Source organism: Eleginops maclovinus, chromosome 6 (assembly GCF_036324505.1).
Source record: "Eleginops maclovinus isolate JMC-PN-2008 ecotype Puerto Natales chromosome 6, JC_Emac_rtc_rv5, whole genome shotgun sequence".
Taxonomy (NCBI): Eukaryota; Metazoa; Chordata; class Actinopteri; order Perciformes; family Eleginopidae; genus Eleginops; species Eleginops maclovinus.
Genome location: NC_086354.1, coordinates 7,799,117 through 7,941,031, shown reverse-complemented (window position 1 = coordinate 7,941,031; position 141,915 = coordinate 7,799,117). Strand labels below are relative to the sequence as shown.

The 141,915-nt window shown below is 39.5% G+C and overlaps 12 protein-coding genes across 16 annotated transcripts in view; 6 read left to right on the top strand and 6 right to left on the bottom strand.

Annotated features, from left to right (window-relative positions):
• Nucleotides 1-2,092: 2,092 nt before the first annotated feature.
• xirp1 (xin actin binding repeat containing 1) lies at nucleotides 2,093-14,653 on the top strand. Of its 2 annotated transcripts, XM_063885431.1 has the most exons (9): nucleotides 2,093-2,161; nucleotides 3,101-3,245; nucleotides 3,472-3,526; nucleotides 3,623-3,931; nucleotides 4,765-4,843; nucleotides 8,274-8,425; nucleotides 8,611-8,652; nucleotides 9,524-13,984; nucleotides 14,415-14,653. In XM_063885431.1, the coding sequence occupies exons 2-9, from the start codon at nucleotides 3,121-3,123 to the stop codon at nucleotides 14,415-14,417; spliced, it is 5,226 nt and encodes a 1,741-aa protein (XP_063741501.1). In that variant the 5' UTR covers nucleotides 2,093-2,161; nucleotides 3,101-3,120; the 3' UTR covers nucleotides 14,418-14,653. The 2 variants fall into 2 exon arrangements, with proteins under 2 accessions (XP_063741501.1, XP_063741502.1); XM_063885432.1 differs by lacking the exons at nucleotides 2,093-2,161; nucleotides 3,101-3,245; nucleotides 3,472-3,526; nucleotides 3,623-3,931; nucleotides 4,765-4,843 and adding an exon at nucleotides 6,196-6,391.
• Nucleotides 14,002-16,718, top strand: LOC134865742 (xin actin-binding repeat-containing protein 1-like). Its single transcript, XM_063885433.1, has one exon. It carries the CDS (start codon nucleotides 14,300-14,302, stop codon nucleotides 16,436-16,438), a length of 2,139 nt encoding a protein of 712 aa, XP_063741503.1. The 5' UTR covers nucleotides 14,002-14,299; the 3' UTR covers nucleotides 16,439-16,718.
• Nucleotides 16,719-25,137: 8,419 nt separating this feature from the next.
• On the bottom strand, nucleotides 25,138-31,401 carry slc22a13a (solute carrier family 22 member 13a). The gene is made up of 10 exons (XM_063885434.1): nucleotides 30,792-31,401; nucleotides 30,592-30,695; nucleotides 30,309-30,463; nucleotides 28,918-29,086; nucleotides 28,709-28,829; nucleotides 28,318-28,412; nucleotides 27,947-28,161; nucleotides 26,889-26,997; nucleotides 26,281-26,487; nucleotides 25,138-25,991 (listed from the first exon to the last, which is right to left on the bottom strand). Exons 1-10 carry the CDS (start codon nucleotides 31,164-31,166, stop codon nucleotides 25,928-25,930), a joined length of 1,614 nt encoding a protein of 537 aa, XP_063741504.1. The 5' UTR covers nucleotides 31,167-31,401; the 3' UTR covers nucleotides 25,138-25,927.
• A 1,035-nt stretch (nucleotides 31,402-32,436) lies between these two features.
• On the bottom strand, nucleotides 32,437-37,373 carry LOC134865686 (solute carrier family 22 member 13-like). The gene is made up of 10 exons (XM_063885347.1): nucleotides 36,850-37,373; nucleotides 36,679-36,782; nucleotides 36,441-36,595; nucleotides 36,154-36,322; nucleotides 35,308-35,428; nucleotides 34,344-34,438; nucleotides 34,046-34,260; nucleotides 33,850-33,958; nucleotides 33,563-33,769; nucleotides 32,437-33,294 (listed from the first exon to the last, which is right to left on the bottom strand). Exons 1-10 carry the CDS (start codon nucleotides 37,222-37,224, stop codon nucleotides 33,219-33,221), a joined length of 1,626 nt encoding a protein of 541 aa, XP_063741417.1. The 5' UTR covers nucleotides 37,225-37,373; the 3' UTR covers nucleotides 32,437-33,218.
• Nucleotides 37,374-37,411: 38 nt separating this feature from the next.
• Nucleotides 37,412-52,705, bottom strand: LOC134865685 (serine/threonine-protein kinase OSR1-like). The gene is made up of 17 exons (XM_063885346.1): nucleotides 52,368-52,705; nucleotides 51,669-51,781; nucleotides 50,060-50,168; nucleotides 48,947-49,088; nucleotides 47,210-47,265; nucleotides 46,835-46,944; nucleotides 46,636-46,737; nucleotides 45,668-45,801; nucleotides 45,477-45,525; nucleotides 45,309-45,374; nucleotides 44,674-44,796; nucleotides 43,686-43,718; nucleotides 43,337-43,486; nucleotides 42,104-42,209; nucleotides 41,710-41,778; nucleotides 41,244-41,308; nucleotides 37,412-40,344 (listed from the first exon to the last, which is right to left on the bottom strand). Exons 1-17 carry the CDS (start codon nucleotides 52,435-52,437, stop codon nucleotides 40,270-40,272), a joined length of 1,572 nt encoding a protein of 523 aa, XP_063741416.1. The 5' UTR covers nucleotides 52,438-52,705; the 3' UTR covers nucleotides 37,412-40,269.
• A 2,324-nt stretch (nucleotides 52,706-55,029) lies between these two features.
• LOC134865598 (1-phosphatidylinositol 4,5-bisphosphate phosphodiesterase delta-1-like) lies at nucleotides 55,030-66,623 on the top strand. Of its 4 annotated transcripts, none has more exons than XM_063885226.1 (15): nucleotides 55,030-55,277; nucleotides 56,981-57,139; nucleotides 57,927-58,155; nucleotides 58,265-58,394; nucleotides 58,655-58,883; nucleotides 60,193-60,394; nucleotides 60,586-60,730; nucleotides 60,802-60,954; nucleotides 61,062-61,208; nucleotides 61,295-61,454; nucleotides 62,371-62,487; nucleotides 62,613-62,791; nucleotides 62,895-63,027; nucleotides 63,866-64,015; nucleotides 64,187-66,623. In XM_063885226.1, the coding sequence occupies exons 1-15, from the start codon at nucleotides 55,244-55,246 to the stop codon at nucleotides 64,276-64,278; spliced, it is 2,259 nt and encodes a 752-aa protein (XP_063741296.1). In that variant the 5' UTR covers nucleotides 55,030-55,243; the 3' UTR covers nucleotides 64,279-66,623. The 4 variants fall into 4 exon arrangements, with proteins under 4 accessions (XP_063741296.1, XP_063741295.1, XP_063741292.1 ...); XM_063885225.1 differs by having other exon boundaries at nucleotides 56,981-57,175; XM_063885222.1 differs by lacking the exon at nucleotides 55,030-55,277 and adding an exon at nucleotides 56,481-56,638 and having other exon boundaries at nucleotides 56,981-57,175.
• On the bottom strand, nucleotides 66,439-84,978 carry LOC134865599 (CTD small phosphatase-like protein). The gene is made up of 7 exons (XM_063885227.1): nucleotides 84,250-84,978; nucleotides 77,439-77,602; nucleotides 75,253-75,354; nucleotides 73,606-73,662; nucleotides 70,890-70,982; nucleotides 70,250-70,435; nucleotides 66,439-69,357 (listed from the first exon to the last, which is right to left on the bottom strand). The coding sequence occupies exons 1-7, from the start codon at nucleotides 84,323-84,325 to the stop codon at nucleotides 69,232-69,234; spliced, it is 804 nt and encodes a 267-aa protein (XP_063741297.1). The 5' UTR covers nucleotides 84,326-84,978; the 3' UTR covers nucleotides 66,439-69,231.
• Nucleotides 84,979-85,801: 823 nt separating this feature from the next.
• On the top strand, nucleotides 85,802-95,818 carry LOC134865582 (protein-cysteine N-palmitoyltransferase HHAT-like protein). Its single transcript, XM_063885202.1, is given in 14 exon segments — nucleotides 85,802-86,001; nucleotides 87,016-87,143; nucleotides 88,399-88,466; nucleotides 88,559-88,672; nucleotides 89,886-90,080; nucleotides 90,739-90,948; nucleotides 91,362-91,533; nucleotides 93,367-93,378; nucleotides 93,381-93,410; nucleotides 93,413-93,509; nucleotides 93,624-93,659; nucleotides 93,951-94,152; nucleotides 94,242-94,383; nucleotides 94,698-95,818. Coding segments are annotated over 13 exon segments (1,527 nt in total). The 5' UTR covers nucleotides 85,802-86,001; nucleotides 87,016-87,037; the 3' UTR covers nucleotides 94,841-95,818.
• A 3,379-nt stretch (nucleotides 95,819-99,197) lies between these two features.
• Nucleotides 99,198-103,785, top strand: LOC134866483 (kelch-like protein 40a). Its single transcript, XM_063886687.1, has 6 exons — nucleotides 99,198-100,408; nucleotides 100,496-100,656; nucleotides 101,152-101,259; nucleotides 101,870-102,055; nucleotides 102,286-102,435; nucleotides 103,314-103,785. The coding sequence occupies exons 1-6, from the start codon at nucleotides 99,287-99,289 to the stop codon at nucleotides 103,423-103,425; spliced, it is 1,839 nt and encodes a 612-aa protein (XP_063742757.1). The 5' UTR covers nucleotides 99,198-99,286; the 3' UTR covers nucleotides 103,426-103,785.
• Nucleotides 103,340-122,207, bottom strand: LOC134866484 (vasoactive intestinal polypeptide receptor-like). The gene is made up of 13 exons (XM_063886688.1): nucleotides 122,013-122,207; nucleotides 120,295-120,388; nucleotides 118,781-118,894; nucleotides 112,886-112,995; nucleotides 112,709-112,806; nucleotides 111,457-111,586; nucleotides 109,310-109,463; nucleotides 108,345-108,405; nucleotides 107,360-107,426; nucleotides 107,190-107,281; nucleotides 106,839-106,968; nucleotides 106,189-106,230; nucleotides 103,340-106,038 (listed from the first exon to the last, which is right to left on the bottom strand). The coding sequence occupies exons 1-13, from the start codon at nucleotides 122,070-122,072 to the stop codon at nucleotides 105,847-105,849; spliced, it is 1,344 nt and encodes a 447-aa protein (XP_063742758.1). The 5' UTR covers nucleotides 122,073-122,207; the 3' UTR covers nucleotides 103,340-105,846.
• A 12,889-nt stretch (nucleotides 122,208-135,096) lies between these two features.
• Nucleotides 135,097-137,166, top strand: LOC134865433 (mitochondrial ubiquitin ligase activator of nfkb 1-A). The gene is made up of 5 exons (XM_063884938.1): nucleotides 135,097-135,215; nucleotides 135,351-135,469; nucleotides 135,581-135,668; nucleotides 135,808-135,928; nucleotides 136,010-137,166. The coding sequence occupies exons 1-5, from the start codon at nucleotides 135,110-135,112 to the stop codon at nucleotides 136,506-136,508; spliced, it is 933 nt and encodes a 310-aa protein (XP_063741008.1). The 5' UTR covers nucleotides 135,097-135,109; the 3' UTR covers nucleotides 136,509-137,166.
• A 1,811-nt stretch (nucleotides 137,167-138,977) lies between these two features.
• Nucleotides 138,978-141,915, bottom strand: part of eif2b5 (eukaryotic translation initiation factor 2B, subunit 5 epsilon) — a 6,923-nt gene continuing 3,985 nt past the window's right edge. Inside the window, exons 14-16 of the mRNA XM_063884901.1 lie at nucleotides 141,612-141,737; nucleotides 141,211-141,318; nucleotides 138,978-139,326 (exon numbers count right to left, since the gene is read on the bottom strand). Coding sequence (XP_063740971.1) covers nucleotides 139,264-139,326; nucleotides 141,211-141,318; nucleotides 141,612-141,737 — 297 coding nt within the window. The 3' untranslated portion in view covers nucleotides 138,978-139,263. The remainder of the gene's footprint in view (nucleotides 139,327-141,210; nucleotides 141,319-141,611; nucleotides 141,738-141,915) is intronic.

Sequence of the window (141,915 nt, the reverse complement as noted above, 5' to 3'; positions counted from 1 at the left end):
TGTGTTTGTATTACACTGCACCACAAATGCACCACAATGTTTTACAGGTTATACATTTTACAGTTTGTCCCTATATTCTCCCTTCACACCATTCGAAGGGACCAATAATACTTTTGCAAACTGGCATGTTTACATGCGCACTCACGTGGCTTACTGTAGATAACATCAGTGTTGTGTTCACTGCTTCTCATGTCTTTTAACCACGTTTGTTACAGATGGAGGCAGGCGTGTTGCTCTGGCTCCATCTCCTGGCTGTTAAATGGTATTGAATCAAAAAACACCAGTGGTGTGTTTTCCCCCTTGAGGAATGAGTGAACTACTGTATGTTATCCACTGGAGGTCGACATGGTAATTGCTCATGAGAAGTTGTGTGGTCTGATGTAGGAAACATTATTTGTGCTGCTGAATGATGACAACTTCAACTTGAATGGAAAATGCAGCCACAGCAAAGAATAGTCTTTGATCAGATGACTGAAAGCCTCTTAGAAATGCAAAATAGCAAAGTACTAACACAATTAGTTATGTCCTCATAAAGAGTAAGTAGATAATACAGCAGCATAGGGCAGGGATACGTTGTGACAGTGTGTGTTGTCCATGTTTTCATCTTACAACTTGTATCCTTTTAAAGTGTCTTGAGTTTATTAAATTTTACATGTAGAGTCGCCTAAATAGGTCTTGTTCAGCATTCGGTTGTACTAAGCTACACCCTCTTGAGCCACTTCTAGTTCCAAAGAAACAAGATGGGAACGGCTAAAAAAAATCACATGATAAGTATCACTTGTGTCACCATACATATAAATGTTGATTATAGCTGCTTTCATTAGCAATAAACAAATAAGATACCATCTAGTGAGGGAATCATAAAAGTCGCTACGCTAATGTTAAGTACTTACAGGGCCCTTTTATATATTTTTTTATAGGACTAACTCTGATTTGATGTCAAGAAACTCTACACACCTCTAGGGCTTTGTGACTGTAAATCAGGCCTGGGGATTAAAGTAAGGTTAGGTAGTGAGCCATTAAACACTTTGCCCTCCCTGCAGCATCTTGCACGGTTGTGACACTATCACACTGACAAAATAGGTCTACAAATGACTAAATACCACATCTGTGGAGGTTCCTGCTCCAGTAGGTCTTCATCACCACATTTTACTATGATAACACACCACATTCTCACAAGGTGAAAAAATACCGGCCACAAAGCTTGTAAATACAAGCTACAAAGCTAGCTTGGTAAACCTGCACAGGAAAGCCATGAAAGTCACTTAATAAAAAAGTGGCTAACCAAACTGGCCTGTCCCCAGTATGCTGGCTGCCAAAGGTAACAAACAGTTTGGGTGTATTAAACTCTTGAGGGGGCCATATCAATCTCAAACCATTACATAACATCTTTTTTTTTTTCATAGAGAGTTCCCAGATTATTTGATTCATAGTGTTATGTGTGTATTGTAAATTGATAAACCCAGTGAATCTTAAAACAGTTAATGATTACATTTTTCCAGAAAAAAGTATATAAAAATATCTCTCTGACTTCATGACATTCATGCCCCAACAGTTTTGTAGAGTTGTAAATCCCCCCTCCCCCCCACCCACCCCTGCAGCAGTGGACTATAATCCTGCTGTGTCAGCTTTTCTTGTGATCTGGATAAACTATATTGGCAGAAAAGCAATGGCAACTTAACACATTATCATCTGTTTAAGCACATTCAGAAGAAGCAGTGTGTGAGGTAAATGAGTGTGACTCCTTCCGCAGTAATAAAGTGGCAATGATAAGCATGTGAGGGGAAGATGAAGTGCTGCTGGCATGCAATACAGTAACAGGGCGGGTATGCAAGGCATCCAAATGCTGACATCTGTCCCGAGCAGCTGTGAGAACCCACAGGTCTGCACTCTGGTTTCTCAATCACCATGTCATCACAATTCACTTGTTTTCAAATACCTAACTAGAAAAAATATGTAGTTTTATAATCTTCCCTGCATAATAAAACTTTGGTTGTATTGGTGTTTCAGAGGAAAGCATCAGGTGATGTTATGGTAGCGGATCCGGAAATTTAAATCACAAGGTGTTGAAGGACTTTGGTCACTAGATATTGCTGTGTTAGAGATGCTCTAAACCACAAGTGACAGAGATGCACAGCTGACTTCTGCTCCTTCTCTGCAGGTAGGGGGTTAAATATTCTTTACATTTTTCACAGAGAAAAGAATATCATTATTCACATGGCAATTTTGCAACTGTATTCTGCTATTTCTTTACCATTATGTGCAAGTTTATATAACACACATTTGAATATAGAGTTCTCCTTAAAATGTCGATCTTGTATTCTTTTTTTTTGATCTGATGGCATGCCCTTTTAGGAACAAATATAATCATGTTTTCATTGTACAATAGCACAACATCTGAAAACAACAATTTGGGATTGCTGTCTGAGTTCAGGACTCCATAAACATTAACAGAGAGTCATATGACTGTCAGTGTGACAATCTGTTATATAATAACAATGTTAAGTCAGCTCTATAATTGAATGCTAGTCAAAATGTCCCAAAAAAAAGATGCCTTTTAACGTTATCACGTTTGTCTACATCAAATTGATCACTTATTAAATGAATACTTAGTAATAAAACAAACAACTTCGCTATTTACTTAATTTGTATTGGCTATTTCAAAGTACAGTACAGTATGAATTTTTAAATGATTTTACAAATTAAAATACTGAGCTCTGTATGATACAAATATACTAAAATTCAATAAAGTATCTATTGTTTATCAAATAAAGTAGTTTAAGTTATTATTAAGCCGTAGCATAAAAAAGTATTTTGTACATTAACGTTGGTAGTGCAAGTGGGATAAGATCATTTAGCAGCAGTTTCAGTGCATTTCTACACTTTTAACAAGCCTGAATATGTACTGTAGGCTATTAATGCCTGAAATAATAATAATAATAATAATATTAGTCCAAATGTAATGTATTTAAAGATCCCAAAGAATGGACTACTTTAAAACTATAGGAACATTATTTTAAAGAGTATTTGTCCAAAGCTTTTTGGTTCATGAACAATTTCCACTTTCACACGCTATCACTGAAACATCTTCTTGTTTTAGCTGATGTTGGAGGGGTTTCTATGGCGGGATTTGGCCTGAGGAGGACCCAATCTCTGAAGAGTCTCTCTGGGGTTCAGGAAAGGTCATGGGTCATGCCAGCTCTCACCCGCTGGGACAGGAAGTCTGTCTCTCAGCTGGTGCAACAGTAAGTGTGGCAAAATATACTGGTTAATAAATAATACCACTTCACATATGTTCACACACATTGGGGGCTTTCCAGTTCAATTCTCTTCTGGTAGCCAGTAAGAAGGAAAGTCGAGCATCAGTAATTTATTCAAGGACACATAGACATTTTCATTCACTTTTACACAACTTGGATTCAAATCAAAACAGACGCTGTAATACATTTGTCAATATATGTGTTTAAACAGTTACCAAAGCTGTGCTGACCTGAGCAGTATTGAAAAGGAGGATCATAAACTCGAGGTAGTACATCTTTTAATTGACTATATATGAGCAATAAATGTAACAACCAGTAAAATATTGTCCGAAATCACATTAAAATAAAAATGCTGCCTCCAGGTGTCAGAAAGCTCTGTGGATGATGGATTGAGGAGGCTGGACAGTGGAGGGGAGAATGTGACCCTTAATGGGTCTGGAAGAAGCTCTAATCTGTCCAGGAGCCGCTCCATGGACTTCCTCCCTCAGAAGGAGCCTTCAGGGACCAGAGCTCTGTGCGCCCTGTTTGAGTCCAAGGCTGGCCTTCATAAAGGCTTCAAAAGCACCCCTCGGCTCAACTCAGCCCCTGTGACTGGCAGTAAGACAGGGAGAGACTACCCCCTGCAGGACTGGAGAAGTCACAACACCGCTTTAAAGGATACAACCAATCAGGTGTGTGAGTTTAGTTTAATATCAGATTTCACTGAATTGACTCTGCTAAGCGATACATCCTTTATATCCTAGCATCAAAGCTCAAGAGAATTACACCACGCCTTCCCTTACTGATGAAACATATGCCTGTATGGAAGCTATGGCATCCCTGGCAAACTATATGATTTAAAGTTATAGTGTAACATCATGGAAATTCTCTTCTTAGCTCTCTTTCTAACAGTGAAATGTGTCGGTGGATACCAGACTCATGTATGTACATTAAAAGTTAAGCTAGAGAGCTAGCAGGTTCCTAGCTTAGCTTGTCATTCAGACTGGATTAGTTTCTGAACTACTTTTAAAGCTTCCAATTTGGTATTTTGTCCATTATAACCTTTTTTTATGGACAATGAAGACATTTTTCACTCTTATGAACTGAAAACATACTGTGAAGGGGTTCAAACTATAAAACAAAACACTGACAACCGCACAAACCGGACAACACCGTCAATTACAATGTATCCACGCTCTGAAACATATCCTGCTTTATACTCTATTTTACTTTACTTAATTTGACCAGTAAAAGACTTGCAACCAGTGATTAAGACCATAAACTCATCAGAAAAAAGGTTTACTGAGGTGTTAAATGGGGAGAAGTAGGTGTATTTTCTCAAAGACGTCTATACAATCTACCAGTAAAGACATTTAACAGGCAGAGACAGTGGTATTGATCTCCACATCAAACCTTTAAGAAAGAAAGCAAATAAACGGTAATTCTCCAAAATATCAAACTTTTACATTAATCAGATCTAAGCTGGCCCACTTCGTTAACCTCACTATATGTTGTTTGTTCACAGAGAGCTGACCAGGTAAAGGGAGGAAAGGCCATGAACGGACTCCCAGATTGTTCTGCCAGAGCATCCAGATACTCACATGGTGAGCAGTGGGGCTCAATTTCATGTTAATAGTATCTGTCAGGAAATGGGTTGGTGCCAGGGATCACTCAAAGGCATGAGATCATTGTTGTATTCTGGTGCCACAGTGTGTCCTCGCTTTTTTTTTTTCGAAAAGTAAGACTGCGCTCACTGATCTATGGGTGAGTAAACATTTGAAAAGCTGGTGCTGTATGTTGAGATATTAACCCGTGGGTCAAAAACACTGTCTGAGAAATCCCAAATGTCAGGTATATCCAATGAATCTAGGTTAAGTTGCCAGAGTAAATATGCCAGGATCATTGCCGTGTGTTTTTAAAGTGTCACAATACAAATCCTGACAGAGTTGGGTAAACACTGACCACTTTGTTCTTTGGCCCTGGGAGTTGAAGGAAAACAGCTAAATAAAGACGAAGATGCAGCAGTGTAAATGCATAACTATGCATTGGGCTTACATGCTTAAGATAGAGTGAAGCTGTTGCTGATGGCTCTGACCGTGACGCAGACCTTGGCCCTCTGAGCCATGCCTATCCGTGTCATGCAACTGATATTAGGCAGCGTATGGTAGTTGACGCTTGACCCTGAGATGAGTCTGGCATGAATAACACACAGAGAGTTCAACAACCCTATTGCTTCATACTATAATATTATTAGTCCTCATTAAATGTCAGCCAATGAATAGCAACATTAGCAACACTGGCAAGATGACCATTAAAATAGCAAGGTTTTTTTTTTTTTTCAAGTAAACGGCTCAATCTAAAGGAAAAATAATGGATAACAAGCAGTTACATTTTGAATCCATGGTTCTCAATTGAAAGCATGATACAACAAAAATGGTTGTTTTGTGCTGTAATGGCTGTGGGATCAAACATGGTGGTATTAAATGGTTTCATTGGGAATGTTTTGATTGATAAGGGTCTGACTGACTTATTATAGGAACTGAGGTTCCACATAAACTTTCAAAATAAAACCAAAAAACACGTCTTGTTGCATTTAAAAAAGATAAACTATAATTGTCCTCATTGAGGCACAAGGCTTAAAAAACAAATCTGCTACAATTTACCTTTTGACCATTAGAAAATAGCTTACTAGCATAATTAATTAAATGTCTTCAGCTGTTTATTAGTGAACAACTCTAACAAAAAAGGACTTTTACGGTGTTTTTTATTATTATATTGCTCTCAAAATGCCCTCCAACAGACATACTACAGGTCCCACCCTGTGCCCGTTATAGTTGGTGACAATGTAGCTATGGGAATGGGAGGCAGAGGGGTGTCCCAGTCCCTCAGTGACTAACAGAGGCGATTGACTCAGCCGAGTAACAGCAGCCGCCAGCACACCCTCCAAAAATAGCCTGAGTCTTTCACTGGGGCAGTGGTCTCTGATAAAAATCAGCTGTCACCTAGACCACAGGACTAGAAAGAGTTTGGTCAGAGTGAAGCGAGAAGCAGAGAGGAGACCGGCTGTATCACACATCACAGGGGCCTTAAGAGTTACCCAGCACAGCGGAGATACAGGGAAGAGACAGAAAACCACGCTGGATGGTATTTTAGTGAGTATCATGAAAATTGACTTGAGTGAAAACTAAGTTAATATGTTGCTAATGGGAAATATACTGTATAATAGTGACTCAGAAAGCTTTTTTCTGTCTGATGTTGTTGGTCTGTTAGATTTGTGAAGGAATATGGAGTGCGGTAGATGCTCTTTGTGTTTATTTAGTTCATACACAAGACTAAGTTTAAGCTGAATTTTGTGTGTTGATATTACATCACTGAGAAATATTTACTTTTAACAGATTCATTAAAAGGGAAAAAGCTTAGAATAATTTACGGAGTTACCAAATTGGATTTAACAAACACTTTTGGCAATCTGAATACTTATTATTTATGGTTATTTCTTTATGAGTGATATCAGAGCTAAATAAAGTCACAGATTGATGTACTGTGAGCGCATTGCTGGCATCTTCATTTAGTCTTAAGTGGCTATAAATTTCCAGCCCTTTATCCTTTCAAATTCTTGGAATGGGAGGTCAGACAACAGGAACTTGCAGTTGTCAGCGGTCCTTCTTTCTATCATCAGTCAGGATGAACTATAAAGGGAGAAGCAGCATATCTGCCATAAAAGCAATAAAGAACATCAATATCACTTTTTATTGACCGGTGTAACACACAGAGGTGTGATGTGCTGTGGTGCCCTCCTGTAGGAGCTGCCTTTTGGCACGCAGGTTTTCATTACAGTCTGTGAATGTGGCTACAATCGCCAACAGCTGACGGTGGTGAAGGTGGTGGAAGTGAAGAACAAATAGCAACTGCATTTCACCACCATTTGTACAGCTGCCAGCGGCCCAAAACGCCCCCACATTGCTGTGCTGCTAATAGCTCCTCTTCATTCCTGGAGAATCAGATCAAAGAGATGTCAGTGTGGGAATCACAGAGAAAGGTGTCAGACGTCAAATAACTGACTTTTGATTGGTAACAACTGGATTTTGTATTTACGGCAGATATTGATACCGGTGATTGAGTAATGATAAGTTGACCTCTCCGTTGACTGGGTGAGGACTACAACAGGACACGCATGGCACTCATTCTGTCTGCTCACCCATCTATGAAAATAGTTTAAGTCCGGACTCGTGAGAGGCGCCAGCTTGCTGTTCCATCCTTTTGTCCTGTGTGGGCTTAGTGTTTGAAAAAGGGAGGTGTGTTCAAATCTGGACATTAGTCACGGCTGGATGGCCTGAGCAGCACTCTGCGCTGACCTCTGGTCATATTGTTCGCAGTGCTGTTGTTGAAATACTTTCTGAATTCAATACACCTACCATATTCTTTACTGCAGAGTAAAACAACCAGGTGAACTAACACACATCAAGCAGAGGTATGTTCCATGTTTTTCATGGGGTCAGGCGCATTCCTTTGGTCAGGTGTTGATGGTTTGATGGCAGAGAGCTGACACAAACAATGTGAAAACAATCTGTGTCACTCCAGCTGAGCTAGCAGTTGCTGTTTTTTTCTTTCTTGGGCGTCATGGTCAGCCCATGGCATGCGCTTTGGTGGCAGTCCCAGGCAGCAGGCAGGCTGTGTGGGCCTATTCGTCATGTCACCTATAGGTTCAAAGTCTACGTAAATGTATTTCTTTGTTACAATGTCACTTTCAAATCGCCAAGCTACTCAAAATCACTGGATGCTGTTTATTGTTGGCCTAGATGGAATAGTTTCCACAAGTTAACAGTGAGTTGCAACAGCGATAAGAGAGCTCCCTTCATCACTAAAAATATACACAAACATTGTTATCATTAAACTTGACGCTGGCACACACTTCACACTTATTCTTGGAAACATCAGAGTTCAATGTGTCAACACATCTAAAAAAGCACAAGAGATGTATTTTACTTTACATGGTATCCTGTATTTTATTGATTTTGTTTTTGACTTTTGCAGGTGATAAATATAGACCATCACTGACTGAAGGGGGGACGCCGACAACACAAAGCAGACACAGGATATCTACTTCCTCCTCAGTGAGAGACAGATCAGCTCTCTATCTGTCAAGAGCAGCAGCTATCGACTCCACAGGAGGCTCAGCACAGCCAGTGAGTTCCTGAAATGCCTCTCATTCCTCACCACACATGGAGGTCAAGGGCTTCAATAGAGAATAACCACAATGCTCTGCCCCAATGAAAGCACATGAGAAGCACAGCAACAACTTTTACAGAAAACAAATGAGCTGACTCATAATTGAAGCTGATCTACATACCTATTTTTTTCTGTTCAATAGGAGATTGTCATTACTTCAGGAACAAGAGCTAAAAACAGCAAGGTACTGTATAGTTCACTCACCTTTCTCTACTGCAGTGCGAGGGTGCTGCTAAAATGTGTGCTGTGTAACTGACTTTTATTTCGCTTGAAAATAACCAAAACACAATTAACCTTTGATTAACAATCAAAAACTCAGGAAGCAACATAAGAGCATCATATAATGGCATGAGTTAGGTAAAGAGTAATGTATTTCAGGTTAGTTTACCTTTTGTTATTATACATAGCAGACCAACATTAGTATGTATGTTCTTTATATTTTTCCTAAAAACTAAAACTACTACAATTCCAATAAGTAAAATACTGAAAGAATATGTACCTTTTTTGCACATTAACATATTTTCTATTTTGTGTTTTAAAGACCCAACTTACTATTTTGATTCAGTTGCACTCTTCACGCCAGTATGTTTTGGGTTTTTTTTGGCAGTCGACGGCAGCTGGTTTCAGCAAAAAAACTCACTGTACTCATTGTAGCACAGTGGGCTCTCACAAAAAGAGCCCACTGTAGCTGTTTAGTACCAAACAAACAAGATTAGCAACCAGCAACATGGTGGAGCATGTAGTGGCTAAAAGAAAAGATGATCCAATAATGATCTTTGTAAAGGCAGATATTTAGTTTCTTATGTAAGTTAGTGCCCTTACAGTCCAGACTGGGTGCCTGTGTGATGTCCGCTTACTAACAGCTATGAAGTGTTGAAGCCTGTTGTGACAGAGGATGGTTTGCTGTGAAAAACATCAAGCTTGGAAAGACAAAGGTAAAGTATGGCTTCACTTTGCTAATGCATGTCATTCTAATATTTGCACGTATCTTAAATAATACTCTGTTTGATTACTGAAACCTGACAATTTTACTCCCATCTGTCTTTCGTTTAAAGATGGCTGAACCAGTCAGGAAAATCACAGTTTCCCAATCAGCTCATGATGAAGACAAACTGCCTCTCCCTCCACCTCCCCCCGTACCACCTAGACCCCTTGACTATGAAGGGCCTTCAGCTTTAAGTAATCTCCCTCCGCCTCCACCCAAAGAAAGCTTTTCCTCGATTCAACAGCAACGGCAGAAGAGTGAGCTAAAGAGGCTCTTTAAACACATACACCCAGACCTAAGGGCAAGTCTTGATGACGTAGATGACGATGAGATAATGAAGGCAGTGCAACCAGAAAACACTCAGGCAGCGGATGCAGCTTATCAATGTGAAGTACAGTCCATGAGGTGGATCTTTGAGAACTGGACTCTGGACAATATTGGGGATCATCCTCATGAAACCAAGAAGCTACTGGATGAGGAGGAGTTAACGGGTGGAAACGTCAGGGGCACCTCCTCCATGTTTGAGCACATTGACAGCACCCAACAAATGTCTGCTAAAAGACAGACTTCAGTCAGAGGTGATGTGAGAACATCAACGTGGCTGTTTGAGTCCCAACCATTAGATTCTCTAAATAAATTAAAAAGAGAAGAAAGTGAACTGGTCGAAGCAGTGCTAAAAGAATCAATCCAGCCAGGAGACGTGACAGGGGCACGGCTGCTTTTTGAGTCTAAACCATTGAGTACCTTGGGACGCTGCAACTCCATCGAAGACTATAGCTTTCTCAAATTGAGATCTGAGCTTCAGGAGCAGAAAGGCGATGTCCAGAAGACTGTCAAACTCTTCCAGGCAGAACCTTGCTGTGCCATCAAAGACAACAGAGGCAATATCCATGAGATTAAATCCATCTGCAGGGAGGAGATCAACAGCAGCAACATCAGCAGTGCCCGCTGGCTTTTTGAAACCAAGCCATTGGACCTCATTAATAAGGGAACTGATGGGGTTAAAATAATTCGGGGTATATCTCTGGAAGAGGGGAATCGAGGAGGAGTTGATCAGAAGAGGTGGATGTTTGAAACTCAGTCATTTGACACAATACAAGAGGTTATTGTAGAAGACAAGTTTGAAGGAACGGTGGATGAAAGCACAGGAGAGGCTGATGTCCTGAACAAGAGGAAGCTATTTGAGATGCAGCCCTTGGCAGCGCTGAAAGGAGACTCTGAAGAAAAGCCTTTGGAAAAAGAAGAAATTATTGCAGGTGATGTCAAGACTTCTATGTGGCTGTTTGAAACTCAACCCATGGAGACCCTTAATGATAGCTATGAAGTTGGGAGTTTGAAGAAAGTTATCCTTTCAGCTGAAGAACAAGGTGAAGTCAAAGGCAAAAAACAGATGTTTGAGAGATGTAGTACTCAAAAGATCACCCAATCCAAGGAACAACAGATTGAAAAGGGGGATGTGAAGGGATTCAAAAATCTTTTTGAAACAATTCCTCTAAGCAAAATTGCACATTCTGATGAAGAAATAATTGAGGAGGAAAAATCTATTGCAGCAGGAAACGTAAAAGGTAACAAAGCAATGTTTGAGACAACTCCTTTGTACGCAATAAAGGACAGCTCTGGAAACCTCCATACAGTCACAACAGTTAGCAGAGAAGAATTCATCAAAGGGAAGGTCCAAAACTATAAATGGATGTTTGAGACCAAGCCTTTAGACAAACTTGCAGAAGGAAAAGGAAATGTAGAGGTAATAAAAGGCATCACTAGACAGGAAGATATGATGGGTGAAGTCAACATGGCAAAGTGGCTTTTTGAAACCCAAACAATAGATGGGATCCACTCTAAGTTCAACCAGAAAGAGCAGGATACATCTGTGGAAGAGGAGCCACGAAAAGGTGATGTCAAGAAATGTACATGGCTTTTTGAGACCCAACCAATGGACATTTTGTATGACAAATCCGAAAAAGTACATGATAAAGAAGCCATTGACAAAACCAACGTCAAGTCCATTACTTGGCTTTTTGAATCACAGCCTCTAGAAAGCATTAAAGATGGCGAAGAGTACAACTTGAAACTATGCAACACCATAAAGGATTCTGTTAAATCTGAAGTTGGTGTTCAAACAGTCAAACATGTTTTTGAAACAGAACCGTTGGATAGCATAAGAAAGGATGCAAATTCTGAACACAATGTGAGACGTGTCAGCCAGGTCGACTTTCAGTCTGGAGATGTTTCACGAGTCAAAGAACTGTTTGAATCCCAGTGCATTGATGAAATAGGATCAGAAATGATGACATCGGATGAACAGAACCAAGATGAACACTTTGAAAAAGGTTCTGTACATAAATTTACCTGGATGTTTGAAAACTGTCCAATGAACCAGATGAATAAGGACAGTGAGGATGGAAGCATTCAGGGAGTCAGCAGTGTAGAAGGTGGGGATGTACAGAACAAAAAGTTTATATTTGAAACCTCCTCACTGGATAAAATCCACAACCAACCCATTGAACAGATGTCAGACTCTGTGGAAGAAACTCCAAGCAATGTTGATGTGAAGTCGAGCACCATGCTGTTTGAGTCCCTGCCACTGTATGCGATCAGGGACAAAGAAGGCCAGTTTCATGAAGTTACAACGGTGAAAAAAGAGGAGGTAATGAGTGGTGATGTAAGAGGAGCAAGGTGGATGTTTGAGACAAAACCCCTTGACGCCATCAAGGCAGAGAAGGAAGTTTACGTGATCCGAGCTGTTACACAAGAAGATGTCAAGAAAGGAGATGTCAAATCCGCAAGATGGAAGTTTGAGACACAACCTTTGGACTCCCTTACCAGCCGAGATGAGCCCTCTGTGAGGGTCATTGAAGACTTGGGAAGCAGAAATGTGCAACTTAATAAACAGATATTTGAATCTGAGCAGTCATGCCAGAAGTTTGGGCGAATGGTTAGTGTCACTGATGTCCAGCATGGCGATGTCAGAACCTCCACCTGGCTCTTCGAGAATCAAACCATTGACAGTCTGAAAGGAGAACTTGAGGAGCAAGGTCAAGTACAAGCAGTACACAGGGAAGACAGCCAGAAAGGAGATGTTAAACGCTGTACGTGGCTGTTTGAATCACAGCCACTGGACAAGATCAAGGAGCCTGAGGATACTTCAGTGCAAGCTACTGAGGAGGAAATGCCAAAATCTGATGTAAAGTGCACAACCTGGCTCTTCGAGACGACTCCACTGGACAAAATCACTGCCAATAGTATTGCTGAAACCCTGTCCTATCTTTACCAGTTGACCTATGTTCACTCAAATGGTATCATAATAGAAGCAAATGAAAGCAGAAATGTTATCATGGCTAAATATGTGCTTGAAAGCAATAAAGGTGTGCAAATCCAGAAAGAAGAGGTTGTTGGTGGTAACATCAGGAACATCATGTCACAGCTTCTACTCAAACCAACTCTGAAGCCCCAAGTTAGTCTTCTTAGAGAAGTGGAGAAGGGTAAAGTGAATACTACAGTGATAGAACTTCCAGTCTCCCACTCATCCACAACTATCAACCTCGAAAGGGATACAAGAATACAAAACATTGTCCAGATGATCGAGGAATTGCTTGCTGAAGATAAGGATTTGAAAAATGGAATCATCATGCAAGAGACTGCAGGGGGCCAAGCAGAGATGTCAGTTTATTCACTCATCTGCAATTCTGAAACCAAAACTGAGAGTCACGTTATTGAGAAAGGAGATGTTAAGTCTACGATTGGAAACCTATTAGCTACAGCCAATAGTCAGAGGACTGCAGTGTCGTGTAGGGTGGATCAAAATGAAAAAGGGAATGTCAATCTGTACAAAAGTTGCATTGAGAAAGGAGATCTGAACTATCTGAAAAGTCTTCATACTGAGGCAATGGGAGATGAAGTTGATCACTGCCATTTGTCTGAGGAGCAATTTGAAATAGTTCAGGGGGATGTAAAGGAAGCAATGAGAAGTCTCTGTCAACAAAAAGAGCAAGTAGAGCGAACCATTTCTGATGTTTTGCCAGGGGATGTAAAGAACACCAAAAAAGTGTTTTTGACGGAGTGCCCTCTTGGTGTTGAAAACTACCATCCAAAAGAAGAAATAATCCCTGGGGATATCTTATCAGCAAAGCAACAACTTGCTATGATGCAACAAGTTGTGGTGGAAAAAGAGGAAATCGTGGCTGGCGACATCAAGGCAACAATGCAGTCATTAGAACGTGCAAAGAAACAGAGCATGTGCGTGGAGCGGGAGATCGTTAAACCTGGAACCATCTATGACATGAACTTGTCAGGCCCTGAAATAGAAGGAAGTCAAGCCCAAAAAGAAGTCATTCTAGCCGGAGACGTGAAAGCAGCCAAACATTCTCTTGAAATTGCTAAGCAGCAAAGCCTGCATCTGGAGCGTGATGTCATTCTCCCTGGAAAAATATACAACCTGAATGTCACAGCACAAGAGGAGAGCTCTTCCACAGTGATGCAATCTGCATGTTCGTCTACCTCCAGAGGCCAGCAAACCAAGACTTATCCAAAGGTCAGTGTTGCAGAGAAAGATCAGGAAAGCCATGTTTCCTTTGAGGCTTGTCAACAAAGTGCAGTTATAATCAGTAAATGTGCACCAGAATCACTGCCACCTTTTGTAAGTTGTGAGTGTAATGGTCAGACAACAGAAGATGAGACTGAAGAAGTCAGAGGAGATGTGAGGGCAGCTATTAGGTCTCTGCAGAGTGCAGCTACAGAGCAAAAGCTCCTAGATAAAGAAGATATTGTAAGAGGTAATGTCCAATTGGCTCTGCAATCTCTTGAGAAGTCTAGCTTAAATGTATCCAAAGGAGACTATAAAGCTGCAATGATATACAGGAATTCAGGAAAGGCTTGTTCAGGGAAGAGCCAGACTGTTCAGCAGCAGTGTGTTGTGGTGTCTGTGCCTCCATCTGACACAAAACTATCTCCTTCAATTTCAGTAACCTGTGAAGGACAACCATCGGTTACAACACAGAATTCAACACCCAACCCTGTAGCAAATGGAAACTCTAGATCATCCAGCTCTGTGTGTGAAGCTCCACCTCCACTCCCTCAAAAGACAAGTGAGAAACCCCAGGAGCAGAAGCCAGCTTTACCACCAAAGCCACAATGGATCAAATCTGTAGTTGTAAAAGATGAGAATATTTTAGCTGCTCCCAACGCCCTTTGCACCATAACAGACAACACAAAAAGCGTAGAAATCTTTCCAAAACCAAACAAAAGCTTTCCCAAGCCCTCTCCAGAAAAACTTTCAGGAACCGTTACACATGGCAAAACCAGTAAAGAGGCCTTACATGAACACCAAAACTGTATTGAAGCATTCCACCACTCAAATCCAACACAAGAAAGTCTACCAACCCACTCAAAGGTTCAGGAAATTAAGAAGAAAAAGAAAAGACTTACAGGAAGCAATTCAGAAGGCCTCGTCATGATGTTGAACAGCACTGAAATGGAGATGGACAGAAATGTGATACAGAAAATCAATGCAGCTGAGGAGATACAAATGTGCATGAAGAATTATGCAGAAGAAGGTAAACATGAAATGAACATGAGCCTGCAGTCTGCTCTACATAACTTTGAGAGAAAACATTGTGAGACTCAAGAGAAAAGAGCCCCTTTGTTCCCCAAGAGGGTAAAAGTGATAAATGATAGCGATAGTGAACATAAACAAACCAACAAATCCACAGCTGAGCAACACCAATCACCTCCCAAAAATGAATGCAAAATTGATGACGCACAGCAAACATCAGAGACCAAGACATGCCATGTACAGCAAAACGAAAAGACACCCAAACTTGAAGATAAAGTTGTTTTAAGAGAAAAGAAAGTAAGGGAGACAGATGACCAAAGACGACAAAGGCTTTCTGTCCACAAGGAAGAGATCATGAAGGGAAACGAGAAAGCGGCTTGTGAAATCTTTGAAAATTTGAGGAAACGAGAGGAACTCAAAGGAATCCTTTCTCAAGTGCAAGAGATGGAGGGAGAGACGTTACATGAGACTGTCCCTGCGTGGATGGTTACAACAGGTGGAAATGCAAGGCAAAGTAAAACAGGGGAAAGGAAGGTTGAAGTAGAGACACAGGACGATGACCTAGAAAGCATCTCCTCAGTTGAGACAGCATTTGAAGATCTGGAAAAGGCAAGCAAGGAAATAATGCATCTGAAGGAAGAAACATTAGCAAAACTTCTTGACATTGAAGAGACCATTAAAAAGGCTTTGTACTCCGTCTCCAACCTGAAATCTGAGGCTGACATTGCAGGGTTGTCAGGACTATTTGATGAATCTTTAAAAACTGAGCAAAGCTTTCAACCCGCCAACAACATCAGGAAAATAAGCATTGGCTCAAGCAAGGTAAAATCCAGTCACATCCAAGAGGCATCTGTGGGGAATATGCAAACCGTTTCGGACTCAAGTTCTTCCAAACAAGAAGTGCGCAGACAAGTCCGCAACAAGCCACTCATCAGACAGTCCTCATCCCAGTCTTCCCCATCATTCATCTCAATTCACTCAGCTGCCAGAAAGCCTGTCGAACAACCAAAGTCACCAATGTCAACATTTAAACCAATAACAAAGGGTGATTCTGAAAGTTGCCATGAGTCTGCTGTACCGTTAAAGAATGATCACAGCCCAGCACAACGCAAAGTCAGTGTGCTCGAAGTGAAAACTGTTCCTGAGCAACCCGTAGGAATAGTTGGTACAAAGACAGTCAGTGAAACATACGAAGAGACAGATGGCTTTGGTAATGTATTTGTTTCTTCTGTGACTTCCACATTTGTCACCAAACAGTCTGAAAGTAAACCATCAGCACTGTTTGAAGTGGTGGGGAATCCAGCAAAATACGAAGTCATCTCATCCCCATTAATTCGAAGATCTGCTCGCCCTTTTGAAGAGAAAGTGTTGAGCACCGCCAACAATGAAGGGACGGTGTTTGTAACATTTAGCCAACCAAAGGAAAAGCACTAATTAGGACAAAAAGTGTGTTTCCTGAATTTTAATTTTAGGAAAGCGGTTTCTTCATTTGTGTATTTATTACAATTTCTGAAAAGGTTTTGTCAGTCACAAAATTGATTAAATGAAATTATGGAAATGTTGACATTTAATTAAAATTTGTTGTATAGATTTTATACTGTAACCATGTGATAAAGTGTTAAGTTCTTGTATTAAAGCTAAGCATATAGTTGATACTGTATTTTCTGTTGTGTAAATTGTCAAATAAAAACAATTTTAAAAGATGTGATTGTAAAAATGACTTATACTATATTCTTTAGACTGGTCTCTAATTGTTGCTCTTTAATATGTAAATATATTAAATATAAAAAGTTATCATTTCAACATTTAAAATGTTCACTTCCTTATACATCTTAATGACTCTAGCTAAAGAAACACTTACGTTTACTTAAAAGAAATGTTCAAAATGTTGGGAAATACTCTTTGCTTCTTGAGTTAGAAGATAAGATTCATACTGCCCTCATATTTAGCCGCCCAAAATAAACTAGCAGTCAATTAGATTACCTTGGCACAACTGTAAACAAAGAGGAAAGGGCTAATGTAGCACAGTCTGGATATGTATTTTTTTAATTACAGTTCACCACCACTAAAGTTTACTAATTATCATGTTACTTATTGTTTGTTTGAAAAACACAATTTGCAGGTTTCAATCATTTTCAAACTGTCTCTTTAAGTTACCTTAATAATTATTCTTAAAATATGGGCATTCTTTCAACCAATGGTAGACGCCAACAAGCTAGCATAACTCTGAATACTCGATTTATAGCCTTATATTTACATTTTTAAAACCATTCAAATCATTACAATACAGACACAGAGTTATAGAAATAGAAATATAACAGAAAGGCTTTAATGAAATGTTTCACACAATATACCTGAAACTGTATTTGTTTTATCACCATAGTTCAGGTCACCTGCCAAGGATACATGCTCTGCCTGTTTGACACCTGTCTATCCAATGGAAAAAATGGTGGCCAATAAACTTATCCTACACAACAACTGTTTCTGCTGTAAACACTGTAAGAAGAAGCTCAGGTGAGATATTTTTCAAAGTAAAAGCACTCAAATCAAAAAGATATTCACCACAATCAATAAATCACAAGAATGACAATTCAAATATTAATGGAAAAACACTATTTTATAGAGGATTTAGGAATGGTATATAGATTATTGCAAATCTCCAATGAATTGAAATAATTCACAGCTGATTAACAGATATAATGAATAACAAATCATGACAAGTAAAACAATATGTAATTTAAAGTTTAGTTTTATATTAAAAATGCTTTGTTTGACTTTGTTGCAGCATCCACAACTATTCCTCTCTTTATGGGGAGTTCTACTGCATTTCTCACTACCAACAGCTTTTTAAAAGATCAGGAAATTATGATGAGGGATTTGGGCACAAGCAACATAAAGACCGTTGGCTTCAGAAAAATAAAGAAATAAATGAGCCAGAAAATCTTCCCACTCTGGAATTTCCTAAAAGCAGTTCAAAGACGTCCAATGGCTCCAGAGAGTTCACTGCTAGTGTGATTTCTAAAAGGTCTGCAAGAGACATAGGATGTAACAGTAGTGCTGATATTAAGGGCAAACTGAAAAGAAGCTGGCCACCAGAGAAGAAGAGTCCTGGAGTTAATCCAGCACAGTTATCATATGTAAAAAATAAGACATCTGACACAGGCAAGTCGCTTACTTCAGAGCATCAGAAAAGTGACAACAACCCATTAAAGATCAACAATGGTTGGGAAATAGATGATAAAGTAAAGGCATTGTCAAGTTCCATCATTTCAGGAATCAAGGAACGCTATAAAACAAAAGGCCATAACTCAGCTGAGAAGTTGCCACAAGGGGAAACAAAATCCAGGTGTGATCAAACCAATGACAGCATCTCTCCGACAGTGCCAAACTTTTATCCACCCTACAAAGAAAAGGGTATTACTTTCATAAATATGAAAACTGCACAGAAGAAGGTGGCACCGGCCTTAATAACAAACTTCAATCCAACGTCTTCCAGGCCAGATGCTTATCCAAATAAAGCTAAGAAGTCTGTACGGTTTGCTTCAAATGTTGATGTTGCCCAGTATGACCTGTCCATGCAACAGACCCCTGGAGCCAAATGTGAAGCGGATAGTATGCAGCTTTCAGACCAAACTGAACGAGAAAAAGTGAATATATCTGAGGATTTCCAAGATGTAGGTGATAAAAGTAGCTTACCCCATTTGTCATTTGAGTTGAGCAAAGAACAGAGCCAAAGTGAGGTGTACCTTGAAAGCCATGAATACAACAAGAGTACATCAAACCAAGAGCCTGATGTTGAAGTGGAGAGCAGTCAAGAGATCCAACAGACTGATACAACCATTTTGAATGGAGTTGTAGACAAGGTTGAGGAATCACTTGATTCTCAGAGTTTCACTGAAACTTTTAATTCAGCTCAAGAAGTTTTGAAACACAAAGAACCATCTGAGATGTGCCAAGTCAATCCAGAAAACCAATGTGAATCAGAAAGTCCAATAAGTCTGCAAAGTCCTGCAGGACAGGAAGCCAGCCTTGAGGGGAATAAAGAGCAAATTCAAAAGATTGAGTCACGCAATGACCAACAAACTGGAAGTAGTCCAAAGACCCCTGTAGCAAGAACAAATTCCCTGAAAGGGTTTTCAAAGCAGGCTGAAAAGCCAAAAGTGAGACTGGGATCCTGGTCGAAAGGAAAGAGTCCTATGTCGAAGCTCTTTACATCAAGTGGAAGTGACAAAACAAACAAAGCTGAACCAAAAGATGCCAAAAAAACAGATGTCAAACCTAGTGGTGGACTCTTAGGAAGACTTTTTCAGTCATCCTCTGAGAAGGTTGAGGAGCCCATGAAATCAGCTGTGCGAAATGACAAAACTACTGATGAATACAAAAAGAGAGAGGAGGTAAGGGAAGTCCTAACAGAGGAAATTCAAAAGGAGGGCGACATGTCTGAAGAACCACCTCAGGAACAGGAGCCTGGAGATCTTTTGAAGGAAAGTTCAAATTTCCTGGAGCAAAACAAACTGGAGAGTGACCTAAGTGAGTCTGAAAGCAAATCAATAGAGCCGTTGAGCCTATTCATGTCTTCAACAAGTGAAACAGTAGATGGCCTAACAGCTCCAGAACAAACTAAGGATCAGCAATTACATTTACAAAGCCTGTCTGTAACTGACCCTGAAACTGAGTCTAAAAATCCCCCTTATACAGTACAATCAGTGAGCCTAGCCTCCGAAGAGTCAATCAAGCAGTCCTTACCTGAGAAACGGGGTGATGAGGTTTTGTGTGCTCCATTTAATGATGACTTTTTTGGGGACAGTATCAGTTCAAACCCTGTTGATGCATTGGCCATTCAGATAAATACTGATGAATCTGCTCAAAGATCAAATGAACTGCTTGGAGCATCAGACGAAGGCGGAAGAGACCTCTGCGATGGAGCGATCCTTGATCTCAACCGTGAACTTCCTGAAGATTCCCCTAACCTTTTTGATCTTCTCAACACAACCAGTGATGCCTTTGTATCTTCTTTCAGTGACACAGCTGTGCCTGAAGTTGCTCCCACTGATACTTTCAGCCTGCTCGACACTCACCCAATAATGCCTCAGACCGAGCTGATCCTTGGCCTTACAGATCAACTTATTGTCCCAGCTTCAGCACCTTTGAATCAAGATGAAGATCAAAGTCCTTTTGCTACAAACAGCCAGATAAGAGAGCACGAGGCAGACTTTGACATATTCGGTTCAAACAATGCTCTGTTCAATCAGCCACCTACTGTTAATGTGCTTCCTCAAGGAGGAGCGGATAATTCTTCAAACCAATCGACTGCCTTTCCAGGTGACATCTTTGGAGTTAGTGATGTGTTGACAGTGCTACCATCCGGCCCAGCCACGTCTGACTCTGTTTACGATTTATTTGGTTCAGATTCAGCTTCTCTCACCCCTCCTTCAGCTCCTACAGGTTTTTTTGCTGAAGACATCTTTGCATCAGAACCACAGCTGCTGTCAGTGTCTGAGCCAAGTGATGTGAATTTATTTGTGGACACTCTTTTAGGGTCTGACAACAGCAGCACTGAGCAAACAGCAGAAAGCACTGTGACAAATAATAACTGGATGGATGATCTGCTCGGGTAATGCGTGAATGTGTTAAATGATGTAACACAAAAAGTTGGAATAGAAAATAATTGAATGTGTGTACACTTTTTAAGTGCATGCTTATGGTAACCACTTCACATTTACTTTAAGATACAAAACTAATTATGTTGGGTTTGTTTACAATTGAATTTCTTTTGAAACGTTTTATCAATGTAAATAACGAACATAAATGTGATTCTGTGTTAGCTTGTTCATACAGTATGTGTCTTTACATTACAGCTGCCAAATCAGTGTATTTCATTACATGGAAATGATTATTTTTCCAAAGTTAACTTGCATCGAACAAAGGATTTACATTTTGCTGAATTATTATATTTCAAAAATTATTTCAAATGAATAAGTAGTTGATAAAATTGGAATAAAGAGGTGTAAATTGATTGGGAAATGTTTGTATACATAGAAACTGAATATTCTAAAATGAAATGCTGTGTTCTGAATGTATCTATAAATGATTAATCCGTAATAAAAATCACCAACTGTAAGCACCGAGGGGGTTTTGTTTGTTGACCCTTGGAGCTTAATCAAATGTAACAGCATATCGTATAGTTCATATAAACTCCAGGGCATTGTAAATCATTTACTACCTTATGTACTGTCAGATATGGTGACACAGGTTGCCTAACTCTGCCTAAAGTTAACAAAATCCATGCACCAGGATCTCTAATGTACATTTCTAACAAAACATTTTAATATCTCAGATTTGATCAGCAGTTTCACTTGATATCTGCACTGGAAAAACAGACTTTTTAAGACTAAACAAACAAGATCAAAAATGTTTACTAAGTGAGATTTAGAGGGTGCTGTTACCTTTTGATATACAGCATATAGTGCATCACTTTCTAAATTATTCTTAGCAGGATAAACATTATTTCTTTAACCTATTATTTCCGATAAATAACAGGAAAAAAGTGTCACACCACAAACAGTATTTTTCATAGTTTTATTTGAATCTGTAATTTCAATGAGAAGGCCCTGTAAAGTTTAATTTAAAATTATTCTGATGGTTAATCTCATGATCAAATGTGTAAATTACCTAGAATTTAATGTAATTCGATGTCATTAGTAGCCTTTTAAAAACAGTTTGAGTTTTGGTTTTACAGATTGAGCAGCAAATAAATAGTTTTCACGTACAAAGAGCAGTTTTTAATACTCAGAATTAAGAAACATTTGTTGAGGTGTAGACTCAAAATAAAAAATAATCATAAATACTAAATGCTATCATTACTGAACAAAAATTATTAGTTTTATGTGGAAAATAAAGAAACAAGCATTAACCTTTGATTTTCCAAAGACATTTTATTCTAATGAGCCCTACAGCATCTTGAACTGTTATTAAAAATGAAGTTCAAGCTCACACCAACACCATGAAATACTTCAAATGAATCAACAATCATTAAACTCCTCGCAGCTCAAGTTAAAGGGTATTTAACAGGTTAAATGTTTCAAAGGTTGCAAAAAGTTACTGAATGACCTGATAGTACCTTTCTGTCCAACAACAGGATCAGTAAGTCTTTTATAAAGTTCCAGAATAAATGGACCTTTTTTTAGAAATGACAGTTCTTTCAATATCACAATCACTTTTGCCAGTCCAATCTTATACCATCCCTTGACGAGTAAGTAATGAGAGATGTAGTTTTTAAAGCAAATGTATTGCTTTTAAAGAATGAACCATCAGACACATGTTTACATCTTGGTTGTTTCTTGATTGAGACTTGAAGCTGTTCTTCTACAGGTCACATTTCTGAAAGAAGCAGGACAGATAGATGCATGACTATGATTTATCCGTGACAAAATGAGGAAATGTAACAGATATCAACTTGTCTAATACGGATGGAACACTTTACCTGTTGTTCTCAACCTCATCTGCTGACTCAGGACGTTCTTTACTCCTGTTCTCAGGGCGCAGGAAGCCGAGCGCTCCACCGACCAGCGTAAAGCTGCTAAAGACAGGGGGTATGGACCAGTGGTACACAACCAACATATTGAGCAGTGGAGTCGTCAACCCTCCTATTTTTCCTGACATGGCTCCTAAAGCTGTTGCTGTTTGTCTGAAAGAGGGGCCTTAAAAGCTATAACACTGGTTTGGAAAGTTTACACAAGAACAAGAAGCTCACTACTGTATATATACTGAGAACACCTACCTAACAGAAACAACTCCTGGAAATAAACTAAATCTACAGCACCAGCCCAGATCAGAAAGAAAAGAGATGCAACAGCTAAAGATGTAACAGCAATGGAATATCCTGAAAACATAAACCAAAAACTGTTTAACAAAGACAAACAGGACACACTGACATTTGGCTAACTAAACCTTGAAGAGCAGCCAGGATAAACATGCTAGATAGTCCTCCTGTCACTAGTGTTTTTCATAAGTGAAACCCTTCGTCTAAAAATCTCCATTAGCCACATGGAGAGTAAAGTAGCTGCCATTTCAAAAGCACCAAACATCAGCTGTGTCAAAAAGGCGTTGAAGCCAAAGTTTCCCATATCGAAGTACAGGGAGTAAATGGTAAAGGTGCAATGAAAAAGTTAAACATAGGAGAAAACCGAAGATTACTTCAAATAATAGTTTTATACTGAACACTAGTGATACCTTTTTCATTAAAATATTCAAATGTATTGTCAACCTCAGTACTCAGTTACAAGCCCCTTAGGGGACATGGACATTAAAAAAAAGTGTCCATGTCCCCTAAAGGGCTCCATAATTAGTAAGTATATGAAATATTTTAACTTACCCTCCTAATGATACAATTAAGAAATATCTGGTTGGTTGAGGTGACCTGAAAATAAATTTGAGACCTCCTTTGTTCACAGCCACTTTTACTGTAATCTGCAGGAAGAAGAATGTTTAGTTGAACAATGAAAGAGTCACGGGTCATAATTCCCTGAAAACAGGTCTTCTAAAAACTGAACATCAATAATATAAGGTACTTTGCCAATAATCATTCGTCATATTAACAGTTTCAAGTTTCAAAGACAAGATCAATTGTATTTATATTATTGAAATGAATTCATAAATGGACAGTGAAATCAACAAAGTGATTTATTGAATTGTTTTTTTTAAACAATTCAATAAATCAGTCTCAAATACAAAGTAAAAATGAAATTTCATTTATTAGACTGGAATGTTTTCAATAAATAAGCAATGAAATATTTTTCAAAAGAAATCAGTATTGACTGAAATAAATACACACCTTTTAGTCATTTCAAACTCCATTCCAAGTTTACTATATATCTTTTCATTAAGGTTCTGTATTTATTTGATGTCTGGCTATTTTGTTCTGCTTAGGCCCCTTTAATATATGTCATAGCTGATTTTACCACCACATTTATATATGTATATATTACTTAGGTTTTTTTTGTATACCCCTTTTTACTCCCCCTTTTTTTCTAGGCTCTTATCTTTTATGTTATATGTTCTTGTTTATATTTGTACTGTGGGATTGCCAGAAACGGTATTTCAATTTTCTGTATGTATAACACATGTGGAAATTTGTGACAATACAGTGGACTTGACTTTTGCTGGTCAACAAATATGTTGGGTTGCTCTTTTGCTAAGCAGTGGTAAAAGAAAAAAGGAGTAAGCCTCATATTCTTTTGAGTCATTGCTGTCAGTAACAAACTGAAAATGAAAAAATAATAGATCCTTAAGTTATACATACGTCATACCAATCAAGTTCAAAGGTGGTGCTTACATTTTGTGTGGCAGCTTTAAGGGTTGATTTTCTGATTCTGGAGAAAAATAAACCAGTCTTGCTCCTCTATGATCTGCCAGATTAAGTGTTCATCTCACTGGACATTAGCCAAGTTGTGTGGCTCTGGCTAGGCTGCTTTTTTTCCCCCATTTATCGAAACCAGGGTTGTGTATGACCACCATATATTTGTTTAGAGGACACAAAGAACAGTGAGTGTATCAACCAGAAAGTTGCAGTAACACTTTAAACAATAGTTGAGATGGTCTGCTTCTACGTTACTCGGAACATTTTGCTCACAATTCCAGAGATATCAGCTCATTGGACTTTGAGATATAAAACAAGAAAACCAATGTCTGAAGGAAAGCAAAAAAGTAGTCTATAAGGTTGAAGGCAATCTTCCAAATTCAATTTATTGCGTACATGTGGATATTGTGAATATCGAAAAAGGTTGATGTGGCGGCTAATAAATAATGACAGTATTTTTTTTTACCAATAACTTTCAAATCTGTATTGTGACATATTGTCCAGCTTACCATTGGGGTTATAGTGCTGTCAACGCTAGCAAATTATCTGAAAACAACCCGTAATTTCTTTTGACACATTAAACATTATCACTCAAAGTTCCCGTAATACGATGTTAGCCATGAATAGAGTGGTGCAGAGATGACGTTTTAGGTTAGGCCAAGCATTGCAAAGGCTTCACCGACAAAGTTTAAGTATACGTTTGAGTTACACAGAAAACTGTTATTTTCAAAAAATATTCCCACAATGTCTTTCATTCAGAAAATCCAGAGACTACCACTGTGAAGCGTTTTTTTATTGAGAGCTTTGGCAATCAGGATTAAATAGAAAGAAGATAGCAGAAAACCATGAATAACTTAAGTAACATGCTACTGTATTAGATAAAGGTAAGAAGTGACAAACTGACTGTAAAGAAATGATTGTCCTGAGGGTGGCACAAGAGGTTGAGTCATAATCTCATAACAATTAAAAGGCCTTGTGCACATGAACTATGTCACTAATTTCCAAAGATATCAGCTCATTGGACTTTGAAATATATTGTGTAACAACAATTGACCTGAGTGTGGCAGAATAAGAAAAGCAATGGAGTGTCTAGTGGAAAACATACAAAGGTACTCAGTAAGTTTCAAAGAAATCTTCCAATTACAATTTCTTGTGTACAAGCGACATGGTGGCTCTAAAATAGACAATACTATCTCACTATTGTTACACATTATATGGTTACTATTAATGCATTTCCCAATGAGGTTTTTGATTAATAATCATCAGTAATGTGGAATTAATGACTAAGTGGGTAAAAATAATGGAACAGCTATGAGTCTGGTAAAGTGAGAATATTACATTTATCACTTAAATTTCAGGCAGACTTTATTATATTACGATTGACAAAACTTAATGCTCATATCACACTAAAGATATAATATTCATATATTGCTGAACTCTACTGTAAAATAGTTTTAGGTTTAGGCAAATGAGGCCAGTAGTTGTATGACGAAGCAAACTATTAACCACCTGTCTCTAGTGCTAGCAGAGGGACATGGAACATGAGATATATTCAAGTCTACAGTCTAGAGTTCGGTAGATAAGATTTGAGAAAACTTCTGTGTTTCACTTTGGTTCTTCTTTTTGTTTCTGTTGGGAAAAGGGAATACACAGAAGAGTATGTTAGCGACATGTGAGGTGTCCCCTTTTCTGCAAAGTATGGAACAAAATAAATGCTGCAGGACAGTCCTACAAGTATTAATTAATTACAAATATTAGAGGGTATCTTGTTTGTGTCTTCATATTTGCTGACGTAATATTGGTCGACATTTGAAATTTGAAGATGCTAATGAAATGCTGCTTTTAATTCTGAACTATAATAAAAACAAATGTATTGACTGTGCAAGGTGTACTGAGGAGATTTCCGTTTGATGCTTACGTGTTGCCCTCAGCCTCATCAGTTGAATCAGGAAGCTCTTTTCTCCTGGTCTCAGGAAGGAGGAAGCTCAGGGCTCCACTGACCAGTGTCAGGCAGCTGAAGACTACGGTGGGTATGGACCAGTGGTACACAGCCAGCATGTTCAGCAGTGGAGCCAGCAAGCCACCGACTCTGCTTGCAATGGAGCCCAAACCAGAGGCTGTTTGTCTGAAACACAGTTTTACCAGAATTATATCACAGCCATAGCAACCATTTTTCAAGAAAGTTTGAGACAGTTGAACTAACTTTAATGCTCTTAGTTGCCAGAGAGTTGACAAATAGGTCTAGAACTCAGGTTTTCTAAAGACTTGCCATATTTGTGTTAAATTGTTTAGATTGTTTGGATATTTACTTTGGTGAAAATAGGTCAAAATGGTCATTATCTGCATCATGTTCCCTTCTTCCATTGGAGTTAAGGAACTCAGACCTACCACTGTTCTCTTAAAGACGCCAGGCAGGGGTGAAACCCATGACAATGTTTAATCTTTTTGCTAAACCGTCTTTGGTGTAATTCTTAAGAACACACACTGGTGAACATACCAATTACTATAGTGAGATGGAGGGCTTACCGAAAAGATGTTGGGAACAGCTCCTGCACATATACATTGCATATGGATCCTGCCCAGTTAATGAAAAAACGTCCTGAAGTTGCTAGCGAGGTAATAGCAACAGCATTATCTTTGAAGAGAACAACACAGTGTCAGATAATGAAACAACTACTACGAGATGGTCGTTTGTTTTCAGAAAGAGACATCCAATGTAAGCTATATATCTAGGAAAAGTTATTGTTACACTATCATCACTTGGAAACACCATCTGGGAACCATGAATAACTGTACTTAACCCTTAAATAAGCATTCACATACAGCTCCGGAAACCACTCCGCTTTTTTCTTAAATCTCAATCTCTACATGTATGGCAGCCATTCCAGTGTCTGTTGAATTCCAACTAAGAGACATGTTGTCAGAAGTTTATAGAATATAATAAACTAAATAAAAAATCATTTAACTCAAAGATATATCTATACAAAATAAAACCGGAGAAACTGATAATGCTGAAGTGGTCTCTTAATTTTTTCCAGAGCTGTATAAACACTTTGAAAAATTCATTGATTGCTATTTTTTACGATACACCCATATAACACTTTTTTACACACATATTACACACTAGCACACCCCTGTTACACCATTATTTGACCCATTTTACATCCATGTAACAGCAATATTACACAGTAATTACACTGGTATTACACTCATGTTACCCCCATTTTACACCAATATTACACCCATATCACACTGTTTTAACACCCCTCTTTTATATATTTTTAACTGTTATTACATCCATTATCAATTAAAACACCCCTATTACACCTGTATTAAACATTTATTATACCCATGTAACACTGTTATTACATCTATATCACAAACACATTTCACTGTAGTTACACTGTTTCACAGAGCTCAATTCTACACATTGACACAGCCTATCAAATGACTGTATCCCAAAAGGATACAGAAACTATGAAAGGGTTAATGCTATGGTGCAGTCACTGACTATCCACCGTTAGCATGCTTTGCTACTGGCCGCTAGTTAACCTAAACAACATAGAAACACACCAGTGGTTTACCTTGAGGAACAGCTAGGATTAAGATGCACAAGAATCCCCCCAACAGAAGAGTTGCCATCAGTGACACTTTTCTCCCCAGCGCTTCCAACAGCCAGATGCAAAGGATATGAGCTGGGAGTTCAGTCAGACCAAATATAAACTGCGTCAAGAAGACGTCCAAGCCAAGTTTTCCAACATTGAATGATAGGGAGTAGTAGGTAACATTCAAGGAGAACCTGATGATTGAAAAATACATATATATATATATATTTAACATGGTGAAGTTGTTAAATGCATTATTACCTTAAATTCAAATCTCTTTTTTTTTATCAGCCTCTTTTGCATTTATAGGCTGAGAAGAGTTGTTATGTGTATTGTGAAATGAAACTTACCATGCCAATATTATGGTTAAGAAATACTTCCTAAGCACAGATGATTGCATGAGAATAATTATGCCTCCCTTTCTCACAGTTTTTTTCTCAACAATCTGTAATGCACAGGGGATGGAAACAATATCATGCTAACAATTCTTAGGTTAGCAGATCATAAGCGTTAGATTTATCAAAGTTATGGTGTTAATGGAGTTTAACTAAGATGTCTTTGACAGAGATCAGACACTGTTCATGACATTGTAGGAATTTCTTTATGTTATAGTAATAACTTCATAGTTTAACACACGTGGGTTTTTTTTTTTTTTTTTTACCAGTATGACGGTAATTTTGCATTTAGGTTAAGTCTTGATGCAGTGGTAAAAAAAGAAAAACGTTTTTCTGATGAAGCGACCTTTTCCAGAAGAGAGCCTGAAACAGTGCATTTGTTAATGGCTGCCACTTTGGTAATCAGCAGTTTAGCCTCTTCTGTCCTTCCTCTGTCCAACAACCACCTGGCTGACTCTGGTATAAACCTGTCAGAAACAAGAAAATAAACATTCTTTAATAATCTGTAATTTCAGGGAAACATCGGACTGTAATATAAAAAGAGTCAATACACACCATATGTAAATAGCAACAAATGCAAGTGGAGCTGCTGTTATTAGTTGAGCCAGTCTCCAGTCTCTGACGAAGTACATCATACCAGCGAGAAGGCACTGTCCAACTGCACCAAATAGCTGAGTCACACATGCTCCCCATGACCTTTTGGACACCCCGATCCACTCAGTGGCTAGAAACGGGAAATAAATGAGGGTACACCTTGAATTTATTATGCCAACATCCCTATATGTGCCAAGAACAATTGAGACACTAAAAGGACAAAATATACTAAAAGGTGACAGGTTTAATAGTGAACACATTAGTGTCAATATTATATATGTGATGAAAGGACTCTAAACGTGGAAATGATTAAATTAAATTGAGGAAACAAATGATATCTTGTCAGAACAAGCTAATAAATCAAGCCTCAATGTATACTGTATGTAGGAGCCAATGTTGGCTTTCGCTGGAAGGCTATCCAGTTTTTGAACACACACACACCCTGGTACACAAACACATATAATGCATCACTGAGGTAAAGTTTGGCCACCAAACTTAATGTGTTGAAAGTGTCATTTTTGTACGGTGAAGTAATCTAACGCAAGTTTAATGGACGACAGTAACTGAAAATAATGTAAGGTCTGTGTAAGTAGCTCACCAACTGTTAGTTTTAGCTACTGTTACAAGAGTTTACACAGAGATTGTACAGCATTATGTAGCACATTTTAAGGTTCACAATAACTTCACTGGTTATAATAATTAGCTTTTGCCCAGTGTGTTTAGCTTCTACTGTTTTCAGTAGATAGCTAGCAAGACACGTGCCACTGTGTTCAGGAAAAGTAATTGCTATTCAGAAAACCATAAATAAATGAATGTGTGCTGAGAATTGAAAGGGAAAATTGAAAAGTAAAAAAACTACCTGGTTTTCTACTCACTTATATTTTACTGTAGACAAGGGGATGAAAGCAACAGCTTGTGAGTTTGCATTATAAATTAACAGGCTATTAAAAGAGCTGCTGATCTAGTGCACACCTGTGTCTATAGATGACTAGGAGAAGACTCAATGTCAATTCAGTTTGAAAATATTAAATGTTATGTAAAAATGGTATTAATGTGTGTGAATAGTCATGCTTGAATATGTGTGATAAATGAACTCAGATGATTGCTTACAAGCAGTATGATTTCTGTGAAATGGCAAGAGGCTCGGGAAGGGGGAGGGATGGCGTGGCGTGTGTAATGGACTGCCTATCCTTTTTCCTTTGTTTTTTTTCCTCTTTCTTTTTGTATATCTGTGTATGTCTCTTAGTGAGGTTAAATAGAAAACAATACAAATCTGGTCAGAAAAAACTGAAAACAAAAACTGCCCTAAAAGAATTCTCTTTTCAAATGTAATATGATGTGGTATACTTTACCCAATATGACACCGTTCAGTCGATAACCACCATAGCCAATTCCCAGAATGAACTGGGATGCCATATACAAAAAGAAGTTTGGACATAATCCAGTCGTTACAGTAAATATGACCATCACAACGACTGGAATCTGAGCAGCTCGTTTACGACCAAACCTGGAAGAGAAACCTCTCTGGTCAGCATATGTCATATAACCATCTCATTCTTTATATAATAGGGTCTCATCGAACAGGACCATACAGCGTTAAGAGGACGTATTCTGCGCAATTTCAAGTACACTTACGATTCAGCAAAAGGTCCAAATAAGAGACAACCAAAAAGTATGCCAGCCATCAACCCTGCTTGAGCTAATTCCAACAAATGACTCTGGTCACAAACTAGATTAAACTGTGGAAGAATAAAACAGTAGTTAAGAAAGGATAGTTTTATTGAGATTATTTCTATTTTTATCATAAATGACTATGAAACAGACCAACGACTTACATCAGTAACTATGGTGGCTTTGTAAAGCGTTTTAGAGTAAACCCATCCATTCTGGCACCCTGTGGTGTCATTGAGTCCGTACTCCCTGATGGCACCGATAGGCCAGTTCACAGGGACAAACATCTGACACTTGCTGAAGGTCCCGTCATCCTCTCGGGGTAGAGTCAAGTTCAGCTGCTCATCTGTGGTCAGGTTAGAGTCTGTCTGAAGGATCCAGTCTGTGTTACAGTGTCGCTCTGGATCTGATTCAATAAAAAATACACTGGCAAAGTGAAAAGGCAAAATAAGATTAGGGAAGCAAAGACCAAAAAGAGTAATCTTCTGAAATAATCCAAACTCTCCTATAGTGCAGAGAATCTCTCCAAAGTCCGCCATGTTCAGGAGATGGTTTGCTCTTTTTGCATAAATGTTGCTGCAGGACGACCTTTAATCAGCGCCCATTAATGTTTAAACCCCGTAAAGTACAGTTCAGGATATTGTGTGTATGTATGCGTATGGATATTTTATTTGGAAGAAAGACATGGTTCTGTGATTGTTTAACCAAATATGTCTTTACTTATAATTGTATAATCTGCTATTTTTCCAGCACAGCTTCTAATAAAAGCACAATGCAGTGTGTTACTCTCTAACGTTTCTGATCTCTCACAGAAAGATTGTTAAACATTTACAAAAGTTCACAATGTGCTTATAGATGAAGGGTGAAACTGTTACATAATATCGTGTCATTGTGACTTTGGTGAGCCGGTTTCAAATAGAGTATAATGTTATGCTGTAAAGGATGTTATTAAAAGACTGATTACACTTTGGTCTGTAGAAGACTTAAAGGAGACTTAAAAGACATGTAATGCTTTCCTACAATATGTTTGGTTTTCCTTTGGTTTTAACATCTTCAGAAATGTTTCCTTTTCCATGCCACGCAAATCAAAATGTGAAAGGAATCACTTCTCTTAGGAAGCTCAAAGAAATACGGAATGTTATTTCAACGGCTTATTGAGATTCACCAAAGACACACAACCACAAAGCAGGCTAATGGATTGAGGTAACCAGAAACTTCTTTGTTCTGCAAAATAAAATGACTATTTTTATCAAAAGAGTCTGGTGACTTAGCAGAGGCTGGATACAGCTTCAGTTCCCTGTTGGAAAGGGCCGCTAGACAGTAAAGTAAAGTGTTGAAAATATTCTAAATGCAGCGTACATTTACCCTCTTTGGTGGACCTTTGTTTGATTTGGCATAAAGACGTTTTTCTGATGCCCCTGTCTGCAGCACAACTTTTCGTCCATGCTGATACTCCTATCTGGTTCTCTGGAGGCTGCTGACCACCATAATCTGTAGTTTATAGACAATGAGCATGGATAAGTAACTCAAACGAACCTACTTTGAACTAGTCCTTTAAGCTGTCTGCTTACAGACGCACTATTGTATTGTTATTGTCCATGCAGCTTCTGTCACAGCTCAACGAAACAAATAAAACTTGAGCAATGCAAAGTTCTGTTTATTTATTTGGATTTTTCCCTTGTCTTTTTTGTTGAATTATGATAAAGTTACCTCAAGGCCTTTTAAAATATTCAGATGAAAATGTATAGGAAACTACTCGCCAACTAATTTAGATTCAGAAAAAGGAACAGAAGAAAAAAACAAAAACACTATTATGTGACAAGGTTTTATTTTATGTTTCTTAAATCAGGTAGATGTTTGCTGAATGTGCAACTCCACTGTATGTTGTTAGCTTTCTTTGTAACTTAGACAGTAAATGGTATCTGACAGTTTGTCATAAAGCAAAACCATCCTGTTTACAGACTGATGGCAGCTGGAGGATTATCCCCCTGCTGTGTTTATGTTTCCAGATAAGGATATGCTAGAGTCAGGGTTTCCAGCGTTCAAGGCAAGTTAGATGGAGGACTTAAAGACTTTTTAAATTCCACTTTCAATAAAATGGAATAAGAATGTTAAGCACAAAGTTTCCTTTATCTGGATATGTTACACAAAATGACAGGATATGCATGCATATGAATAGATGTTATCAATTAATTTTAGATGACTAACTTGATTACAAAGACTTTTGAAAGAATGTCAAGACATCTTAATACCAATATTTTTTCAAATACTTTTTAGGTAAATTAATTCAATGCCTTTTAAGACTTTTTAAAGATCCACAGAAACCCAGGTAAGCTTATATCCTGTTAATTCAGTGACTTTTGTTCTGCTTTTGCAAAACCTTATGTCACACAAGATTAGACTACTGGCCTGATTTTCAGTATCTTACAGAAGTAACAGCCATAAATACCTAAACTTGAGTAAGACATTAGCAAACACACAAGGTGACTCAGCAACATTGAAAGCCAAAGACCATCCACAAGAAATATTCTATTGAGCAATATACTGTATCTCACATGAGAAAAACATCTTTAAAAAAAAAGTCATTTCGACTAGAGTTTGGTGGAATTCCTGTCGTTTTGTTCGACCACGTTGGAGTCACTGCCCATTTTCTTTGTGTTCATATTCCTAGAAAGAAAAGGATGATACCATTAGGTCATCAACGCTTGACGTATGGTTTCTTTCAATTAAACTGTAAGATAAATTAGGAAATTGTCCACAAATTGTGATTTTTATTAAGTTGTTGTTTTTAACGGATAAAGGAAAACAAGGTGGGGAGTGTGATCTTGTCAAATTAAGTTCTAGTGTAGACAGAAGTCACTGTTTGACCTTAATCTGACCCCCAACAAAAGCCAATATTGCCACATAAACTCTGTTAATCATGCAACTAGCCTACCTGTTGCCCTTGGTCTCAATAGCTGAGTCAGGCAGCTCTGTTCTCCGGGTCTCGGGGAGCAGGAAGACAAGAGCTCCACTGGCCACTGCAAGGCTACTGAAGACTAAGATGGGTATCGACCAGTGGTAAATGGCCAACATGTTGAGCAACGGGGACAACAAGCCTGCCCCTCTAAAGGCTATAGAGCCAAAGCCAACAGCAGATTGTCTGAAAGAGTTCAGTTAACTTTGAAATGTATGTGTATCATTTCTATAATCACATATTCTGTATATATTTAATTTGCCTACCTGACAGAAGTGGGAAACAACTCCTGAATGTAAACCAAACATACTGAACCTGCCCAGTTCAAAAAGAACTTTCCGGTGGTAACAAGGACTGTGATAATTATAGCGCTGTCTGAAATAAAATTTGAAAAGGGTTAAACCACTGGCAGTCAGATGTATGTATCATCATGTGGTGAACGTGAAAGATAAAGGGATTCACCTCGAGGGAAGGCCAGGGTTAAGAGGCAAAACAGCCCGCCTGTCAGGAGGGTTGATATCAAGGACTTTTTTCTCCCAATTAACTCCAAAAACCAGATACAGAGGAGATGTGCAGGGATCTCAGTGATCCCAAACAGGAACTGAACCAGGAAGATGTTCAGACCAAACTTACCCACATTCAAAACTACGCAGAAGTAGCCAAGGTTTAACGAAAACCTTCAAATCACAAGAACACAAACATGTGACAAACCTTTAGGGAATACATTTAAAAAATACATTTCAAATTGTGCTTGACTTACCAGGCAAAAGATAAAATTAACAAATATTTAACCAGGATTGCTGAGGTAAAAATTGCTTTGATTCCCCCACTTTGCACTTCTCGTCCCCCAGTTACCTGAAGGGCAGACGTAATGATGTAGTGAAGCAGTGATTCTATGGTTTAGGCAGCAATTACATTTATTTTGATAAAGTCTTGATATCTCTCCAATAGGCAATATCTCTTTGCAAATACCAGTACAATGCTAACAACAGTGTTTTCCAGCCCTGTCACACCCCTTTATTGACTATCATGTTTTAAATATATGGGTTACGTGTACATTTAAATTGACTTTGAACTGGATTTCATTGAACATTAAATATATAAAGCTCACATTTGAAAATAATAATGTGAGTAACTGAAAAGCAAATGGGATTAAACCTTTTATTCATAAAAAAAAAAGTTGAGACAATGTTCATAAAAAATCATTTTCTCCTCACTCTAAGGACTAGAAGCAGGCTGTAAACATGCATATGGACATATGTGGTCCCCATACAATAAAATGGAACAACATGGATCAATTTAACATCTAATTGAGTGCCATCACAGGTCAAATAATCAAATTCCTTGTATGTGTAAAGGTACCTGGTAATAAACTTGATTCTGAATCTGAAATGTTTTAGCTGTGTCCAATAATAAGTTTAAAGACCACGTGACTCTGGAAACTTCTGACACCCTCATTAGCCTCAGCTTTACTTTGTATTCAGTGGTTGTTAGCGAATGTTAGCGAGCTGACATTCTAAACTAAAATGGTAGAACACATTAAAAATAACACCTTTTACAAAAATCAATGGATTATAATAGGCATTGGAAGCATGATAGCTTACTGCTGTTAGCATTTAGCTTAAAGCAGCACTGTGCCTAAATAGAGCCCCACAGCAGTGCTAGCTAGCACAGCTTATAAAGTAAGTATTGATCAAATGCTATTCAAATTGTATCCGATATACCTCGGCCAGCAGGTTATCTGGGATTTTCTTTTTGTTGATTGCTGCAACTCTACGTATATATTTATTAGCTTCTTCAGTTCTTCTGTGTTCCAGCAACCACCTTGCAGATTCAGGAATCCACCTGAAAAGATTAACCACCATTCAAATGTTCAACTCACTCAAATGAGACAAACACAAAATGTGATCTACTAACAAGGTGGATTACAGTCTTCCTGAACACACTGATAGCTTAGTGTCTTTATTTGGTAGGTTTGAACAGAAAGTGGGTTGAAAGGATAGTACTTATATCTAATCATTGTATTAGTTACAATAGATGGCGGTGGGCACGCCCCCATTGTAGAGATGTAGACAGGATTTGAAGCACAAGGGATAAGCAATGTAGTGTAAAATCTAATTTAGCACCTAAGGCCCATAAATCTTTAATGTTTTACATTCAGCAACAAACAGCACAATGTCTCTGATAGTGAACTAATGCCATTTATGCTTTCATTAAAACCACCAGACTGTAATTTTATTTTAAAAAATAAATGCTTGTGTTCTGCGAGGTAAATTCCCCGTTTTTTAAATAGCTTTGAAGACAAAGCGAATACCAAATATAGATAAAAGCCCTTTGGTCTCACGACATGGCAAAACCATAAGTTAAAATATTCTCAATATGGCATACACTTAATATTAAGTACTATAAGATATTTTGCTTCTACCTGTGACTATTTCTCGAAAAAAAAGGGTACCACTGACTATTGATAAGTACCTCATACAAACACAATTCAAAACCTCTAAACTTCCCCTAAATGTCTACATATAGCAATGAGCAAAAACATTTAAATGACAAAGTGTAACACATACCATATGTACAGCGTTACAAAGGCCTGTGCTCCTCCTATGACGTACTGTGCTTTTCTCCAGTCACGGATGCCATAGACCAGACCAGCAAGGGCACACTGTCCAAAAGCTGCAAACAACTGGCTCATACAGGAAGCAAAGGACCTTTTGGTGACCCCTATCCACTCTGTAGCTACAAACAGAATTTAAACAACAAAATCACTGCAGATCTAGGGATAAAAAGGAAGACAGTTCCCTTGTTGTGATTTTAACCATTCATCAGATGTTGATTAGATAGAAATGAGCCATACCCAATATAGTTGAATTGATTCTGAATCCCCCGAGGGCAGCTCCAGCTATGAACTGCGACACTATGTAGACGTAGACATTCGGAGTCAGACCAGCAACTATGACGAATATTTGCAAGAGGACGACTGGTAGCTGGGTGGTTCTCCTGCGGCCGTACCTAAGGTTTAGATTCAGGGGTTTGAAAGTTTAGGCTTCCTTACATTTTACACATTTCTAATATACTTTTTTCTAGTAACTCACGATTCAGCTGTTGGTCCAAAGATGAATGAACCAGCAAGTAAACCAGTCATGAAGATTGCCTGCACAACCTCAGCCATGTAAGACTCGTCACAGACGAGATCAAACTGCAAAGCAGCAAAATCAGTAGAGCAGCGACACCCTCAAAGAGACCACACAACATACTAGACTTACATCAGTGACTATGGTGGCCTCATACAACGTGTTGGAGTACACCCATCCATTCTGACACCTTGTGGTGTCATTGAGTCCGTACTCCCTGATGGCACCGATAGACCAGTTCACAGGGACAAACATCTGACACTTGCTGAAGGTCCCGTCATCCTCTCTGGGCAGAGTCAGGTTCAGCTGCTCCTCTGTGGTCAGGTTAGAGTCTGCCCGAAGGATCCAGTCTGTGTTACAGTGTCGCTCTGGATCTGACTCAATAAAAAGAAAACTACTAAAGAAAAGGGGCAGTAAGACATTTGGGAGAGTTAACCCAATAAGGATGATCTTCTGGAACAAACCAAAGTCACCAATAGTTTGCAGTATCTTTCCAAAATCAACCATCTTCACACGACTGATTAAGTGCGACACTAACTCTGGGACACTTTTTTCCAAACGCTCAAGTTAAAATAAATGTTTAATCTTTGTAACTGAATGTGTGGTGAGCACACAAGTCCAAATGGTTGATCTGTTATAGCAAAGAACACGCAGAACGAGGCATCACGTTGTAATTAACCATTGTCATCACCGATTGAATTCCATCATGTGACTTTATTCAGCTACTAAAAATCATTTGCATGTGTTGACAATCTATACATGTCAAGGAATCTCCTTTGTATCTTATCACAAATATCCCACTTCAAATTATGCATTTGTCGAAGTACACATTGTATAATCAATGATACTTTAAAAATATATGTAATGATCTGTAAAAAAGAAAAGAAAGGACAAATTTGCTCGCCAATTAAGTGATTCAATTGATACTAATCATTTGGTGACTCCATTAAGAGGCAGAATAACGTTGTTTCTGATAAGTAAACAATAAAAATGGAAAGAAATTAAGAATATCTAAGTGACTGTCAGTTTAAAGCATTTGGATGATCAATCATTTTATCACCAAAATCGCACACATACACACAGGGGGAGGAGAGTGTAGCCTGTGCAGCCTGTCTTATTGACATGATATTTTATGCGTCAGCAGGACAGGTTTCGGTGAGAAATCTGCATATCATGACGTCAAAGCACAAAGTGTGTGATTACAAGCTGCATGTAATCTCGAAAATACACGTTAACATATCAATAAGGTGCCAAATAAACAAATAGTTTGTGCATGATAAGTGATGCTCTGATAAAGGCCAACAGTGGAAAAACACTTCAAAACAAATTCAACTGTGAACATGATGAGTCTCAATCTGCCTTAATCTATATTTACAAGTCAAATGTTCCATTGATGACAGGTACACTTAATCAGTCAATGTATCTACATGGTTACATACAAACCTCATGATGTTTGTGTGACAAGTGCATGGAGTTGCCATCATACGTACATTTACAACATCTTTACATACACCATTTATATCAGTACCTGACCTCAAAGCCACGTCGCAGGCCTTGCACGAGGTACTAAACAACCATACAGCTACACAGGGAGTGACGACAGTGATTCGTGGGTGAATTTGTATATAGCAAAGGGACTACTATGGAGTACTGGCAAAACAACTTGCCTAGTGAGAAGAAAAAAAACGAAATAATAACTTGAGAAGTTTAAAGGGTTACTTCAACGGATGTATGAAAACGTTCCTGTTGCCCATAAATACAACGCAGGTAAATAGAATTTAATTTGCCATGCTAGCTGCACTGCGAGGCTGTACTAGCTAATAGCGTGTTAACGTTTTCACAACAGCAATGCTAACATGCTAATGTCTAGCGGGTGTAATGTTCACCATGTTCACAATATTAGTTTAGCGTGTTAGCATGCTATCATTATCTAACATTAGCTAAAACAAAGCACAGCTGAGGCTAAGGGGTATGGTAAAGGTGTATTGGTTATTTGGTCATAAACCAAACCATTTTATTTTTGATATCCTGGTGGCACAAAGAATCACCACAGTGACAAACGATTTAGGGATCTTAAACATATTTAACTAATTACAATGCAATACTAAGTGTGGCCGCTAGCATGGCTACATTCTATATACATGAACTGTATCAAATAAGAGGCAGATAAACCCAAAAGTACCTGCTAAATACTACTTGAGGCAAGAGACGAAAATCATTTTTTGTTAACAATTTGGGTAAACTGGCCCTTTAAACTTTATTTCACTTTGGTTGATCATTTTCAGTTTTTGGGGTTGTAACACTTCAAAGAAGTTCATCGTCTGTCAGCCTGTAACACCAGCAGCTCCAGACTCAACTTTCATTGCCAGCATTCAGGATTCTTCCCAGCTGTTAGATCAGTAACGGTTAACAGACTAAATGATCCCCATCTACACAGGGACATTGACAAACATTACCCGCTTCTGTCTGTTGGTGTGTAAATGTTTCACTTGTGTTAACGAAAGTAAGTGTCACTGCAGGTTCCTGAAGCTGCAGGTCTGACTTTGTGAACTCCTAGAGCAGTACAAGCACAAAAAGTAAATGTATTCAACTCAAAAGAAGTAATATTAGCAACCAGTGGTCACACGTGGCAAAAAGAAAACATCTATTGCATAGTAGAAGAATATAAGCCATGTTTAAATCTGTGAAAATAAAGCTTTCTTTGAAAACCTTGGGAAAACGCCATCTGAAAAAGTGTTGTAACTCAGTTACTATTGACTCTCGTGTGTATTTGAATGATTTCAGCCTTGTAGTCAGAGCCTAAACTCTTTGGTTATGTTTTGACAAAACCACCACACCACACACCTGGGGCTGCTTTGTACAGAAATCTGGTAACTTTCTTATATTCTACATAAAAATCCATCTGAATTTACAGAATTACAAAACTAAAACTATGCTACAGTGTGTCTCTAAGTTAGTTTTAGCAGTGTAATGGGAGATTTTCATAACATTTCTTGGGTAGGCGTAAATATAAAACACCTAATAATCACAGGGACTACATTTTTTTCCACCTAACACACTGGTAAAATGTAAAGTTTGACTAACTAAGGCTGAATATACACTTTTCAATTTCAGTGTATGGTAAAGTGCCATATAAAGTAAGAATGACACTCTTGTGAGTTCTGTGGCACATTTGATTTAAAAAAAGAAACAAAAGAAAAAGGCAATCACTTCCAGTACTGGCAGGAGATGGTTTGGATTGTGCTTATGTATGAAGAGGAAGCAAATAAAAGAAGAAATTAGGAGTTGATATAGTTGATTGCATCTCTTCTCCCATTCACTGAATAAGCGCACTGTAAACGTTTCAAGTGTGATTCCTGTAATGAACTGAGCCCCTTCTCAATGTGGTCCTCATGCATCCTGCAGTAGTGTCGCACTCCTGCCAGCTTCCTGTCTCCTCATCGTCTTCCCCTTCCTCCTCCTCTCTTTGGCAGTAGTGGTTTCTTGGAATTTACTACAATGCAGCTGTGCAATACCATTAGTTTCTGTCCTCTTTTGATGGCTGTACTTGATTTAACTGATGCTGAGCTGCGCAAATCCAATGAGTTTAATATCATCGGGAATTTCAGACTCCTCCACGCCAGATGCCTGGAAAACAGGGAACAACCTCTTAAACTGCAGCCTTCTTCAAATCCCAAGAATAATTTACCTGCTAAAAAATATATGATTATATACAGTGGAAAGAAACAGTGAACCGTTCTCGACTTGCCTGCATTTACCAAAATATGGTCTGATCATCTCAGTGAAAATAATGAACATTTGAAAAATAACAACTATGATTGCATTGTTCTTGAGCATCATGAAATAGATAAGTTAACACAGAGTAGGTTGGAGAAAGATTCAGCACATAGCATTAGGACTAAGCTTACCTCATTTCAATAATTGAAACGAGATTGGCGGTGTGGCTTAAGCTACTTTTATTTGTAAAAATCACTCAAATATTTCTGTGTGAACCATACCGTGCAGATAATAGATCTCAGAAGACATCTAATGGTTCACTTACTTACTTTTCACCAGTTTAATGGGTGTGTTCAACATAGACATGTGTTATTAGCTTTAGCACACTGTGTTTGTCTATAATTGCGACTTAGATGAATATAACATCACATTTTCAACCAATTAATTAATAAAACTAATAAATCCCAAACAGTTCACATAAGTGTTCTGTAGATTAAACGGGCAGTGACTTTACGGAATTCATTTGGATTCATGAATTATAAAATAATAGTGTGTTAACAGAAATGAACGCACATTATATTATTTAATAAGTGTATTTATTTACCACTGATACTGTCAGTTGATGTTACGGCCACATTGATGCTTAATTGATAAGCCCATGTTGAAATCTAATGTTGTGGCCACATCTTGAGAACATTTCTAAGGTTTATTTAATCATTTCATTAAAAAAACTTGTTATTGGAAAAATAAATGAAAATATAAAACTTAGAAATTCATTCATTTCTATTAAATTTGGTCAGTGTACTTACCAGTTTAAAAGTCACATTTTTGTTACTAAGCGGATCATCGACAATCTTTTGCAAATTGGCAGCGACTAGACAGAAGATAGAAGAGCAGCAGGTCAGATAACAGGACTGGGTATCATGATCAGTGTGAACAGGAAATAACTGGTTTTAGAAACCGAGGCACATTATAAAATAATAAAGCAGCTGTTTTCAGAGCATGATGCGTTAGCCCATTCACCACATTTAGCATCTCCTCAGTAATCACAAACAACATCAAGATCATTGAGAAAACTAAACCAAGATTCAATTCAAAATTCAAAGGTTTAATGTCATAAAATGTACACATCTACGGTGTAATTATGTAACGTGTGAAAAACTTAGATTGCAGATTGCTCAACAAAAAATAAAGTAAAACTTCTCCCAGGAAAAAAAGTTTCAATTAATCTGATTTAATGATATCCCATCAGGCAGTGCTACATATAGTACTCACCAATGACTAAGTCCCTCCCATCAACCAGACCAGCGGAGACCAACTCCTGAGAAACTCCGTCGGCAGAATCTGCAGGAGAGGGAAAGGGTTAGACCTGAGACTGGGCTGCTTCATGAAAGCCAAGAAGGGATTATGTTTGAAACAATTGGGAGAAATTACAGTCAAAGTGCTGTCACAAGAATGTTTCCGTAGCTTTAGTTACTTACATTTTCTTGGATAGAATAAAACAGCATCAGAATTATTTGAAATCAGACCAACATACATGTATGCCTGTCTGGCTCATCACATTATGACTGGAGAGAAAGCTGTTTGTCTGACTTCCACAGATGTTCCTATTTAAAGTCCGGTGAGTACTGGCTATTGGAAACATGGGAAGCTAGAGGATCCACCGTACCTCTGCCGGACATGAACTCAAATCGGATGTCGTTGAGTTCCTTCTTGGGATTCCTCAATCTCAGGACGAGGCTGATGGGAACACTGGCATTGGCTGCAGCAGGATCCTGCAACAGAAACAGAAAAGTGTTTACTGTACAGCACAACTAGAACGTCAAAAATCCTAACACCGACGATACAGGGTAATTGATGTGCTTTCAAATCCCTGTAGTATAACTATTACAATTATTTACTAAGGCAAAGGGTTTCTTTCTTTTTTGTCTGTGTCTTACTTCTGTGGTTTGGACTAAAGTTGTGATGCATATTCAGGGTTTGGTCTAAACCGGGTTACAGGAGCGCTGCGCCTTCATACCATAATGCAGATTTTCCCCGTAAAGTAATGCCAGAAAACAATATTTCTGTTTGTCAAAAACAGTAGGGACAGCTTTGGTTTTACGGAGAATAAATAGGGGATTGGTGTCTGGACAGTCTGCCGGTGGACGAGTGGCGGGCAGCAGGCTGACACTGAAACTGAGATTTCTGAATTAGTTTCTTTTACTGTCCTTTTTTCTGTAGAGGAAGTAAAGAAACCGTAAATCTGGATTTATTTGGTGTTTGAGGAGCAATATATGACCCAGCAGCTCTAAAGACATGAAGGAACTGGTATTTTCCGCTTCGCTATAACGCATTATTTTCACCGGAGAGTGGGCGGGGCCAGTAGTGATGTTAGCGCTCTCATACTTTGTTTTTCTAGAAGAACCCCTGACATTTATCACAGACTGTTTTAATGCATGTGGAGTTTTTCAGAAAGCTACATTTGAAAAAGGTGCATTGTGTTGTATTGAACATTGGATCACCAGTTTGTTAGTTATGGCACATATGAAACGTTTTGATGCAGCAACAAAGGCAGTAAAGAAGATGTAGGTAATACGGATGTAAACAATGCATTTCTGCTATCCATTAGGGTGAGTAACAAATCATCTAAATATAATCTTGGCTTGTTTACAAGAAAATACCACAGGGAACCTTTAAAAAACACTTGCAATGGGTCAATGGGTCAATGGGTCAATGGGTTAATGGGTTAATGTTTAATGTTAATCTGCACCTTGGCCAAAAGAACAATCTCACTTCTCTATGTAGCACTTTAGTTTGGCTTATTTGTATCAGCTAAACAAAAGGTGATCGTGTCCACAATGATAATAAAAAGCCTCTGAATCGTTATGGAACCGGCTAGAACCTGGGAGTGTGTTGTTACCTGAGCAGGGGGTGCATGCGAGGGGCTCGCAGTCTGAATGGGAGCTGGCGGTGGAGCCTCTTCCCCCGGCTGGCCCACACTGGCCGGGCTCTCCCCTGCAGCACCGGGGGGCTGCAGATGCTGTGAAGAGCCATCTACTGGCGGGAAGAGCTAAGACACACGATTGCAAAAAAAAATCAGCGCGGGGGGTTTGTTGTTTAACATGAATGGAAAGGACACACACACACACACACACACACACACACACATACACACACACACACTCACAGAGGACAGTCATGCAGATCGTTTCAGCAAAGCATTACAATAAATCAAGATGTGAAGTCATGTCCACTAGAAAAGGACTCACCTCCATATGCAAGCCGTCCTTCACTCTGGGGGACTGCAGAATGGACATGACAGATTGTCAGGATTATCAACATGCAATTCTCCTCTTATCCCCCCAATGTACAGACCCATGTAGGATTGAAGGAATTTGACACAACAGGACCTCAAACACAGGGCTGAACTGAAATCACCGTTTAGAGAACAGAGAGTAACGTCCCGCAACAAGACATCGATCGAGTGTGAAGACATGTTGGAGAAGAATACGGAGTGACCTGAGCGGGTGTCTGCTCTAGTTATTCTCAACGATTGGTCGACTGATAGGGGTTTTTCCAATTGCTGATGGCATATATATATTTTTATTGTATTCTATAAACTACTGGTATTTCTCTGTGTTGGAATTCAACAGACACTGGAATGGCTCCCATACATGAAGAGATCGAGATTTAAGAAACATTTGGAGTGGTTTCTAAAAAATTTCCAGAGCTGTAAATATATTTGTTGTTTTTTTTGATTGTATAAAATGCAACAATTAAATAATATTAACAATCAATTCAAAACTGGCTTTACTTATAAACATTAAATACATGAATAAATAAATCCAACATTTACTTAATACGAAAATTCTCTGCATTTTGTAATATAAAAAACATAATGAGAAACTAAATAGTTATCTGCAGGTAATAAAAAATACAATATGTTTTAAAGAACTTAAATGAAATGACTAAAAGTTTAAGTCCACTTGCCTTCCCTGGTGTTGCCTTAGTGAGATACTATAATAAACAATAAATCTCTGATGGCCATTATTGGTCTACGGCTATTTTCAGTGCTCCCGATCATGATCTATTCTTGGATTAGTTGCTTAAGGAACCTAAACTTGAACTACTCTGACTAGAAGCCCAACAGCACTATCTGCTGGCTGTAGAGAGGCTGTGTGCGTGGACAACCATAATGGAGGCCTAACAAAATGAAATGAGTTGATTGTATGAAGGCACAGGCACGCAGAGTCTCACCCGCAGAGCCAGCACAGCAGCTTTGCCCTCCTCGCTCTCCTCGTCCAGCTCATCGTCGCTCCACTCCCAACCGCCATCCTCTGTCTTGTGGAGACGGCCGCTAGAGCCGGGCACACGACGCACCTAAACAGAAAAGAAAAAGGAAGAAATATATATATTTATTTACACATTCCAACCAAGCCCTTAGGAAGTGAGCTGGGGGTGAAGCACATTTTTGTTGCGGCCACATCAGAGAGACATCTGTAAATCCTACAAAATGTAACTTTACAGAGCAAACAATGGAACAGCCCTTATTTATATCATTAGGTCCTTTTGGAATGCTCTAAAAATAAAATCCAAAGATACTTTCCCCATTTACCCACTAATTTGGCGAAACGGTACGTGATGGAGCAGATTGAAAGCGGGACTAGGAAATGCAAGTGCGCATGCTTTACTCTATCCAGGTTTTTTTGTACTCGAGTCAGGCCATTTTTGAGACACGGAAAAGGAATGAACAAAGCCCCGCCGCTAACGCTGTATCCAGTTCCCTTTACACATCCATGGTTCTCTTGGGAAATGACCTAGAGATAATAACATGACAATAAAGCAATGGTATAGAGACTAGCGTGCGTTCATATTAGTAAAGACTATCAAACCTTTTTGGATCGCTCCGTTATTGTTGGACCTTTGTGTAGAAGCCGCTCCTGCAAGTACTCGTTGTTCTGGAACAGATATATATATATACACATGTCTTACTGTCATGAAACTCTGTGAAATACAAAATATATTTCAGTTTATCTTAATAACAGGGAAGTACGGCTCACTTTGGCTTTAGTAAAGAATTTATGCTTCAGCAGCTCGGCTGCAGTTGGCCTAAATAGGAGAGAAGACACAAGGCTCTTCATTATATTCATTACACAACTGAGGAATCTAACAGACAGAAAAACAAACCAAGCACCGCTTTAATCTAGGGGGGGGGGGGGGGGGGGGAACGACGACATGAGGACGAACTGACCTTTTTTCTGGATCTTTCTGTAAACACAGAGAGAGCATCTTCCGGAAGGACTTGCCATACTTTTTCACCATTTCCTTGTCTGTGATTCCCGTCTCCAGACAGGGGGGGTCGTTCTGCAGAGTCAGCATCAGCACCTGCAGGCACACAGAGGCTGGTTTCAGTCAAATATATCAACTGTTGATTCATATCGGAGTAAACCTTTAATCAAAAACAGAACGAAATGGAATACAAAGGTTTCATTAGAAATCAACGTAGAATGAGAAGTTTTCTTTACAATTGGTGGCGAGGAGAAGCAACGTTGGGTCATGGAATATTGTCAATGCAGACAGGATTCAAATTTGTCTTTGTTTAAGAGGTTTTCATAAGGAGCCAAATTATCTGAAGTTGTCCCCTCTTTTACAAAACTATTGAACCTCATGAATAAAAAGAGTAAAAAGGCTGAATAAAAAGGCTTTGCCAGGGTGCACAGGAAGCGGCTAGTAGCTAAATGCTAACACTTTCTCTGTTAATTAAGACAAAGATATCTGGATAAACTTGCTTGAAATGCACATTTAGGAGATAAACACTGACACTTGCACAAAGGGGATAAGTCGGCACTCCAGGCGATCCAAATGAAACTGACCGTTTTCTTTTCACTACGTTTGAAAATGGTTGAAATAATGTGGGATAATGTAAGTGCATAATTTAAGAACTTTTAGAAGATAGGTTTAGTCATTTTTAGACACTTAATTGCAGACATTTTACATATTATATCTTAAGGACATTAGCTTTTCCACACAGTTAGTGCACCAGTCTACAGAACACTTTCCCTTCTTGGTGAGTAATGTCTAAAATCATCTTTACTGTGAAATAAAGCTAAAACGTCATTGAGTTGATCAAGCAGCTTCGACTTCCAACACTAATTGTGGCATGTACCAAAAGAGAAAGACCACGCTGAGTGAAATACCAGTGCGCACAGACAAAGTTACCTTCATGGGAGGGTATTTGTGATACGGTGCAGCCCCCGTGGCCAGTTCAATGGCTGTTATCCCGAAGCTCCAGATGTCGGCTTTGAAGTCGTAGCCGCGGACCTGCGGATTAAAAACAGAAGTGAGTGAACAAAGCTCCCCAGTCATGCTTTCATCACCAACGTTATCAGAGGGAGAGAAAGATCTACGCCTCCTTTACCTGCTCCATGACCTCGGGCGCCATCCAGCACGGCGTCCCCACAAACGTCTTCCGGACCTTGTTCCTGGTCATGTCTCCTCCGGCTGCTAGAAAGGCACTCACACCGAAGTCTGGAGCATGATTGGGAATGTATGACAGGGCGAAAAAAATAGAGGAAATCCAGTTAAATCACTTAAATATTTAGACTAAACTCCTGCAAAAAGGCCTGTAATTTTACATTTACAGACTGAAACAATGAGGACATTGTCCGTTAAGCTAGATAATGTAGCAGCATTTTAAACTGACAAACAGGGACCATCTACAAAGAGACTTCAAGTTATAACCAAGCAGAAGCACAGAGAGAAATATGGTAAAAAAACTGCAGAAACACTGTACCAGCAATTTGCACAGAGCCATCGTCACCAAGAAGGATGTTTCCAGCTTTTAGATCCCTGTGAAGGAAGAGGAAGGGAATTAAAACATGAGATGCAACAATTATTACTAGTGGTGTTATTTTGAAAAACGACGATTTCATCGACCTATTAAAAAACAGTTTTATTTTTATACGGTCTAAGTACTTTAATGTGTTATTTATGTCACTTATTTATTTGTGTATTACTGCTACTAATGTTTTAGCCATGGTTGTGAACTTATTTGTCTTTATTTTTAATGTGTGCTTTTCTTTCTTACCTGCTATGCTACCTCTGCTGTAACACTGTAAATGTCCCGCTGTGGGACTATTAAAGGAATTCTGATTCTATTAAGACCATCAGGGGAAAAAAACAAGAAATATTCATTTAAATGATGTTGAAATGCATTGCCATATCTGCTAATAGCAAGTAGGAGTTATTAAATTGAATACACACACCTTTACAGGATTTTTTCTACAGCAGGTAACTGTGGCGCTGCGCCCTCGTACTAAAATGCAGATTTTCCCCGTAAAATGTTAAAGTGACTCCAGAAAACAATATTGCTGTTCGTCAAACACAGTATAACTCCAAAAATATGAAATCTCTGTATTAGATCATTTATTTGACTGTCCTTTTTTCTGTACAGGAAATAAAGAAAACATAACTCTTGATTGATTTGTAGTTTGAGGTGCAATATATGACCCAGCAGCTTTAAGAGATGAAGAGACTATTATTTTCCGCTTCGCTCTGATGCATTATTTTCACCAGAAAGCTAATTTTGGCCGGAAGTGACGTTAGCGCCCTCATACTATATTATGTTACATTTGTGTATATAGACATTGATTCATGTTTTTAAATAAAATCAATAGATTGATATTTATATAGTTCTGATCAACAATACGTCTTTATAATAGGCCTTAAAAAGAGGCCCTTTCATGCTTTTTGGGAGTTGTCTCTGTCCTGTAGTGTGTTAAATGGTTTTTTGTTACGCGTCAATGATAAAAGGCTAGGGGAAGTTTCATGGTTATACTTTATAAACATAAAACGGAAGTGAGGCAAAGTTACAAAATGTGTGTGCTGTTATTTCTTGTTCTTAGTAGGAGTGAATCGGCACCCAGAGGAGTGCTGAGGCTGTGCACTGTGACTCTGCATGTTAACTCGTTAGTCATGTGCACGAACATGTACCTTTGATCTGCCCCATTTTAATCCACCTGATTTCTGTTTGCAAAGTATGCAGCAAGAACCCGAATGGATTAGCCCGGCCTCAACCTTTCACAAGCACTCTTTCTCTCCTGCTTAGGTGTAAGTGAGTTAGAATAAGCAGCTGCTCTCTCCGTCTACTGAAAACCTGCGCACTAACACTCTAAATACAATTGAAACATCAGCTAATCGAGTGATAAATGGACTAATTCTAGTAGACACATCTTGATATTTAAGCTATGAACAAAACAGTTGAAATTAGATGTTAATTCAAAACAAGTTGAGGCTTTTTTCCCAGCAGTAGTCCTTTGTTCCTGAGTGAAGCCTTTATGCAAAACAAACCTCTTCAATTATACATTTACACTGTATTAAATATTGAAGCAGCGAGGTCTAGTTCAAGCCACAAGCTCATATGCAGAGATGAAAGTCAGAGGGAGGAGTGTGTGATGGCTACCAGGAACACGGAGTGCAGTGCTAACACGGCGGTTGTGTTTCAGCCCGAACACACATCCTCCGAACTCACCGGTGAATCTGCCCGTTTTTGTGAAGGTACTCCAGCCCCTCCAAGACTTCTTTCAGGATGCTGGCGATGCTGGCCTCGTCCAACACTCCGGTCTTGTGCTCGCCGCGAGAGATGATATGCTTGATGATGTCCAAGACTGAGCCTGAGGGAAAGGCAGAGGATCCGTCATAAATAATGCAGATAATAGGGGGAGGGAATCTCCAGTTTGGCGAGTAGTTAAAAGGGACACTGAAGGTGCCGCTTATCATGTGAATGCAGCTTAAAGAAGGGATAGGTGATATGACTATATTTATGTAACGCGTCAGAACTATATAAAACATGTCTATCTGATGTTGAATATCAACAAACAAACGTTATTACAGCAACATTTACGCAATTTAGACGATGCTTAATATTCTAATCGGAGCACCAGAGTCGTGGTTTTGGTACATGGAGAGGAAACAACTTAGCTTTTACTTCTGTTTTGCTACACAAAGTTTGATACACTCATTTTTAAGAGCCAAAAAAACCAGTGCTGCATTTGACAGCAGTTGGTGATTTATATTGCCTTTGCCGTCACCTCTATCTTAACAGGCCTATTAAGATAAGATAACGCAAGGACTGTTTCCATTTCATTTTCCTTTATAATTGTTCATTTGCACTTATAATAAATTAATAACAAATATTTTTCACACAGGAGTATACACAAATGTTGATTTAACATGTAGTTATTTTATAAATTATATTTATTTATTAAAATACTAGAAAGATTGTGATGTATATTGATTTCGACAAATGGAAAAATCCAAAACGTGATAAATAATAATCTCCCTGCTGAAGTTTAGTGAGAAGAAATACAGGAATTGGGTCGGACTAGAAAAATAGGATTTAAACATTTATGTTATACAAACTGTAAAACATTTTAGCTGCTTTAGAATTATCTCAGTGTTACGTCACGTCGTGTACCGGTTATCCAGACTATGTCAACTGGCTCCCTGGTGACCAAACCTTTAGTCAAAGTTCAAGTTGTGGATCATTTGAGGTATTTTAAAAAAGCTATGGCAAAGAGAGTCAAAGTCACGGTGAAGATAAGAGTCAGCCAAGTCAGAAGCAACAATTCCTGAAAGCACTTACCGCCACTGAGCAGCTTCATCACCAGCCACAGCTCATCCTTCACCACGAAGGAGGTATAATAAGACACGATGTTCGGGTGGTGGCACTGGCTCATCGCCTGGATCTCTTTCTGCACGGAGGTGGAAGAATCGGACACATGGTCAAACAGGGAGCAGTTACGGTGCAGTACAAAACAAATCACTAACCAAATATTTATGTTACACTGCAGCTGCTCCGTCACACTGGATCTCAGAGTCAATCCTAAAGCAGGAGTAACAGAGACCTAAGCGGTGAAGTTACCTGCATTACATCAAAAGTTAGCCATTAAGACATGAAAGACATATGTGATGTCCAAAGAGAAAGGGCGATGTAATGAATTATTAAATCAGATAGCATATGTTGTATTGTCAACATTTGACAGTCCTGTGAAAGCAATAATGGATCTTGAAGGAGGAGAATATGACTAATCAGTTAACGTATCCCTTTATGGAAGATAATATTCATAACAATCATTGAATAAGTGAATATACACCTGAAACTAAGAATTGCTATTTGTTGGATTAGAACTACACTTTTAGTATCCTATTTTCTTTAAAGTTATTATGTATGAAAGTGCAGGATAGATTAATATACATTTTAGGTCATTTCAGACAAGGATTTATGTTCGTTATAAATGATTGTTTGTGTGTAGTAGAAGTGTATTCTTGAGGCATTCTTTTTGTGTTCAACTTAATGATTGTAGAAAGTATGATGATCATGTTCGTTTCACTTCTATACTTGATTGTTAGTAAAAATGAGGTGAGTTTTTGTGTTTATGTTCATTGTTTTTATGTGGCTTTATTGTATAGTTTTGATAGTATGAGTGCGAACCCCAGGAAGATTAGCCAATGCTTTTGCTAATGGTGATCCTAATAAAAAAAAGTCCCACAAATTTGGTTAATAACACATTTCAGGCTTATTTGGTCAGATATGTTTCCAAAAGCTGCTTATGAAAACTAATTTGAGCCTGGTTTATACCCTGCTTGAATAGTGCTTGATTAATTACAACTGTTTGAGTATCATTTTAGAAGCTTAGGAAAGTAATTTAGAAGTTTTAACATCAACGCAATACATTAAATGTCACATGCTGAGGAGAATCTGAGAGACCCTGACGCACCCATCACCTACTCATTTAATACGCAGCCTTTGTAAATGTGTTTCACCCTGAAGCTGAATGAATCCTCCATCAAAATGTAATCAATTCTTCTGGCAGTAGCAGAGTTTCTCTTTATTTAAGGCAAGGCGGGCACCTCTGCCAAAAGATGACGCAGTACCGAAGAATAACTCTAACACAACATAAACTGACAGCATAAAATCAGATACACCCTGGTCAAAATGCATCATTTCACAAATACATTATTTCATGGCTCATCACGAAACACATGGTTTCAAAAGAATATATTATTAATATAGTATTCACATTTGTCTCGTTGACTTCACTCAGTTTTATTACTTGGTGGTTCTTGTGGTATCAAGCTTTTGATCTGTCCTTGACTGATCTGACCCCACTAGACCACACCACTCCCAACAATGTGACGTAAAGAACATCTGGACTGCAGATACTGGCCCACACACTGATACAGGTCCTTACCAGGAGCTCATCCATGCTGGTTTGACACTTCTCCAGGTTGATGCGTTTGATGGCCACCTTCTCCTTTCTCGGCTTACAGTACGCTGCCTGGACGACTGCAGTGGCTCCGCTCCCTGAGAACAACATAAAGTGTGAAACCCTCTCACTGTAGGAGCCTTTTACTTATGAGGACTGCATTCACAGCCTGACAGCTCAATTCAATGTGTTTGTGCAGTATGAAAAGCTTCTGAATTACATTAGTCTCTATGATCGGGGACTTAGGACATGTAACAATATTGCTAACTACTGTAATATCCAGTCTTAACTCTTTTGATCAAAGCCATTAGTCACGTTACCTGGACTAAAACATGAATAGTTCATTATAATCCGTGTCATACCTTCAGCAAAGAGCACCATCCTCCCCAACTACTAACGACTCTTCACGCACTACAGGCTAAACGCGTTAGCTAGCTGTTTAGCCTCATGCTAACTTGCTAAGCAGCAATCTAACTATAGCTCGCCAACGAGCAGAAACCTAATTAAATAGTGTGGCCTTGCTAGAGGGAAACTCTGCAGAGCTGTTAACCTTCCTGCCATGTAGCTACGGGCTGGAACTGGCCTTCTGTTAGCTAAGGACATGCAATGCTACTCGGCTAGTTTGGCTAGTGGCAGCCGCTATAGAGACAGGGGAGGCTAGCTTTAGCAAGCTAAGCTACTCACCTATCACCTCATTGAGTTCGTAGTCATCCCTGTCGATGGTCCAGGATTGAGAGGCCTGGTCGTCTGCCATGGTGTCGTAATTTGTACTGTGTAAACACTGCTTCTTAAGAGGAACAGAGACGCTGTCTGGAATAATATCTTTGTGGTTACTCCATTCGGCTCCGGTGATGCTGGCTGCTGCTGTTCCGCTGACAACCCCTACCGCTCTTGTCAACACAACCTTACGCACGACTGACGCAGTGTGTGTATGTACGAGAGGGACAGACACATCGCCATCTTGAGTGTGGCAAAGTGTGCTAAAAGTACGTACAATTCGGAAAAAGTAAAATAAAATGCCAACACAGTTATAAATTGACTGGCTAGTTAAAATATTTAGTCTTAAGACAATAAACATGTGATTCCTACGTTCCTCTCTTGTAAGTGTGCAGAGTATATCCAATAGAGGGCGCTAATGTCCATAAATTACTAACTTTTTGAGGGGACAATGTTTGCTTAGTCTTGTAAAATACAACTCTAAAAGTCTAAAGGAAATACCAAAATAATAGATTAGAGGCCTGTCCTGGTCATTTATTTAAGTAATATAGCAATTACAAGTAAACGTCTTGCATTCAACAAGTTTAAGTGGTATGAATTATGCCATTATTCTAATATGGCAGTATTGTATCAATTTAAATTTAGACACATGTAGCTGGGCAAGGTGGATGATCTTATCTGATTTGTATGATTCTGAGTGGTCAATCACAATGCATGATTTTGTGATACAACCATTGTATTTTTTTTTAGGAAAAGCACAAATACCTAAAACGTGTACTGCAGTAAAGTACTTGGACAATTTCCACAGCTACAAAAAAACAACCAACATAGACGTTAAGGGTTTTTTCAGGCTAATTTAGGCTTTTAATTTCCATTTAGGAATTCAGAACATGCCAAAAGTATTCATCATGCAGTATTCAGACAGTTGTTTACATATTGTCTTTGTATTTATTGTTTCCGATGTTACTTCCTTTTTGGGCTTTATCCTTTTGTAACCCAGAAATTGCGTAATCCATGTCACTGACTCAGTACCATGAGACTTGAAGATATTTTGGGAGAGGCAACAAAGGATGGTAACAGTAGTGTTTGGCATAAGTGAACTGCAGGTAATTAGAAGGTTAACGAGGTTTGCAGTACATAGCTGGTAGTTCATCGATATATTTGCATAGTGATTCAAGCAGCTAAATTACTTTTCTGTTATCTGTTGAAACTAAAGGAATATTGTGTGCAATAAAATGAGCAACATTACTTTTTATATACCTTTGCTTGTCTACTGTTGAGTACCCATTTACCAGTTCAAACCCTTTTTCATTGTGGGGTATTTAATGATTTGGACCCCATGAGAAACTGATCACTTTCTGAGATCGACTCAATTGAGTACCATTGTTGTGACTTTTTTATATATCCTCTTTTGTGAAAAATGTGTATCAAACATATCTGAATTAGCCCTTCTAATTAGGCTAGGGTTAAAGTTAACCAAATTCCTCCCCAGGGTGGCTTTGCTGTATTGCAACTTCGTTTGAATTAATTGCACCTCACAAAGCTATTAAAGGAGTTTTCCCAACACTGGATAAGATTGTGTGAGGAAAAACTGGGGCCTGTTCTTACTTGTTGAACAAGCAGAGACACCCAGCAAAGCAACAGACTTCACCAATATAGGAAGTCTCTCATGATTGTGTATCTACAGTACATTGAAGTATTTTATTAAGCATTTCATTGTCCACTGACACCATATGTCTGATACATACACCTTTGTTGCAAAAGGACTTTGCCTAGTTTTGCCATGCAGATGACTGAAGATTGAGTTATTTGTTCTACTGCAAGACCTTGTGAAATGTTCATACAAACTAGTCAGAAAAGTGACAAAAAACAATTTCCTGTTTGAGTTTCTTATGCAATAAAGTACTCTGCTTCACATGTTTTCCTGCATGCATCTCCAAACCTTGTGCTTTGTTTTTTTTTGGAAGTGGTCAGTCTTTGCACGGAAGCTCTCTGCCTGATGCTGCATTAAAGCTCACTCATCCTGATGCTGACAGTGCGCTGAGAGTAAGCTAGGCCTGAAAGGGAAGTGCTGAGAGCCACAAGATCCCCAACGCACCAGTGATTGCAGTGCTATTATCCTGCCAAGGCTAAGCTGCACATGAAAAGGAAAGCAAAAAAAAAAAAAAAAAAAATCATCTGTCCCATTCGCTGTAACCAATATGCTCCAATTCACTGTGAACTGTGTGTCTGGGCAAGTAGCCAAGTCTGCTGTTCAGCCTTCTTCATGTGTTTACCTTGTGTTCAAATGAGGAACAGGTGGCTGCATGAAACACAATACAGCCAAAGCCAACTAGACAGCATGAAGTGCTTGGACAATTCCAAACAATATGAGTATTTATTACATAACCTGATTTTATGGCTGTGTCTCACTCTCAGGTGAACTTCCCCTCTCTTTTTATACATCTAAAGTTTCACTAGGATGAGGCAATGATCCCTCAGTGTTTGACTTGCAACATTATAATAAGACTTCCTTAAAGTTGCCAGAAGGTGCTTAGAAACACCAATAATGTGGCATGCTTTAACTGCTAGTCAATGTTAAGGTGTAACCTAATCTGTTGTGACATCAGTAGGACTGGCTTGTCAAACCGGTGTTGGAGCTTGCAGGAGTGCTGACATTATCCACAGCCAGGGAGAAAAGTACCTGTGTCGCCACCTCTGGGTGTCCTAACACTCGAGTTAACAAGCACGAACTCAAAGTGTTCTTTCCTCATTGCGCACATGGAAAGAGGGAGCAACTTTAGATGATCAAGTAATAGGAGGAAAACCAAAACCTAACTGCGTAAAAACAGATACAATAAAGCATGGAAACGAACGGGATCGAAAATAAAAACAACGGTAGGACATTTTTTTTAAACTAATATTGCAAATTGAAAGTTCGTTCAGAATGGGTTGTAAGTCAAGTAAATGTGTTATCATTTTTCTTACATTTTAAATGTTTGCATCAACACTTTGATGGAAACGGGTTGAAGTAATGACACATGCAGATGCTTAAGATTGTTTTTTACTGTGCCAAAAGGTGTGGCAGTCAAGTTTCACCTTGCTGCAAACAGAAGTGTTTCTCACAGTGAAGACAAACAAACCCCTACTGCAAACACTGTTATCGAGACGGATCACATTTCTCTCTTCAGAATATACTGTGTTTGTAGACATTGGCCCGTTTATTGCCACGTTTTTTAAATTGAGTACGTCTGGCTAAATCACAACACTTACCACAGTACTGCTATGTCACCGCTGGATGGAGCCCGAGAGTTTAGGCTACGCAATTAGCTACAATATTTAACACTAAAAGCCATTTGTAACTTTATATCACACAGAAGCTTATTAAAACCATTGTTTGAATATATAGTTTTGACGTTATAAATTAGATGGATTCACACATCTTAAATATCTGTTGTATTTGTTTCTGACGAAACTAACATCAGTTAATCTATGCATAGCTACATTTTTCTGTAGTTAACTAACATTTATGACACTTCAAACTATTTTGGGACACAAAAGCAAAGTTATTATGTTTGTACTCACTGTAGTTCTATAATTGAACCACTATGACCAGCCCAGAGAATCTTTTCTTTAAATATAAATATATTTCTTTTTAGTGGGGTATTTTTTGTGGTTTGCGTAAGAACTTTGAACAAGTAGACAGTTTAAAGAAAAAGACCTAGTTGAGTGGTATTGTTTGTATTATTGAATAGTATATGATTTTATTATATATATTTTATGAAGTCTACAATAACTACTGAATTACTTTTTCTAACTGGCTTGCCTTAAGTAAACCAAAATGTAGTATTATATTATTATAATAATAATAATAAATAATGTAAAGTATTTGGTAGCTTTTATATCTATTACAGTAGGTTCCCAAACACACAACCAAAACTATAATATTATTTGAGTATACCAACATTTAACACAAGCCAAATGGAGGTTTTAAACCCCCTCCTCTTGCCGCGGTTTGTAACATTACACATGGCCGCTGCCTGGCTCAGCTGACAGAGATAGAGTGAACTTTGAAAGGGGCTGGTACACGCCCTTCCACACACTGGTCTGTCCCTGTGGAAACACAGTCCAGTAGTGTGTATCAGCACCTCAGGGCAACATGAGCTGCCTGCAAAGCCGACCCAAACTCAGCAGATCTGAGGAATTACTCCGCTATGCCAGAAACCAGGAGGAGATACAAATTAACCTAAAGCTATTAGGTATGCTGCACTGCGGTTATTTTAACAATGTTATGGTAGCAGATGTGACCCATCCAGGGTCAAACTACATGCTTTGTTGTCACATATCTCAGGTTGTTTTATGTGTAAGGCTGTACAATTTAGCATGCTAAAGAGCTTTTAATCAGCCACATTTGTTGCTTGTGGTTTTAGACATTCACATGCAGTTTTTTCTGATAAGATGATTGCAGGTAAACAAGAAGATAATAGAGCGGTTTAAGGTTTGAGTCAAGTTGATTGAGTAAATGGGTTTCAGTTGAGTAATTTTGTAGAAATAAAGTGTTTAATCTTCTGGACTGTAATCTCTGCTCCCCTGTTAAACAGGTATGGAGAATGATAGGGACCTCCAGTTCCTCCTGAAGGGGGGAGACCTCCTCAAGGTCCGCTCCTCGTCCTGGAAAAAGACCCGCTACTTCAGACTCATGGAGGACTGCAAGACCATGTGGCGCGAATCAAAGAGAACCTTCAAGACAAGCAAGACCTGTGAGTGCTGCTGCAGTCCAAGCTTCCCACCTGCATGTGTGTAAGACACACACATAAAACTAGCACACATCTGTGTGGTGTTGTGGTGGACACATGTCTCAAACTCTTGTTAACTTATACATTTTGTGTCTCCTGTGCTTATACAAGTATGACCATCTTTTCTCAGATGAGATTTTTCCTTCATGTATTATAAAAGTGAAGGAGAGATTACAAAGCTATAAAAGAGTCTGTCTAAGAGTCCATTGTATTATCAGACACAACTGTATTGCTCATGATAGGAGGGATATGTTTTGTGGGTGTGTTTATCAAGATACCGATTTTTTTATAGTGTGTGTGGAGGAGTGATTGCAATAGCTCCGGATATATACCTTGGATCATATCCATGAGCCTTTTTGAATCAAGTCTAAGTTTGATAAAGGTGGTAAGAAAATGTCTTCTTTCAATGGCAGCGTGTTATCACATGCAACCCTTAAAGGAAAATCCAACACCTTAGCATTTTAGGTAAAGCAGCTGTTAAAATTGAGGTCCAAGAAACTTGTCATGTGACGTCAGTAAACTGCAAACATCAGGTTGATGTTTACCAAAAAGGCTGGCCCCTGGTACATGAAGAAATTAAAAGTACTTCCCTTTTCAAATTACTAAATCATATTGTATAAATCATATTGCAGAATATGTATTTTCTAAATTATATCCTGGAATTTGTTTCTATTCATTAGGTTTGTTTGTCAGGTTTCTAACATTTGAACAGCTTAAAATAAATTGACAAAGATGTTCTGCTTGTCTTCAGTTAAGGTTGATGAAATCTCAGCGGTGCGAATGGGACGTCAGTCAGACGGCCTGAGGAAGAACACGGAGGAGCAGGTGGAGAGCCGATGCTTCTCCATCATGTTCAAGGGCCGCCGCAAGAACCTGGACCTCATCGCCAGCTCCGAGGACGAGGCCAGGCAGTGGGTCAACAGCCTGCAGAAAATACTGTCTGGCATAAACAACCTCAGCCCCCAGAAGAAGACAGAGCAGTATCCTTATCATGATAGTGGGGGTTTGAATGTGGACGTTTCTCTGTGGTTTAGGAATCAAATGCAGACCGAAAGATGCTGTTGTTTCCTTACATGAAAAACTTTTCAGTTGGATCTTCAACTGCCTGAGGAAATCTGATAAGAACAAAGATGATAAGCTGAGTCTGTCAGAGCTCAAAAACTTCATGCATCTGATTAACATCGAGGTGGATGATGACTACGCTGAGATGCTTTTCGAGGTGATACCTTCAGATATTTTAAATTAAACCAGGTAGCTCACTTGGTAGATGTTCATGCTCATGTTCTCTTGTCTAGTCTTGGCTGAGGACCATGTATGAGTGTCATAAATACCCTGAACATAATCTTAAAACCAAAGATGTTTATGATTTAACCCCAAGATAACGTTATAACCGTGGAAAAAAGACTTAAAAACTATTCATGTTAATGTCTTCCCATTGTTTTACTAATAAGATCCCTTTTTACTGCATCAATGTTACAGAAATGCGACAAATCCAATTCTGGATACCTGGCCGAAGAGGAGATCAAACATTTCTATGACCTGTTGACCCATCGGGAGGAAATAGACGTGATCTATGGGGAGTATGCTAAAACGTCAGGCTTTATGAGTCCTCAGAACCTGGTGGACTTCCTGAAGAAAGAACAAAGGGAGGACATCACACTGGCTGATGCACATAACATAATCCAGAAGCATGAGCCAGACGAAACTGGTCAGTTCCCTATGTGAATTAAGCTTTTTATGTTTCAGGTGGTTATTTTATAATGTTTTGGAGGAAGTCATTCAGCATCACATTTCTGCTGGACTTCCTGCTTTATGATTAGGCAGTGATATCCTGCTAGGCTGTGATAATCTGTATTTTAGCTTGTATTTATATCCCACTACCTGGGAAGGTCATATGTTTTCTTGCATTTTTATTACATTACATTTTATTTCATTTAGCAGACGCTTTTAGACAAGCTGACCTACAATGAGTGCATTAAACCACGAAGAAACAAAGTTTAAAAAAGCAAGGATCCCACAAGTACATTAGCTTTCAATCAGCCAAACAATTGTAAGTGCTAATGCATTAGCTTCAACTAAGCCAAGCCTTTCAAGTACTACATTAAGTGAGAATAAAAATAAATGTGCAAATTAGAATTGGGTTTTTGGTATTTAACAATCCTTCGATTATCTTTCACTATGAATCCAAAACATGATACTGTATAAGCTTTAAGGCTTCAATCTCATGTCCAGAAACTAAAAAATAGGGCTCCTTTGTTGTTTTAAAATGCAAACATTAGCCCATTGAAAGCTTGTGCTTCACAGCTCAATGAAAAATTACCCAAAAGGCTATCTCTGGTGCATTCATAGCAAGCAGCAGGTGGAGAAGCACGCTCATTTGCTTTCTCGCAAAGACTTAGATGAGAGGGTAGATACCACTTTCCATGAATGCTAAATATTTAGCTAGGCTCAGGAGGCAAATACTTTTAGCTTACCACAACGACTGGACTGGGGAAGAAAATGCTAGTTTAAGGCTAGAGATAAACCTATATTTAAATGCACCTGTGGTTGAATTGTATCCTGCCTCCAGTACGTGTTGTACATCCTCAGAAATTAATTAAATTTAAAGCAACTATATCTCTGACTTAGCTCTTTGCAAAGTCAGATCAACAGTCCTAACATAACTTATCTTATCTTATAAATGTTAGCGCAAGAAGCTATAGCATCTTCTGGAAGACAACCAGATAACGTGTGAGTTTCACAGCGACTGGTAATATCATGTCACTGATGATAGATCAACATTAACAAAGTCAAATACCCTGCAGGGAAGCCAGCTAACAAGTTAGACAGGCTTATCAATATCAACATACAAGATAAACCTAAAGCAATATCCAGTGACAGTCTACACAGTGTATTCAGTGTTGTTGGTGCTTCTAATTATGTAATATATGGTTGTTGACATGTTGTATAGATTTTACAACATGTCAGATGCTTTTTTATACTTTTTACTGGATAAATGTGTCCCTGTGTCCTTTTAGCCAAAGAGAAGAAGCTGCTGTCCAAAGATGGCTTCCTCATGTACCTGCACCATCCGGAGGCTTTGGTTCTCAATCCCGATCACAGAGGGGTGTACCAGGACATGAATCAGCCCCTCAACCACTACTTCATCTCCTCCTCGCACAACACCTACCTCATGGAGGATCAGCTTCAAGGTCCCAGCAGCACAGAAGCTTATATCAGGTAAAAATCTGTCCTCCATGTAATTATTATGCTGCAGACCATTTACATGCACAAACACCCTACATAACACTACAGGAAAGGGAAACTCCCTAAAGCATAATAGGGACTCTTTAAGGGTTTATCAACGATTACTCTGAGGCAGCCTTAAAGAGCCTTTCTTAACTCCCTGATGTTGGCTGTGCCTCTCTCAGGGCTCTGCTGAAGGGCTGCCGCTGTGTGGAGCTGGACTGCTGGGACGGGTCGGATGGTGAACCAGAGATCTACCACGGCTACACACTCACCTCTAAGATCCTCTTCAAAGACGCCATCAAAGCCATTAAGGAGTATGCCTTTAAGGTGTGTTTACTTTCCACTAAAATCCATTAGCAAAACGTTTGTCTTGTTCTGAGTTCTCTTTGTTTTCTCAGACGTCAGATTACCCGGTTATCCTCTCCTTGGAGAATCACTGCAGCGTGGAGCAGCAAGAAGTCATGGCCCACCACATGAGCTCCATCCTTGGCAGTGCCCTCGTCACCTCACCCCTGGGGGACGGCATGCCCAAAGGCTTTCCTTCTCTACAGGTTTGTATCATATCTATTGGATAATTTTACTTTGGTTTTCTCTTATTCTATTTTCTAATTTTATACGTTCTTATTCCTGCTACTTACTTGCTTCATTATACCTCTAGGAGCTGAAGGGGAAGTTCTTGATCAAAGGGAAGAGGTTAAACAAACTGGAGGCCACTTTTGCTCCTGATAACACTGAAGATGACGAAGAGGACATGACGGAGGAGGAAGAGTCGGACGACGAAGATGAGGAGCAAGAGAAAAAGAAGGTGGGGGGAGTGACATCAGGAGAGTAATTAAATTATCTCTGTTAATACATGTTCACAAGACTTTTGTACTCGCATTGAATGCATAGGAGAAAAAGAAGCTGAAACTGGCGAAGGCTCTGTCCGACATGGTGGTCTACTGTAAGAGCGTCCACTTCCACGGCTTTGAGGACGCCAGGCAAAACCTGAGCTTCTACGAGATGTCGTCCTTCAAGGAGAAGAAGGCCTTGGAGCTGGCAGGAGAGTCGGGTAAGAGAGAATTAAGGCTGACGTGGTTTAGTGTGCATATATAATATGCAACATTAAAATGACCAAAAATGACTAGACCCAGGCGAGCTGGGTACTAAGGTTAGCTCTAAGTTTCTGATTACTTTTAAACTTAAGAAACTCTATTATTTTAAACAAGGCAATGATACGTTTTTATTTGGGTGTATTAAAAACGCGAGCATGGTCTGCCAGAAGCTGTGCTGAATTGATTTTTTATTCAGTTTTAAAACACAAATATTTTGTGATAGCTCTACATTTTCTATTTAGATTTGAGTTGTTTTTAACTGTACTTTTCAACATACCGTATGATTTTAGTCATCTGACATCTGGTTCTTACATTTTCAGAGAGACAAGCTAAGCAAGTGTTAGAATCAGAAGCCAAACCGTGAAACTGCTTTAGTTAGTGTTCTTACCCGTTTTAATCACCTGGTTTGTTTTTTTGGAGAGGAGCAGACCTCTGAGGATAATTTGGCCCCAGGTACACACCTCCTGAATAATGAACGCTGATGAAATCCTAGCCAGGACTTCAGGAGGACGGCACCAAAATCCACCAGTTGTTATTATCTTAAAATGTGTGCACCCTAGTGGCAGATAAATACATATTGTAGGTTTAAGTTCTGAAATAGGGATGACTTGGTAACCATTATGTATTTAAAATCCTACATGACTACAAAAAAAGGTATTTACAATACTTTTTTAGAGCTCTTTTAATTCAAAGCGACTGAGAAGTTGTGAAAGCTTAAAACAATTTCCACATTAGATGACACCAGTTGTCCTCATTTGGTGATAATAGTTATAATGGCACCTCTTTTAGAATATAGCACACATAGTGTAATAAAGGAAAAAGTAAGTCATTTTAAGATCAGTAACAAACTCTGCCTCCATGTTGCCTCTGCAGCTAATGCCTACATCCATCACAACGTGGAGAAGCTGAGCCGCATATATCCAGCTGGCTCCAGGACCAACTCCTCCAACTACAACCCTGTACCTCTGTGGAACGCCGGCTGCCAAATCGGTACGTTATACAGAAACAGGATAGGGAATTAAAAACTCTCACATGTACAGTCCACTCTGACAATTAACCAATGGGAAGTAGTCGCTTATTTCTGATTTCATCATTGTACCTACCCTCCTTTTCAGTGGCTCTTAACTTCCAGACCACCTGCACAGCCATGGACGTAAACCAGGGCAGATTCCTGATTAACGGAAAGAGCGGCTACGTCCTGAAACCTGCCTACATGAAGGACCCATCCTCAGAGTTTGACCCTGTCACACTGACCCAAGGAGAATGGCTGCAGCACAAGATGCTCCACATCATGGTGAGCTGTTACAAAACAGACATAAAACCATTCACTGTCCCATCCTTTAAAAATCCTGCTGTGGCGAAGACATGATTTCATTTTCTGGGCAAACTGTCTTCAGGTTATTTCAGGCCAGCAGCTCCCCAAAGTGAGCCAGAAGAAATCCTCCATCGTTGACCCGCTGGTGAGGGTGGAGGTGTACGGAGTGCCGGATGATAATTCAGAGACAAAGACCAGTGCTGTCGATAATAATGGTACGTTCCCTTTAAAACACAATACACATGTTATTTTTAAGCGCATTTTTTGGGGGGGGCGAATCTCGTGGAAATAATAAAACTAATACATGTTACTATATAGTGCTTTTCCTGGTGCTCAAAGCTAGGTGGATGGGCTGCAGGAGGTTAGTGTCTGCAGACCAGAGGCGACGGGTGAGGGTGTGTCGTTGGATGAGGTCACATAGATGTTTAAATGTGTTTTATCTAAGGAAATATTAGATCCATATATATATTTGTATTTTTTATTTTTTCAACTGAATGCACAGAAAGGGCACACACCTGTAATACAAGGCAGTCTAACATAAGTAAAAATGAATGCAATAACAAGAAACCTTAATTTTTTAATAATCTGTTTCCGGTTAATGACATCATAGTCATAACAGGCTTACTTTGCATGTACTGAGCCAATGCAACCTTTTTATTTTTAACACAGTTACAATAATGTTAATTTTGTGAAGGGTAAAAAAATAAGTATTTGTTGTGACTTCAGCATCCTTTGAAACATGGCGTCTCTACAACTACTGGCCTCAATAGACCAAAACGCAATGCAGCCACAACAAACAGAAGATTTGGAATCAGTTGTTGCTTCCTGTGTAGTTGGAGATACTTGAACGAAGTGCAGGCAGCTTCACACGTCCTTATTATGTTAAACTAACAGCTAATGTAATGTATTCACGCCCCCTGTAGGCTGTTTACAAATGCATTGTGGGAACGAGGAGAGCCTTTAAAGCAGAGGAAGAGGCATGTGGAAAGATGACCAATAATCCAAGGAATGCATCAGTAATTATAACGTGTCACTTTCTTTTTACTGTCTCAGGTTTTAACCCTGAATGGAATGAGAACATTGAGTTTCAAGTGCACGTGCCTGACTTGGCACTGGTACGCTTCACCGTGGAAGACCACGACTCCGCAACTTCTAATGAGTTTGTGGGGCAGTACACACTCCCATTCAACAGCTTAAAAATGGGTGAGTTCAATCAAAACACTGATTGTCGTTGGTTTCCACACTTCATTAATGAACAGAGACGGGAACCATCCCAACTCCGGCCGAGCATAGAGAAGTCAATTGAAGCTCTGCGACAAAGAGCTCTTCATATTTTGTGATTACTGACTGTCCCAACTTTGTGCTCCGACGCAGGATACAGACATGTGCCGCTGCTCAATAAGAATGGAGACCTCCTCCCCTCAGCTGGACTCTTTGTACACATCATGGTCACCGATGCCAACTGAGAATGTCACCACCAAAGACCTGCATCTCACAGCCCAGTCCTGCTGTTTTAAAATGTATTTTTATGCTCATTAGTTTTGGTTTATGCTTAATTTATTGGCTTAATTCCAGTGGTTTTATCAGCTACTCTAAACAGCAAATCAGTCTACAAAACAAGGCACAGCAAACTTCGTCTGCAATCAGCCATTGTATTGGTAAGGTCCAATTACTAATGAAGAGGATAAGGGACACATGTGAAACATGTTTGGGAGATCTGACCAAAAGTCCGAATTCTGACTTAAATCTTCAAATTCTGACTATTTTTTCTTTGTAATTACTTTTCTCCAAATTCTTACTTTAATCTCTGAATTCAGGTTTTTTTCTCTGAATTTAGACTTTCTTAGAACCAAGCCAAAATGAACTTTTGGTAAGATCTCAACATTTTATGGCCCTGATCCTCTTCCGTACATTACAAACTGTTTTACCAATTTTTGTTTTGTATTAGCTGCACTAGTGTTTTAACAAGTTCAGTTTGGGGTGCCATTGATTTCTTATTTTTAAAAGATGGCTTGTGTCCCTCATTTTGGGTCAGTTAATGTTTTGTCTATTTAAATATTTTTATTACATTTATGAATTCTGGCGAAACATTAGCCAATGTTAAAAAACGATGTGCTTCGTATCTATCAGTAATTATAGTTATAGAAAGTGATTATTTTACACGTGACATCATCACAACTTCTTCTTTTTGTAAATCAAGATGAAGATAAAAGTTTTAAACTTAAATGTGCCTCAGTGGGTTTTTGTTTTCCAGCCCTTAACCAAAACAGTTTCTCTTATCTGGTACGCTTGAATAAACTCCACATCTCATCTAGTGGTACCATACGGAGTAGTACGACTGTATAGTGGTCAATAACTTCTATTCTCCAATTCTCCTTCACTAACAAAGGTTACATGTAGGGGCAAACCAGGTGCCTTTTTGGACCACTTTATTATATGCAAACAATAAAAGAAAGATAGCTGTTGGTAGCTGAGCCTCTTAAGCCTTTCCTTAGAATGAAACCATTAACCTAGTGAACTTTGGATGCACACACCTTCGGTAAACACAGCGCCAGTCCAGAAATAATACTATAGGATGTCTGGTTAGTTTGTGTGTTAGCTTAAGAGTTGAGTGGCATGAAAGTCTTTTCTCTAATGTTTTTGTTTTTATTTTAATGTATGTATTTAATACAGCAATTAGTCATATTTGATAAAAACAATGGAAACGTGTTGCTTTTAGTGACTGTCTCTAGCTCTTGCTATGAAGCCTGATACAGGTGTGAATGTTTCAGTACCTCACGATTAATTCAGCAGTTCCTGAATCAAATATTTGCAGTTAGCTTACATTACATTTCGCTGACACTGTTATCCAAATCAACTTAGTTACAAAAAAACATAGTGATTCAAACTCCGAACAACAAGGAAAGTGAAGATATAGTCACTTCAGACAAGTCATACCATTGTATTTGCTGGTCAATTCGTTACAAGGCCTAAGCTAACTCTTTGAAGTGCTTTTTTTCTACAGGAATTGAATTGCCAAGGTAAAATTAAAAACGATACGTTTTCAGTTTGCCATGGAAGATATGCAGAGTTTCTGCTGTCCTGATGTCAATGGGGAGCTCATTCCACCATTTAGGAGCCAGGAAAGCAAACAGGCGTGATTTTGAGGGGTACCTGGGTCCCACTCTTAGTGAGGGAGTAGCAAGCAGATTGGCTGACGCCGAGCTAAGTGCACGTGCTGGAGTGTTTCATCAAGGCCTGGTTAGCTTAGCTTAGGCTAGCTGCTCATAAACTTGTCCATTTCAAATAGTGTTCACAAAAAAACATTAGAAAACCGGGATTTTTGGGGGAATTTTTCAACAAATCACACAATAATGAGTGACACAACTTTGACTTACTGTTGCAATATCCATCTTCTTTTATAGATAAAATACTTTTTGAGGTGGATTTTTGGGTCATCTCAGGAGATAATTTGTTATAACAAAACAATTAATTGATTAATCGAAGAAATAATGGACAGGTTAATACAATTAAAAAACAGCTTTAACAGACAGGGAAAAATGTGAATCCAGACTAATTTCAAACAATTTCTCTTTGGCTTTCATTAATCTACCATATCTTACAAGTTAATAAAAAGTTTGACATGATAATTGTTTCAATGAAGCCTTTTATTATGGAAATGAAGAAAAAACTGATGCTCAGGATGACAACACGCTGCAAACACTCCAAGTAAAGCAACAAGAACAGGCGAGTTTGTTTGTTTTTTTGAAAGGAAAAATAAATGTATAACCTCACCAACAAATAAAAACACCCCACAGTGACTTGAACTCAAGTGTTGTAGAACTTTGGTGTTTAAATCAATACTTAATTATGAATGTGTGATATTGAGTGAGGTGAACAAAGAAGAACACACACACACACACACACACACACACACACACACACACACACACACACACACACACACACACACACACACACACACACACACACACACACACACACACACACACACACACGACTGAGATTTCTCACCGAAGGCAAGACAGGGACATGACGGATCTGAAAGGAGGGGGGAAAAAGCCAGATACAATGGGTAATATGCAAATTCTCAAACCAAATACTGACGAAAAGGTAAGTAGAAAAATATCACAATGATACAAACAACATTTTCAGAGAAAAGTCATCATTGAGAGGTTGAGAAGAGTCCACCGAACGCTTCTTAGAAAAAGGACATTGCACTGAAACCACCATCATGAGCTCACCACCGTCACAAATGCTTTTGCGAAAGGAATATATTTCAATACGCTTGTAAGAGCAGCAGCCTTTTCAACTTGAAAAAATGTTGGAAATTGTGAAGTAGTGTAGGTCGTTTTAATGCACCATGAACATAGAAACCAAACAATAAAGCAACGGTGCGTCCCGTGTTGGCACCAGAGCCTTTTATCTTCATTGACTGACTTCTTGTTTCATAATGCTAATTCACCTAGCCATATACGGTCAACACATATATCGGCCAGTGGATTTTACACTCCGTACCAAAGAGACGATGTTAAACGTGTGGATGTTACGTTGGAATCGATGGAGAAACATTGCTTGTGTGCCTCTGTGGGCAGTAAGGCATCAGTGCCGTGATGACGTTCCTCACAGTACGTACGCAGTGCCCCTGTAGTTTTCCGTTCGGAGCTGGCCCCTAATACTCAGCACCCATCTGTAGGTTCAAAAAGGCGTCCTTTTAAACACTATTTAAAATACTTTCTTTACCAACAAACTATGCCATTAACATTGTTTAGACAATGTTATATGCGTTTGTCCAGCTTGCGAATCAATGATTCTGAAATGTATGTTTCAATAATGATCACTGAAGTCATTTTGATAACCAAAGCAGCCTTTAGTGTAAACCAAACCTCTACAGGGCCAGCCTCCTCAACGACCAAACCAAACACTTAGTATGGAAAGTCCACTACCCCACCCCCAACCCCCCCCGAAAAAGGTTATTGCCATGGTAGCTAATGTTGCAGCATTCGGTTCGCGTGGCTCCTCTCAAACGTAGGCACTGAGGTGAAGAGCAGATAAAAAGAGTCCGGGAAGGTAAACATCGCATCGTCCATCGCCGTTTGTAAATCTGGAGAGGATGGTGTGAATTTAACACTGACCCCTGCTCTGTCCGCTAATCCTATATTCCTTAAAGACACTAACCTCATGAAACAAACAAATATGGCACTAGATCCTTTATCTGTAAGATCCCACACCATTAGAAACAACAAAAAGGGATATCTTGCGTCTGTGTACAATTATGGACAAGTGTGTCCCAAAAAAACAAAACACATGTTGGGCTAACAGCTAATCCATATGATAAGCACAACATTACAAACAAAAACATTAAAACATACAAAAGTATTTGACAACTATCTGTCAAAAAATGGAAACCTATAATGCTATACTTACTACTAATGGTTTAACAGTGATAGCTGAAACACTGTTAAAGATATGATAAAAAATAATTTTCTTATTTGGCAAATAATAAAAAGAGATAAGGGAGAGGGGAGGGAAGAGAGAAGATAAATGGCACAATTTATCCGAGCTGTCAGATCAAATTATTAAACGCAAGGTTCACAATTGCAAACGTACTCCTTTGCCTAAAAACAAATTATTTCTACGTATAATGAAAGCACAAAGAAACATTTATATAATGGCACAAGCATACTGGGAGAAAGAAAGAGAGAATACTACGGAGACGTTAACTCAGCATTTGATAATCCAAAAATGTGTTTATCAAGATTACTTCTGTGTCCACTTGAAAGCATATTTTGCGTGAAAAGACTGTACTCTGGAAATATGCCATGTACAAAACATCTCCCCATATAAACAACATTCACACAAGGCACTTCTCAGTAAGAAAAGAGAATCACAGTCCTTCCTACTACCAGAAACTGCCTGCATAGCAACAATACGCGGACTAAATCTTTTCCAGACTTTTGTGTGGTTCCACAAAATTTCAGACAAAACGTTGTTGTGTTTTTTTTTTGGTTTTTAAAATAAGCACTTCACCGAATAGTAAAACTTTGTTGGTTTTGAAAATAAAGACCAGAGTTCATTCCTCTTAGCATTCTGTCCCCCGACCTTATCGACTCTCTGCACACTCTCTGGCGTTGGTTTTCGTCAAACACAGTGCTCCTGGGATATTTCTTTTTTCTGACGGCACTCAGAAGGCAGCCGGTCACCGGGAGAGGAGAGCGGGGTCACATGACAGGTTTTGTCCACAGTGAGACTCCAGGGCGTCCCCCCTTGGGGCAGAGACAAGAGGGGCGCATGTGGGAGGTTGTGCCTGAGTCTGAGACGTGGTTGTGGAGAAGGGTGTGGGGTGTGGGGGGGTGGGGGGCTAGAGGTGGACCGATGGGAGGAGGTGGAGAGCGCGGGCGGCGCTGTGCTGCGTCCTGCTACCTGCCTCTCAGGTCCTGCAGGACCCCGTAAACGTCTTCCTCTTTGCTGAGTCCCTCGAAGAAAGGCAGCAAGTCAAGGAGCTCGGTGTCATTCATGTCGTCAAACCAGGATTGGACAGGGACCTTGGGAGACGGGGAGACCACCCTCAGTTAGCTTTCACTACTTAGACAGGATATTCTTAGCTTTCCAATTACATTTTTATTGTTTTTGTTTTCTGAACATTAAGCAAGGTACTGTATGTCACATTGCATAGTTAGCAAGTCACGATTATGGGTAAAAGGCCTATATACCTATATGTGGGTGGAGGGGGTGCTGTGTGCATTTACAGAGGGAACAAACACTGTTTAATGCTGTGTGGTTGGTAATGCTGCAGAGTTGCTCCGTTTGTTTCTCGTCATCTTGTTTTTACAGGCTTCATTGCTGTGTTTATCTTTCTTTTTATTTGAAGTTAGATCAAAAAAGTCCTGTCTGGGCTCCTGCCTTGTTACTATGAGGCTGTCATTAATTATTTCAGTAGGGTTAGGTTGAGAGCTGACGGTAACAGCAAAGGACGTCCTCCTGTCTTTACAAGCTTTAAAAAATGCATTCATTTTGGCTAGTTGTTGTGTTACTCCAGCACAACAGGTACATCAAAATGAGGGTGACCCATTGCCAGGGTTCCCTGCGCCTTTTACTACAGGGGAGCAAGAGCTGTAGTTAGGTATAATGAGAGTAAAGTAAGAAGAAAATGGAATTACCATAGCTTTAAAAAGGCATTTCCATAAGTGCTCATGTATGAAAACACCCAAAATGTCTAATCACTATAAGTAAGTAATTTAGACCAACCTCATGTTTCCTTATTGTCATAAGAGTTAATGTATGAAATTCTAAATATATTACCATAAAATAAAGACACTCGAGATAGCAAATGAAAAGGAGCCTATGACTCCTTCGGGTTAGGGTAAATATTAATAACCTAACAAAAGTAGCTTTTGACCGTGACAGATTTTATACATTTGTGATTTTGGGACTCACAGCATTCTCTGGGTGGAAAATGTAAGAGGCGGGTGAATTGTCGACGATGATGACGTTGCTGAGCTCTCGTCCCAGCCGGCTGAGGTCTTTGACGTAGTTCCCTCTGTGAAAAACGCAGGATTCTCTAAAGAGTCGCTCTCGAAACACACCCCACTGATCCAGCAGGTCTGCCACAGGGTCGGCGTACTGTCCAAGAAAACAAACAAACATTTGCGTAAAAACAAATCCTACACATATTCTGAATTTCAGTGCCAGAAAAGCAGACAATAAATCAAACTGAAAGTCGTAAAAAAAACACATTTGTCACACAGGTTTTTGGGGCCAGACTAGTCAGCTAGAGCGCTAACAACATGAAAATGCTGAACTAAAAGGTCCAAAAGAAAGAAATCTAAAATGGCACTAGTGACACCTAGCTTCTGAATCATCAGTACAACAAAAACTGACACTACAGGAACGCCCGCCACTGCGCGCTTATTTTTCATTCATTAAACTTACCCATTCATTTTTGGCAAAGAGGCAAAAGACACAGACGGAGAGCGAAGCAGAGGAAGTGTGAAGATTCAGATGGCAAGAGCAGACGATAATAAGAGCACAAGGGAGTAGAACACATGCGGGGGGGGGGGGGGGGGGCTGAACTCACCTTGGCGAGACTGGCTGTGAAGAGCACACATTCAAACAGCTCTCCCATTTTTTGGAGAAACTCATCCACGTGGGGTCTTTTCAGCACATACACCTGCAAAAACACACCATAGATTAAGGGAGAGAGAAAAAAGGGAGTGTAATACGAGTGTGAGACAGATGCGCTGAGAAAAGTATGTAATGTGAGAGGAGCGTCATTTACTACAACCTTCACAGAGTTATTTATAGCAGTATCAGGAGTGTGGAGTTACAGAAACATCCCTGCTATGTAGAATCAGAGTGCTTTAGTTTTCCGGGGGAAATTGGATTTGGTGACAAATTGGGCTTACATTAAAGAAATAAGTCAAATAAAACAGAATATATACATAACAATTTGCAGTAAGAAGTTGCAATAAGACGATTAAACATAGGAAGTTAAGACAGAATGTAAATTAAGATAAATATATTGATTCAAACAAAGTAATTTAAAGTAAAAATGTCCAATAAAAGAAATAGAATACAAATATTTATATAAACATAAGATTACAAAAGTGTGCAATGAAAAAGTAAAGTAAAATAAAGCTTTTGATATAAAACGAAGTAAAATGTAAAACAATGTAAAACTAAATAAACATGTACAGTGGGGCAAAAAAGTATTTAGTCAGCCACCAATTGTGCAAGTTCTCCCATTTAAAAAGATGAGAGATGCCTGTAATTTTTTTATCATAGGTATACCTCAACTATGAGAGACAGAATGAGAAAAAAAATCCAGGAAATCACATTATAGGATTTTTAATGAATTAATTGGTAAATTCCTCGGTAAAATAAGTATTTGGTCACCTACAAACAAGCAAGATTTCTGGCTCTCACAGACCTGTAACTTCTTCTTTAAGAGGCTCCTCTGTCCTCCACTCGTTACCTGTATTAATGGCACCTTTTTGAACTCGTTATCATTATAAAAGACACCTGTCCACAACCTCAAACAGTCATACTCCAAACTCCACTATGGCCAAGACCAAAGAGCTGTCAAAGGAGACCAGAGACAAAATTGTAGACCTGCACCAGGCTGGGAAAACTGAATCTGCAATAGGTAAGCAGCTTGGTGTGAAGAAATCAACTGTGAGAGCAATTATTAGAAAATGGAAGACACACAAGACCACTGCTAATCTCCCTCCATCTGGGGCTCCACGCAAGATCTCACCCCGTGGGGTCAAAATGATCACAAGAACGGTGAGAAAAAATCCCAGAACCACACGGGGGGACCTAGTGAATGACCTGCAGAGAGCTGGGACCAAAGTAACAGAGGCTACCATCAGTAACACACTACGCCGCCAGGGACTTTAATCCTGCAGTTCCAGACGTGTCCCCCTGCTTAAGCCAGTACATGTCCAGGCCCGTCTGAAGTTTGCTAGAGGGCCTTTGGATGATCCAGAAGAGGATTGGGAGAATGTCATATGGTCAGATGAAACCAAAATAGAACTTTTTGGTAAAAACTCAACTCGTCGTGTTTGGAGGAGAAAGAATGCAGAGTTGCATCCAAAGAACACCATACCTACTGTGAAGCATGGGGGTGGAAACATCATGCTTTGGGGCTGTTTTTCTGCAAGGGGACCAGGACGACTGATCCGTGTAAAGGAAAGAATGAATGGGGCCATGTATCGTGAGATTTGGAGTGAAAACCTCCTTCCATCAGCAAGGGCACTGAAGATGAAGCGTGGCTGGGTCTTTCAGCATGACAGTGATCCCAAACACACCGCCAGGGCAACGAAGGAGTGGCTTCGTAAGAAGCATTTCAAGGTCCTGGAGTGGCCTAGCCAGTCTCCAGATCTCAACCCCATAGAAAATCTTTGGAGGGAGTTGAAAGTCCGTGTTGCCCAGCGACAGCCCCAAAACATCACTGCTTTAGAGGAGATCTGCATGGAGGAATGGGCCAAAACACCAGCAACAGTGTGTGAAAACCTTGTGAAGACTTACAGAAAACATTTGACCTCTGTCATTGCCAACAAAGGGTATATAACAAAGTATTGAGATGAACTTTTGTTATTGACCAAATACTTATTTTCCACAATCATTTGAAAATTAATTCATTAAAAATCCTACAATGTGATTTCCTGGATTTTTTTTTTCTCATTTTGTCTCTCATAGTTGAGGTATACCTATGATAAAAATTACAGGCCGCTCTCATCTTTTTAAATGGGAGAACTTGCACAATTGGTGGCTGACTAAATACTTTTTTGCCCCACTGTATATTAAGATAGGAAGTCACAATAGAATAAAAACACATACATAAGCACAAGGTAAAGCAAAATGTCCAATAAAATAAAATTGTATATTTAATTTATAATAAGTATAACTATAATAAGATATTTTTATTATGTAAGAAGTAAACATGTGCACGTTGTACTACAATATATAAAACATGTATTATAATACATACAGTGGTGTATGAGTTTTTAAATATATGAATGACTAAATTATCAAAGATACTTTTATAATTTCTACTGTTTCTGTAAATCTTCAGCTTGGTGTGTGCCCTCCTGATTGGCTCTCCCGGTTCCGATGCCCTCCTCTCTTCGCCCAGCGGCTGCCACCCAGTGCAAGTAATCATGAATAGGCCAACCAGGATACACACAGCCTATCCTGGATTACTTGAACTGGATCACAGCCATACTCTTCAGGATCTCTCTCCCCTGCTGGAAAAATGTATTCCACAAAAAAACAAAAGGGGTGTACACTACCTGATGAACGGTACCATCGATCTCCACAGGGACGATAAAGTCTGCGTTGCTGATGGGCTGTGAGAGGAAACACAACAGTGCATCAGTATCATTCAAACTGACGGTGCAGTACCACTACAGGTCAGCAGAGGTCGTGCTAAGAACACTCAAACTTTGAGATTCATAGATTTTCAGATCCGTGGAGGACAAAGTAGAATTCATTTTATGCCAAATTGTTCATTTTATCCTCCATCCTTCAGCAACCTCTCTGATAATACAACTCAGACAGAGAGAGTACGGGTTGAGGTAAAGATAATGACAGGAAGATGGATAAAAAGGGTCTACACGCGTCATATGATGGATTTTCAGCCACTAATGCTGCTGCATTTCAGTCAATTCCTTTCTTGTGACACTAGTAAAAAAACAGTATTAACTGCAGCTGGGTGCCAACATGAGCCAGGCTTCAGACATTCCTATTACCCCCCTGCTTCTATTCTTAATGCACAATTGGGACTGTAATATTGCCCCGGTTCCTAGCACAGCACACCATGCACCACCTGCTCCTCTCCTGGCTTTGTTTGCACAGCGTTTTATTGGATTTAACACAGCTCTGACGTTTTGCAGGTCATTGGCTCACTTTTGGATATAACGACAAAGGGGAGTTTCTATATTCTATATACACTCAATGCAAGGCATGAAGTAGGCTTCATAATAGATGATCTTAAAAAGGGGTAAATAAAAGTATTCGGTAAAATAACCCGTTTAAAATGTATTTACAGTGTTTATTTCATCACTGTGCACATAGCAAAGAATAGCACAGATGTGTTTTAGATAGTCAATCAACTACCATATAAATCAAATCATTATTATGATTTAAATGATATATTCTGAAGTTATAGAGACCAATTTGGACACTGATTTACCTGCCTCCCTTTGTGTATGTAGGGCAAGCAGTAAAACCATCTTTGAGCTCATTCATATGTTTTGAAAGGTCCAACAAATATAGTTGGAAGCAGAATATGTTGTAAGCATGTTTTGAATTTTGAAAATGATTAGATCTATCTTTTTTAAATAAATGTTCTGATATTTTCTGGACAGAGGACCAAGACAACAGAGGCAAAGTAATGTATTTGAGATAGAGGGAAAAGAGGACACTTGCCCCTAAGTGAGGCATAGCGGTCTTATACACTGGCAGGTAGCTGTGGAGTGCCTTTCTAAATAGTTTAGAGATTTTCTAATAGATTTGCTTTTAGCAGAAGCACCAAAAAAGAGGAGTGGCCGGGAAAAAAGATGTGGCTATATGGACACTCAGCGTAAAGTATTGATGTTAATAACTCGGACACCGACGTTATGAATGGATCTTAGATTTGGTGGTCAGCATCCCTATGTCAAACTGTCTTGTAGTTTGGCTGGGATTTGTAATATACTGTAGATGTAGAAGGCCTTTCGTTTTTGGAAGTATTTTGTGAGGGTAAGGGAGGTTTTTTAAAGGGGTAAATGGTCCTTGGTATGAAAAAGAAGCTTTACAATGTTTGTCTGGTCGAGATTATTTTCCTACTGAGAAATGTGATTGTTTAGGCAAAGATCTCGCAGCTCAGACATCGACAGCTGACACCTGCAGAACTGTGAACAACATCAATTATATATACCCCCCCGTTTGAGCGTTACCTTGAAAGAGCTGTGGACGAGTGTTTCGTCCAAGTCGATCACCACACACTTTTTGCCGTAGTCAGATATTATCATCTCTGGAAGGAGGTATTTAGCTGGTGGCTGTAGGGGAGAGACGAGGAAGATAAGGTCAGACATATGAAGAGAGTGAAAGTACTCAAGGGAGAAGACAGAGATATACTTTGCATAAATTAATGTGCAATGCTGAGCAGAAAAAGCCAACACCATGTTAGGTAGAACATCACCGTGGGGGACAATGCAGCCGAGAAAAAAGCCATGTCTGAAAAAGTTGCGTATAATGGTCCTAAATCTTCAAAAAGGCACCCAATTTGATTCTTAAAAACCGGATAACCCCCTGCTAACAGCCACCGAGTCAATCTTAAATCCCTTCAGATTTCTCTGGAGGGATTGAATAATAAAAAAGGCCACACAAAGGTTACCTGCGCTCTGGTTTCATTGAATTCACTCAAATGTAAACGCTTTGTTTCAAATGTCAGTTTTAAGAAGTGGTGACTGCGTATCAAAAATATGTTCACTTCTGAGGAGTTGAGCCTCATACAGTCACTGATGGGTGATTTAACCGGTTTGTTGGCTGGACTACTGAAAAACGAGGTCACATATGGGTCCCTAGATCCATTTGTTTGGTAAGGAAGCAGACGTAAGACTAGGAGCCGCTGTGGAGCTTAATACCCAATGGATAAGAAGCACAATATATGGGTTTAAGTCTTACATGGAAGCACCTGAGGCAATGTTGTTACACTTAAATCAACATAATGTAATTGTTTTACCTCAGATTAACAGCTTTAAAACTGTTTTAATGCTACGCTGACTTGTAATGGGGAGAATGGTGTCTCTGTAAGTCCTAGTCTGCACCCAGAACGGCTGTTTTTGCAGTACGTAACTTTGTTGAGTGGGTCATATATACCCCGGGATAAGAGAGTTTGGCTTTAGTTAATGTCGGTAAAACCGGATCAGATTTTCTGGAGTAAATGCTTTCGGTCGTCCCTATTATGTCCTCTGGCTGCTATCTCTCAAGTGTGTGTCATTTACAAAGTTTCCTGACGTACAGAAAGGGGTTGTTGTTTCTGAAGTAAAGCTGCATTCACCAGACAAGCAGTAAAACATGACGTGATGTTCTGTTGCTATAGTGAAAGCGCTGCTCCCCGTCTATGCGGAATTATTTAAATATTGACCTTGTTTACCACTGAGCGTTCGACGCGCAACCAAACAACCGTATTCTGGCGAAAGCTAGCAGGGGATGTTACCATAGAAACAAAACTTTACTCAGTGTTTGCACTGCAAGGTTGGGCGCAGAGCCTTGCAGTGAAAACGCCGAAAGAAAATCACGTATCATGTGGATGCAGCTTAAGGCTAATTATGAGCAGATGCTAACGGTAGAAGCTATCAGCTAGTTAGTTGTTAGCTTAGTTTTCAATGAAGGTAAGGACTGGGATTAGAGCACCAGGGGAGTGTTGGGTGGAGGTTTTCAGGCCCAGGTAGCGAGGGGGGGTTGGCTGGCATTAGGTGGTACCTTTGTCGTTACAGAGAAGCTAAATTAGTTAGCTTACGAATCATAACAAATGTGTAACTTTGCACTTGTCCACATTTACGACAGCAGTGTATTGCGCTTATTCACAAAAAATCCAATTACTACATAATGATGCTTTTACTGGTTAAACAGTTAGTTTCACAGAATCTCTGGAAGCATACAAACCACCAAGTGTCAGCCATGCAGATCAGGCACAGATGCACCATTTAAAACCGGCTTGTGCACTATAAACCTTCCACTCAGCCAGTGCTACGATGGGCTGAGAAATGAGCAGCAGTGTTGTGGAAGAGCAAAAGCTCTCTGAGGAGCAACTGGAGCCCACACAAACCGGATGTGCCAGCAGCAGCCCACTCAGCCTGCATGCAAAGGAAAGGAGAACAAAAAAAGAAAAGGCGATACATACACTAGGGACAGGGATGACCTCGACCTGTCACAACTACAACAACACACACACACACACACCACACACACACACACACACACACACACACACACACACACACACACCAATAAAAAAACAACACACAAAACGACCTCCAAAAACAAAGATCGACGTTACACACACAACGAAAAAAAGTGACTAAAATAGCATAGTGGTTCACAAAAAAAAAAAAGCAGTTTCAGTGGGGCGACCCACCTTGGGAGGCGATCCATTATCCTCATACAGGTGGAGGCAGGGGAGCTGGTGTTGGTGGGTGTTGGGGGCTGGGGGGTCCACATTGTAGTTGCGGAAGCAGCAGAAGAATGTGCTGAAGATGCTCCGGCTCCTCTGCTTCTTTAGGCTGCTGTTGGACTGGGACGCTGTCAAAACAACAGGAGGGAGTGGGAGAGCGGAGGGTGAATGAGTGGATATGCAAATGGCATTCTGGCATAAAAATGGACAAGTTGGGAACAATTTGGTTATTTGCATGCCGAGTACGGCTGAGTATTACTCGATTAAGCTGCAGGGATTTCATCCAGCTTCATAAAAAAAACCACAAACAGTCATGATTTTTCAGTTCAAACCCCTAATATATTTAATTTAAAATGATACGAAACAGTGAAAAGCTGGAAAATCCTCATGTCTGGGATTCTGAAAACATCTTGTGCTATCTTTGCATGAAAATCAGCTTTTAACCAATTATTCTTCTGTCGATGGACTGGTCATCGGAGCTCTGGGTGCTGCTGAAGTAACTTTACAAACTGTTGTACGGTCAAAACAGTCTTACTGAGTGACCACAGTGGTGTGCCCTTCACTGAATCCCAACAATAAGCCGTGACAGTGTGATTACATGTCATCAGTGTTGTTTTTGTTGACCCGGCCTGGCAGAACCACAGATGAGAAAATAACTTGGCTGTCCGGCTGACTTTTATCAGTCACACGTAGCGACAGTGAGGAGCAAATTGCCTTCATTGCGGGACTACCAAATCAGACACCAAGCTTTTATTAATAGGGACAAGTTGGAAGCTGCTCCCTCCTCCTTTCCACCCTGCCGTGGTTCCCTTCACCTGATTGGCCCCGGGGGTCTCCATTTAAAAAAAGCTTACGTTACTCTCCCATGTTTCGGCTGGCAGGTGAGTGACTGAAGCAGCCTGGACATGCACAAGAGACGAGGGGAGGGGAGGAGGTGGGAGGCCCCTCAGACCATGCAGAGCCTATACAAGGCAGCATTCCTCTCTACCCATTAGTCCACCCCCCCATTTGCGCTCACACCAACAGAATGCTTTTGCAACTGAAGACCAGCGAGGGGCAAATAGCACTATGTCATGTCTTCTGGCATCTTGAAGTGCTGCTGACCTTAAAACAAACACCCAACAGACCTGATCAAAGGGAAAACGAAAGAAAATACATCAAATGGCAAGTATACAATTGCATAGTAATGACTACACACTTTAAACAACCAATCCAACAATCTATTCCCACATGTCTTGTTATCTTTCAGCAACAGAGGCAGCCAGAGCGTCATATCCTAACTTCCTGTAGGTACCACGCTGTAGTTTTGAGAAGATTACATCCATTCTATACTCTGAAGCTAAAAATAGTCGTCAGCGCAGGAAAGCTTCCAGACACTGACTGAGTAACACCCTGTCATTTCCATCCATCACTGGTACAATCACATTAATGATGTTGCTGTGTATTGAGACTATATCTTATATTAGCCTCTTTGTCCCAAGACAGTTGAAGTGCATCCATCAACACGTAACAACATTAAGTGACTATTTTAAGAAACTTCAACACATGTAATTGCTACGTCCAGAAGTGGTTATGGTTAGCAAGACAGAAACTGTATCCGGATACATTTGGTAAATGTTATTTTTCCTTTTATTCCAACATTTAACAAAACTATCATGCATCAATTATGTGGAGAAAAAGAGTGATTGTATTAACTATTGTATTGTTAAAAAAGTGTTTGTAAGGCTCTATTGAATAGACAGGCCATCACCTTTATAAATGTAGCCCAAAAGTGAGGAATGTAAGCAGAAAGAAATCCGTCAGGAAAATCCTACCCCATCTTTTTTTTTTTTGTCCAAACAAAAATGGGTATATTGTTAATGCTTACAGAGAAAATACATAACACAGAATAGCTAAGAAATTCCAGCTACTGCTCAATGTTTCCAGAGTATAAAAGCCACCACCCGTCACAATCTACTGGAAAATACCAAACTTTAACACAACTCTGCAAAAACCACCAAATACCAGAGAAATAAAGTGATTTAGAGATTTGCTTGGATGAATGTGATTAACCAAATTGTCCCCTATGACCTTAGCTGATCCTATCGTAAAATAAGCTTGGTTTAAACGTCTAGAAATAACCTAATTACAACCGTAGGACTACTTTTATTAACTGGACTTTGCCTTGTTGTTTCAGCTGTGTTACAGAGAAACTGGGACAGTGGTCAGCTTCCTGTGACTCATCACTACAAGCGGCTGCTCCATTGATTCATGTGCATAAAAAGGGACCCTCACAACTGGACTGCCGAGTCATTTACAGAGCAGAGCTGGGTCCTCATATACACTCATAAGGCGGAGGGAGTAGTAATAAAAGAATAAACACTGCTAAATGAATACATGCAGGCAAGACGTCAAAGTCCAGTTCCTTTATTCAAATAGAGTGGTGTGGGGACGACGCTGTTGCCAGCGCACGTTCAATACTTAGACGTTTTGTTCAGTGGGATAATCTCCACATGTTCACATCGCTTTTAAAATAGTCGACTAATAAATGCAATTGCCAAAAGTAAATAGCTAAGCTAACGAAATGCTATAAACGACTACATCGTCTCATTTTTTCACTTGTTAAAAACTGCCCTTTTATGATGCGTAAAAGCTTCAGATATTTATTAGTTGGGTACTTACTGAAGTATGTCGTAGAACACATGTACAAGTCTTGTAAATTAACCATAGACCATATTTTTAAGTCATAACTTTAAAAAAAACTGACTTCAGAGAGGGGAAGGGGACCTGAAAATGACAACTAATTTCCGGGTGTAACACCTATGTCTGCAGCACTCTATATCCGGCAGACTGTGGTCAGCATAGAAACACAATATAAATTACTGTCCAACAACAACAATTTCCTGTGGTTCTGACAGAGAAAAACTACCTCTCTCTCTAGCAAAGGGGGTGTAGGTTGTGTCCTAGACTTAAGGTGTGTTTGTTGACACGTCGTTTTCCTTCAGCTAAGGGTCAGTCTAACACAGAGAGCACTGTAGCATTGCAGTGCGATCTCAAAGCTTTTTATTTGGTCTACTGTAGATGGTGCACTGAACATCTGTTATACTACACACCTTTCAGTGGACTAACTTACCACCTGTTGTGGTGTCAATTGTAAATACACTAATCTAACAGTGCCTTTACTCATCTTCAGAAAAAGAATGTAACTCTAAATGGGTGAAGCCTCCCTCTGACGTTAAATGTGCCTGTCTGAAAAGACTTGTGAAGAAGGGGACCGGAGCTTAATGAAATGAATACAATTATCTAAAAAGCCAACAGTTACCTACAGAGGCAGCAGTACTAGCACCACTTCAATCTCTCAATTAACAACATGTTCACAAGTATGATATAAGTTTGTGAACGCACTCTGGTCAACCACTGATTTTGACCGACGGATTGGATTGCTGATCTCGGAAAAATGTACGCGGCAGACTCCTAAACTGTTGCTGCAGATCCCAACCAGGCCATGGAGCTCTGCTGTGTTTGAGTCTGGCTTTATGAAAGTCTAACCATTACTAATAGAGATCCTCAAAGTCTAAAATGTCTGTCACAGTGACAGTCATTGAACAACTGCAGTGCTCAGTATACATCAGCCACCACAAGTATATCAATTCTGAGAAACGTCTTGGATTTCACGACTGGAGTAGTGGATTTCATGAGTAGTATCATAGGGGTGAAAGGATCATTCAAGGGACATTCTTTCATCTCATAAATCCATTATGATCCTAGTGCACTCCTGAGTGGAGTAGCACTTTAAAAAGCCACTTTTTGAACACCCTCAAAAACACGGACAAGAAGGTAGATCATTATCTTCTAATGAAGTTGTTGTTTTTTTTCAGAACTGAAACCCTGTATGACTGAGCATTAAAAAAGAGGATCATTGTCATCTTTGCGAGTAGTTATACTTGGCCTGGAGGTCAGTGGTGCCCTGTCCAACAGGGCAGCGAGTCTATATTTAGTCTGCTGCTTGGCAGTCAAAGCAGTGTGAAAGGCAGGCACATGTTGTAAGACAGCCAGTAGACGAACACTGAGAGCAAAGGTGGTCAATTTTTGTCCAGACAGTTTGGAGCCTGTTCAAGCAATGGAAGACTACCTGTCAAATTCCTCTAGGACAGCTGCTGGGATGAGCTACATGATAAGTGATTCTCAATAGATAAGCTAAATCCAGAGAATAAAGCTTGGAATCCTGCAGAACAATCTGAACACACTTTAAATGAATTAATTAATATCAGAGTCATGCCACGCACATTTAAGGACAAATGTCCACAGCAAAAAGTAGGAAAGAACACGACCATAATATTCCTCTAATGATGGTTTTATTTGACTTCGCCCCAAGGGGAAAAAATCTGTGTGACTCACTCTTAAGAGAATATGAAAGAGGTAGGAAACAAACATCACTGCTCAAAGTCTGCTCTAACTCAACTGTGTCCTGCATAACAAACAACTCTTACTCAGGCTATTATTAAGTGTGATTTTCATGAGGCAGCATAACGCGAAACACTGAATTTTGACTGTGTGTTATGCTGCTCAAAGTCCTCTGTTGGTAGGCAATATAAGATCCAACCAAATGCTAGTTTGGGGGGGGGCATGGTGTCTCTATAAAGGGCCTCCAGTGTGTCCTTAACTAACACTACACAAGTCCTGGGCTTTCACAAACAATTAAAATATTTCCCTAAATATATCTATCAATTCAACTCATAAATAAGTGAATTTATCATGCAGCCTTGAATCAAAAATCCACATGACAAGCCCAAAATGATTGCGTACATTTGCTTACTTTCTCTGACCAACAACAGAAAGAAGAAAAACGAAGGAGGCGAACACTAAATAGTATAAAGCCTGCACCACCTCGGGTTTTACTGGAATGGTTACTTTAACCTTTTATTCCAATTAATTGTAACCATTAGCAGATTATAAGCAGAATTTTACTACCAACTAATCACTTAATTGTCGAATAATTTTAGCATTATGCGTTCCCAGTGACCTTAAATGACTTCTCCACCACTCTTTACCAACACAATAACGCAACCTCTTCAAGCTCTTAATAGTGACTGATAACATTCTAACAAGGCATTAAAAATAACTTTAAATCCCTTTGTATTAACTTTTTAAACCCTAGTCCACAAAACAAGCTGAGTAAGTGTGCATCACTGCAATGGAACCAGCTTATTTTTACTGCGTGGGTCAGTCTTTACCTTTACCCTTTATTCTCCCTTAACTCCCACATGAATGCAGTAATATTCTCCCATGACGCACATGAATCCATTATATAGAATCCATATGATATATTTGTACCCTACGGGAATATGCATTGTTGTGCTTGAAAGACTTATGATCTCAAATTACTAATGGTCTGACGAGGAGTTTGAGATGTGATACTGATACATGTCCCATGGGCCTGGGTGACCCGGGAAGTGTCAGAGTAGCCCCAGGAATCGGAATGAATGGACATTAGCAGCTATGGAAGAGATTTGACCTCCACTGCAGATCATGCTAAAGTGGGAGTGGAGAAATGCATAAAAAAGGATGACACAAGGATCCGTTTTGACCCTGGGTTACCCATAAACGTGGGAGGTTGTTAACTAAAAATCTAATAGAAGTTGTGTGTGCATGGGAAACTATTTTAACTGGAGATAAAAGTGACACAGAAAATTCCTACAATGGTCTTAATTGGAGACTTAAGGCAGCCCCACGGTTTACAAATTACACAAATGCAGATAAACAAAGAGCAATGTATATCTGTGCTTCCTATCAGGAGCACAGTAGTGATGTCAAAGATTCAAGTTTCAAAGGCTTTGTCATATTCACAGTGGCTACAGTGTAGTTATGGCAATGACAATCTTTCTCCCAGGCTCCTCCAACAATGCAACATAAATAAGACATAAACAAAACAATGCAAAAGAAATAACAATAATATAGCACAAGAAGAAACATTAGAAATAAAATAGTGCAAGATTATGTTGCAAGACCACTGTGCTAGTGATGCAAAAGAAGTCCCTATATAAAAAATGCAATAACTGATACAAGGGACCAAGTAAATGCAGGCATCCCTTTAAATAGAGTAAAATCAACACGAATTAATTAAATACTGTAACCTGAAAATATTACTTATTCTAGTAATACATTTGTGACATCAAAGTTTCAAGTGATAAGGAAAATGCTGTCCTTATTCACAATTTCCTTCACTACTGACAGCAGATATTTCTCTTGCAAGTTTGCTTCATCCTCAGAAAACAGTTTGCTACCCTACAGACCAACCCACCATCAACTATGTAGCATATTGTGGTCGTGTCGTGATTTATATAGTGAGTACCCAATCGGATCCGGTGTACAGTCCAATACACAAAAGTGAAACAATGCAAGCGTTCATAAAAAACATTAGCATATTTGGACCTAAAATTGTCTTGGACAAGCGCGTTTTCTCACAAATGACTGAACTTTAATCCAGCTAAAATTAATGGGGTAAAGCCACACGCCCCGACACCCGAGCGCTCTTCATGTTCAACAAACAGACCTTCAGCTAAACTTATCCTGGACGAGCCCACTCTAATAAACTTGTTGCTTTTTAAGAGTTTTTCAGCTTAAGCTACTGATTCTTTAATTCATTGTTTTACACCCCTATCACCCACAACTAGGCAACTAGTGTGTTTAACAACTACCGTTAGAACAGCTAGCGAGCGCCAGCTATCAGCTAACGTCAGTGGAGAAAAGTAGTCAGTTAGCATTAGTTATCTTCTGTGAATTCACATTTCCTTACCTTTCTCCTGGTTAAAGGATATTATTTCCTCCTCCTTCGGGTTGGAAACTTGGGTTATTATGGACATGTGGTCCATTTAGACGGGTGGTTATTCCTGTTTGTTTCCCACAATGTTATTCTTACTAGCGCGCGTTAGCTAGCTCCTGTTAGCTAGCCGTTCAGGATGGAGATGAGCAGCCAGCCCAAAAAGCAGGGCAGCCGTCCGGGGAGAAGTGGGGAGGCAGCGGATGTAGCCAGCCAGCTAGCACGGTGGTGAATGGAAGCCAGTGAGAGGCTGTCATTTATGGCAAAATATCATCGCTGCAAACGAGTATTTTTGCGACCAACACTGACAGCGCGAACTGCTAACACATATACAAACCGACGTTGAATAGCTAACTAGCTGAAGTTAGCAAATAGCTTAGGTTAGCGAGTTAGCTGTGGAGCTCCGATCATCCAAAATGTGAGGCCGTGTCTGGAACAACGCTGAAAACACTAGGAAGCTCGTCGTCGTTCTTGTACAAACACATGTGTCGACCGCAAGTTGCTGGACGTCAGAGTTAGCTAACACTTTTAAGCAAACAGTTCATATCAGCTGGCCCTTCATTCCCCGTGCAACATGGAGGCTTTATGTATTTTGAGTTGCATCTGAAGCGGGGGCTCTCTGAGTGGGAGGGGGCGGTGTGTTTCTGTGATGGATCCTCTCAGGCAGCCAGCCTCGCCGCACTATTGCTCAACCCATGCAGCTGGCTGGACTTTCTCAAGCCTCCTTACCCCTGTAATTACTGCTGGCAACAAATGATACCTCTTTATTATTAGCAAAACAAGAGTACAGTTAGAAACAACACACGTTGTTCAGCGAAATATGTCGAAACCAAGCTTTAACCTGATCCTGGGCAAACAACAGCACTTTAAACAATCCATGAAAATAGTTGACGTTTATCCAAAACCCATGGTATGGGTTCAGGTCTTTCCCCTTGTGTGACTTATTTTAATAAGTAGAGAGCGCCACCTAACGTTTACATGAGGAAAAATCCTTCATGCATTCAGTTTATTATAATACACTACACTGCCTGCAATCACATCAGTCGCAGTATTAGATCTGAAGGTGCCAAGATATCACTTCATAATGGAAAAATGGCAGGGGGGGGTCATAAAATCCCTCAGATATGTTCGTGAGTTATTAATCTATTCTGGTACTACACAGTAAAGAGGATACAAAAAAACTAAAGCAAATGTATGCCAAAAGGTGACCGTGATTGCTTTTGACGGTGGCAATTCCTAAACACATTTGCATATTTCAAATATATTATATTTTCGTATGCCTTTTTAAAACTAATCCATTGTATTTGTTTGCCATCAGTGTGTCACTGTTATCAAGTCTTGGCATAGTAGCCTACTGTAGGGATGATGCTATTGGTTGAGGCTTCCCCCCTCGGTTTTTCACACTGTCCCGGCTCCAGTAAGGTCTGATGAGCTCGCTGTGAACCACCCCTCACTGTGGTGCAGAAGTGGAAGATAAATATATCCCCCCCCCCTGCTCCCACTCCCCCCTCCTCATTCTCCTTTCGTTGAGTCCGCAACATCCTGACTGGCCGAAGCTGGTGATCGCAGGCAGCGGCAGCGGCAAGCCCCCCTACAAGACGGATGAATTAGAAAAAGCTGCAGTAACCACCTCCACCCCCTTGTTTTCTTTTATTCATTCTCTTTATTGAAGAGTCTGGCTGTAAAAACCGCTGCCCTTCCATCTTGACAGTGTGAAGCGGATACAAGGTTAGTAAAAACAAGTATGATTGTTTAAAGGGGGTTTATTATGAGTATACATAACAATCAATGCACAAGCCCTGTGTGTTAGTGCTTCTGTATGCATGGGGGCATTGAAACAGTAAACCAGGATTTGTATGCAGGACGCTTTGCTGGGGTCCTGCTTAGCCATGGTAACATCTTGGCATGAAGTTGTTAGTCAACTCTTTGAACTTCAAATAGACATAAACCTGATACACACACACACACACACACACACACACACACACACACACACACACACACACACACACACACACACACACACACACACACACACTCTCTCTCTCAAACAGGTACAAGTGCCGTAGTCTCCACTGGAAAGTAGCTGTCTGTCTGTTGTTCCTACTCCAATGCACCATTCTTGGTCATTCCTGTCAGAGCTAATTATTCTGTGAAGTGAGTCCCCATGCAGCGCCTCAGCTCAGATCACATAGCACTGCAGCTGCCCCGCTGCACTGAGCACCAACTGCAGGAGCTATAATAGGAAGGAGAGGTAGGGTTGCGCATGCAGCTGACAGTGCTGATTCCGAGGAGCCAGGGCTCTGCAGTACTATTTAAGTCACTGCCATGTCGATCCTTTAGGCTTATTAGTAAAATGTCACCTAATTGATGGACTGTATGTCAAGTAGAATCTGTGTTCTATGTGTGTTTGCAAAGGGAGTTTCATTTAAATACCATCATAATTTTAATGGTGTTACAGATTGTTTTTTATATTGTAAAAACATTTCAATGGGGATTTATATGAATAGGATGTCTAAAGTGAACAGTAATACAAAAACATGTTTGTGTCCTCTTAGTCGTGTGCATGCTCTTGTCTCAGACCAGAATAAAAACACATTAATTCAAAACATTGGTTCGATAAACCTTGGTAAACCCCCCTTACTCGCATTTTGACAATCATCCTTTGCTTTTTTTTTTTGCTGCATTCCTTTATTCAGTGAGGTCTGATATAGTGTGGCTGATTGCTTTCCATTTCATTAGGCTTCCTGTTAACGGATTCACCATGGGGATCAAGGCTGCCCTGCCCAGATATGAGCTGTATCTCTACACAGCCGTACTCGGCGTGGCCTTGATATGGGCAGGCAGTTGGATATTTGAAGCTTCCGGTGGTGAGTTCACGACGAGTCAAAGACATGTCCAAATCACGTGCAGTAACATATTGAAGCTGTATGTTATATTTCTTGGGACAGATAAAACGGTAACTTTTAGAGCAGCTGCCCAGTCGCCTTATCAATGTTTTGAGTAAAGAAACACACATTTAGCGCTCTGTCATAATAAATCCCACTGAAAAGCACTTGACCAAATAATTGACTAAAATGTGCTTCAAAAAGCAAAACCCCTAATTAAGACACATCTATTTAAACTAAAAGTGCATAGAACAAAATTCCTTTAGCAGACCAAAAATACCTCAATCCCCTTCCCTGAGGAATACCTTCATGTTTCTATTAATAGGCAGACAGTTTAAAGATGTTCCAATTACTTTTAATAATGTTTCTGGTGAAGATGTTTCAGACTAACACTAAATTGCACTCATCATCTAATCCTAAACGCTTCGTCCCGAAATGCTGACAACTGTTTGCATGTGTTAGACAGTAAATTGCTAAAAGTGTACTCTTCACATACGGCTCTGAATGGACTTAGTGTAATCTGGTGAATGGTACTATCTGTCACAGTCAGATCGGCCATGGCAGAGTCATGTTGTCATTTTGTCCTGATTCTCTTGAAATGCTCATTTTTAGTTGCAGAGTCTTTGGGCATTTACACTGCTACAGTAGCACTGCACACCCATAATAAAAGCTTGGCTGCGTTCCCAGTAGTAAGAGGCTTTCCCTGAGTGACCCTCACATTTTGATATCCTTTTTTCATGTCCATTAGTGTAACAAGGCAAAGCTGGAGGGGCTGGGGGCGTTGTTGTGAATAGGAAGTGTTAACATCAATGCCATGTTTCTGAACTCTTCCACACTTATAGTTGTTATTTATTGTAATTTCTGTTTCGCGTTTCATTCAGGTTGCGCAGTGAACTAATCTCCTACAACCACATTATGACCATATGAGTGTGAAGATGTCAGATTCAAAAATAGAAAGCTTTGCAGAGAGTGCTTTATGTAATTTTTGATGTTATCAAATGGAGTGAATGGGCTCATGCACCTAAAATTCACTGGGATCATCCTAAAATGACACCAAAGCTGTTCATACAGGACTTTATTCTCCAAATGATTATTACATAGACACCCAAAAATAAAGCTTCCCAAAGTCTGGATTTAGCTTTCCTAAACCTTAAAACTTTACCATACATATTTTGCTCTGTTGAAAATATAATACCACGTTGATAAAACACTAAATCTGGTTTTCTTTTTAATTCAGAGAATGTGGACAGGAAGGCCTTCAAAGAAAGTGTGCAGCCAGGATGGCATTACTTTGGCAGGAAAATGGTAAACTGCGTATCTCAATGTGTTCTACAATTGAATTTCCTTATGCAAGATGTGATTGACATGTGTTAATAATGAATCCTTCTTTGCTACAGGATGCTGCGGACTTCGAATGGATGATGTGGTTCTCTACATTCCGCAACCATATCCTTTTTGCTCTTGCTGGTCATGTTATCTTTGCAAAGATATTCAGCCTGCTAGCTCCAAAGGTGCGTACATGTGTGGGAATGTCCATTAGCTATAGCACTGTGATCTGATCACATAATGGCATGTTTCTTATTAAGAGTTTACGTATTGGATGTAATATATACACGTGTGTTTGTTGGTGTGTTTAATCACAAGCTTTGCACCAATCACCAAGTATTAAACCAGATTTATTTTTAATTAAAAAACAAATGTGACACACACATAAGGCTGCAAGAAATCTAGATTTAAAAATATGAAAAGTGAAGTCAATAAGCCACCGATGCTTAACGAAGACGACCCTGGTAAGAAACCTCCCTCTACATCAGGAGAAAACATAAAAAAAAATAGGAACATTTAAAGAAATACATTAAAAACAATATTTGTAAAAGGGGAATAAGAACTATTAAAATTACATTTAATGAAAAGGCCCTTTTTCAAGATTACTGAGCTTACAAAATTTACTTTAGCATTGCACAAGTATATCCATAAGCTATATATCTTAGGGAGTCCTAGCCAAAAGGATGTTGAAAACGATCAATATATTGATATTATATCAATATATTGTGGAATTAAAGTTGAAGAATTTGCTTTGAATGTGAAGAAAAAGGCATGAACCCATCCATATCTAAACACACTAATCCGATACATTTTTATGTGGTATATGAAAAGAAATGTTTTGTAGATTATTGGAAAGGTATGTATTTTTGCCCAAACAAATATTACCATAAATCCAACAGACATAAATCATGAAATAATATATTGTTACGATGCAAGAGAAATGTATACATACAATCTGTGGTAAAGTGCATGCAAAGCTATGTGCTGATGTAAGGCCTTCGGCTTTACAAGTAAATCAATTCTGTTCAGTTCAGAGCAATTCTATTTTAATAAGAAAAATGTGTCATACTGTATATTTGTACCCTAAGGTCTAACACAGAATTGAGTTGATGCATGAGCATGGCTTGCCTTCTGTTAGACTGTGAGGGTGTCAGTTGTTGCGTCTCTATTTGACATATTTAAAACTGTTGTTTTAAACATGATTTTCTGTCTTGTTCCATGCTTACAATGAAGATTGGTATAAATGGATGTAAGGTAACATCAATAAACTTGTGAATTTTATAACATTTGTCAAGTGTATCATTTAAACCATTTATACGCATGTGTGATGAATTAATTCATGATTAGTACAAAAGTCCCGTAATGCCGTAACACTGACGCTGGCCTCTGTACCCACAGCACAGATCCTTGATCTTTGGGGTGTACGGTAGTTTGGCAGTCCTGGTCACGATGGGCTGGACCTACATGGCTCTGGTTCTGTCTCACTGCATCATCCTCTACAGCGTTGCCCTGGTCAAGATGAAGTGGTTGTGCTTTGCTGCCGGCCTGGGCGCACTGGCCTCCATCAAGTTTGAGCCCTATAACTCCTGGCAGGTGAGTGAGGGGTTCTAGGTTCAAACTTCAAAGCAGCAGGCAGACTTACTGAATTCCTGACCGGCGGATATAAAAGGAGTTACGTATCTCATTATGTTATAATCTTATAATCCCTAGTTATTTAGGCAGATTTCAGCCTGAAATATGATTATTTCCTGCTTTTTTCTTATATTAAACTGAATTCTTCATTTTTTGTACAAAACAAGACATCTTAGGACATTTCCTTTGAATTAAGAAAACTGTGATGCACTTTTTCAAGTATAATCCTACATTTTACAGATGCAGCGATTAATCAAGATAAAACAATTCCTGCTTTTGTCCAAACAAATGTAATTAGAAACGAAATGTTACATTAACATTGTTTAATGTGTACCAGGTCAATAAAAAAATGGACCATTATCAAAACAGTTCTCTGTTTTAGCCTTACGATGAATTATATTCACAATTACTCCAAAATATGATCTAGAATGTACTGTCAAATGTTGTTATGATTATATCAGTAGTAATATAGGATTATATGGTTATATAAGTAAAATGTTGAATTGGAATGTAGAATTAGACTGGTTCCTTCAACAGCTGCTTCTACTCTCACTGTCATATATTTTAACAAAAATAAAATATAATAAATAACAAGGTGCTTGCTTCAATGCTTCTTCAGGAAGCCTTGGTAACCGGCTCTTTTGACCTACAAGACGTCCTGTTCTATGGAGGCTGCGGCTTCAGCATCATGCGCTGTATGAGCTTTGCTTTGGAGAACTGCGAGAGGAAGGACGGCAATTACACCTTCTGTGACCTGCTGAGATACAACTTCTACCTCCCTTTCTTCTTCTTCGGACCTATCATGACCTTTGACAAGTTTTATGCCCAGGTGAGGATTTAAACTTTGATAGTCAAGTGGTGAAACATGAGTCAAAGTGAAAAAGTGAGCCGCCATTTCAAATCTGACAGTAGTTATTAAGCCATCACTACAACAGTACAACATTTTTAAAACTCCTAAAGGCCTTAAGATAATATAACTCAGGTTAAAGCCATAGGTGGGGACAGAAAAAACAACAGAAAGCAACACTTTTAACAGCATTATGAACATTGGTGTGAGTGATCGCTACTATGATTACACACGACACTTTACAAGAATGTTTTATTGCATCGTACAGCATCATTCAAGTGTTAACAAAATAAAGTCCCCATCTTAGCTGTTTTTCATTTGTTGGTTTATTTAGAATATCAGGATATTTAGACCACTTTTCAAAATCATGATGGTTTGTGTTTTTAATTCCACAGGTGAACAACACCCAGCTGATGCGCAAGGAAAGGGAGATGTGGAACATCACCACCAAGGCTTTGCTGCATCTGGGAGTTATTCTGGTGGTGGACGTCTTCTTCCACTACCTCTACATCCTGACCATCCCCAGTGACTTGAAGCTGGTCGGCAAGCTTTCTGACTGGTGTCTGGGTGAGTAACATATAGTATATATGTTTCAACTTTGTTTTTATATGGTGATTTAGAAAAATGTCTAATAATGGCTCTTATTATAACTATTACTCCCAACATTAAGTGATGATGTATCAGGAATGAAAATATACCGTTTTGAAGTTGTTATATATATATAATATATATATATATATGTATATACAGTGGGGCAAAAAAGTATTTAGTCAGCCACCAATTGTGCAAGTTCTCCAATTTAAAAAGATGAGAGAGGCCTGTAATTTCTATCATAGGTATACCTCAACTATGAGAGACAAAATGAGAAAAAAAAATCCAGGAAATCACATTGTAGGATTTTTAAAGAATTTATTGGTAAATTCCTCGGTAAAATAAGTATTTGGTCACCTACAAACAAGCAAGATTTCTGGCTCTCACAGACCTGTAACTTCTTCTTTAAGAGGCTCCTCTGTCCTCCATGTTACCTGTATTATATGGCACCTTTTGAACATTTATCAGTTATAAAAGCATATACCTGTCCAAACCTCAAACAGATTATACTCCGAAATCTCACTGAGTGGCCATGACCAAGCACGTCCTATTTGGGTGTACGGAGTTGGCAGTCTGTCACGATCTGACCCATGGCCTGGTCTGTATAACTGCATATCCTCATAGAGCGTTCGCCTGGCAAGAAATAAGTGGTTGTGCATTTTGAATGCGGACATACATGGCCGCTACTCCATCCATCTGGGCCCTACAAACTCTCAGTATGACCGTGGTCGGTTCAAACTTCACAAGCAAGCGGGACAATAGAATTCCGAACCAGGGGACTATAGAATACTGGAGTACGCTGGACCATATGTTACAATGCTATATCCCAGTTATAGCAATTTCAGCCGAATATGGGATTAATTCCTGCTTTTTCATATAACTGAATTCTCCTTTTGTCTAAAGCCAGACATGTCAGGACCATTCTTTGAAGTTAAGAAAACTGTGAGGCACTTTTCAGTATATCCAGCAACAGGATTGGGAGTAATAGATAACATTCTGCTTGTCCAACAGAATTGAAACGAAATTAGATACTTTTTATGTGTAGGTCATAAAAACTTCAAACTCGTCTGTTTTAGCTACGATGAATATATGCAGATTGACTCCAAAAATGATACAGCATACTACTGTAACATGGTGGTAGGATTATATCAGTGTTTAGGGTTTATGTTTATAAGGACAATGTGAATTGAATGTGTAATCAAGGTCCTTCAAAAAGATGCTTCTACTTCACGTGCATGATTTTACAGAAATAATAAATAACTACAAGTGCTTGCTTCATGCTTCTTCAGGAAGCCTGAGTAACGTGGCTTTGAACAGCGTCTGTTCTGATGAGCTGCGTGCTTCGCATCAATGCGCTGAGAGCTGCTGGAGCAATGGAGAGGAGGACGGCATTACCTTCTGTGACTGCTGAATTACAACTTCTACCTCCTTCTCTTCTTGGACCTATCAGACTTTGACCAGTTTTATGCCCAGTAGGATTAAATCTTTGAGCAAGGTGAAATGTCATGAAAAGTGAGCCGCTTTCAATTGACAGAGTATTAAGCCACATAAACAGTACAACATTTTAAAAATCTAAAGGCTAGATATGAACTAGGTAAGCAAGTGGGCAAAAAAACAAATAACACTTAACAGTGATTATGGAACATTGTGGATAATCGTACATGATAACACGATTTAGAACGTCTTATGCATCGTACGCATCACAAGGGTTAACATAAATAAGTCCCATTAGCTGTTTTTCTTATATATATATGTCCTCGTATCAACAACTAACACACATTTTGATGTTTTGTTTCCATACGTTAATAGCTGGTCTGGCTTATTCCACCTGGTGTATGACTGGGTGAAGGCAGCCGTATGTTTGGTGTAATCAACACTGTGGCTACACTGGACCACCTGGACCCTCCTCAGCCTCCCAAATGTATCACAATGCTCTATGTCTTCGCTGAAACGTAAGGGAGACTTGTGGTATTTGTGTGAAATTTTAAGAAGTTGTGTACTCTCTTTCGTGCCATTGATAAACCTTACAGTGAACTGTTAACTTGGATTATGTCTACTTTTTATAGGCACTTTGACAGAGGCATCAACGACTGGCTGTGCAAGTAAGTGTCGGAGTTTTGACCTCCCTTCCCTGTTCTTCCATTGTTTTTTTTTTAGGGGGAAATGGGATTATTATTGCTGGATAGTGTGAATTAGTATTGGGGGATAGCTGGTGAAGAGTATATATAGAACATCTAAAACTAGGAACCTAAAGATTAATACTAAGTCATACATCTGTGTTTAAAGGCTTACAACTTTGAATCCAATTCAGCCTCCTTCGCGACATGCTAGCATAACGTGATTGTCACCAATGGATACCTTCATCCACTTGAATTTGAGTTGTAATCTTGCAGGTATGTTTATGACTACATTGGCGGGGATCACGATAAAATCTTCAAGGAGCTCCTGGCAACCATCTGCACCTTTGCCATCACCACCCTGTGGCTGGGCCCATGTCAGCTGGTTTACATCTGGTCCTTTTTCAACTGCTTTGGCCTCAACTTTGAGCTGTGGGTCGCCAAGTTGTTCTCCCTGCCACCACTTTCTACCATTGAGGTGCGAAACATTGAGATAAAAATCCCTACAGTCAATATACAGGATGATGCTACTGTATTTGTCATTATGTACCTGCTGCATCTCTTTAGGGTTTTATGGGTGAAGCCATGTCACGCAGGATCCGGGGTGTGTTCAACGCTGCCAACTTCTGGACCATTGTCCTCTACAACGTTCTCTCCCTCAACAGTTTGGAGTTCGCCAAACTGGTGGCTAACCGACTGATTTACAGAGGTAGGAAACAACGAGGGCGTACATGGTAAAAACACACTTGAGGCCATTCTGTCAGTTCTAGTGAAAGTAAGACGAACATCAAAAGCAACAGAATCTCAGGGGGCGTCCTCCTCCAGATATCACATGACTTAACATCCTCTTTGTTGCTTTCTTTCACAAAGAATAAAGGGATTTTAACACCAGAGCATTGATAGAGGTTGTTCACAGGATTATCATCAGATGACAGAAAAAAAAGAAAGCAATCCTTTAAAGTTTCTCTTTTCCTTCCCCCCCGTCACTTCCTCTATCTTTCCCTCTTTGTGTTTTTCCTCCAGGTTTTCCTCTGTCCACTCTCTCAGTGTTACTTGTGACCTACTGTGGCGTGCAGCTGGTGAAGGAAAGAGAGAGACAACAAGCTCTACTGGAGGATCCCGAGCCTGTGAAGCCAGTTGATGGGGGCAAAGAAAAAGCGGAATAAACAGACAGAAAATTGTCACAGACTTCACGGTGAACAGCCCCCTCACACTGTTCCATGCTCGGCCTTGTGAACTATACCCAACCGGCTTTAACAATTAGTCGGCATCTGTATTGTTTACAAAGCCTGTGTTTTTTGTCAGAAGCGAAGCAATGTTTGGAATTGTCTAATCTCCTCAAGTGCACTTGCTGTAGATAATCATCACGTCCTTCGGCACATATCCACCAATGGTGCATTTTGTATTCCATCCGAACAAGAGATTGTTATAGGCCTGCTAAAGATATAATGATAGTACACCTCATATTATAAAGAAATGGAGTAACAACCTCTGTTGTTTTCTCCTGTTTTCACTTTGGACTTTTCTCAAATTTTGATATTCTCACTGATTATCTTTCTTTAACCATCATCAATACGGTTATTTTTGGTTAGATGGTGTCTTAATTTTGCCTTACACGCCGTAGATCCTCATCATGACAATGTTTACCATACTGAAAGGGTTAAAAACTTGAAAAAACTTGAAATCAGGGTGCCACAAATGGACTGCAATGAAGGTACCACAGAAATGGTGCTGTCAACGTCCTGCACATAGCTTGCAGCTGATTGTATATTTGCTCTACTTTCATACAGCAAAAATAATAGTACAATGTATAGGATAGTCTATTTTGAAGGTTGAGAATGTTTGAGATCTCTCGTCATCTCGAAGAGTTGAATGTAAACCGTCCGAGAACGACAGCTTCACTCCACCACCATGCAGGAGATTACTGTCGCTGTGACATTTAAGAATATCTTCCCTCCACCCTCTTCCACATGACGGAGGTCCCTCAGCTCACTATGAAAGGCAATAGGCCCGGGAGGGAAAATGCGTCACTCTTATCCTGCCTGTCACCAAAACCTGCTGTCTGTCTGTCTGTAGTGCAGCAGACAGAGAAAAAGATTGTAATGCCTTTTCTCTTAGGGTTTTTATTCAAAGGTGTTCAGTTTCGAATGTTTGACTTGAAATAAAGTGTTGTTTCATCCAAAAGTGACACAAGTATCAGTTTGTTTTGTTGTTGAATGGAGACAAAACTAAATATATTTTTATTGTTCTCTTTGACGAATAAGCATAGTAGAATAAAACATTATATTTAGTCTAAATATATGGTAATGCTATAATAAGTCATGAAAGACAGCATGGGTTTAAGGTGAGACAATGTAATCTGTGGCCACAAGATGGCCCACTTTGACCGACGCTGGTCACTGACTGCACATGTTTGATTAAAGGGGTCTTCCCTTTACTGTTGTGTGTTATATAGGCAAATGTTCTGCAAGAGCTAAAATCCCACACACTCCACCCCTGCCTGAAATTCCTTCATTGGACTCCTTGGTTAACTTATAAGGACTTTTTGAACATGATTGGCAGCCACCTTACTCTCCAGTTTCTGGATGGTGAAACAGTTGTAATTTAAACCATATAATCCTTTTTCATGTCACAGTAGAAAAAGCACAGGTGTAAATAATTACATAATTAGGATCCTGGTATTGTGCAGACAGGCTCATTGTCAAGGTTTACTGGTGCCTATTACTGGATTAGTATCAACTGTGCTTTTCCTACTATGAAAAAAGAGTGCATATTGTAGGTGACGTCATTTGATTAACAGCAACTTCCACCTGCACAGAGCACTACTTTTCCAGAAGTGCTAAGTTATTGTATGCTATTATTTTAAACGTCACTGTGTTTACATCTTTTTAAATATACACAGAAAAGTACCATAAATATAACATATTATTACCAAAGATAAAAACAACCTATTTAATTTGCACATTGATGCTAGTCCAAGGAATTTTGAGCTAGCTCACCTATGCTGAACCCCAGTGTCGCACCTATACATAGCGCCGTATTAATATAAATAAATAGGATATAGAATATTGTGTGCACCATAAAAAGGTATGTTTTTACATTTCAATTCAGGTCACCCATACATTATTGTAGAGGACCGGTCTAACATGCAAACCAGTTTACAGTTTGCAAGCATTGCACAGGTGTAATAATAACACTAATTGTGACCTTCATACTGACTCACTCTTGGGTGTTGGCACAGATAAGCAGGGCAGTACTTTAATTAATGTTATTGCTATCACCTGCGCTTTTCTTATGTCACCATGAGCAATATATAACTTTGTGTTGAATTGCGTTTGGCCTTTACAAAGAGTTTATAGGTGACATATCTGTTCATTTCACTTCATTTGGGAATCATCCTAGACTCACAACTCTCATTTAAAAGCATGCAAAAAAGGTGGCCAATACTGTCAAATTTAAGCAAATTTTAAACACATAAGACCTTTCTCTCATTTTTCTTACTGCTTAACTAGCTGGTCGCAAGCTAATAAAACAACTTTGCAACCAATTGAATCTCTCTATAAGCAAACACTAAAAACACTGGACCGTAAGGCAAATAGTTATCACCATTGTTTATAGTGAAAAAGCATAACTTGTTTAACTTTGAAAACTTTATACATTTCTCTGATGCCTGTCTCATCTTTAAGGTACTTCATGGCCTTGCTCCACCCCCACTGCACCAATTCATAAAACAGAAAGATAGTGTCAATAGAGTAACCAGATCAACCGCCAGAGGGGACTGCGTAGTGCAGTACAGACAAAGCAAGTTTGGACACACAGCCTTCTCAATTAGAGCCACCAATTATTGGAATAGTCTGCCCAATGAATTAAGGGAGTGTAACAGCCTTACAACTTTCAAAAGCAAACTCAAATTTTGGATTAGGGAACATCATATCTGTAACCACATACCAAATGCTTAAAGCCATGTAATGTTATTCCTCTCTTTCCCTCCTTTCTTTATTCATACTGTAACCTCCTGTATGCTGTCATTTTTATGTGGAGGGTGTAGTGAGAGGCGTGCATTGTCTGTGTCTGTTTGAGGGTGTGTTTATGTCTTTTTAATTATGGTTTTATTTGTTATCAGTTTATGTATTTTTATATCTTAGGGTGCCTTTTAAGATCTGGCTGGGGACAAATTAGCATAGCAGCTAACTCTGACTTATTTACAGCAACTTTTCTGTTAATCAATGAGCACTGTCCCTATCAACTAAATAAATAAATGTGAGACCACTCTTATGTTTGACCAACTTATTCCAATGGTCTTGTCCTCTAAGTCAACTTTTAGCAGTAGCTTATATTTATTATTAAGTAAATTATTAGGCCAGAATTAGAGATTACAGAAAATATGCCCAAATTCTTCTTCTCATTTTCAGCCAGTAGATGTCAGTGTTGTTTATCATTTCGGGAGGGATGTATTACACAGGGTTACACGTATTCCATATGAAGTGTTTGAGCATGCATCATAATCTTTAATGATTTGATGTGTTATGAATAATGAGACCTCTTATCTAAAATAGGACTGATTTGATAATGAAGCATCTTTTCTGGACCTGCTGTTTTAATCATATTTCAACAATTACGCAGTGAATGTTTAGTTCAATGATTAAGCAATGTTTATATTTGTTATCAATTAGTCTGTCCATTATTTTCTTAGTTAATCAATAAGTTTAGTGTACAACATTTCAGCAATACTTCTAAATATCTTCCCCATGTCTTGTTTTGTTAATTTAAAACCCAAAGATATGCAGGCTTTTTAAAATAATATATAGAACAGAAAAAAGGTGAAAACTTTGATTTTTGTAAGATCAATCACTTTAATAGATAACAAAAATAATTAGTGATTATTTTGGACTTATTGTTGCTTCTGTAGTTAACATATTTTAAAATTGTTATGTTACATTTATAGAAACACTATAGTTGTATTATGTGGGAAACACTGTATGGTGTCACTAGCTTGTGTCACAAGGTTTATGAGGATTGTCATGATGAAGATTAACAGTGAATAAACAATACATTTAAGTTTTAATCCTTTGTGTGTTTCTGTTCTAAATGGTTCATTTCTGGAGTCTGGTAACATACCTACCTCTGCATACTTTCCTGTAGCTCTACTTATGTTCATGCGGTATGATTAATGATGCTCAGTGTCAGTCTAGCCATCAGTATTAACTTCCACTATTTAAGTCATTCGATTTCACTAAAAAAAACTAAAATTATTTGGAACTGTGTGGAAATATCTAAGAGTCAGTGAGACTACCTGCCAAGTTGTTCTGCTGGATTTAACACACTCTCACCCCCGTGCTTAGTCATTCAGCTGTTTGTGGGGGTCTGTGTGGTGCAAAAGTGGATAGGTCCACCAAAATGGATTCCTCAGCTTTGTGAGGGTCCTGTCTATAAATACCCCTGACTTACACAGTGACTGACAGCCACAGGCAGCTGCAGCCATCAGCCAACCAACCCACTGAGTCTATCCCCAGTGATCCGAGCCGCCCTGTGCACGCTGACAGTCCTGCTCTGTTGTGGGGAGCGAGTAGGGAGCCCACGAAACCCAACCAGCATTAGGTCGACAGAACAAAATGGCTGCCCTGACTATAGACCCGGTGGAGCAGCCTCGGATGTACCAACAGTCTCTGCTTCAGGACGGATTGTGTGACCTCTTGGAGAATGAAAAGTTTGTGGACTGCGTCCTCAAAATTCAAGAAGAGGAGTTCCCCTGCCACCGCTTGGTTTTGGCCGCAAGCAGCCCTTTCTTCAAGGCCATGTTCCTGTCCGAACTGGAGGAGAGCAAGAAGCGCGAGATTGTCCTCAAAGATGTGGAGCCAAGTGTCATTAAGATGATCCTGCGCTACTTATACACCTCTGACATTAATCTGACAGAACAAAACGTCCAGGATATCTTCATGGTTGCTAACATGTACCAGATACCCTCTATCTTCTCTGTATGTGTGTCCTACCTCCAAGAGAAGCTGGTTCTGGGAAACTGCTTGGCTATCTTCAGGCTGGGACTGCTGCTGGATTGTCCCAGGCTTACTCTGAATGCTAGAGACTTCATCTGCGAACGCTACCAGGTGGTTGTCAGAGACCAGGACTTCCATCAGTTGGGCCCAAGCGAGCTGGCCATCATCATCACCTCAGACGCCCTCAACATTGAGCGGGAGGAGCTGGTGTTTGAATCTCTAATGGACTGGGTCAAACATGATGAGACAAATCGCATTAAGGACCTTCCAGAGCTTTTGCACTGCATCCGTTTCAGGCTCATAACTCCGGATTACTTCAAAGAGAAAGTAGAGCGTCACCAGTACCTGCGGTTCAGCCAGGAAATCAAGAAGGAGCTGGATCTGGTCAAGGATGCTTACAAAGGGCGTCTGCCAAAACCCAAGAAGCTTGAAAGTGACGAGGCAAAGGGAGGAGAAGAAAGCGAGGAGGAGGACGATGAGGTTGAAGGGTACTTGCCGGGTATACTCAACAACAACCCTCGCTTTGGGATGTTTGAGCTGGAACTGATACTTATGATCAGTGACACAGGGACTGTGGCCTATGACCCAGTAGGAAATGAATGCTTTGTGGCCTCAGAGTCAACAAAGATTCCCAAGAACCACTGCAGCCTGGTGACCAAGGAGAACCAGGTGTTTGTTGTCGGAGGACTTATCTACAACGAGGAGGACAAAGATGAACCATTCAGCTCTTACTTCCTGCAGGTAGAGTGTGTTTTGTAACCTGAAAAACAAGTTCAAATTTCACTTCCTTGTGCCTCAATCCTCACTTATCATTGTTTTAATCCCCAGTTTGACCCAGTGAGTTCAGAATGGTTAGGGATGCCTTCACAACCTAACCCTCGCTGTCTGTTCGGCCTCACTGAAGCTGAAAACTCCATCTTTGTTGTTGGAGGAAAGGAGCTGAAGAATGGAGAGCATGCCCTCGACTCAGTCATCATCTATGACAGACAGTAAGTGTGGAGATGGATCTTCTTTAAATCCATTATCTAAATGAAAACACCAGTATTTTTCAAGGGAAGACTTTTCAGGAAATGATTCCTATTAATCAGAAATCAAGCCTCCTTTTAAATAGTCAGAAAGTGTCACACCATCACTCTCATTGTCACAATAAAAGCATTATTTCTATAGATATAAAATGCTGCATCATTGTCCTGTGTAAAGCATGTATTGCTATCATGTAATGTTACTTTGTTACGATGCATTTTTTGTCTGATTTTGTCTCAAAAGCTGTAGAAATTTCTCAGCCTTTAACTTCACCATTGAATTTTTATGAAAAATACAAATGTATGAAATATGGTACATGATCGTGTACCAAATTGAATTATTGAATTCCTGAAGATCTCCCACACCATCATCTCTTATCACTATTATTGCTGCATGAGTCTGTAGATACGCTGTAATAATAAGCATTACTTCATGATGATTCATCCTCTTTTTTTGCACAGGTCATTCAAATGGGGAGAGTCTGACCCTCTTCCTTATCAAGTGTACGGCCATGGAACCATATCACACAACGGTCTGGTCTACGTCATTGGAGGAAAATCTGAAAGCAAGTATGTGGTCCTCTATTACCTGTTTAATATAGATCATTTGATTACACTTCAAGATTGTTTTGTATACACATTGTGTTCCCATGTTATCAATAAGAAGGCTAGATTGTGTCAGTGCCATCATTTTAAAAACCAAAATCTTAAGGTATTATAATTTATAGTGTATTTGTTGTGTATAGCTCAATAATCAATTTGTAACAGAGTTTAATAATCTAGAGGTTTTTAAAGGGGTATTTCTGTGATGTACTTTTGTGAAGTTGTGGGCAAACTCATTAAAGAAAGAAAAAAAGAATCAAGATCGAGCTGAGAGAACCTGAGAGATCATGACATTTGTTACATCTAGTAAGCTACAAAAACGCTGTATCCTACATTAATAATGCAACTAGACAGCATATTTCGCTGGAGCCCCCCTGCCTTTAAACGCCCCCTTCTCTTTTTTAAAGTTCATTCCCTTAGTTTATCAGATCATCAGGGTTGTTTTCTTCCACAGAAAAAAACTCTTTACAACTGTTTACAGACTTAGTGGTACTGTGCAATGAGTAAACTGAACTTCATCTATAAGATAAACTGTTGGAGAGCCCCTTTAATACACTGTTTTCAATGATTCATGTAGGAAATGCATGAAAAGGGTCTGTGTCTACAACCCCACAAAGTTTGAGTGGAAGGACCTGGCTCCTCTGCAGACGGCCCGCTCCCTGTTTGGCATAACCGTACACAAAGAACAGATCTACGTGGTGACAGGGGTCACGGACGCAGGCCTCACCAGCTCTGTGGAGGTCTACGACATTGCCGCCAACAAGTAAGACAACTATGGTTTTGTATGAGCCATACAAAACTATATGACAAATCTCATTTTTAGGAGGTGAAGCCTCTGTCCACTGTAATGTAATGACTCATCAAGTGTGTATGGTAGATCATTAGATCATAAAAATAGCACTGATTGCACTGCTGTGTGTATCATACGGTAATATATAGCAGCTCATCTAACACCATCATCACTTGTGTTGTTGTTGTTTTGTTGTGCTCCAGGTGGTCTGAGTTTACAGACTTCCCACAGGAGCGCAGCTCTCTCAATCTGATCTCGACTGGGGGTTGCCTGTACGCTGTGGGGGGCTTTGCCATGATGCCCAGTGAAACCAGTGACGAGCCTGTCCCAACAGAGATGACTGATGTCTGGAGGTGAGGGGGCACATGAGGGAATATAATGTGACCACAATAACAGACAGTTCATCCTTCAGTTGACAGGACATGATACCCTACAATGTTTGAAATGACAACACCACAAAGAACAATCTGTTGACAAACTCCAATTATGATAGGAAGATCATACTATAGACTTTGCCAAAAGGATAAATAAAGGTCAAATGATAAGTCTAATAGTATTATATAGTTGTTCTAATCGTTAACAAATCAGACAAAAACAACAATTATTTCATACATCAAAATCTAAAATGATGTGCTCTTTTTTAAATCTTTAAATCTAATGGGAACAAAGGGCGCCTTTGGTGCCTCAGAAAAGGCAAAGTATCGGGGAAATAGGATTATATTTCACATCATTAATCCAAATCTAAAGTCACTAAAGATTTTTTTTAAATGTAGTGGAGTAAAAGTACACAATTTACCTCTGAATTGTAACATAAAAAGGAATACTAACGTAAAGTACAAGTAGGCCTACCTCAACATTTTACTTGGATCCATTCATTAAGTAAATTACAGTACAAAAAGTTGCACTTTTCCTTTCTTTCCACTCAACAATGTTTGTTGTATCATATCTTAGAATAGTTTGTCATCCTAAATATATTCAGTTTACATAAATAGAGGATTAAAGAAACCAAAAAATATTCACATTTAAGAAGCTGGAGTAATGGAATATCGATTGTTCAAGAAGAAAATTACTCAAAAGGATGAATCATTTTTGATTAATTTCGTAGTGGACAATACATCGATTTATTTTAGCATGTGTAACTAAAAGGACTTGAAACAGCATTTGTTATTGTTGTATGCTATCCAATGATGCTATTAGCAGACAAACACTGACTTATTTATTTTTCTTACAGATATGATGAGCCAGACACGTGCTGGAATGGGATTTTGCGAGAGATCAGCTACGCAGAGGGAGCCACTATTCTCCCAGTGCGTCTCAACACTCTGCGCCTCACCAAGTTATAACTGAACTATTGCTGGTGCAACGAGGTTAATAGTGATACATTATCAATGAAGTAAATGAGTGTACTCATTATGGACATTGTCCCAAAATTGGTTTAGGGTACAGAAAGTTTCACAGTTACAATCACATTTGGTCTCTAAAGGTGAAAAAGTGTTATGAGTTTCCCCCTGGTTTTTACAGCAGGGGGAAACAGATACATGTTAATGCTAGGCAGAGGTGAACATGGTTTAGAAATGTATTTTATAAAAAGCTAACATGTTGATTTGTACATCTGTTTTATTTGTTATTTTATTTCATCTAGTGTCTTTAATACCTGTTTGCTTTATTTTAAGCAGAAATAAAGATTGACTGTTTTGCTTTAAGGCCTGTCCACAGTGCAAATGGTTTTATTCAACATAATTTGATATTTTGTTCAATAACATCTTTACATCTGATTCAGGATCATTTACAGTACACCGTATTTACAGATAAACAACAGATAAAATAAACGTAACGGATATATTATGTAGATAGAATGAGCAAGGAACGTTTAATGTAAACCACAGTTTTCCAGTTGACACCTTAGCACTGTAAATCATCACCACAACACACATTATAAACCAACTCTTTATCTGTATTTACACTGTATACGATATTTATTTAGGACAATAAGTCTGAGGTAAGTTCAGTTAGTTCCAGCTTTACACATACTGGTACAACAAGAAGAGGGACTAAATTAAACATCAAACTCCAAAATGACTTGTACATGAAATGTGACACTTTGACTGCCTTTACATATTAATGTCTGAAAAAGTACGTACCTATCCGATATGGTATTTTTTATATGTAATTTATCAGATGCGTGCAAGACAAACAAAGGCCTTCTCAGAGAATTCCAGATTAGGGGTAAATATTGATGTACACTTGGTCATTTAGGGGTTAAATATTACGTTAGTGCCAGCATAATAACATGCTGATGTTTAGAGGGTTTAGGTAGCCACGTTTGGAATCTTAGGTTAGCATGTTAGCATTGGGTAAATGAGAATGTCCTTAGTTTTGCAGTTTTAAATAAACGTTCATAAATCAAAGTATACAGTAGATGACAATGGCAAATGAAAGGCATAACAATAGTTATCACATTTCAACCAGCTTTGGAACATAACATATTTCACTAGATAAGTAGAAACTCAGACCTGCTGGTGGTGCTAGTTTAAAGTCGTAAGATCATAAAGTTATTAAGGTTCATCCTCTGGGGATAATGCATCTCTGTATATGTCTACCAATCCACCCGATAGTTGTCAGAATATTTCCGTCTGGAGCAAAATCACTGACTGACAGCCATGGTGCTAGCGTGGCTAAAAGACAGCAAGATACAATAAGGATAACAATATACTTAATCTCTGAATCTAGCATAGAATACAGAGTTTACACTCAATGCAATAAAATTAATTATCCATGCAATCCAGTTAATGGACGTTAGTGTTGCCACGTATTTATTCAAAATGTTGTGCATTGTGGACTAATAATGGAATACATCTGGTCCATTAGTCGCAGCAACAGTATAAATAAAAATGAACATCTGCTGAGCGACTGCACTCAGACAAAACTAAAAGCCTTTGTAATCTGAGATAAATTTCACAAGCGGGAGCTTTACTGTCTCCTCTGGAATGTTATCCGGCAGTAATTCTGCAAAGTGTATTCCCTGTATAAAACTGTCATAGACGGGATAGAAACATCCCGTACATTGTTTAGCTATAGATACCTCCTATGTGACTACTGTTACTACTCATCCAAGTTGTTACCACGGATTTCCTGAGCAACATGGGCCATTAGGGTAAGTGCTTGAAGCCCTCTTGTGTAACACACCCTTTTAATAAACATCTTGTTTCTTATAGGACGCAGCTCATCTCTGCCTCTGTCCAACTATTGCTTAACATCAGATGGAAAACACCGGCCAAGACCTCCATTTCATTTCCCTTTAAATCACATAGTGGCCAAGATGATCTTTCGCCCTGCAGTATTTGGCATTGTGTTCCTTATTAAAGACGTATTCTGAGAATTGATTTCCAACTTATTAGGAGCCAGTTTGGGTTGCCTTATCAAGTGATCTCAAAGCTAAACTTGTATTAAAAAGAAATCTGTCAGCAAGACACTAGCCCACATGTTAATATAAGATACATGAGGGTCAAAGAGGTCAACTACCAGAACCATGAAAGTTCATTCCTGATCAAAGCTATATAACAGCCACACAAATGTTACTTTGAGGAAATTAGTTCAGATGCCTTTTCCCCCTTGCAAAAAACTGGTAATCGATAGAGTTACGATGAACAAATATTAGCCTCGGCAAAATATGTTGTATTAACCTCCAGCAACCAATATGTAATGCTTGGCAACAGTGCATATGTGTATAATTCAGTACCCAATGATAGAAACACAGAGAGGTTTCAGATAGCAGAGAAGTGCTCTTGACACTCAGACGCCCGGCGTGTTGTAGGGCTGCATTTGGTCAACATCGTGATCTGGGTGCTGAAGTTGTTGCCATTGCTGCCTATAGAGGGCTGCTTGTACTTGGTGCCTGCACCCAGGAACCTCTGCAGCATCCATCTGCGCCACTTACGTTTAATCTCCGCCTGTACCTGTAGACGAGACAAGCAGGAAGAATGCAAACAGGTTGATGAGGTGGGGATTAAGAGTGTAAGGCAAATAGGAGTGGGACTTAAAATTTGATGAAGTGGCATAAAAGGACTGTAAACATCAAGAGCTGTTTTATGTTTGCATTTACTAACCTCTCCATTCAGAAAGCAGTACAGAACTGCAACGACAAAGCCCTGTGGAAGAGAGAAGAATATAATACGCACAGCCTGATAGCGGCTGTTTTTGAAAAGAAATACCAGAGTGATATTACAGCTGGGGAAACACTCAAAATGCTTGTGTATGAATAATGATGGTAAGATTACGACTAACTTTAGGCTCAGACAGGAGGTCCATCATTTAGATCTCTGGGAAATGTTCCAAGGAGATATCATTCTGAGCTAAAATGGTTATAAATGAGAAATACTTTCCATCGCTATGAATCCATCTTTGCACTTGGCTCTCAGCATTCATTTTCTATTTAGTACCAACTGTAAATCAGCCATCTCATTATTCAAGTGAAGAATTTTAAACATTTCAGCTAAATCAGCCATTTACTTGCCTTATTAGACAACATGTCTTCATCTTGCGGTTTTCATGTAACTTTACAGAATGAAAGTATCTCTTCTATTTTCTATCTGTTTTTTATATTTATGACACAACTTTTGATCTTAGACACAACATGGCAATCCAAAAGAAGTCAAAAGATAGATAATGTAGTTTATAAGTAAGTACTGTTGCTTCTGTCTAACATTTGGAAAGTTTCGATACTGCTATTACTTTGCAAGTTGTCATGTGACGTTACCTGAAAGGACCCCAGAATAAGATCGAAAACCATCCTAACTTGGTGGTGGATGTGGTCAGGCATGAAGGCAAAAAGGATGTAATTTATGCCAAAAAGAGGTATCAACAGCAAAGTCGATTTAGCCAGTCTCCTGAAAAAGTCAGAAAACAAACAACAAAGGAAGTGAAAAAGGGAAGGCTTCTGTCCAACCTTGTTAAAACCTTTAAAAGCTATAGTCAAGGCTGGGCTTTTCCCTATGCAGGATCAGTGATTGCTCACTTCCTACAACGAAGCGGTAGAAGAAGAACGTGTTCAATGTCACCTGATAAGAAAAGAGTATGATAGAGTTTCTGCACTGCAATGAAAACCTACGAGTACTGATTGGATTCCTTTCTTCCGATGTCCGGGCAATTCATTTTCTGTCGCAAGATACGGATAATGCAGATGAAGAGGAAAAAGTTCACCTGCAACAAGAGCAAAAGAATGACAAACTGATTGCATTTTGAAGGGCTGTGTATGAAATGTTACCCATCGTGACTCACAAGTATGGTAACCAAAACAGGTGTTTTGATGATCCACCACGGGCTGTCGTCAATTATCTCCCAGCATCTGTCAGAAGAGATAAAGGAGTAAATACAACACATTTTGCCACTAAAATTATAAATTATGATAGAACAAATCCTTCAGCTGTAGTACAAAGGTAGGGAGCAGCAGAAATAATGGAGAAGAACAAAAGGATTTTAAGTTGTGATGATAGTTAACCAAACAATATCAAGTGTGAAGGTAAACCCAGTATCTTTAACATTATTTAACGTTATTTGAAATATTTTGTTCATTTGAACTAATAAACTAGTTAAATAACAACGTCTAAAGTTTATGATAATTAAATAACTTAACAACTTTAGTAAATAACTTTAGCTTAGCTTAAACACAGAAAACGAAAGTTGGATGAATTCATCTTTAGCGAAAGAGGCTGTGGTGCTAACTTAGTCTGCTAGGCTAGGCAAAATCTTTTAGCAGGGCTAGTAACTTTTGGGTACCACGAGGGTCTTTGTTTCCTCATCATGTTGGATAAATTAAAACATTTCTACAATGTCTAATAATCAAACACATTTTTACTTTCTTTACAAATAATGTATCCAAGGCTAGCTTTTCCTGACATAGCTCTCTTGCTTTAGCATTCCGGCTGGTTGAAGCACGTTACACTTTTTTACACACAACTAACAAATACTGGAATAAATGTAAAATTGTAAATCAAGTAAAAAAAAACTCTGTCTTGTTTTAAAAAAATAGATTAGGTAGATGCCGCCTTTAGGCTTTGTAAGGTAGTGTAGCCATAAAATCACTCAGATCTTAGACTTTGTGTCTTGTTGGAAATGAATAGTTCACTACAGAGCTCCGCCATTTTTATAATATTTTAAGAGTATAATTATGTTTAAATCAGCTGTACTGGTAACTTATCAGTTACTTTACTTGTCAGTCATAAGTAAAGGTAAATATAAAAGCAAATATGAATGACTGACTCACCCAGGATCATTCAAATAAGCCTTTGTAATCACCCATGCTGAGATAAAGATGGTTGGAGCTCCTGCAAATAAGAAATATAAAAACAACTTCTTGTAAGTTATTTCAACATTTAAATAATCTTTACATGATGAAGAGACACTAGTAATTGTTTCCACAATGTTCAAACACCACACTGAATCAACATTACCACATTTGAACCTTGAGCATGTGTACACTGGTAATTTTTTGGATGATTTATGGCTGAAGTACAATTGCATTTTGTTAGTGCTCTCTAACAATATTGGCTCAACCTGGGTATCTGAAAAAAGTCACAGGCTTTTTATCCATTTTCCTGCTGGCAGACACAACATTTTGTGTCTATTTATAGTCACTTTATTGCTGTGATGGGAGAAAACCTCAGAAATGTGGAGCTTGGTTGTTAATCGTGTTTCAAAGTCACATTGGAACTTCACCACCAAAGGGTAAAGTAAGTGTGTAAATTGTGAAAATGTAGGGCCCATATATCAAAGTTCAAATCTCAATTTTCTTGATATCCTAGTTTGGAAAAGAATACATTTTGTTCACGTATTATGTCTGCCATAGATGCAAAATTAGTTAAATGAGCCTTTTTCCTATCAAAAGCATCGCAGGAAGCTTAGACTGCATTATAACAGTGGAGTGGAGGGGCAGCTGTCTGCTCTTGCCCATCTAAAACTAGCAGCAGGAATCATTCATGTGCAGATGGAAAAGGCAAAGCAGTTTTCTGTGCATGTATAAAACCCTACTTGTAAATTCATTTACATATCATTATGAATGTTGTGGCTGATGTAGTTAAAACAAAACAGACATTCAGGTTGACTGAGGATCCTCTTGAAGGACATTTGAATATTTCTGGCTGCAAATTTACAGAGATTGAATACATCTTCGTGCAATTGAGCCTGTGTGAGTGATATTCATCAACATATGGTACCAAAGCTGGTACGTACCCCATCCAATCAGTATGTACCACCAGAAGTACTTCCTCTCAGAGAAGAAGGAAACAGCCAACAGAGTGTGGAGATAGAGGCCCTCCACCAGCAGCCAGAAGTAACTCGCCATGACTCCATACTGGAAGAAGACCACCACTGCCTTGCAGCCCACCTACAAGAGAAGCAGGACATAAGCAGCTAATTGCATTACCAGGGAATGTCGATAAATGCAATTTCATTAATGTATTCAAATGATGAAGACGAATTAAGGTGCCAGTGGACGAGGCTCCAAAGAGGTTTTTAAGAAATGACTGTAAAATTAGAATGAATGACTTTCTGAGAAGAAAACACTTCTATTAGACTTAGCATGGCGCTCATCAAAAGCAGCAGTGAGGAGACAGTCATTATCACAATTAATGAGCATAATATAATTAGACAAAACTCTATAGGGGCGACCTTATGGTTGTGCTGATTATGGTAATTATGATTGCTACACTGATTAAAACTGAAGTCAAAGTGTATTTGTGAATCATGATGCTTTTTTAAATGTACTTTTATTTACTAGTCCCTTTAAGTGCTTTGGTAAGATATCATTTTTTGGGGGGATGCCTAGGTGTGATATTACAGATACAACAACCGTTAGCTAACATCTTAAAGCGAGATTAAGTAACTTTTCCTGAAAAAAGGCCACTGAAACGTCACAAACATAATCATGAGGTAGGATTACACCAATAAACTTAGTATAACAGTGAGGTTGTCACGACAGCAGATTGACTCATAAAGCAGTGATAGCTTTATTTTAGCACATAAGCTACCAGTCATACTAGTCTACGCAAGGCAGTTACGGTATACTTCTGAGTGGTGCTTAGATTAAAGACGTTAAGCCATAATAAAGAGTAAAACTGTGGGGGGTTTATTCTAAGATAAAGTCTAACTTTAAAGGGACATTCCACTTCCACCTTATAACCTAACCATGAGAGACTGACTAAATGTGATCTTAAGCAATCACCAATTTATCAAAAAAACTACAATTCCCATGAAAATGTATCAGCATGGTATTCTAATCTTCTTATTCCCACCCTTATGTTGTAATCTTTAGTTTTGTAATACGTCTAGATTGTACTTCACTCTCTGTTGAGTTGAGGTGGACATTTCTTTTTAGAAGTGTATGTTTCCAGGATTTATGGGAAATGGTGTTCATTTAGGCAGCTTAAAAACCAAAGAATGGTATTCCTACAAATGATTGTTTTATTCAGTTTGCCTTCCTATAAAACTATTTTCCCAGGGTGAGTTTTGCTTGAATTAACTGATCACAACACATAAAATAGGAGAAGTCCCCTTTAGTGTCTTGCTTTCTACTAATGTCTTTCTTTCTTTTTGTTTAAAAGCAGAGGAGAGGGTTAGCAGCTGTGTTTGAACCGGGTGTAGCCTGAAGAGGAAATATCTAAAGTCAGCCATTAACAATCACCACTTTAGAGGTAGTAAACCAGGTGATTTACAGTGTGCTGGTCTAATCCTCTCTGGTAATAAAGGAGTGTATTCAGCTGGACCAAGAGCAGAGAAAACACCACGGATGTTAGTGACTTCATCAATCAAATATAAAAAGCCTTATCATATGAAACTCTAATCCAGTATCTAATCTAACTCCCTATTTTAGCACAACACTTGTGGCATTTTGATATTGCTGCAACGGTCATGTTGTCAAGATGGTGAGATTAAAACAAGATATCAAACTTTAAATGTGATTTATTGACAAATATACCTCTAGTTCAGGCTTAACTTCAGAAAACAGGAACTCTCACAACATCCTGCTGGACAGATGAATGAGGAATTATCTCAGGAGTGGAAGGGAATTGGCAAACATTGCTACACCCACAACCACCTGAGCACTTAGGCCTTAAGTAAACTCTGAGACAAAGTGCTAAAGTCAGTTTTGCTAAGTGAGTGATTATATACATTTGTCTTCCCTGAACTAAGGAGAGAAACTAACAGCTGCCTGCTCTTACATCAGATGGACGAGATAACTTGATCAAGAGGAAGGACTTTTGATTATGCCGGGAAGATAATCAATAACATTTACGGCCCTGCTAGTAAAATGGACAAGTTGGCAAGTGAGAAGGGTGCGTTCAGGAGCACAGAGAGGAGAGTTTATACAGCCTACTCACTGGTGACTGGCAATTATCTGTCTCCCCTACTTCATACAGAACAACGTCCTTGATGAAAACGGCTACAGCTTTCAAAATGAAAGACACAAACAGGTGCATGTGGATGTAGTTTCTTGTGCAGTGGAGCTTCCTGCAAGAGAGGAAAATACAGTTTACAATTTAAATCTAGAGGGAAAAGCAACATCCCTCTGTTCTAAACATTACCTAGCCTGAATCTATCCTGGAAATCTTCTGATAAACTGCAAGTTTATGGGAATATCTAGTAAAAACGTCACAGACTTAATTTATGGGGGCGAACATTCGCAGAAACAATGTGTATTTTGTAATGTAAGTACTCATTATAAGCACTCATGCCTGTAAAGTGCTCCTACTCTGCTGTTATTCTTACATCAAACTACATATAATTACCAAGAAAAGCTATCTGTATGTTTCACACTTTGATGTGAGATCTGGTTTTCCAGTGGAACATATATTTATCATGCAGAAACAAGTGTGAAACAACCTTGACATTCAAAATGTAACCAATTAAAATTAGGGTTTTCTGTTGAGAAAATGTCACTAATGTAAATCGCCTCTCCTGGGCCTTCTCAAACAAATGCCTTCCCGGTGAGCTTATGATTGAGGATGAATAGTGTATCAGGCTAGTCATCCCAGTAGGATGGGTGCGATGACACACAGCATCAACCAGCTGCTTCAACACGGTGTCTGCAGATGAACATAAACAGCAAGCGCTGTACACAACCCGCATCACTGCTCGAGAGTCCAAACCATTTGCATTTTATAACTCAGAGTAAACACATGCCTTGTTGTTTAGCTCTTCACACAAAAACACCCCAATTGCAAAAAAACAGACTGGGTTTTGTTAGCAGCAACACACACCAGTCATTTAAACATACTCTGATTATGACCAGAGCTTTGTCATGCAAACATGTACTTTTTCTCTACAAGCCCAGGACTGAAGGTCAAAAGGGAATATGAACAACAGCAGTCCATCTAAGTGGTTTGACATTATGGCTGCTTGCAGTTAACCGCTTGTTTGAGAAATGTTGCATCAGCAGATAATGTCAAATTTGGACGTCTTGTCCCACAGTCACATTACTGTGTGTGAAAAACACTGTAAAACCTCTATAAAATGCAGGAAGTATGGTGTGAAATGAGAGATTGGCTGGTTTTTATCGCTCTTAATGATGGAAAAGGTGTTTGATTTTCTTTACGCAGGAACACTGAGGAGCATCTTGATGGATCTGCTTACCGAAAGAGACACAGTATGATGATGGCAATCGTCAGACAAATAAGGGACACGCTGTGACCGATGGTGTAACCCACTTTGATAGCGTCGAAGAATTCTCCCTGCAAATAGATAAATTCAGGGGAAAAAACTGAAACTTTTAACATAAAGCACTTTGGTTTAAAGACTTTGGTTACTTACCGATGTATTATCATCTATAGTGTTGTTGGGATTGTATCCACAGTCCTTTATGTATGAGTCTATGCTGATTGGGGTCCAGCCATTCTCTGTGCAGGTCTTTGACAGGTTATCTAATGAGCACAAGTACAGAGGGACTATTTAATTTTACCTGGCAAGAATACAACTCACCACTCTGGGAGATTCACTGTATTTCAATAGATTTCATTAGTTATACAAGCGTAATGAAATGTTGTTGGTATGTTTGTTTTGGAGGAGGGGAGAATGGGCTTTATGAGCCACAAGGCAAAACGTATCCTACATTTACGTACACTTAATTATGTTACACTTAGAGGTATGGGTCTCACTGGAATACTCTCAAAAACTAAAAGGAAATGTCGGCAGAGACTGAAGGGGATCAGTCGTCCCAGCGGCTCAGACTGGCTGGAAAGGTTCCCATGTGCATTTGCCTCCATCTGTCACTTTATGACTCTGTGGCTGCCTGCACATACACACACACACACACACACACACACACACACACACACACACACACACACACACACACACACACACACACACACACACACACACACACACACACACACACACACACACACACCCTCAGAGAGATATTTTTACCCTGACATGCCCATAGGGGCAGAAGTGAAAGGTCCAAGTGCATTAAATTGACCACAAGAGAGGACACAGATCCCAGAGGAGATCAGAGTGGAAGACTACAGAAACACTAAGAGAACCTTATAGTAGAATAGAGATATTATTTAAAAACTATACAGTACAGTAGTATCTACTTTAGTCTACTCAGTGGAGCTCAAATGGAATATAGCTCAGTAGAGTAGATCTAGGAAGATTAGAGCAGAGTAGATCTCAGTAGTGTAGATCAGACTAGAGCTCAGTAGAGTAGATCTAGAGATTAGAGAAGAGAAGATCTCAGTAGAGTAGATCAGACTAGAGCTCAGTAGAGTCGTAGATCAGACTAGAGCTCAGTAGAGTAGATCTAGGAAGATTAGAGAAGAGAAGATCTCAGTAGAGTAGATCAGACTAGAGCTCAGTAGAGTAGATCAGACTAGAGCCCAGTAGAGTAGATCAGACTAGAGCCCAGTAGAGTAGATCAGACTAGAGCTCAGTAGTGTAGATCAGACTAGAGCTCAGTAGAGTAGATCTAGGAAGATTAGAGAAGAGAAGATCTCAGTAGAGTAGATCAGACTAGAGCTCAGTAGAGTCGATCTAGGAAGATTAGAGCAGAGTAGAGCTCAGCAGAGATGAGTGCAGTCCAGTAGAGAAGGTTGCTATAGTTTTGCACAGTGGAATACTAAAACTGAAAAGAAGTTAATAAACAAGTCAATGTCTTTTTATATTCCAGTCTATTACTTGCTACATTGCATTATGTAGTTTCCTCTGGAGTATCAAGCAACATGAAAATCATATTAATGCTCTTTTTTCTACTCTCTTTAGGACATTTGGCAGAGTAAATTATTAGAGGCTAGACGTTTGAGATCTTTCCTAAATATCAAAATGTATACATTAGGAGTGTCTTTTTTTAAGATTATCTTTTCCAAATAACAGGAAGAAGACACGAGTCATTAACTAGATTGGAACCTCTTTTTACAGCGTTCATGAAGCATGTCTAATCCTGTGAGCAGCACAGATTGACATCTCAGTCTCCTATTGTGTTACATTCATTTGGGACATTTCCTCATCTCCTTTCCTGTCAATAAGATAGTGTGTGTTGGTAACAAAATAATCTGTGTACTGGATGTTGCGTTGGAAATAGGACATTCCTTACGTTTACTTAATGCATTGCTCCCCAGCCAATAACAAATCAAGGAAGAGTTGGAAAATGACCAACAATCCAAAGTCTTAGAATGTGTTTGGCATTAAACTATAGTCGGCTCACAAATACCTGAGTGGCGTATTGCAGAGAAGACGGAGGCTTAGCTTCCTCAAACAACATGACAAGACACAAAGGAGATGATAAGCCCCTGCTGTTTCAGCCCATGCCACCGCTGGATTTGGCTTGCCAGAAGAATGCTTTCATCATCCCCCAAAAACATGACTGCAAGGATTTTCAGCGTCCTGCACGACAACGAGGAGAGCTCAAACAAGTTAATCTCCATGTCATTGTTTTAATATATATATATATATTTTTTTTAATCGTGACTATTATGTCGATGTTGTTTAGTCAAATACTTTACCATTCCTAATTATAACCTGGCAGAAGGTTTACATAAGCCTGTATCGATTAGCTTCAGCGCAACAGAGTATTATGGCATGTAGGTGAAACCATTGACAGCCAAGCACTCTGTCACTCTTGGACTTGCAGAGAGGGTGAGTCGCTGTGTTATTGAAAGAGACGAATGACGGTTTGTTTGTGTTAGACTTACTAGGTAAAGAGTTCATGAGAATGGCAAACTCTATCTCAGCTTAATTTACGACTTGACCCAGAATCTCTGTGGCGCCAATTTCGTCATACTTTTTTTTGTGTGTGCTAAAATAAATAGCCGGGGATGTGTCAATAACTTTAGTGTTACGTAGCTGACCGACAGCGAATTCATATGATATTATTTTGATTTTTATAAAAGGGCAACATCTTCAAGGTACACCTCACGTTCCTCTCACTGCTCAGGGTTTAGAAACATGTTGCAAATAAAATGAATACACTTTAAAATGCACAGCTGTCAACTACACAAACTTGCTTGTCTTTCTGAGTTCTTGCTATGTTCTCACAGAGTAATTTACAAAGCACAGAATCCCACACCATTGATCCTTTAATTAAGTCCTCTTCACGTGAACTGAGAGTAAACCAGGTTTACCCGCAGAGACCTGCATTGATTTGTTGATTTACTGCATAATTGATATCATGCACATGAGAGCATCACAGGCCACTTATCATCTCATGTCTGCTTCTGAATCCCTGAACCTTTGGCATGTCAGTGAAATATACCTCTTCTGCCTTCAAACCCAAAAATCTGGTGATTCCTCATTTTGTCCCTTCACTTTTCCCTAGAGTGCTCTCCTCCCCCAGGTCACACATTCTCCCATCTGGGTCACATCAACTTCCAAGAAATCCTCTCTCTTCTGCACCAAACTTTCACATGCTGATTATAAATCCTCCATCTGAATCCTTCTCATGACGTGAATATATCACAGAGATAAATACTGGCTGGATTACAGGGGCAGGAACCCCCTCGGCATGTGCAGAGACACTCAGGTGTTTTAAAGCACTGCAATCAATTCTGTGGGGTGAAAAGTTATCCAACAGGTGTCATACGTGAGAGACCTTTTGATCAGTTTCCAGCAGCAGAAACAGATATATTCAATGTCAAGAAGTGGGTATGAATTTAAATGTATGTTTTATAGAAAAGCAACATTTAATTAAACACAGTACAGAAATGATCTGTGAGAGTTTGGGCTATTTGGCTTCCTTAACATGTGCTCTGGTGTCTGACAAAAAAAACCTGGTGGGCGTTAGGGTCAGCAAGGCTGTCTATGCTGGCCTAAACTCTATCAAAATTACAGACAAATCATTTAATATAGTTTTAAAAAATGATGTATTAAATGATTTCCAATAGTCTATTCTCTTCATTTTATAGCTTTTCTCTGTGATGTGATCGGTTGTGCTGCGTCCAGTAATGGTTGTTAATGTTGGAGCTTTTTTATCCAATCATATTAATAAGTCAGAATGTGTTGCCGGGTCAAATAAATCTGCCCTGATGTCTTCAGAGTCAACAGTGCATGCCTTGTAGCTTAAAACAAATCGCAATGAAACTGTTAAATTGACCAATCAGATTTCGAGTTGGCGACACCGGGACAATGGCCGCTACTGCGGAAACAATACAGTATTCATTAATTCAATTATGAATTGGTAATAAATCATGTTAAATAATTAATTATAAAATGTATTGTTTGCATATTTTCATTTTTACAAAGAACTGAATCTTAATATAAGGAATCAACTGGAATAGTGTCATGCTGATATCATTTAGTTTGACCATTTAACCTTATTAGTGTCTACCCTTAACATAGTGGTATAATGGTATAAAATGTAGTTCAAATGTAGGCAACGTAAGTATAATTATAGATGCAGCTAACAAAAGCAACATTAGCATTACATTTTCTGGTTACATTGTGAATGTGAGTCCAGTTCTCCTTTTAGCTTTGTTTTGGTTTCCATTTACCTTTGACAACAAATATCTGACCCTTAGCAACTGAACCACTACATTGTACTTAATGTTATTGTACTGCAATAGCTCATTTCTAACTTTGTCTGTTTGGTGCTGTACAGGTGGGTGGGTAAACCAAAACAATATATTAAAAGAGGCTAAAATGGCTAAAACTGCCTTATTCCCTGTGTCGTCTTCACATCTACGAATACATTGTACACATATCCATCTCTGAAATGAACCATTTGTAGAGCTTTTCAAATAACTTTGTACTGACAAGCTCATTTCAAGCTGCTTAACTTCAATAAAGTTACATTTCTCAAGGCACCAAGTTTAAATTGAGGCCGCTCTGCTAGCGGAATACTAATAAAGAACTCCTCATCTCTTACAGAGCAATTACACGGAGTAGAGTCGATGTGCTAATTAATGGCAGATATATACGAGAAACTCTATACAAACACATGCAATTCAGCCAATAAACCCTCAAGAGAGTGTTTCCCTTTTACATAATTGCTACTGCTTCTACTTCCCCATGAGGCTTCTTACACATTAAAGGGGGATAGATAAACAAAATGTGTCTTTGATGCATGGATGGTGCTGTTATTGTTTGTCTGTGACATGGGTTTTTAGTTTGCAGTGATATATTAGATGGGATGTAAGGACAGGTAGAAACAACAGGTGAACATGGACCAGAATGACATGATGAGTATGAGTCACTTTAAACAAAAACAATTAAGTACAGCTATTGTTTGGCTGGAAAGGTTTTGATACTACTTGATACTAGGTTATTTGGTACACAGCCCTACTAATCTGTCACATCAAAGGGAGGGTAGTCATAATTAGAAGAAGACATATTTATATGATTATGTTTCAAGACTTTATACTTGACATCTTTAGGTAGATATCATCATTTATTGGTTTGTCTACATTTTGATAAGACAGAAACAGGTTCAATAAACGATAGGATTTGATCAAATGTTACACTCATGTACACTGCAGCTGGAAATGACTTGATGTGAGCGTGAGACTGAATAAGTTGGGAAACCAAAACATTAAGCTAAAAGACACTAAAACATTTCACAGAGCTGAGAGGGAACTGCAGAGTTGAGTGTTCATTCTCTGTGTGTGTCAGACCAATGACCCCTTTTTCACACACTACACATACATATATAATAATTTGATCCTTTGTTAATAAAAAAAAACCAGTTGATACGGCAGCTTGAACTAATTTTGATATAACACGTGGTATGTCCTGCGTATTATTGGTGGTGGGCCGTGCACTGGAGTTCGGGGCGGAGTAAGTGGTTGTTCAACCTGGCTGCACTCACCTGCTCAGTGTGGTTTTGTATGGAAAGAGAGGGGGTGAGTCAGGAGGTGAAACTTTCTGTTGACCACCAATTTATACTGCAATCCTGCAACATTTTTCCACTGCAATATCCTTAACCATCAGTCGCATCTTCATCACACTTATTTAGCCCCTTGCTGCCTTTTTTATTTGGACTGCCTTTATCAACATGTGTGTTACTAGGTCCATATCACCTCTTGGATGGTCATGAGTCCACTGACCGATACATGACTGCTGGACTATCTATCTCTGTCAAAAGACCCCAAACAACTGAGTGATTGCCAACAAAAATCAACTTTCTAAATAGTGACTTGCTTACCTTCCCTATGTATTTTTTTAACCGCACACACAAGCACATAACAAAGCCTTTTTTGGGAACTAGTTTCTTACGTGTGGGAACGTTGCTTGTGAAGTAGAAGAGATATTTGGGGCAAGGGATGGTGACCACCTCATCCAGATCGGCACTGGGCCAGCAGGTGATCTTGTCCCATATCCCCATGCAACCTGATCAAGAAAGAGATGGTTGTTATTGTCAAACATGGGAAGTCCACATGCAAGATAAAAACACAACTTTTTTAGTATTAAGTATGAACTGTTGACAGGTGATTCCAGTGACAAACAGCAGGTGAAGGCGGAGCCCATTGTTCCCATGGCAGCCAAATTATGTTGGCTAAAGTCAGCGGTCCTTGGTCCATAACAGCGGATGACCTGGGTTAACACCCCTGGCGCCATGACTTATGAAACAGCTCCCTGTCCTTCGTTACACACTGTTATTTAAATTCATTATGTTTGGGATGCAGAATCAGGTCACTGCACTTTTGCATCCACACCTGCTCCTCCACTGTGATGAAAAACACTTCATCGGGTGATATTTGCATGTTCACCCCGAGGATTTGCTATCATTTACATTTGATAGAATATATACGAAGCACAATGATACCAAACTAAAAAACACAATGATTGTTTAATGGGTTTTTCATTGTGTGAAATTAAACAGAGTCTCTTGATACATGCAGTTAGGATCAAGAAAGTGTCCGTTATATATGGAGGTAATGGAGGCTCAATATACGGTACGGAGTACGATAATCTCCCAGTAGAACCTAATTATATGCCGCGTGCTGTGAGGATGCAACACACCACTTAGCAGCCAGTAATGCCAGCTTCATCAACCAAAAAACTGACACAACATTTCAGCTAAGTGAGTTTCATAACTGCGCTCTCACTTATTTTTACTTAATTTTTATTAAACGTATACTTGAACAATTCACAAAATTATCATTTGTATCTCATTTACTCATTATTCATTTAACAACAGAAAAACTATATCAAAATATCCTTTCACACACTTTCATGCAACTCGTGCAGTAAAATCTAAGTAACATTGATATCTTACATAGTATGCCTGAGTAGCATGAGTAACCTGCTTGCACATTTGTGACACCGTTTATGTGGAAGTGTTTTAAATAGTAAGGTTTTGGTAAAAATGCATGTCTTCGGGAGGTAGTGAACGTCCGACAAGACAAGTGAGACTTGGATTGTACTGACCGAGTTCTGAGAGAGTTTGTAAAACAAGGTTAAAAAATTCAAGAGTTAATGAAAATCAAATGACGTATTCATTTGATAACACGTATGGAAAGTGTAAGGTGAAATGTAGTAAGTTAACTTTAATATGTAAGCAAGGCACATGTGACAAGAGGTTGGCATTAGATGTAAAACCGGGTTCAGTCATACGATGTGTTATTTAAAGCCAGGGGGGAGGTTTGAACAGCTTTTGTTGTCTTTAGAGGTTGTTGTGTCACTTCGATCGAACCCTACTTGTTGATGGAGTAGATGTGGAAGAAACAAACAAAGTGCAGGAAGGACAATAAAGATATTGTCAAACACACTCAAAAATAACTACATACCTGTTGTTTTGTTCTCAATCTGAGCCTCACACAGGTCCTTCTCTTTGTCTATCTCGCTCACCATATCACACATCTGACTCTGCATGGAAAACACCTGCAAAGAGAACATTTGACACATGTTTTCTGTTCATATACCATTGGCTATGTTGACATTTAATGTGTCATTCTCGGAGCATTTGTCTATTAGTGAAGCCTGCATTAGTTATGCTGCATGTTCTTGCTCAACATATCAATGCAAACACGTCTTATTGTCTCCGCCGGGGTCTTCCTGAGATGAGCTGACTGGGGCTACCATTAATCTCTCGGCCTGACACATTTGGCAGACACAAAATCAATCTTTGGACTGTAATTCAACCATCATATTCCCCCGAATTGCATATGCGTTTTTGGACGACCCGCAGTGACTGGCTGCAAGTGAATCTTCCAGCCAGTTCAACATGAATCTGAACCCATGAGAGTTTATCATCTTGGAAAATATGCACACCCTCTGCAGGACCCGGAGATTTATTGCTGCCACTTAGGTGGATGAGTCTTCGCTCTTTGGGCATTAATCAGACTGGTACTGTGTGGCTATTGTTAGCCATATGGCTCCAGGATCTCATCCCACACAAGGTGACTCCCCCTTTTAACTTGTGATTCATCTCGCTCCTAAGGGTACGCTGTGCTACTTCAACCACAGTAAAGATTGAGCTATGAGAATATGTGTCAGTGATGGATCAGCGCAGCCTTAAGTAATACAAGTTGAAGTATCAGGAGAAAACTTCTTGCACTCCATCATTATGATCATAATCATTATTTGTACTTTCCCTGCCAGCAAAAACAGCCCATCTTTTTTCCTGATCTTCATTTCTGAGGCACTGACACAGTTTGTGAGTGTGTACAAGTGCAGATGTTAAAAGCTGTTATAAGGGCTTTGACCCCTAACTGACTTCAAGCATGAATCATACGTTCTTCTCTACAGGACACGGTTGGGGATAAGGAAGCTTGAGATCACAGACCTTTTGACTTCTTCTGGTTATTTTATGTAATCTTATATTCATGAAGAAACATCATCTATGAACATAAAAACAAATGAATGTCACCGAAAAACAGTTGCAGTCTTTTTTGTTTAGGAGCGGCTATTTAAATGCTGCAGTTTTTGCCTGATGAGATTGAAATACAGAAGCTGAACTATTAATAATAAACATAAAAAAACACCTCGAGTTTAAATATTAGGCTATAGGTTCTAAAATATGTTTTCTAACCAAAACAAGGATGATGCAACCTTCCTGCACGGAGGGCAAATACTTTTCTAGAGCTGTACTCGACTAAAGAAATTCTTAATCATCTTTGGTTGATTTAATTGACATCGTATCTTCTAAAAAGCATGCAAAATAACTACTTAACTCCTTGTGTTTACTAAAGCTCATTCTTTATTTTTGAAGTAATTTAGCATGAAAAAAAAGAACAAAACGACCGATTAATCGACTAAGAGGGGGATTCCTAACTTACTAAATGCTTACCTCCACAGTTTCCTTCCTTACGTATTTGACCGGTAAATAACTCAAGCTTATCAGTAAGTCACATAATTGCACCCTGCATCCAAAACCATGGTTTAAGATTGTATGTATTTCTTAACATCTACGCTGTCAAATATTGACAAATCGCAACTGACGCATAGTTGAAACCGAGCCCAAGTTCAAGTCATGAGCAAAGGCAAATTGGTTTATAGTACTTACGAGTTCCAGCAACATGAAGGAGAGAATAAAGAACATGCTGTGTGAAACTGCCGCCAACATATCCTTTAGAGAAGTTGAAGCGTTACAAATGAAAGATTGTTGATAGTAAAAAGTATAAGATTGGTTGAAGTGGTGATAATCCGCCGCAGGTTGCGAGTGTCTCCTGTCGGACTCGCTGCTCTGAGTGGAGAGCACTCCGCTCCTGCACCCTCCTCCTCCTCCCTCTCGAGCTTCACCTTCAACAACCAACAAGTAACCAATGACAGATCATCAATAAACGTCAGCAAAGCAGTAAACACGAAGCTGCAAATACCCCGTAAATTCAAATAAAGAATAGCCTGACCCTTTGTTTCATATAGCCTATTTGTATTAGGTGTGGTGATCACCAAACCATGTGAGCATGACACTAATATATAGTTTAAAATATGGCTGCACTGGTGTTTTTTTATGCATAACCCTGTAAACAGATTATTCATGTAGCCTGAGTTTCTTCTATAGAAAAAATATCAGTGTTTAGTGTTTATTTAGTTACTTTACAGCAGTACATTTACAAAAGTGCAGTGAGTACAATCTGACGTACTTGTGTTTTAAAACATTTAGCATTTTGATGATTATTTTACCATTTGGATACACATAAATATTTGAATGCCTCAAATGAAATTGACAAATATACATGATAATCTCATAACCCACAACTCGTAAATATTAAACCAGCAATTTTCTTTTAGGTCTTTTTTCTTAAGAGACAAAAACAGAAGTAAAAGCAACCAATAATTGATAGAAAATTCAAGAAAAGGAATTAAAATGTCTTATTTTTCTGTTTTTTTTTCTTATGGCCTTTCCCACTTATCGTGTGACAAATAACAAAGCTGATTTTTAAGATTTACTACTAGCTTTTACAAACTGTCTGACCATTCCCAAACAAGAAAGAGCAACTTTGTATGAGAAATATCTATTTTTCTAGCATCATTTATGCTTACCTGAGTTATTCCGATTTGGGTGCATCCCTAGTGGGCAACAGAAAACATGAACACATCTATAGATCTTGTCATCAACTACTCAAAATATGCAGATGAACAATATAGACATCTTTTTTATTATTGGCTCAGACCATATAGAAGGCCATGTAGAGCAGACATTCACACACTGTGTAGTTACATGCAATAAAAATTACTTTTCTCCCAGTTGGCTGTCAGATATGGAACCGCTATTAGCTGACATACTGCTCTCAGATAAGATAATGCTCAGAGAATGATGCATGCTGCATACATGCATGTAAATGAGTGGCATCAAGCTGTGGAGAATAGAGAGTTGTAAAGCTAATAATTCACAATAAACAGTGTGGGAAGAGGAGCAGTATGTATGTATGCTACATATGGAAGTTCTGCATAGGGGAGCCCATGCAGGTTGTTTTGTATGTGGTCAGATGGTTGCTCTGGCATCATCACTGTGCTCTGTTTGAAGAGATTGATTCATTCACCTACAACCACGAGGAATGTAAACGGCGTGGCAATATGTGCATTACCTTAGGTTTTACTACTGGCACATGACTCACCGAGGCTTATGAAACTTTGATGGATGTCAGAATAACCTTCTCATGGGTTAAACGTTTGAGCTTTTGAGTTCTCTAGGATCAACACTGTGGAATTTCAAGTGATAAAATTCCTTTTCATCACTAGTTTCTTTAGTTTATCAATAAACATGTTTGTTGCTTTCTGAGCAATCTAATTTGAACATTTCCTGATATAAATATGATACATTGTGAAGATTGTCTGTGATAGTGTACACTTAAAACTCAAGAATGGAGTCATTTGAAAGCAATATCTGAAATTGATTAATGTGCAACTGAGTTTTGGAACAAAAGCAATCACTCTTACTCTCTTTAGACATTAAAAACCTTGATCTCAGTTTTCAAACCTCATACCACTTTTTCCGTTGGCAGTGATATTTTAAAATTAAAAACACATTTTTAAGAAACCCTCTGTCATAAAGATGATCTTTGCTTTCAAATAGAATATATATGTTTACAATTTCTCTGCCTGAAACTATGGAATTGTTTGCACTTTCAGATCATTAGCATCTTTCTGTCCCTGTGCTAGACTGAAAGGGTCTCATTCACAGAAATTGAAGCATTAATTGTAAAATGAATGTAGGAATTATTTATTCCTACTTTCAAGCACTTTAGTTGTGAGAATGCTGCTGCTAGCCAGCGGCAATATTAATGATGCTTTTGGCCTGCAGAAGCCATTTAGGCTCACAATTTAGCATTTAACTTTAGGCTAGTTAGCAGATTATGTAGGCTAATGCAGGAAAGTAATGATATCGCAAAAGGATGGACCACCTGTAATACAATTACAAGAAAAACTCTACGACAACATTTCCAATAATTTAACTTGCACTGAAATATGTATTTGTGTGGCCTTCACAATTTCTTTCAGCAAATAAAGGCCTATAGTGCAGCCACATAGGGCAGCCAGCATGTCTGTAAATACTTGTTCTTGATCATTTAACTTTACAAAACAGCCTACAGAGGTCACATGTGAACATCTCTACTTGTGTTACTGCGCAAAAAACCTTACATTTTCAAGGCCCTAGAATCCCTTTATCTCACAGTAACAAAATAGTGCTGAGAAATTGTCACTAATAGCTGATAAATAAATTGATAGGAAGGGAGTTATCTACTTAATAAATGAATATGAGATTATTTTAGAGCAAAAACAAGGATTTGTTTTGTTTGGGCTTTGTTTCATGTGGGTTTGGAGACTTTGCACCAAGGTTACACATGCTTGAGTCAAAGGGTTCTGACAGTAAGGAAACTGGCGTCATTGTTTTGAACTGAATGCTGCTTTACTTTCAATAAGCAGCCAAGGACATGTTTTGATGAGGAATGAAGCAACGGCTGAATAAGATGAGCGTTAAATAACTATAGGACAAGAAAGCATCCTTAAGTCGAATGTCTTTTGGAAAAATCAAGGGTGTTGAATTAAACTACAAAGTTGTGGTGTCAGAGACCCAGCTGAAGAGTCACTGCTATTGTAGACCATCAATTATGTATTCAAATGTCCAGTATTTCCTGGAGAGCAGATACTTTTTAAAATTCTGCAAATGTTTTCACAGTTGACCCAGCATGCAAAAGAGGTGTGTGTTTACAGTAAAACATTGTTTGCCAAGAGAACATATTCAGATGTTCAGTACACAGAGAGGGACCAAGAAAAAGGAAGTCTGTGACGCTTTGCTTTATGATGGGCATTCATTATTTTAGTCAACGCAGGCAACTTTCACTTAAGTTACAGTCAGAGGATTAGCTGCTTCTGTGTTGTTTCTACCCAGCTGATGTGGACCTTTGCATGTTTCCCACAGGGTTAATCTGAGATGATTAACAGTAAACAATCAATCTGCAATTCCAGGCTTCCAAAAGTCATATAATAAAACAATGTGAGAATGGAAAATATTTCTTGCCGGAACTGCTCACACCTTACAGACGGATGAAACCTGTTACAGTCTGCAATTGCAGCATCATGACTACATAATTTATATCAGCAGCGTTTTTCAATATCATGACAGAGGGGTAACTCAACTTGAGTTATCCCTCTGTATTAGACTGGATACCTAAGTGCTATTAGGCGAAAGAAGATTAATAAGTGTGCAGGATACCAATATTTGTGTGGCTTTATTTACATTGTGCATTTTCTCCAGTTTTACAGCTGGGCCTTCTTCAGGGTCTTGTCCAGCGGAGCTCTTTCTGTTTTTGGGATGATCTTTGTCCACAGGTTAAGAAATCTCTGGTTGGAAGCCAGCTTCTGGAGGAGGATCTGTCCGTGGTGCCTGTGAAGGAATAAGTGAATTGTTAAGCACAAATTCAGATAAATGAAATTGAGATGGTAAAAACCATCAACACAAAACCAAAAGGCGCACATTACAAGAGGACAACGTACCTCACGTCTGGTGCAGCCTCCACATACATTTTGGAGACCGCTTTTAGGAAGCGTTCGGTGAAGCTTGTTCCAGCTGCCAAGACGCAAGCTGCTCCAAATCTGACGCCCAGGAGGTGCAGGTGCTGTGCCATGCTCTTTCTTACTGCGACACAACGGTGACTAAGAGGGACAAATAGATGATGATATGTGAGACAAACTGATCACTTACTGTTTAATGTCCCCCCAATTTCCTTTTGTCTGATAACTTCTGCTGCTAAAGTGAATGTAGCCTCTCTACTTACTTCAGTCCCGCGTTCAATAGAGTGCTCACTGTCCGACCATGGCTGCAGTTCTCTACCATGGCATCCAGTGCAAGATTGGCCTGCTGCTGAACAGCGAAGTTGTTCGCGCCCTGCGGTAGTTTGAGCAGCAGGGCTCAGTCTGTTCCTTCAACCTCAGGGTCCATTGCCTTTTTGAGGTTCACATAGAGCTCAGCCAAAGTGGTCATGGCCTCACAGGCAACTGCTGAGCGTAGGTTATTCAACTATTAAAAAATGGCTGTTATCACTCAGGTCTGTAGGGACATTTTGGCCAATGATAACTGCGTGAGACAAGAGATCTGAACAAAGATACAAAGATAGGAAAGTGTGTAATATACCTCCTCAATTAGAACCAGACACACTTCACAGCGTTTCATCTTGAGAGTCTGGGAGTGGAGCTGTGCCAGAGCTTGAAATATTTTCAAACTTCGCACTTATTTCTCCCTGTGAGTTTACATGATAAAATGATGGTCAGTTATAAAATAGATATAATAACTCACTTGCAGTTAAACCTGCTACTGCAAACACTGCTTACTTTCAATGTAAAGTCAAGCTAAGTACAATTTCACACTCTTCTAAGATGTTGTACCAATTTGATGTCAAACTAACTATTTGCTCTTTATTGCTTACCAGTCGTTGGAGGCGAGCAGCTTGAAGCAGGTAGACAGGCTTTCCTTCGGACTGGTCAATGGCTGCAGCTGAACCTTTTCAACTTGTTTATCATTTCTAGTCTGGAGGCTGAAGTCACTGGCTGCGTTCTGTCCTGTTAACAGCAAATTATTCAGTCAAAGCACTGAACTCATGTATGTGTGTGTGTCACAAATTATCATGCTAACCTATCGTGTGTTCACAAAAACCTATAAGAACCCTCTGTGTAAAGTTCACAGCTTGTATTAGAATTGTTAAGGATGTGTATAGATCAACTTACCGGCTACACTGATGGCTTTTGCAGGCTGCTGCAACATCCCAGGTCGAGCTACCCTTCTCTTGGCTCTGGGAACTGTTGGAGGGGTCGAGTGTAAAGGCGTCATCACAGGGCTCACATTAGGAGCCGCTGTTGAGCTCTTTGTAGGAGCCACTGCAACTGCAGCGGTCCTCTTTCGAGCCACTGCAGGGGTCTTCTTGGGAGCCGCAGGGGGTCGAGGTGGAGAGACGTGCTCAAGCTCAAAGCGATCCACTTTTTCGATAAAAGCCTCAACATGACTTTTAGCCGATTGGAGTGTACAGCCTTTTACTTCTACCTTTTCTGCTGAGATTAACGGCATAAGTATCACTTCATGTCTTTTCTACACAGAAAATGGAGGTCCCCATTCAGCAGTATGTCTTGTGAGAAACTGACCTGCTCCACTGACTTTGACAGACAAAACAAGCAGGAAAGACACTCTTCTCCTGGCGAGTGGAACCTCGGCCGCAGGAGGAGCAGGTATGACTGTATCCTCTATCAGAGGAATGGCTCTCAGCTCACTGGGTGTGTGAGTGTCCACACTGCTGAGGCTGTACGAAGAACAGGTGAATGAAGTTGACCTCTGGTCTCCTCCTGCTTCACATGCCTTTGCAGCTGTCTTACTGCTGAGACGCACCTTGTCCCAAAAGGAGTCCTTCTCCTCCAAACTTTCAGGACTCAGGAGCTGGTGTTTCTTGATGTACTCCCAGTTCAAGCGAGGTAAATCTAAAAGAGGGCTTATCCTCTCTTGCCAAAAGAGTTCTGGGCTTCTGCAGAAAGCTGGTTTTTGAGGTAAGGGACAAATGCGACCCTGAACACAGCGTCTCACTCTGTCCAGGACTGCCTCATGTCTCGCTTTCTCAGCAGCGCAAAGCATCTCTGCTTGTCGAGTTAATGAAGACCTCTGAGTCCTCTGTATGTTCAGGATCCTGAACTCAGCGGAGTTCTCCTGTCCACAAAGGCTTCCAGTTTGATATGGAAATAAATCACCCACACTCCATTACACTGGTTCACATCTTACCTCTCTGGCCGCACTCAGTTCATTCAACTCAAATCCTTTAATTCCATCCCCTCCGCCGTCACTTCAGGTGTGCCCCAGGGCTCTGTCCTGGGGCCCCTCCTCTTCATCATCTACCTCCCTCCCCTCGGCAATATCCTCCGCAAATTCAACATTCAATTCCACTGCTATGCTGATGACACCCAGCTCTACCTCACCACTAAACCCTCGTCCACTCTTCCGCCCACCTCCGTCGCCGATTGCATCTCTGAAATAAAAACCTGGTTCACTCAAAACGTCCTTAAGCTAAACAGTAACAAAACCGAGGTTCTCCTCATCGGCACCAAATCCACTCTATCCAAAACAGACAGCTTTTCCCTCACTATCGACAACTCCTCTGTGTCACCCTCCCCCCAGGTTAAGAGTCTGGGTGTCATCCTTGACAGCACACTGTCCTTTCAATCCCACATCAATAACATCACCCGGTCTGCCTACTTCCACTACGAAACATCATTCACCTCCGCCCCTCCCTTACCCCACACACTGCCGCCATCCTTGTCAACAGGCTCGTCACCCGTCTGGATTACTGCAACTCTCTCCTCTTCGGCCTCCCTCAAAAAACTCTCCATAAACTTCAATTAGTCCGAATTCAGCTGCCCGCATCATAACTCGGACCCCCTCCATCCAACACATCACTCCTGTCCTCCAACAGCTCCAGTTCCGTAGTCAATTCAAAGTCCTCCTGTTAACATTCAAAGCCATCCACAACCTCGCCCCCCCATATCTGTCCGACCTCCTCCATGTTCCCACTCCCTCCCGCTCCCTCAGATCTTCTTCCTCCATACACCTGTCCGTCCCCTCCGCCCGTCTCATCACCATGGGGAGCAGAGCATTCAGCCACTGCTCCCCGTCTCTGGAAATCATTACCACCCCAACTCAGAAACATGGATTCATTCCCCCATTTCAAAACCCAGCTCAAAACACATCTGTTCAAAACTGCTTATTCCACTTGATATCAATTCCTCTGTCACCGTCTATTGTTTTTATTTTTTTACTTGCATTGTTGATTCCTTTTATTGTCTTTGTGTGTATATCATGTACGGTATCCTTGAGTGCCGAGAAAGGCGCGTTCAAATACAATGTATTATTATTATTATTATTATTATTATTATTATTATTATTATTATTATTATTATTATTATTTGAAAAGCTCTTTCAAAGTATTTATAAGGAATATTATATTATCCTGTTTTTATCATTTGACATTTTAATCTTTTAGTTATTGACAATGGGGAGGTATTTTAGAGGCGTTGTAAAATACTTGATTGATAACTACAGCATCAAATGATATAAGCATATAAAAACACACAATGTGATAAATAAATAGTTGAGTAAAAAGTACAATATGGCTGTGGCAGCGGGGTGTGGTTAGGGCGCCGGCTGCTGGAGTGGTAGGAGTGGCTCAGCCGGAGGCCAGACAGCTGATCGGGATCAGGTAATCAGGCACTGATTAAAGTCATGGTCGTAACCTGGTTCAGCTCTGTTGCAGTAGACGGGGGCCTGAATGAGGATTGTTTCCCCTCGCCCGCAGGACGAGAGCCACTAACGGCCAGTACCACTGTGAAAGTACTGATCTGTAGCCTAATAAAGATTTCATTGTGTTTCAAAGTACCGAGTGGTCCTTCTATCATTGGGAACGTAGGTATGAGCCCGAACGCTCACAATGGCCTCTTAAATGTATTGGAGTAGCATACAATGAAAATACTTAAGTAAAGTCCAATTTGTTCAAAATAATACTTCAGTACGCTACTTCAGTAAATGTACGCTGGTGTTACATTTCACCCCCGAATAAAAATGATCACCCGTCTAAGGAAATCTGAGTGTTCTTATCTTCTCAAATGCTTTTGTTCCTATTAACTGGTGACTGTCCGATAAATGCAGTGGAGTCAAAAGTACAATATTGTTCTCTGAAATGTAGTGAACTAGAAGTGTAATGTGCAGTACTCGAGTACCTCTAATGTAATATCTCAGTTAATGGATGTGTTGCTTTTCACTGCTGTGCATTTGACCCTTTAATACACTGTTACTCATTGCGCGGCTCGCGAGCCACATGCGGCTCGAGAAGCTTTACTTGGCGGCTCGCGCAAGCCTAAAAAATATTAATAATAATTTTAAAAAAAAACACAACCTTTCAAATGTGCTCCCGAACCATATAGTGAACGCTACAACATAATCATCTGCATTCCGATAAGTAGCCTATGCAACAAAAAAAAGCCGAACTAACTTTTGTTCTAAAGGGGCCGCCGTACCTGGCAACGCATCCCACCAAACATTTGTTTATAGATACTTAAACGTTTGAACTTCGCACGTGCCAATGCTACGTCGGATGTGATATGCAAAAATCAGTGATCACAAAATGGATCGTTTTTTAATTAGGAAGGGACCGAAATTAGCTGATGCAGGAGATGGAAGAGTTGCAAGAATAGATGCAGGAGATCGAGAGACACAGACAGATGCAAGAAACAGAGAGGGGAGAGAGTGTGAGGATCAGCATGCAGACCCCGACGAGGGGACAAGCAGCCAGACGGAAAGTCAGTGTAAAAAAAGGAAGGTACGAAGCATAAAAGATGAGCACAGGAAATTTCAAGATAAATGGACGGATGAGTTTTTGTTTCTTCTCCATAATAACACCCCGCTGTGCTTATTGTGCAATGAAACTCGTGCCTGCTTTAAAAGGAGTAACTTGGAGAGGCATTTCAGAACAGCGCATCCACAGTTTAATGAAAAGTATCCACCTGGCAGTGAAGTAAGAAAGAATAAAATTACACAGCTCATTACTTCAGTTGGGGAGCAGCAACGACTTATCCACAAGACAAGCTCCGCTGCCGAGCTTCTAACAGAGGCATCTTTTGAGATAGCGTGGATTTTGGCCCGGGACAAAAAACCTTTCTCGGACTCCGAAACGGTTAAAAACTGTTTCTTGGCTTCCGCTGAAATAGTGTTCAGAGACTTCGCCAACAAGCAAGAGATAATCAAAAGATTAAAAGCACTACAGCTCTCTGATTCCACGATAATAAGGCGGATGGAAAATATAGGAAAGGACATCCGTGACCAGCTGCTTGCTGATCTGCGCGCCGCACCTTCTTTCAGCATCGCAGTGGACGAAAGCACTAACGTCACAGATATAGCTCAGCTGTGCGTTTGGGTGAGGTTCCCAAAAGAAAACGCTTTTCGAGAAGAAATGCTGTGTTTACTACCACTCCAGGGCCAAACAAGAGGCGAGGATGTCCTGAATGCACTTTTGGCATTTTTTGAGGAAAATAATCTCAGCTGGTCCAAACTCGCAAGTGTCTGTACTGATGGTGCCCCAAGCATGCGAGGCAAAGAGAAGGGTCTTGTTGGCCTCATGAAAAAAAGGGATGAAATGCCAAATTTCACCAGCTTCCACTGTATCATCCACCAGGAGGCCTTGGTGTCAAAACTGAGAAACCATGCATTTCAAACGTCATGCAAGTTGTTGTGCATGTGGTCAACTATATAGTGTCAAGACCACTAAACCACAGACAGTTCCGACAATTAATCGAAGACTATGAAACAGAATACAGCGACTTAGTGTTGCACAATGCAGTGAGATGGCTGTCTCGTGGGAGAGTGCTGGAGCGGTTCCTGAGCCTCCTTCCTGAGATCAGCACCTTCTTGGACAGCAAGGGGAAGCAACAGCTAGAGTTGAAAGATCCACAGTGGATTGTGCAGCTGGCCCTCCTTACTGACATTACATGTCACCTGAATTCTCTCAACCTGCAACTCCAAGGAAGAGACAAGCTCCCAAGTGACATGCTGAGAGCAGTCATAGCATTCAAAAGCAAAATAACTGCTCTGTGGATACCTGACAGAGTACTCATTCACTTCCCCAAACTGAGAGAAACAACCACACGAGACCCATCACTGCTGCAGCATTTCAGCTATACTGGATTTGTTAAAGTTTGGGAGGAACTGAAGCTTGAGTTTGAGTCCAGGTTCAGTGACGTGATTGAGCAACAGAACATTTTCAATTTTATTGAGAACCCCTTCAACATGGATGTAACCTCTCTCACTCCATCCATCACTCAGCTCTGCCCTGGTGATCGTGCTGCTCTGGAGTGTGAAATAGTTGAGCTGCAAACAAATGCCATTCTCCAAGCTGAACTCAAAGAAGGTGTTGGTCACTTCTGGAGTTTGGTTTCTGAAGAAAGTTTTCCCACTTTGAAACCCCTTGTGCAGAAAGTGATGTCTTTTTTTGTGAGCACATACACCTGCGAGTCAACATTTTCAACTATGAACATTATCAAGAGGAAACAGAGAAACCGACTGACAAATGCTCATCTTGAATGTCTCACTGTGATTGCAACAACAAATTACAAATACAACATCAAGAAGGTCAAGGCCATGCAAGCAATGTTCCGCTCATCCCAGTACTAAGGTAATAAATATCTTAATTGAAATGATATTGCTTTTGTCTTTTTTGTGGACGTTTGTGCACATTTGCAAAGGCGTGGTATGTTAATGTACATGTGCGGCTCTCCTCCTGTCTTTTTTCTTCCTATGTGGCTCTTGAGAAAAAAATAGTGAGTATCACTGCTTTAATACAAAGTAAGCAAAGTGTTCTTGTTTAATTTGAATCATTTTAGAGTCATGACAGTGTGAATATGCATTGTTCCACAAGGATAAACATTTAAAGGGATTGGTTTTTGCTTTATTTATGTTTTATCTAATATTTTAAGGTATTGTAGCTATGTTGATTATACTTCACTTTCAAAAGAGCATTTTACATACAAAATGTGAATGATCAGTATGTAATAAATGATGCATGGTTATAGAATCACCTACACAGAATATATGAAGTAATACAATTATGCGTCAATTCAACCGAACACAATATTAATGTAACACCGATATGTGAATGCAGAAAAGATAATATAATAGTGAGAGTAACCATTCTGTAAAATGTGTTTTGTCAATACCTTTTTCTTTTGTTTAAGTGAAATTTGGACTCTTAATGTATGGTATTCAAAATATCTTCCAGCGTTGGCTTGAGTGTGAACAATTGACAAAAGGGTTTCCTGTTGAAACTCAATGGAAAAAATGTTTGAACACAAGATTGTGCACAATATTGCATTTTTTTTAATTAACACACTAAAATTACAAATAAAGCATAATTATTTAAACTGACTCAGATTTTCGTATTTATTTTTCCCTTAAAGTTTTCCTTTCCATTTACTGTATTTGACTGTATTTTTACTGTAGGTATCACTTTTGTTTACACAACTTTACATCACATCCTCCACCTTGACCCTCAACACCGGAGCCCCTCAGGGTTGTGTGCTCAGCCCTCTCCTCTACTCCCTGTTCACGCACGACTGCGTGGCCACACACAGCTCCAACACCATCATCAAGTTTGCTGACGACACGACCGTCATCGGCCTGATCACAGACGGCGACGAGACGGCGTACAGAGAGGAGGTCAGAGCCCTGACATCTTGGTGCCAGGACAACAACCTCCATCTCAACGTCAGCAAAACAAAGGAGCTGATTGTGGACTACAGGAAGAGGCAGAGAGAGGCACACACACCCATCACCATCGACGGGACTCCTGTGGCTAGAGTCAGCAGCTTCAGGTTCCTCGGGGTAAACATCAGTGAGGACCTGACATGGACACATCACACCAGGGTCATATCCAAGACGGCTCGACAGCGGCTCTTCTTCCTCCGCAGGCTGCGGAAGTTCAACATGGACTCCAGGATACTCTGCAACTTCTACAGGTGCACCATCGAGAGTATCCTGACTGGCTGCATCACCGCCTGGTATGGCAGTTGCACCGCCCTCAACCGTAAGACTCTACAGAGGGTGGTGAAAACTGCTCAGCACATCACCAGGACGGAGCTGCCATCCATGGAGGACCTCTACACCCAGCGGTGTAGGAAGAAGGCCGGTAGGATATTAAAGGACCCCAATCACCCCAGCTACAATCTGTTCTGTCTGCTGCCGTCTGGCAGACGGTACCGCAGCATCCGGACCAAGACTACCAGACTCAGAGACAGTTTTATACCACAGGCTATAAGACTACTGAACTCCTGAGCTGTGTGAATGTCTACTCACATCTTTTTATAGTACACACATACATATATATATATATATATATATTATACACATCTGCCATACATATCTGTTTATAGTACACATATCTATATATTATACATATCTGCCATATACATCTGCTATACATAATATATGCATCTGCCCATACCTCCTCATTCAACAGTGTAAAGTGTTTTAATACTTTCAATGTATTCCACATATGTATATATTTCACATCCTCAAATCTTTATTGTTGTTATTGTAAATATTCTTCTCTCTTTTTGCACTATTTTATTTATCTTATTTGCACCATGTATGTTGAGTTGTTGGAGGAGCACGCGACATAAGATTTTCATATGCACAGCATATACGTTGCATACACGCGGGCTCTAGGACTGACGGTCACTTTACTATTTGCAGCATATACGTTGTATATGCTGCACAGCATATACGTTGTATATGCTGTGCATATGACCAATAAAGCCTTGAAACCTTGAAACCTTGAAACCTTGAACTGTAGCTATGCGTTGTGCTTTTGCAGAAAATAAATAATAAGAGAATTCTCTACATACAGAACGACATAATATGTGTGAAAGTGTTTATGTAGTTTTGACGGCAGTGCTTAATTTTGCCAGATATATGAGGTGTTTTTCACTATGGGTGTGTGGTTTTGTGAATTGTGTTTTGAGAAAATAAGCCTTGTTTTCAAAGCACTGTCAACAGAGCGGTGCAAAATGTTAGTTGGTTAGAAATAAAAAGGGTTCCACGGGACACTGCTGCTACCTGGTGGCCAAAACCCTAATGGAGAAATGCTGCTTACTCCCTATTGGCTGCTGAAACATGACGCAACGTGGGCACTCGAGGAAGTGAAACAAACGTTATTGAAGATACCTCAGCAGAGCTGTTTACTCACAGGTACGCTTCGTTTGACTTATCTTACTTTACTTTTCCCCTTCAAAAGGACAACACGTACTGTTACTCTACTAAATATCTTGTGTACAATAGTTTACTGAACTGTGCCAACCATGTTGTGTATTTATACCCTTACAGATATGGGTGACTTTCCTGTTAATCCGCTGGTTCTGCTTGGTGTTGGCTCCAGTTTCGCCTTCTCCGGCCTTTTCTATCATCTGCACAAAGAAAAGAAAGAGGAGCTGAAAAAGCTAAAGGCAAATGCATCATTGCTGAAGTCATGTTTAAGTGTTCAATCAGCTCTCTAGTAGTGTACAGATTTAAAAAATGCTTATTTTAAAACTATTTTGTGTTGCTTGTCATTCTAGGAAATACCCATTTTCAAGCCAGATCAACATTTGGTCAAAGTACTGAAAGCGTCCCCTCACAGGCGACTTCAGTATGTTGCTGTAGAAGGTAATCACAATTAACACTTTACTAAATGCAGCTTTTAATGGGTTAAGTGCAGTGTAAAGTAACTAATAGTTTATGAGTACTTCTCCCCCCTGTGGTTAAGTCACAGATGTTTAACAGTTTGCTTTATATGTGTATTGAGGTCTGGTGCAGGCAGATGGGGAGCCTCTGGCCAGTCAGTTTGTCCCTCGTTGTTATGGTGTGATTCAGAAGATCACTGTGGAGGAGCACTGGAAATTCTGGAACTCCCTCACCAAGACATGGTACAATAGACAACAAGACAAACCCAAAGTTTCCCTCTATCTATTATTTGACTATTGATGACGGTTTGATTACTTTTCCAGGAGTACCCGGACAATGAACAGAAAAGAAAGCAACAACTCTGTGCCGTTCGGTCTGGTCAGCCCTGGAGCCTACATCAATGACCTGTATGTGAAGGTTCAAAACCCTCTGGAGGCCTCCGGGTGCTACCTGGACAGGGTTTACTTCAAAGTTAGACGAGCCGAAAAGGGCTTGGCAGACATGGTGATAAATGGCATCAACGGGGAGGAGCCAGTGGCGATCGAGGAGAGCGAGGAGCTGCTGCGGGTGGGGAGCATCCTGACTGGTTATGGGGAGGTGGTGCTGGAGGGGGGTCAGGTGATGAGCCTGCGGGCCCCGCAGGATGGCCGCAAGTTCATCTTGGTGCCCACTGACCACAAGAGCTTCATGGACAGGCACGAAGGAACCGCCAGCATGTGGAAGACACTGGCGGCCATTACTGGCATCACAGGGACCGCTATTCTAGCCAAGGTCATTTGTGGCTACGTGGGAAACCAGGATGGCAAATCAAAGAAGGCCTGAGAAGATACTGTCGATTTAACGGCCGGAAAAGCTGTGACAGCTTTTCGGCTGTCCCAAAAAACTGCCTCAGGTGTTTTGCTTAGATTCCACTGCACCTTCCTGATGCTAACATAATGAATCACCTGTCAACCCTTCCTCAAGGGTTTTATCAATATTCCTTAGAACCATTACAATAGTAAAATTATTAGTCGCTTGTTTGCACATTAATGTAAAATCTACAGTGGCCTGTAAGGGTCAATACACAACATTGTACAAAACATAGAAAGCATAAGACTTTAGAATACAGTTACAAATTTGGAAGAAAATAAACTTAAAACAAAAACTGAACAGTTTTAGATTTGATCAATTTTCTATATTGTGATGTCTAAAATCATATAGTGCTAAATATTCTTGTTCAAATGTTTTATTTGGTTTGATCCAATGTTGTTCTGCTGTGACAGGAACTACTTTTCTTGAAACCATCATGAAAATATCTCTTTATTTCTTCTGCAGTCACTGGGCCATTTCCAATATATGAAGCATCAGAGGAGGACACATTAAATGTGGCATATTTTAGGACTGTTAAACTATTAAATCAAGGGAACGTTTTTGTAATAAAGTTGTATTTTTGTAATGTAAGATAAAATCCTCCTTGTATGGAGTGGTGTGTCATAATCAACCTTTTACTTTCGCTTTTCATTTGCAAGATTCTAGCTGTGCCGAATCAAAGGAACAACTGGTGTTGCAATGCTGTTGGGTCAGGTTTCCACTTGCCTCTACAGGATGGAATTCAATCAAATAAAAAATAATGTGGACTGGATCTATGTAGCAGATAAAGTGGGGCAAAAAAGTATTTAGTCAGCCACCAATTGTGCAAGTTCTCCCATTTAAAAAGATGAGAGATGCCTGTAATTTTCATCATAGGTACACTTCAGCTATGAGAGACAGAATGGGGGAAACAATCCAGGAAATCACATTGTAGGATTTTTAATGAATTCATTGGTAAATTCCTCGGTAAAATAAGTATTTGGTCACCTACAAACAAGCAAGATTTCTGGCTCTCACAGACCTGTAACTTCTTCTTTAAGAGGCTCCTCTGTCCTCCACTCGTTACCTGTATTAATGGCACCTTTTTGAACTCGTTATCAGTATAAAAGACACCTGTCCACAACCTCAAACAGTCATACTCCAAACTCCACTATGGCCAAAGAGCTGTCAAAGGAGACCAGAGACAAAATTGTAGACCTGCTCCAGGCTGGGAAAACTGAATCTGCAATAGGTAAGCAGCTTGGTGTGAAGAAATCAACTGTGGGAGCAATTATTAGAAAATGGAAGACATACAAGACCACTGCTAATCTCCCTCGATCTGGGGCTCCACGCAAGATCTAACCCCGTGGGGTCAAAATGATCACAAGAAGGGTGAGCAAAAATCCCAGAACCACACGGGGGGACCTAGTGAATGAGCTGCAGAGAGCTGGGACCAAAGTAACAGAGGCTACCATCAGTAATACACTACGCCGCCAGGGACTTAAATCCTGCAGTTCCAGACGTGTCCCCCTGCTTAAGCCAGTACATGTCCAGGCCCGTCTGAAGTTTGCTAGAGGGCATTTGGATGATCCAGAAGAGGATTGGGAGAATGTCATATGGTCAGATGAAACCAAAATAGAACTTTTTGGTAAAAACTCAACTCGTCGTGTTTGGAGGAGAAAGAATGCAGAGTTGCATCCAAAGAACACCATACCTACTGTGAAGCATGGGGGTGGAAACATCATGCTTTGGGGCTGTTTTTCTGCAAAGGGACCAGGACGACTGATCCGTGTAAAGGAAAGAATGAATGGGGCCATGTATCGTGAGATTTTGAGTGAAAACCTCCTTCCATCAGCAAGGGCACTGAAGATGAAGCGTGGCTGGGTCTTTCAGTATGACGATGATCCCAAACACACCGCCAGGGCAACGAAGGAGTGGCTTCGTAAGAAGCATTTCAAGGTCCTGGAGTGGCCTAGCCAGTCTCCAGATCTCAACCCCATAGAAAATCTTTGGAGGGAGTTGAAAGTCCGTGTTGCCCAGCGACAGCCCCAAAACATCACTGCTTTAGAGGAGATCTGCATGGAGGAATGGGCCAAAATACCAGCAACAGTGTGTGAAAACCTTGTGAAGACTTACAGAAAACCTTTGACCTCTGTCATTGCCAACAAAGGGTATATAACAAAGTATTGAGATGAACTTTTGTTATTGACCAAATACTTATTTTCCACAATAATTTGAAATAAATTGTTTAAAAATCCTACAATGTGATTTCTGGATTTTTTTTTCTCATTTTGTCTCTCATAGTTGAGGTATACCTATGATAAAAATTACAGGCCTCTCTCATCTTTTTAAATGGGAGAACTTGCACAATTGGTGGCTGACTAAATACTTTTTTGCCCCACTGTATAATCTTCTACTTCTTAGATAAGACCTGCAGCCTGTTTGTGAAAAAAAAACACATGATAAAGGGATATGGTGATATTTTTAATAAAACCTTTACGCTTTATATTGAGTCTTTAGGATACTTTTCCAAGCAGTCAGGGGTCTCTCTTCTTTATTTGGATATTGGCGTTCACAGCACACCGCCCTCATCTGGCGGGTTACTCTGTGATAAAATGTGTCAGTTTAAAGTGTGCAGAGAAGATCCTGATAGATGTTAGACAGAAAGCTGCTGCCGAGGGGTGAAACCAACTGCCTGAATCCCTTTATTTGCAAGTTTTAGAGTCATCTTTGTCTTAAGTGCTCCTCATTATTCCCCTTCCTCCTCTGAAGACTCCTCGGCCTCCTTCAACCACTGGATGAACTTTTGAAGCTGTTGGGGAAAAAACATACATCAGAATAGAGTGGCACAAGGTTCTTACGCAAGTTGAACAATAACAATGAATTTCAGAAAGTCAAAAAATGATAAATGGAGAATTATGCAAAATAAATACAGACGAAAATAAAGAAAATATTCAAGTTAATTGAGAAACGTATAAAGGGCGTCATTATATGTATTCTTTTCTTTTACATCATTGACTAGTCATTTCTAATAAAACAAAGAAATTGTTAAATTAGGGGGAAGGTGGTGGACCCAGAAAAAAATGTGTCATGGATTAAAAGAAATAGAGTATTACACACTGCCGCTGAACAGGTTAAATGAGTGAACAAACTTTGCAAAACTAATTTCAGTTACACCATTATTCCCTTTAGTATTTAGATATTGCATTATGGTTTGGTCTTCCATAAATAGTTTTAGAGGATAGTTTTTTACAGTGGTTAAGCAAAACAGATTTTTTTCCTTTTATTCTTTTTCCTCTACTCCTCCCAACTCATTTTGAAAATGCATTTTATTCCTCACATAAATAATTTGACACAAAAACATGTAAAAGGTGTATCAGAAATTTACTGAGCTTGCTATAAGCATTCAAAGTGAAAAAGAATAATACCTGTACTTATTGAGCTCCGCTTTTCACATGTACTTAAACTTAAATGTACTTAGACAGTGGCAGAACTTCAGTGTTAGTATTATTATATCTTAGCGCTGCATTTGACACTGTTGACCACAAAATATTACTAGGCCGACTGGAAAACTGGGTGGGACTTTCTGCAACTGTTCTAAATTAGTTTGAATCCTACTTAAAGGACAGGAAAAGCGTTGTTTCTATAGGTATCTACACATCTGACTTGACAAATATGACATGTGGGGTTCCTCAAGGCTCCATCATGGGGCCTCTTCTCTTTAAAGGTGCCATAGAAAGCATCTATCTGGTATTTTAAATTGTTCTCTGATGTCTACAAAGAAGTTATATAACTTTGGTTGATCCAAAAAATGTCCAGATGTGGTTTTACAGGCCCATTTACAACTCTATGATTTGGTCCTAGAATGAAACAAGCTGAATTGCCTTATTCGGGGCTCATTGAAATAATTATGACGAGCTCTGCTCTGATTGGCTGGTTTACAAAGAGCAATCCATGGCTGCCTCAGAGCCCACAGAAGTAAGTGAAGTTTGCGAAACTGTGAGAGATGAACCATGGAGGCTATTGGCATCCAACCTTACATGTTTGAGCCTTTATCGGAGGAGAAGACCGCTTAATTTGAAGAACAGCCAGTTGGTCGGAGATTGGAGAGCAACGTTACGGAGTGGTAAGTGTTAGCGTTAGTGTTTCCAGCAGCTGGTGTATGCAAATGTTGGGGCTGGACTGCCATGTGTGACGTCACACACAGAGATTGTTGTAATTCTCCCGTTTTACCGCTGTGATATGCATATTCATGATTTGTACGTGAAGGAGGAAATGGTGTTTGAGGTTCACGGTATGTCAGTTCAATGTACCGAACTCTCATTATTCAACTATGCCAAGGTAAATACATTCTATGGCACCTTTAAGATCTACATGCTTCCACTGGTTCAGATAATGAAAAACAACAAAATAGGCTACCATAGCTATGAAGACGACGCAGACATTTACCTAATAATTTCACCAGGAGACTATGCTCCAATATTCAATAGTCACATTAAAACAATTACTAAGTGGTCCTACTATCGCATTGCCTTACTAAATGCTATCACATATTTCAATGATGTTGTGCTGGAAACATATTAGTGGATTATTGTTACAGTGGCGTTTACCCCACCGGTCTAACTATAACCCTCATTATACTGTTATACTATATTCATATATAATTGTGTGAAGAAGCCTTGTGTGCTGTTCCTACCCCTTGGTTCTTGCGTAGCTGCTTGCTCTTGTCGGTGTCTCCCTGAGAGAACCAGCGCATTATCATGTCCTCCTCCAGGATCTCCAGCTGGTACATGTTCATCAGGACCTGGGGGGGGAAGTAACACAGCATTTTAAACACCAGGTACAGTACGGGTAGGTAAACTGCAATATTACATGGTTACTGCTGTTTCATGACTAATATATTTTCATTTGACCTGAGTAAACCCTATGCAATTTGGCTTAATTATCTTGCAGAAGGACACTTAGACATGTTGAATGCAGGGTCTGAAGATCAAACCAACAACTTTGCGATTTAAGGATGAGCAACTACCTCCTAAACCACACCTGGCCAGCAGAAGAGATAACTAAGTGTATAGAGTAGTGTGGATTGACTCTGACCTTGACCATAGCAGCCCAGTGACTCTCCTGCTCAAGGAAGTGTTCCTCGAAAGCAGCCAGACAGTCCAGGTGGTCCTGTGCTCTCTTCACATAGTTCTTAAACACCGGCGCCCATTTCTTCAGCAACTGAGAAGCAGAAGAAGTGCAAGAAGTACTCAGATCGTTATCTTGGTAAAAGGAGAAATGTTATGTTCCTAAAATACTCTATTACAAGTAAGATTCCTGAAGTGGAAAGTACGGGAGTATTAGCAGCAGTCGTATATAATCATAGCATGTAATATTATATTGTATGACTAACAAATAC

Excerpts from the sequence above, each read along its gene's own strand:
- xirp1 (XM_063885431.1), top strand. The coding sequence starts at position 3,121 with ATGGCGGGATTTGGCCTGAGGAGGACCCAATCTCTGAAGAGTCTCTCT. Across the intron at positions 3,527-3,622 it reads AGGAGGATCATAAACTCGAG|GTGTCAGAAAGCTCTGTGGA; the intron begins GTAGTACATCTT and ends TGCTGCCTCCAG. Across the intron at positions 8,426-8,610 it reads CAGGAGGCTCAGCACAGCCA|GAGATTGTCATTACTTCAGG; the intron begins GTGAGTTCCTGA and ends TCTGTTCAATAG.
- LOC134865742 (XM_063885433.1), top strand. The coding sequence starts at position 14,300 with ATGATATACAGGAATTCAGGAAAGGCTTGTTCAGGGAAGAGCCAGACT.
- slc22a13a (XM_063885434.1), bottom strand. The coding sequence starts at position 31,166 with ATGGCGGACTTTGGAGAGATTCTCTGCACTATAGGAGAGTTTGGATTA. Across the intron at positions 30,696-30,791 it reads AAGCCACCATAGTTACTGAT|TTTAATCTAGTTTGTGACCA; the intron begins GTAAGTCGTTGG and ends ATTCTTCCACAG. Across the intron at positions 26,488-26,888 it reads CTGTTCCCAACATCTTTTCG|ACAAACAGCCTCTGGTTTGG; the intron begins GTAAGCCCTCCA and ends ACTGTGTTTCAG.
- LOC134865686 (XM_063885347.1), bottom strand. The coding sequence starts at position 37,224 with ATGGTTGATTTTGGAAAGATACTGCAAACTATTGGTGACTTTGGTTTG. Across the intron at positions 33,770-33,849 it reads TTGTTTCCCACTTCTGTCAG|ACAATCTGCTGTTGGCTTTG; the intron begins GTAGGCAAATTA and ends GAACTCTTTCAG. Across the intron at positions 33,295-33,562 it reads ATTGAGACCAAGGGCAACAG|GAATATGAACACAAAGAAAA; the intron begins GTAGGCTAGTTG and ends TTTTCTTTCTAG.
- LOC134865685 (XM_063885346.1), bottom strand. The coding sequence starts at position 52,437 with ATGGCAGACGACCAGGCCTCTCAATCCTGGACCATCGACAGGGATGAC. Across the intron at positions 45,375-45,476 it reads AATTCTTTACTAAAGCCAAA|AACAACGAGTACTTGCAGGA; the intron begins GTGAGCCGTACT and ends TATCTGTTCCAG. Across the intron at positions 42,210-43,336 it reads CGCATGCACCCCCTGCTCAG|GATCCTGCTGCAGCCAATGC; the intron begins GTAACAACACAC and ends TTTCTGTTGCAG.
- LOC134865598 (XM_063885222.1), top strand. The coding sequence starts at position 56,539 with ATGAGCTGCCTGCAAAGCCGACCCAAACTCAGCAGATCTGAGGAATTA. Across the intron at positions 57,176-57,926 it reads TCCAAGCTTCCCACCTGCAT|TTAAGGTTGATGAAATCTCA; the intron begins GTGTGTAAGACA and ends GCTTGTCTTCAG. Across the intron at positions 63,028-63,865 it reads CAGTGCTGTCGATAATAATG|GTTTTAACCCTGAATGGAAT; the intron begins GTACGTTCCCTT and ends TTACTGTCTCAG.
- LOC134865599 (XM_063885227.1), bottom strand. The coding sequence starts at position 84,325 with ATGGACCACATGTCCATAATAACCCAAGTTTCCAACCCGAAGGAGGAG. Across the intron at positions 70,983-73,605 it reads TCGATGGTACCGTTCATCAG|GTGTATGTGCTGAAAAGACC; the intron begins GTAGTGTACACC and ends GTGTTTTTGCAG. Across the intron at positions 69,358-70,249 it reads TTTTCCACCCAGAGAATGCT|GTCCCTGTCCAATCCTGGTT; the intron begins GTGAGTCCCAAA and ends CCGTCTCCCAAG.
- LOC134866483 (XM_063886687.1), top strand. The coding sequence starts at position 99,287 with ATGGCTGCCCTGACTATAGACCCGGTGGAGCAGCCTCGGATGTACCAA. Across the intron at positions 100,409-100,495 it reads TCAGCTCTTACTTCCTGCAG|TTTGACCCAGTGAGTTCAGA; the intron begins GTAGAGTGTGTT and ends TTTAATCCCCAG. Across the intron at positions 102,056-102,285 it reads TACGACATTGCCGCCAACAA|GTGGTCTGAGTTTACAGACT; the intron begins GTAAGACAACTA and ends GTTGTGCTCCAG.
- LOC134866484 (XM_063886688.1), bottom strand. The coding sequence starts at position 122,072 with ATGTTGGCGGCAGTTTCACACAGCATGTTCTTTATTCTCTCCTTCATG. Across the intron at positions 120,389-122,012 it reads CCTTCATGTTGCTGGAACTC|GTGTTTTCCATGCAGAGTCA; the intron begins GTAAGTACTATA and ends TTCTCTTTGCAG. Across the intron at positions 118,895-120,294 it reads GATTGAGAACAAAACAACAG|GTTGCATGGGGATATGGGAC; the intron begins GTATGTAGTTAT and ends TTTCTTGATCAG.
- LOC134865433 (XM_063884938.1), top strand. The coding sequence starts at position 135,110 with ATGCTGCTTACTCCCTATTGGCTGCTGAAACATGACGCAACGTGGGCA. Across the intron at positions 135,216-135,350 it reads GCAGAGCTGTTTACTCACAG|ATATGGGTGACTTTCCTGTT; the intron begins GTACGCTTCGTT and ends ATACCCTTACAG. Across the intron at positions 135,470-135,580 it reads AGGAGCTGAAAAAGCTAAAG|GAAATACCCATTTTCAAGCC; the intron begins GCAAATGCATCA and ends TTGTCATTCTAG.